The sequence below is a fragment of the Colius striatus genome, chromosome 10 (assembly GCF_028858725.1).
Source record: "Colius striatus isolate bColStr4 chromosome 10, bColStr4.1.hap1, whole genome shotgun sequence".
Classification (NCBI taxonomy): Eukaryota; Metazoa; Chordata; class Aves; order Coliiformes; family Coliidae; genus Colius; species Colius striatus.
The window spans coordinates 6470336-6614514 of record NC_084768.1 but is presented as its reverse complement, the minus strand read 5'-3'; the positions used below and the strand labels follow the sequence as shown (position 1 = coordinate 6614514).

Genomic DNA, 144179 nt, shown 5'->3' with positions numbered 1-144179 from the left:
CACTACTGATACCCAAGCCTGGGAACTGCTTCTTTAGATTACTGACATTGAAAGCATGGGGAGAATATTCCTCAGCTTTGTTAGATTCATTAATGTGATTTCTAAATTGTAGGTTTATTAGTGTGAAGGAAAAACTGGCAAAAGCTGGAGGTATGGGACTGGCAGAAATTAGCAGGAGTGGCGTTGCAGACTTATTCTGAAAAGGAATGTAAAAAAGGAGCATTGACAGATTTCTTGTTTGAAGTTCTAAAACCTATCTTCTTCACTGTGTTTGCAGACAGTTTTGATTACATGCTCTATATTCTGCCAGTAGTGTGAAATGTTTTCTGTTTTGAATTTGAAACATTTCTTAGGAATATTTGAAGTTTCACAGGTTCTGTGGAAGAAAAATATTTTTAAATTTTTGATTCACAGCTGACAGTGTGCAGTAATTAAGTAAACCTGAATCCTATTTGCAAAGCACCCTAAAAAGATTTTTTTTTCATATGGTACTAATGAGATGGTGGAATACAGAAGAGTTATTGCCTTCAGTTTATTTCTGTAGGTAAAGAAGACTTTGCTTTGTTACCACCAGATTTGACCTTTATTGAGTTTTATAAACTTGGTTGATGTTGATTTGGTGTTTTACTGTTTGTTTCAATGAATCTAAGATTTTTGTCTCATAAAATCTTTCCTGCCTTGTTCCTTTACTGAGATCTTTGCTTTTTAAGTTTATCCTTCAGCAAAATTAAGAGCTGTGAAACCTCTCAACACAAACACATAAAGAAAATGTGTCTAACGGCTAGAGTTGGCACTAAATGAAAAGTGTTTACATCAACCTGAGTATTTTTAAAGTTGGTATATATGATAAGTAATTTAGAAATAATCTCTGGTCCTGGTATTTCATAGCAACCTGTTAACAACATTAAGGGGTTGGGTACATACTCACAAGGGCCCATATTCCTTTCTGTAGGTAAGCAATTTGTATGTAGGTTAAAACAAAAAATTGATGTGTTTGTGAATAAAAATAATTGTTGGGGCGTTTTAGGTAATAGAATTGGTTTATTTTATAAAAATGGTCGGGATCTGATCAGAAACCAGATAATATTTTTCTATCAGTACATGATCTGATTAAAAAAACCCACATCTCCTGCAGTTGTATAAGACAATCTTAGAAATGAAATAATTTAATATCAATTGATCCAGATGGATCTTCACTCTTTTCCACTTTTTCCCTCCTGACATCTCATGGTAATGTAAAGGTTGTTTTAAGTGCTGTCCTGCAGGATGTTTTGGTCATAAGTTACAGGAACTATATTATCAGGAGTGAAATTGTCTTTCAAGAATTAAGGGTGCGGGCAAGAGCTCTAAAAGAAAAGTTCTAGAAATTTAGTATTGGCACTTACAACTAAAAAGCTTTCTATTGCTCATACATATTCATTTCCATCAATTTCAGTTTTATGATTCCTTATACTGCCTTTTGCAGATTAAGAGACTTCCCATTGGATCTAAAAATGTTCAACTCTTCAGACATGGTCTTTTCATTGGATAATCTGTTTTATGAAAGACCAGATAAAAGACAAAGGTAAATCTTTATCATTAAATATATATAATTGTTTTCCAAGGTTTTCCACTCTCTGAATCATTTTATAGTAGAATTTGTTTTTGTACCTCCCTTTTGTGTCTACCAATGGAAACATGGGGTTAGAAGTTTCCAGGTTCATAACTTGTACTTTGAAATGTTTTTCCAAGCACACTGAAAGCTTGAATGATGTAAATGTATGTAAGAAATAAGGCTATAAGAAGTATGGATTAGAAGTTTATCCTCTTAAATTTTCTGTGACAAAAAGTCACCTAAAGAATAAAAATATTTTTTAGCAGCTGAAAGAGTAGGTTATATAAAGTAGTGATTTTGAGCTAGGTGTTGTGGAGCATGCTTAGAAAATGCTTTTACCTTCCATCTGTGTGTTAAAAATAGGTATCCAGAAAATGAAGAGTATAAGCTTTGGTGTATTGCACCTGCTCCAGGTATTGCTGAAATTCCAGCTGCAGAGGACTTGCAGAGGGAACTGGAAAAAAACACAGCCAACACTCATAGAGGTAAAATATCATAGTATAGAATCATGGAATCATTAGATTGGAAGTGACCTTTAAGATTGAGTCCAAACATAAACCTGACACTGCCAAGTCCCCCTAAACCGTAGTATTTGATATTAATTAACAAATAATTACCTTGCCAAATATTTCCTCCTCACTAATGCTGTGAAAATGAAATACTTTAGGTGTGCAAATTTAGACAAAGAATGTGTTTTTGTTGAGAGTAATGGTCTTGTATATGTGTGGAGTATTAGCAGTCTTCTTCAGGCATATATAGGCTACACATTTACTAGGGGATGGTAAGTAGCATGATCAAAATGTCAGCGATTCCACACCCTTCCACGAAGCATTAAGACAAAGTAATGCTGTAAGAGCATAATGCAACACATAGATCTCAAGACCTATCTCCCACCCAAGGAGCAGAGAGTTTATATTCACCTAACTTCTTCCCTTCTGGGGCTTTTTTCAAATCTATTCAGGAGGCCAAATTTGAATATGCTAAGTGAAGTTATTCCTTCCATCTCAACATTCAGGATCACCTTAAGGAAATTTATTTTTAAAGCTTAACATAAGATCAATTCTTTATCTCTGTCAACTAGATTTCTGCATTTCTTAGCTGATGTGCTGATCTACGATATCCTCTATTTGGGAATTATATTGTTAAGACAGAAGGGGTTTTTTTCTGCTTTATACAACAGCAATTCCATTAAGAGCTACTCTTTCAAATAAGCTTTCTCCTCTTTGTGGAATTAGAACTATTGGGGCTGTGTGACAAACAGACCATTGCAGTTTTAAGTTTCTAGATGGGTAGCAGTGAAATTAATAGGCTGTGGAATGGAGCTATTCTGTGATTTTATTGCATTGAATCGCCTGTTTCTGCTCTTCCTTTCCTTTTGCTGGCAGCAATGCTTGTGTGGTCAGCCCGATCAGGACACTCATCCTACTGAACACTAACTCTGCAAAATGTATTCGTTAAACAAGGTGACTATGAAACCAGCCAGTCACCAACAGTACAGATTTGAGCTGTTGAGATGGCAGGGTTTATCTCCCAACTGTTCGTAGTAGGAATTTCAATGACATCGTGTCATTTTTTTTCTAAGACCCTCTTTATTCTGTGACAAGGTGAAGAGTTTCTGTCTTACAAACTACTTTGTAGTTCTGAGAACAGTTTTGCTCCTTTATTTTGTATAGGAAGCATAGAAAGGAACTGTATTTTTGTAACTTTTAAATTGACAACAAATGCATTGCATTCATCAGCATGAGTCATAAAGTATACAACGAAGCTCTTGCAGTAAGATAGAAATATCAGTTCATACATGTAATTGTGTGTGGAAGCTAATAAATTTACTATGCATAATAATATGAATAGAAATAATATTGTTTTTGTGGGAGGGAGAAAGCACCAGACATTTATAAAACAGTGTAAGGGTAACACTAAGGAAGTTCAGGATAAATTGCCAGCACCTGTTCATTTTGGCATAGCCTCTGAAAAAGAGGTTCTCCAATTAAATGTAGGAGAAAGAGACAAAATGGTTTCATTGTTTCTCTCTTCAGACCAAGATAAAACTAAAACAGGAGTAGTGGTTTCTCAACAACCTGATGCAAATTTTCCACAATATAAGATATTAAGTAATTTTCCAGAAAACAGTGATGATGAGAGTGTTCATTCAACATTTAGAAAAAGGTACGTGTCTAGTAATTTCAGGTAATTTATCCACTGTCAGATTAAACACAGAGTTTGGGATCCTTCAGTTGAAGGTACTTGAATGGGGCTGCAGAAACTAATTTTTTTTCAGTATATGGGAAACAAATATTTCCTTTTGGTGGTTCTTTAGTACCTTAATTAGATGCATCCTGAGCTCAGCCTCTTTTATGAGAAAAGTAAGGATGAGGTTTGTTACTTTATCTTTAAATTAGCTGTTAGTTAACAGAGGTTTTTCCAACTATTTGAGTTCTTTATCTACATGGTAATGGGCAAGAAGGCTCAGATCACTTGCTTTTCAGAGCAGAGGTCAGCCAGCCAGGAATACCTTGAGCAGTTCTCCATTATTTCATTGCTGTTGGGATTCAGAGCCTATCTGGACAGGCAGTTTATTGTTTCAACTTCTTTCTGGAATGAAAGTAAAGTTAAAATACATTTTGAAAGGAATGGTCTTCAGGTAGAAAAGTATCAGATCAAATGAAGTTGGATACAAACTTTTCTTATGATTGTGTCTTACTAGTTCTGTTTTTAATACAAACATATGTATTTTTCAAATATTCATGCAACTGTGTGCCACTACAAGAGACTTGATGGAAATTCTGGATCTTTTGCAGCTTATTTAAAATGTCTGGTTATACATACAATAATACAGAATTTAAAGGCAGTTCTGTGGATGTGAAAGAAATTCATACTTACTCAAACACAAGTGAAAACATGAAAGAAGTGAGAAAAGAAGATTTATGGAGAAATGATCATCGTGCTGCAATAACTAAAGACTCAAGTTTTACTCTGCCTAGGGTAAATGATGAGGATATTGTGACTAAAAATGGAATTATGAAATCATTTTCTGATGCTTCAGAGGTTCTGGATAGATCAGGTAATTATTACTACTCTATTTCAAGAATGTAGTCCACTGTCTTTTGGTATATATTAATAACAATGCACGTCTGCGATCTGAAATAGTGTTTTCCCACCAGCTCAAGGTGAGATAATTGACTAAACTTGAGAGAAAATATTGCAATTCAGTGGAACTTAATTGCATTGTTGTTTAAATGTGCTGGGTAAACAATTTATGAAGAAGAGTCACATTTTCAAAAGTGCCAAGTCATGTAAGTTGTTTCAAAATGTCACTTCAAATTAGCCTGCAAAACAATTTGAAAAAGAGCAGTCTTTGTCCCTTCATCTGGTAAAAAGTCTCATCTTCATCTGAAAGCAGAGATTGTAAGTGGGATGTTTATTTGTGATGTGGCTCACACTTTGTAGAACTTCATAGAAATAGAATCTAAATAGGAAAAATCTGGAAAGTGGTGAAAATTTTCATGAAATTATAGAACTCTTAGTTTAGGAAATATTTTTGGGTTTTCCATATTTAAATGCTTCCATAGTTAAATGTGTGGTTTATTTCTAGACTCTAAGTTGTTAGGGGCAGAGAATAGGCAGAGTTACTGAATGCCTTCTTTGTCTCTGTCTATATTGCATGAGACTGTCCTCAGCAGCCCCACACTCCAGAGGAAGTCAGGTTAAAGGAGGAATTGTGTTTGGTTGCTGAGGACTGGGTTAAGGATCTGCAATCTGCGTGTGCATAAATCCATGGGCCCTGATGGGATGCACCCGCGGGTGCTGAGGGAGCTGGTGGAAGTCATTGCTAAACTACTCTCCATCATCTTTAGTAGGTCATGGAGAACTGGAGAGGTGCCTGAAGACTGGAGGAAAGGAAATGTCACTCCAGTCTTCAAAAAGGGTAAAAAGGAGAACCTGGGTAACAACAGACTGGTCAGCCTCACCTCCATCCCTGGCGAGATGATGGAAAAACTTATCCTAGGTGCTCTTTCCAGGCATTTAAAGGACAAGAGGGTCATTAGGGGCAGTCAACATGTCTTTACCAAAGGGAAGTCATGTATGACCAACCTGATAGCCTTTTATGAAGACGTAATCAGGTGGATAGATGGTGGTAGTGCAGTGCCTGTGGTTTATCTTGATTTCAGTAAAGCATTTGATAACTGACTCCCACAGCATCCTTGTGGTAAAACTGAGAAAGTCTGGGCTGGATGATCAGGTAGTGACGTGGATTGTTCACTGGTTGAGGGCAGAAGACAGAGAGTTGTGATCAGTAGGGCAGGGTCTAGTTGGAGGCCTGTGTCTAGTCCCTCAGGGGTCAGTGCTTGAACTGATACTATTCAATATATTCATTAGTGACCTTGATGAGGAAACAGTGTACTGTCAGCAGGTTTGCTGACAATACTAAACTGGGGGAGTGACTGACATACCAGAAGGCTGTGCTGCCATTCAATGAGACCTGGATAGGCTGGAGAGTTGGGTAGGGAGAAATCTAATGAAATTCAACAAGGGCAAGGGTAGAGTGTTGCATCTGGGAAAGAATAACCCCATTCACCAGTACAGGTTGGGGAATGAACTCTTAGGGAGTAATGTAGGGGAAAAGGACCTAGGAGTCCTGGTGGACAGCAGGATGACTATGAGCCAGCAGTGTGCCCTCGTGGCCAAGAAGGCCAATGGCATCCTGGGGTGTATTGGAAGGCGTGTTGTGATTAGGTCAAGAGAGGTTCTCCTCCCCTTCTACTCTGCCCTCATGAGACCACATCTGGAATATTGTGTCCGGTTCTGGGCTCCTCAGTTCAAGAAGGACAAGGAGCTACTGGAGAGAGTTCAGCACAGGGCCACAAAGATGGTGGAGTGGAACATCTCCCTTCTGATGAAAGGCTGAGGGAGCTGACGCTCTTCAGCTTGGAGAAGAGGAGACTGAGGGGTGACATCATTCATGTTTACAAATATGTAAAGGGTGAGTGTCAGGAGGATGGAGCCAGGCTGTTCTCAGTGATGTCCAGTGATAGGACAAGGGGCAGTGAGTACAAACTGGAACATAAGAGGTTCCAAAGAAACACAAGGAAAAACTTCTTCACTGTGAGGGTGATGGAGCACTGAAACGGGCTGCCCAAATGGGTTGTTCAAAACCCACCTGGATAAGTTTCTGTGTGGCCTACTCTAGGTGCTCCTGCTCTGGCAGGGGGATTGGACCTTTTCAACCTTTAAGATTCTGTGATTGCATCTGTGGAATCTACCAAGTGTGCTTGGGTAACTGCTACAGAAATATGGAATAGAAATATAGTTATAGGAGAAAATTGTAGAACAGAGCTGTGACATAGAATGGAATTTGGAGGCTGATCAGGAATAGAAAACATGATTCCTGTCTACCTTCTGAGCAACAGTGACTAGATTGTGAATGAGGAGAGTGCAGTTGATGTCTTTACTTGGACTTCAGAAAGGCTTTTTACAGAATAGAATGGTTGAGAAACATTGTCTTCCACAACATTCCTATATCCAAGTTAGGATTAGCAATGAATGGACAGTGGTGTAGGTTAAAAAAAATACAACAGTTAGATGGTCTGACCCAGAGCCTGGTGGCTGATGGGCCCACATGCCTGCTACAAGTGAAGTCCTGTAGGGATCTGTCCTGGAGGGGGCAGCTGCCAGGGATCTCATGAAATTCATTAGGAATGAATGGGCAAAGTCCTGCCCCAGGGAAGAAGAACCCTTGTATTTCCCCTTGAATGGACATATGGGGAGCAGCTCTGCAGAAGAGTGCCTGTCATCAGGCAAACAGCTCACTGAACATGAGCAAGCAGTGTGTCTCAGCAGTAACAAGGGCTCATAGCATCCTGGGCTTTGTTAACAGGGTTATTGAGGAAGGTGATTATCCCCTTCTTGGCACTTTTGAGACCACGTCTAGCTAAGTGTATCAACTTTTGAGCCTCTGGTACAGTGAAAACTTCCTTAAACTGGAGTGAGTTCAGCAAAGGGCCACTCAGATGGTCCATCAAATGAGGAGCCTGTGACCTCCCTGTCATGCACTGTCAGCCTCTTCTGTATCATGTGCACGTTGTTATAGTCGTGTAGCTCCTTAAAAAACACAGAACTTGGGGAAGATGCTTTTCATGGTCATAACTTGAAAACAAATCTGGTTTTATAAATGTAATACTTTTGTTTCTTTAGGAATGGCAGGAAGAAAACTGGACATTTTGAGGGCTGTTACAGAAATACGTATCCTTATATTTGTTGTGTCTGATTTTATTAAAAAGCTTTTACATTTATAAAGTTATAATGTTTAATTTGAAGCCATAGGAACTTATGCATTACATCTTAATAGTCTTGATAGTACTGTGCCCTCATGGCCAAGAAGGCCAATGGCATTCTGGGATGCATCAAGAAGAGCGTGGCCAGCAGGTCAAGGGAGGTTCTTCCCCTCTATTCTGCCCTGGTGAGGCCTCATCTGGAGTCCTGTGTCCAGTTCTGAGCTCCCCAGCTCAAGAGGGACAGAGAACTTCTGGAGAGAGTCCAGCACAGGGCCACCAAGATGATCAGGGGACTGGAGCATCTTTCATATGAGGAAAGGCTGTGGGAACTGGGGTTGTTTAGTCTGGAGGAGACTGATGGGAGGATCTCATTAATATTTACAAGTATCTAAATGGTGGGTGTCATGAGGTTGGGGCAGCACTTTTTTTGATGGTATCTAGCAACAGGACAAGGGGTAATGGGATGAAGCTGGAACACAAAAAGTTCCACTTAAACATAAGAAAAAACTATTTTAGTGTGAGGTGAGGGAGCCCTGGCACAGGCTGCCCAGGGAGGGTGTGGAGTCTCCTTCCTTGGAGGTCTTCAAGACCCTCCTGGACATGTTCCTGTGCAACCTGATCTAGGTGGACCTACTTTTGCAGGGGGGTTGGACTAGGTGATCTCTAAAGGTCCCTTCCAACCCCTACCATTCTATGATTCTATGATAATCAAATCATGAATAGGTGTTTACCATTTGGACTTCCAAAGCTAGAATGAAAACAAGACAACTTATAGGTTGTTCATTGCTAATCAAATTTATTCTTACTTCAAACATTTAAATTTTTATCCTTAAAACCATTTATTATTAAAATTTAATTTTTTTTATTTGCATAATACATATTTCAGGCCAGATTTTATATGCAAAGACACATATACACATATCCTTTTAAAAAAAGGGAAAGTTCATTAGTATTTAGGCTTACTAGGAAAACTGAATCTTGACTCATTTTATCAGGAGAAAATAAACATTACATATTTCTTATATATCTGTATTTCTATATTTAAGCAGATTTTACAATAATTGTCCTCCTTCTTGCCCCTGACTTGAATCCGTAGTGTAACTGACCATACATCTCTGTTTGTCAAACTTTTTTTTTTCCCCCTTTTTTCCCCTATCTTTTCAATATTTTGTTTCTAGTAGCCTGTCAAATGACAAGTTAAATATCCAGAAGTAGAAATGTCTAAATTAATGTTAATAGATTTAAGAAGCTTCATCATTTCCCAAATTAGTAAGGACTCGTTCCTCCGGTGTTGACAATTACAGATAGTCAATGTTCTGAATTTTGAAAATAGATCACTTATTTAGAGAGAGAACTTTAGAGAAGTCTTTTTGAAAAAAAAAATATTGTATTTAGTCTACTACTACTTGCTTCTCTTTACCCATTTTTAAATGTTTGCATTTATCTACTTTTCTTTGTTATTTTAATCCTTTTGCTTTTTCTCTCTATTTAGTCTTTACTGTAACATCAGTCTGAGGCCTCAGCAGTTCATTGTTATTGCTGATGTTAGATCTGACTGTGTGTGCATCCTCAGCCTGATCAAATGGTTGCATTTATTCTGCTTGTGTGGCTTCAGTGCAAGTCCAGACAAGGATCGGCTCACCTATTTGGATTTCTAATATAGCAATACTCTCTTTCCTCTTATCCACTTTTAGATAAGGATGATGTTGTCTGAAAACCACACAGTATTAGCAACTCATCTTTAAAACCACTGTCAACACTAAGGTTATAGGTGAATTTCTTTGCTACTGTTAAGACTGGACATACACTATTCCACTAATTAATTTGTATTATATTGCAAATATAATGTGACCACTGACACTTTAGATATTCCAACAGCAGTGCTCTGCTTGCTCTTGTAGCTGGTTTGCAGTGTAGAATAAAGCTTTTGACCCTTGCAATTTCACATTCCAAAGCTGCATGCCATTCCATAAAGTCTATGCCAGGGAGGAAGTTACTGATTATTAATATGATCCTGAGATCTCTCAAATAGATAGTGAATTTTTTTGGTGAAATGGATTATATGGCCCACCAAGAATTTAAATAAACCTACTAAATCATTAACTAGGTTGCTTTTTGATACATTTTTACAAGCCTGCATCAGTGAAAAATTGTTGTGGATATTTTAGGTTTGCATTTAAATTATAAGAAAGAGATGCATTTACAGTTTTAAAAGCAATTTTATGGTTTTTACTCAGTTGTTTTAAATTCCTTAATGCTGTCAAGCAACCCAATTTAGAAGTATTTTTAAGGAGTTCCCATATTTTAACTATGCACAGTCTAAAGCTTTGGATGATGTAAGTATGAAACTTTAGCTGCAGCTGCAAGTAATACTTTGTAGATAAATTTAAATGGTACTTTCATATTCAGAACTTAAAATGGGTTAGAAAATTGGAATATATCTAGAACCTTTTCCTGGAGTAGTTAAGCAGAGTTGTGTTTAGCCAGGAGAAGATAGAAGGAAACTTTAAAAACTGGTTTTCTTGTTTTTAAATACCTTTGTGTGAAGGTGTGAGTGACATGTATATCCATGCCTACAGTTTATTCATGTTTTAACATTATTTTCATGGGAAGATTAAAAAAGAAGACTTTAGAGAAGGTTGTCCCTTTGGAGAAGTGATGTTTGTCCATGCCTATTTTATCATTTATGCTCTTTCTTTAAAACCCAAAGCTTATTTTGAAAAGAAACAATTTGTGGCAGATTCTATTATAAGTATTGCAGAGAGGAGATGAGAATTCCATCAGTCTTCAACAGAGAACTTGAAATTTTTATTCAACTCTAGGGCAAATCCCAGTGTCTAAACATGTCTCAACAAAAGTTGCTTAAAAAATGTGATATTGCAAGTGTTTTTGGTTAGTTTTTTTTTTTTGTATCCACTAAGTAATGTTTTATAAAGAGAAGATTTTAAGAAGAGTGCTTCCACGAACACAGTAATCTGGTATTTAAATTATATGAGGACTTGTATTTTGCCTTTTTCCTTACAGTTTTAGTTTTATGCATAGATTTGGGGTAATTTTCCTTACTTCTAAATTTGTGTTTATTTTCTGATGAGTTAGAGTATATATTTTGGCCTGTGAAATAATCTTGTGTGACACTGTTCCTGGAATAGTGGAAATCCACAGCTTTAAGCAAGATTTACTTTCATGAAGATGCAAAAACAAAGTTCTCAGGACAATGGGTTTTGTAATGGCTTATGTATTGGTACTCCTAAATACAAGCTTTTTGTAAGGTACTGGGAAGGACAAGGTTTATTTGTCACTCATGTGTAAGACATGACATGTTATTGTAAAATTAAGGTAAATCAGCATATTAAGAAGATAATGGCCTTGTATTGATTGATTTATTTTATCAATTAAGCTTGTAAAATTCAACTTAGTAGCAACTCTCTGGTTCCAAGAAATGAGTTGTAAGCATTCAACTTTGTAGAATTCCTGTGGTTGATTCACAGTGAATGTTACAAAGGATTATTTAACAAAAATCAGGGAAAGAATTTTATTCATAGAGCATTGATACTTCATTGATTTTTATGAGCATTGGACAATTGGGAATGTTAAGTGAAAGACACAGGTGATTCCTGCAACTGTTCAGCAGTACCGTCAGTGTCAGTCATTGCTACAGTTTTTATAAGTAGGTGATTCCTGATGGTCATTGTGAGCTACTACAGGTCATAGAATAGTTTTGGAGCATTAACAGCTAGAAGGAAAGGAAAAAAGGAGGAGAATACTCTATGAGGAGTTGGCAGGTGAGGAAGGAAATGAAGCTATGCAGAGCATGCTGCATGGAGGGAGGGTGGGTGAGTAACACTGCAGAGAAGGAAGAAGTGTAGGATCATCTGGTGAAAGGAAAACAAGGAAACCTTACATGGACATACCTGGCTTCTAAGATGGTAGAGGATAGAATATGGGTCATGGGAGGAAGGAAACACAGTCATACAAAACCTACTTTTGTCATTACTTAAATGAGATATATATATATATTTTCAACAATGTTGGAGCTTTGAATGGAGATTGAATTACAGATGGAAAACAAATTGCACATGGAGCACAGAATACCTATTTCTGATGAGCCTGTGTTTGGTTGCAGTTGTGCTTTGGCGATGTTCTGTATTAATGTCATCTGAGACTAGATACTGGGGGTTTTGTTTGTTGCAGAATGGTAAATTTCATTATATAATAACCTTAGATGAACAGTGTCTTGTTTATATTTCTCTAACTTAACATCCAATACAAAAATTTTTAGAGGACTACATATAGCAATATAATAATGATTTCCTTGTGTCATTTTCAACTAGACAGTGCTTTTGGAATGTATGAATGGATACAATGGATAGCTGTGTTATATTTACTACTTTGCAATTCTTTCCTAGCTTCTTTATACAGACAGGAATTTTGTTATTTGTGCTCCAACTGGCTCTGGAAAAACTGTAATGTTTGAGCTGGCTATTACCAGATTACTCATGGAAGCCCCACTGCCTTGGTTAAATATTAAAGTTGTTTACAGTAAGTATTATGCAGCTTTAAACATTTTTGTGACAGCAGTAAAAAAAATGTCATTCTGTAAATGTGGAGATCTGGAGGGAGTGCTTTCACAGAATCATAGAATGGCAGGGGTTGGAAGGGAGCTTTAAAAATCATCTAGTCCAACCCCAAATAATAATAACCTAATAATATAAAAATAGAAATATGTACTTTATAATATAATAATGCTTTAATAATACTGAAATTAACTATCTTAAGAAATTGTGACCTATCATGTTTTTTAAAAGTTGCTTCTTTTAGGGTTGTTGTGATACCATTGTAACCATTAGTAGTATTCAACAGCACAGTAGTGTTTAGCATTCCCTGTACAAATGAAGTTTAAGAAGACTTGGGAAGAGTTAGTCCTCTAAGATGACAAGATGTACATGAAAAGGGGAGAAGGAAGCAAAGGAAACTAAAACATAGTGTGTTTGTCTGTTGCTCTGATACAAGGATCAGATTTCCAGTGTGCAGTTACTGGCAAGGTTTCCTGTGAACTATTGTGTTCTGTCTGCTAGTTCAGAGGTAACAAAGCTGTGATCTTAATGAGTTGAATTGATCTGCATAGTAACTAATGAAAGTATTTGAAGACAGTCACAACAATTACACTTTTTTCTTTCCTTCTTGAGGAATTGAGTTCATATAATGTCAATCAGATTAAATTGGTGGTTTTGTCAGTTTTCTTTAATTCATGCAGTGATATACTTGGCAGTCTTGCTATTCATGGTTAACCTTTATATTTACAAAAGTTTCAGGCTGACTTTTCTTTTAAATACAATGTGTTCAAATTCTTCCAATATAGCTAGTGTTGATTTAGAGATTACTGTGATAATCTTTTATTATCAGGCACGTATTGTAGTTTTTTTGTCAATGGGTCAAGGTGGGGCATTTCAGTGTACTGTAAGATTTTTGACTGCCTTGGTAGAATTGATACAAGCTGGTTGGAACTTTCCATAGGGAAGCAGTTACCTGCTGGTGGAATTAGGTCTGCTGACCTTTCCAGATTCAACAGTGATGGAGAAGGAGACATGTCAGTTTTCCAAATGTTGGAACAGAGGTGTTAATCAGGTTATGTACTACCACAACACGCTCTGGTACCTGGTTCATCAGTGGTCCAGCGTATGTGAGTTAGCTTGCAGTAGTTGTGTAAGTTAAGAGTTGTTTTCCGATTGCCGTAACTCTTGCTTAGGGTTGGTGACTGAAGTTCCAGGAGCAATTACTCTTTTCTTTGATTCTTCTGTAGTGAAAGATTATTAATTTTGCTGTTTTGTGAGGTACTTGCTGGTAGCTTAATCAATTTTCTGGAACTAGTGATTACAGGCCACTGATAATGCTTCTGAGACTTTACACTTCATTCTGAAGCAGAAACTGGTTCTTTAAATCACTTCGTCTTAGGGATCACTTCTCAGCTGACAAATGTTTGTTTATTCCAGTGGCTCTAACTAGCCTAGAATTGTAACCACTGCAAGGTTTTGGATCAAGTGTAGATCACTTATTTTACTTAAATTACTGCATTTTCCATATAGGTCACCTATCCAGTAAAGACTTACAAGTATTACTAGGATCACTCCTTGAAATGAATTACTTCTGATTTCTAGAAATCAATCTCCATCTGCAAAAGTATACTATGTACCCTCAGGGGGTAAAAAAAAAAAGAAAAAATAGATTGTTTTAGGAGTCTGTTCGTGAGAACCAGCATCAAAGCTGGTACTTTTGTTAGCTGCTACCTGCAGTGGTAGCTGCATGGTATGACTTTGACTACACTCAACCGTTTATTTGGTTTAGGTAGATTTTCTTTTCTTCTGGTATTTTGTCTCTTGCTCTTAGATGTTCTCTCATTTATAATTCCTTTTCTCTCTGAATACAGAGTGCTAAAATTATTCTGAACTGGAAAAAGGTTGTTATTTGTGTGATCTTCCATTAGAAAATATTTTTTTCCTATGGTTTTTCCTGTCTGTGAGAAAATCTTTGATACTTGGATGGTTGTTTCCATGTGGGATTGAGGAAGAAATCAGGATTAGGAGAGGGCATAAATAACCTTAATTAAAGGTTATGATTTTGATTGCTGATAGGGAAGATCTAGATTTCAAAGCTCAACGTTGATCTGTGCACATGAAATAGAATAATAAGGATAACAATACCAGTTAAAAATTTTATGGTCTGGGAGGAAAGCTGAAAATAGGGAAATTAAATTCAAGAAGACAACTTCATTGCTAAAGATGCTAAATTTATACATGTTACACTTGAAGATTTGGTTTTCCTGATATAACTCTCGTTATTTTGTGTTATTTTTAGTGGCCCCAATAAAAGCACTGTGTTCTCAGCGTTTTGGTGATTGGAAAGAAAAATTTGGACCTATAGGACTCAGCTGCAAGGAACTGACAGGAGATACAGTGATGGATGATTTATTTGAAATACATCACGCTGACATTATTATCACCACACCTGTAGGTGTCCATCCCATTCTTACAAAATCCTAGAATAAGCAGACATTAGTAGTCTACTGATTGTATGCTACTAGAACTGCTCCTTTTTTCATAGTACATAATTTTATGACCCCTATGCTTGCCTGCACAGTGATGTGCGTAATACTTGTTCATGTAAACAACAGTTAGTAATATAATAATGTGCCAGATGAAACATCCTTGGCATTAGCTTGGATTAGTTTAACTGATTGTATTGAAAGATCTAATAATGTTGAGGCATGTCTGTCTGTACTTCTGGCATGTGGTGGCCTGTAAAACGTCTTCAGTCTTTTATTGTGTTGGTTTTGTCTCCTAGGAAAAATGGGATAGCATGACGAGAAGGTGGAGAGACAACTCTATAGTTCAGCTCGTACGACTGTTTCTCATTGATGAGGTAAGAAAATTAAGTGTTTATAGGCAATGGTTTTCTTCTTGAAGAGAAAAGGAAACTTAGAGAATACCGTGGTCATTTAACACGTGTGGTTTGTAACTGGAGGAGTATTTAGCAAACCTTTTTAAATTCCTACTAGGTGCATGTTATAAAGGATGAAAGCCGCGGCGCAACGTTAGAAGTTGTAGTCAGTCGGATGAAGACTGTTCAGTCTTCTCTTTGTCGTCTTTTAGAGAATCACGATACTGTTCCTTCCTTGAGATTTGTAGCTGTTTCTGCAACAATCCCAAATGCGGAAGATGTAAGAGTTATGTTTTTACTGTATTTTAATTAATGTGGTTGTATTTTGTAAAATTTTACTGGATTTATAAATTCAGATTGATAACAAAGTTGTCATTTCGAAACTGTCAGCTTAAGCTAGCTGTGAAGTTAACATTACTGTAATAAAAGACCTACAGCCAAGCTATCAGCCAAGTATGGACATGCTTCAGTTTTAGATTTCTGTTTGTGTTTTTTTCTCTCTAAGTGCAAATCACAACAGATTTAAGATTTCAGTATGAATTATATTGATCCTGTAGAAAGCAGAACTTCACCTGTGATTTTAATAACAGCAGTCAAATGTGTTAATAGTTTACATGTGACAAAAACTAATTCAATTATTGTGTGATACAGTTAAAGCAAAGTGTGATTAAAAGAAGAAATTTATCATTTCCATTCTATTTCTTCTTTTTTAAAGATTGCAGAATGGCTTTCAGATAGTAAGATGCCTGCTGTATGTCTGAAAATAAATGAGGATCAACGACCAGTGAAGCTACGCAAAGTTGTCCTTGGCTTTCCTTGCAGTGACAGTCAGACGGAATTCAAATTTGACTTAACTCTTAACTACAAGATAGCCAATGTTATACAAACATATTCAGAACAGAAACCAGCCCTTGTGGTACAACAGTGGTTTTTTTTTTTCATCACATTTGGAATTGTTTCTTTCTTAAAAGTGTTGATTCCAAAAAAATCTTTTCTTATTTATAGTTTTGTGCCACAAGAAAAGGAGTACAGCAGGCTGCTTCTGTTCTTGCAAAAGATGCTAGATTTCTGCTGAGTGTAGAACAGAAACAAAGGTAATTTTATAGTTGTGTTGTTAATAATTGTTTATCTGTTTTAGTAAACCTGTGATATCTGTGAAAAAAGCTGTTGAACTAATACCATTTTTATAAGAACAATATCTGCAAAATATCATCATCAGTGTTGAAATTCTTTTTGGTAAATTGGCACTCTTTTGGGGAAGTTTTATTTGCTTCTCAGATTTCACAAATATTAAGCTGTTCCTAAAAGCTCATTTTTAAACATACAAATGTTAATTCCTATAGACCTATAAGGCCTTGTAGTGCAAAGATTAAACATATGAATTATTGAATGGTAGGGATTGGAAGGACCTTTAGAGATCATCTAGTCCAACCCCCTTGCAGAAGCAGGTCCAGCTAGATCAGGTCACACAGAAACATGTCCAGGTGGGTCTTGGAGATCTCCAAGGAAGGAGCCTCCACACCCTCCGTGGGCAGCCTGCGCCAGGGCTCCATCACTTCACAGTGAAATGGATTTTTTCTATGTTTAAATGGAATGTTTTGTTTTCCAGCTTCATCCCATTACCCCTTGTCCTGTTGCTAGATACCACAGAAAAAAGGGATGCCCCAACCTCCCGATACCTTTAAACTGCCATGACTGTAATAACTATTATATACTTCAGGTTTCACTAGTCATGGTAGCTTTAGAAGCTACTTTCTGATTTTGAACTTCAAAAATGGTTGTCTTTGCCCTCTCTGAACAGCACATCTAGATGGTAGATCATGACTTTGAGACTGTGTGCTAAGGCTGCAACAGCTGCTCTGGGTAGTCAGTTTGCTCTCTTTGCAAAGATGAGAAATGTGGTAGATGAAAATATCCAAAGAACATATATTTTACAAGTTATTTTAAGACTATATCCTTTTGATAGTCTAATGTGTAATTGAGAACTAAGAACATCCTTAAAAAGCACAGATGCAGTAGATCTATGTGAAAGTATGTAAAAAATACCCCTCAAGGAAGACATCTTACAGGCTTTAGTGGGGTAATTATGTATCTAGTTTCACGTGAAACTTTTTTTTTCATTTTGAAAACATACTTGTGTCTTTGTACATTCCACTTACATTAGTGAGTCTGTTTTATGATTCTGAAGTATTCTGTTTTGTTTTTCTGCATTGCATAGATTACAGAGGTCTGCAAATTCAGTCAAAGATTCCAAACTGAGAGGTAAATGTAACCTACTACTTCTCCGCTCTGTGAATGAATAGTTGCTTGAGTAAAGTGAGCAAATGATGGATAAAATCATTTCATTATCAGATCTTTTAATGTATGGTGTGGCTTATCATCATGCGGGCATGGAGGTATCTGACAGAAAAATAATTGAAGGAGCTTTTACTGCAGGAGACCTACCAGTACTTTGTAAGTAAATTCAACTTGGAAAATTATAATGCTGTTAATGTATCCTGAGAAGATAGCAGTTTGGAAGTGGCAATATGTTATGATTCTATAGTTAGTTTAGCCTTTGGAATTACTTTGTGAAATCCAGGTAAAGATATGTTTGTATTTCAGATGCACTTTTGCCCTGTGAGTATACTAACATGCTGTTAATAAAGATAATGTTTTCAAACTCCCATGCAAGGTGTTTTGACTGATGAGGAGGTTCCTAAGAAATACTACATTTGCTGTTACCTGAAATAAGGTATCTGTTTGGGACACGATGGTCACATCTCAGCCAAGATTTCTTTTTCTGTAAAAGACTTTCAGACCCTATGGGGTGTGGTTCTGTGTGATTCATGTACAACACTGAAAGATTCATAGATGTTTATTTTCTTTCCTGTACAATGGTCCTGACTCACTATGAAGATTTAAGGTAGATACCCTTGCTATGTTCTAGCAACCTTGCTACTATGATCTGGCAACCTCGTCTTCCTGGTGCACTGTGTACAGCTTTGCCAACTATGGTGCCATGTCTGAACTCTTGGGAGACTGTGGTACTGCAATTGCTCTTTGCAAAAATAACTTTGAGACCCCATGCCACAGTTGAGCACAATGTGAATGTATATTTGGACTGCCACTGAAAGAATGCAAAGTTTGTACTGCAAAGTGATTGGTACTTAAGTCTTTTGAAATTTATAGTTTATATGAATGTTTCAGTTTAGTTTGAGACACTAGAATTCTATTTCTACAGCTAAGAGGAAACTAAAAGAGTATGGACCATATTCCAGTTTATATGTCTGTGAATATGATGGAGGTGGGATTTTAATGTATATTTCAGAGATATTGGAAAGGGGAAGAATTCTTTGATCTTGTAATAGAGTGTACATATACTCACAGTGTGTCTGTGAACATGTATATATACACACACATACATGGGCTGAAGCTCTGATTGCACTGGTAAGTCACCTTTCTTTGCAGCTTTTTTATGGCTAGATCATTTTGCTTTGACAGAGTTCCCATTTTGCATACAATTGCAATATTAAAACCAGTCATATTCTCATAAGATGGTGTGGTTATGCCTTTAGGTTGGATTCTTCTTTCCTGATGCACCTGTAATGACTAGTTTTACTTCTTTCATTTTGAGAAAGAATTGGAAAATTCATTAATACTTTGTTTTCCTAATGGAATAGTTACATCAGTTGGCCAGTACAGCTGGCTTTCCACCTTCAATTCCTGTCATCCATATGATTATAGAAAGTGAATTAGAAAACATGAGTTAAGGTAATTTGCCACAGACTTGACTCATGTTTTCCATGTGAGAGTGAGTATTTGTAAAGTATTGTGATAGTGTTGGTGATGCTTCTGTGTTGGTACCGTGGATGTAAATAACATCAATGACTGAAGACTTAAAAAAAATACATCTTAAAGGTATTAATTACTACAAAGCAAGAGGAAGTCATGACTGTATTCAAATATCTATCCATGAAGAAATATTAATAATATGAATAATATTTCTTCAGTGAGTGTGTGTTATGTTACATATAGATACATACTCCAATATAAACTATTGCATTCTAGATTATCTCCAAATGTTAAGGAATTTTTAAATGAAAATATCTGGGATGTAATTTGATGAAGAATACTTGATAATAAATTAATGCTGATGATCAGATCCACAGAAAATATAATGCAAATACATGTCTGTAATCTATGTCTGATTCTTTGTGGTGCAGAACATCCACTATCTTCACTAGAAAATTAGCTCTTAGGAATCAAGAGGTAGTCACTTGCTGTTTGTTTAATGTCTGCCAGACATTTCAATGATGTTAATCTTGCAATCAATACACTTTAATCTGTTGTAGTTACTACTAGCACCTTAGCCATGGGAGTCAATCTACCTGCACATCTGGTGGTTATAAAATCCACAATGCACTATGTTGGAGGAGTGTTCCAAGAGTACAGTGAAACTGATATTCTGCAAATGATTGGGAGAGCAGGAAGGCCTCAAGTAAGTTAATGTTGTTGATCGTATCTATAGGTGCATCTACAGGTGGAAAGAAATAATGCCAACAATTTTACTGCATGTTTGGTTTTTAAAGGGTTGTTCTTAATATTTAGGTTACTACTGGCTAACATCTTAATAGAGAAAAAAGTGTTTGCTTTTGTATTGTCCAGTAAAAAGTACTACTTTGCTTTGCTGTGGAAGAAGATCTAAAGATTAGTTTTGGGTACAATAATAAATGGGATTAGAGAAGAAGTAGGAGTATAGCACATAACATTAATTGCATGATAAAAACAATGAAATATTCAATAGTACAGGGAGCAATATTCTCATAACATCAGAACAAGAAAACATCTAATTAAGTTAGAGGAAGAGGGGCAGCAACACTGCCTTCAAAAAAACTATAATTCATTTTGCTTCCACCAGAGGTTGCTGATGCCAAGAATGCTGTGTTGTAGCAAGGCTTTAGACATTGCTTTGGTGGTAAAGAGGAGGGGAGGGGATTTTTTGAAATAGGTATTTTAATGATACCTCTTCAAAGTCTCTGAATCATTTATCTTAATTCTTACAGTTTAAAGACTTTTAAGTTTTAGAAATACAGATGAAGCCTATTAGAGGAGACAGCTTACCCCACTTTTATCTCCAGCAGCTTGTGTTAGCCGCTGGGCTATGTTGTGTACATGGGCTATTGGAAATTCCAATATTCCTGACTTTCTTAACCACTTGGGATTTTTTTTCAAGAGGTTGCAATTGAAGGAGATTTTTAAAACGGTGACTCAGAGTCCTAAGCCACTGCCTTTCAGTGTTACACACACTAATCTCATTTAAAAATGAAAAAGTCAGGAAGCATCTTGTACAAAACTCAGTAAATCAGTCTAACAGTATTGTTTCCATTACAGACCAAAATAATCTAAGGATGGTGACTTGAGAGTAGATGATGAAGATTAGAAAAAATTACTCAAAAAGTCTTGAGTAATTACTCAAAAAGACTGTTATTCAAGACTTTCTGATGTTCTGGAGTTACTAGTGAGACTACATGTCAGTAAATTATTTTCTGTGGTTGTGGCTCGGAATCCTTTCCTTAGCTGTGGGCCTTCTAAGCAGGTCAATAGCAGTTCACATTTGTGTTGGTTTTCAACCTGTCTCTGTTCTATGTACATTAGCACACACAGGCTGGTGTGCTGACCTGCCTGCCAGGGATGGCTGGAATCCTGAGTCCTGCTTGATACCCAAATGAGTTGGAACTTGCCTTTAAGTTAGAGAGGCCTTGGATGTAAGAAAACAGTTCTAATGGTTTCAACACATACGGGCTGCGTATTCAACTAGATTTTTTTTTGCTGAGAGCTAGAGAGCAGTTTTTGTGGTTTTATTTTTCAGTTTGACACTACAGCTACAGCAGTTATTATGACTCGTTTGAGTACAAGGGAGAAGTATATGCAAATGTTAACTGGTGCTGATATCATAGAGAGCAGGTAACTATTTTGTGTAAGACTGTATAGATGGTGGCAATGTTTCATACTTTCTACAGAACGCTTTTTCAGGTGGATTTTGGGGTGACTTTGGTCTATTTAGAAGAAATTTAAGAAAAAATAAGCAAAGTAAAACTAGACTTTTCAGAAGTTGATAGCCTGTTTTATCAGTGTTTAGGACATCTTAAACCTAACAAAAAAGTTGTAGATTCTTGCTGGAAAATTGAAGATACTGAGATAGTATATATTGCAAAGACAAAGCAAGAGTTGAACTCAGATTGTGTCTCTGAATTTTGACAGTCTGGAAAATACTTAATGTGAACAAATTAGTAAGAGAAATATGTAGGAAAGTTGAAACATGAAAGAGTAAAGCAGGAAATTTTGCTGCTGTAATTTTGTAAAGGTTTAAGTTTTCAAATATCTTCAAAATACCAACACTGTGCTGTAACTTTTAAATACATGTAGCTTTATTTTCTAAATAATTTTGAAACTTCATAGAGTTTATTTTTGCTTGTTGGACCTTAAGCCATAATAAATCATTTTGTTGATTATTTATGTATTTTTTACTGTTTTCTATTCAGTTCATTGATTGAAGTAAGCAGTTGAAAAGAAAAAAAAAAGCTGTGGTTTGGAGGAAGGGGTTTGGTTTGATCTGTTTCTTGTTTTCACCACTTTTTGTGCTATTAATTTGTATATGTACAATGTATTTACCTGTGTTTCTTTTTTCTTTTTTTGTTAGCTTGCACAGGCATCTTGTTGAACACTTAAATGCAGAAATAGTGCTACATACTGTCTCAGATGTCACTGTAGCTTTGGAATGGATACGATCAACGTTTTTGTACATTAGAGCCTTAAAAAATCCAACTCATTACGGTTTGGGGTTTTTTTTACCTTGTTTAAATTATGATACTAGGATGTTTTAGATCCATATTAGTTGTTTCTTTTGTTTTCTTATAGACTCTTATTTCATAAAGAGAAGAAAACAAAATGTGTAATATGGCCTGTAATATTTTTAGATTCAGTTGTCCTGAAACAGCGGTTTCAGCATGGTATAACATTTAAAAATGATGAAGTATCCATCTGCAGCATTAATGATCTGTTCCTTTGGATCTTGATACACTGGACCATGAATTAATGCAGTGTCAAGCCATTATGTACTACTTCAGTGCTGAATTTATAATCTGCTGCTAAGAAAAATCAACCTGTCTAATATTTCATAGTTTTGCTAAAACAAAAATCAATATTCTTAATGCTGGTGTCTTTCAACTTTTCTTTCCCAGAACAGCCCCTTGGTCCCCAGCCCTGACCATATCTTTGTTCCTGGCCATTTGCTCTACACCTGACTGGGAGGGAAATCATTGGGCATTTACTGCATGCTGTTTTCTTGAGGCTTTAGAGATAAGACAGGAAGATAGTGGATCTAGTACTTGAATAGATGTTAAAATTTAGGTGACTTTCTGTATTTCAAAATAGGAAAACTCTCCACGTGCAGTTGCTCGCTGACAATTCTACATTTTAGGATTCTTATATTTTCCATAGGGGAATATCTGCTGCGTTTACCTTTTGCTCAGCTGGTTGTAACAACTGTTTATTGATACTCAGTACTTAACCTATATAAGGCTTTTGATGTCTTTCCAGTATAGTAAATATTTACAAATTTTTCATTTTGGGGAATTCGGCTCCCCAAAATCAGCAAATCAGCTTTGATGGCTAATAATATTGAGAAAGAGGAATATCGTTTCATTAATTTTGTCTTTTCATGAAGGTTTTTCATCTGGATTGGATAAAAATGGAATTGAAGCAAAATTACAAGGTAAATGGCTTCTAAGGTTTTTTCAGTAAAATATTTCATTTTAAGGCAGAGTCATCCATGTTTATTATATATCTCCATTATTCCAATAGATCTGTTCACAGAGCAAGTGTAATTTCCTTTATGGTGCTATTGATTTTATGTAATCGTTAATACTTTTGAAAGATGATCAGTACATTTTGACTGGTGGAAAAGATTTTGTTGTATAGAGAAAAATAAAAAAACCTCTTTATCTACTTTATCTCCATGTACATGTTCAGAAATATGGAGCAGAGCATTGTAATTTTGATTTCTTGTCATTCTTCTCATTTTTCCTTTGATTTAGGTTGGAAAAGACCTTTAAGATCATTAAGTCAACTGTAAATCTAAGACTGCCAAGTCCCATCTTTAAATCATTAAATAACCAACCTCTTTTTAAAAGTTCTCCCAGCTCCTTTTCTCTGCACACAGGAAATATTTTGTAGTAATGGACACAGTTATGTTTTCATACATCTCATGTGCAATGGGAATGATTTTTGGTTGCAATGGGAACCATCACTTTGACTACTTTCCCAACTTACCTTTAAATCCTGAACATTGTATTAATGTATTTTTTTTGCCTTTTAATTACTTTGATTTTGAGAGAAAAAAAACCACTTTGGTCATCCTCATGCAGATATCTCACTAAATAGGTTTAGTGAAGTAAATACAAATTCACCTGATCCAGTGTGAAAATTTCTGATGAAAGGTTTGTGTGGATATTTCAAATTTCAACAATTTAAGTGTCAACTGTGTAGCGGAAATCTTTTGTATAGATACTCTGGACTCTGGTCTGTCATTCAGAATTTAATGGGATGGCCTGCATTCTGTGCATCTAGTTTCTTTTATTTCGCTGCTTTTGCTTTACTGAAAAACGAGTTGGGCTGTCCTATATGAAAAATCTTTGAGTGAGCTTTCCCCAGGTAGAAGTTAACCACTAACTTTAGCAAAAGCAGGATCACATTCAAAAACCTTTACTTGAGTTCAATGGAATTACTTGGGTGGGCATTCATTGCAATTTGATGATGATATTTCTGCTGTCTACCTACGTAATTTTTTCTGCATGGACTAAAAATACACATATTTTCAAATTGTGAACAGAACTGTGTTTGAAGAACTTAAATGATTTATCATCTTTTGATTTGATCAGGATGGATGAAGTAAATAATTTCAAACCAACAGGTAACACTTTTTTTTTTAAGTAAACAAATTTTCAGAAGTGATGTTGAACTACAAAGGGTCACAACTGCTCTTGTGACCCATTAATATGAATACACAAATGTAGTAGAGATGAGAATCTGAGAGATTGCTTGACTAAAATATATGCACAGTTTTCTTTAACAGATCATGGAAGTACATTCTCTTAATGTTGATCCATGAATAGATTATCTTTTGTTGTTGCTGTAAATGCTGTTGCACATTAGGAGAAATTGAGAGAACATTATCCCAGGAAAATTGGATGTGATACAGTGCAACAAAGGATAGGTTTTATCAATACCTACTCTTTCTAAAGTCCTCTGCTAGAAGTGGTTAGCTTCTCTGCAACCACAGTTCACAGTCTGGTATATTAGTGTGAATTCATCTCCATTGGAGAAAACAACTGGTTCATGTTTCTGCTACTCTGTGATGGGGTCGGTAATATCTGTCAGACATCCTCCATCCTGAGGCAGTTGTAGTAAATCTCATAGAGCTGTATGATAAGAAAATTAATTTGATTTTGTGACTAAATTAAAATTAAATTTAAAATATACTTGACATATTTATTTTTTAAGTGATATTCTTCTTTTACAGAGACTGGAAGATTAATGGCGTGGTATTACATTGCATTTGACACAGTGAAACAATTTTTCACAATAAAGGGAACAGAGACTTTAAATGAATTGGTAATTTAAGTTTTTAAAGAAAATTTACATTTGATTTAAAACAGGATCAAAGATAAGCAGAAGTGGTTTGTTTTTAAAGAAATCAGGCTTTGTTTATATAAGATTTTAGAGAATACATCCAAATAAATCCCATATGGAGTTTTTTTGAGGCTTTGTACTGTAAGATCTTGTGATTTCCAACTCTTCTCCAATCACTAACCTTGCTTATGAAGATATGAAGTTGCTAAAGCTGTCCTGTTGATGTGTTAAACAAAGTATTGTTTTGTGTTTCAGTAGGTATTTTTTATTTTAGCAGATTTTACTTTTTAAGAAATATTACTGTCTTCCTGTTTCAAGTCCTCTGTCAGATAACAGATTGTTACTGCTACTGATAAAGTCACAAAAGACATTTTTTATGCAAGCAAATACTATGTTGGAACAGACTGGCCATGAAACAAATTGAATGCCTGTTCTCTGGCTATCGTTACTAAAGTATTAAGAAAGTGAAATACCTAACAGAGAGTAAAACCTATTTATATTTCCATTGTATGTCATACAGTGTTAGCAGTGTGGTTGATTTGAGATAATTTCAAGTAGAATATTAATCTAAAAACGGAAAGAAAAACCTTCCCCTTCTGTTATATAACGGGAATAGGAAGATGAAAGAAAGTTGGTCAGTGTTATAAAGAACTGATTAACCATCTTTTCATGGTCATACCGTTGAGACAATAACATTGTTTTTTAAGTGGTTTGTGGCTTTGTGGTTTTTTTTTTTTCAAAAATACTTGCAAGATGTAGTAGGGAAAATGACAAAAACAATAAAACTTAAATTGTTGCAGATTACAATGATCTCCAACTGCACAGAATTTCTGGATGTCAAGTTAAGAACAAATGAAAAGAAAATTCTAAACACTTTAAATAAAGACAAGGATAAAATTACTATCAGGTATAAAAAATAAATACATTGACAAAGGAAGGTATCTTTTTAGAAATAAATAAAATGAAAACCAGAAAATATGTGTGTTTTCATGCATAGGTTTCCAATGGAGGGGAAGATAAAAACAAGAGAAATGAAAATAAACTGGTAAATACTATACTATGTTGTTACCTCTTCTTGTAAAAGTTGTCATTTTGTAACTCTTGAAGTCCTGCTAAAATTTTTGTCATTTTATAGTGGACCAGATCTTGCATTTCATTGTTTCAATTACAAATTTCTTTTGTTTTCCAGTACAAAGTTTTATGTTATTACTGTTTGCTTACATTATGGCTTATATACCAAAATATATCTTTTTTTTCAGTCTTATTCAGGCTCAGCTAGGCTGCCTTCCCATTCAGGACTTTACTTTGACACAGGATACTGGCAGAATATTTAGAAATGGCTTAAGAGTTACTAGATGTATGGTAAAATTTAATCTTTTTTGATACATATAATAATAAGCTACATTTTACTTGATTAATACAAGTCTGTCTTATTTTTACAGGGTTAACTGACTTTCTGGCATCCTGTAAGAACAGCTTTACTGCTTTATTAAACTCCTTAATTTTGGCAAAGTGTTTCAGGTGCAAACTTTGGGAAAATTCACTTCATGTGTCTAAACAATTGGAAAAAATTGGTAGGTAGTAGTCAGAAATTGTAAAGGTTTCATCTGACAGAGAATAAAAGTTTATCATTAGCCTTATATGATTAAATGATTTTCCTAATTAATAGGAGACTCATTTGCTACAACTGAGTACCACAGTTATGAGAATAATCTGTCACAACATAAGTAAAAGTAATCCATTTAATAATTTTCTTCAGACTTTCAAAGTATTTGAGTTATTCTTTTTTTCCCCCTAATGTTCATCTCAATATTTTGGGCATATTCCATGTTGGTGTGATTGCACGTCTCTGACTAGGCTCTGCCTTCCTTTCTAAACAATTTTCCCTCTAGGTCCTGTTACTCATATGCATGAAGTCCTTTTATTGGCATTGACATGGATAGGAATCATAGAAATAAATTTGCTGTGCACAAGGTTCTTATACACACGAGGATCACAGGTTTCTAATTATCTTCATATTGCTGCATCCTGTTACTGAATGAAATTCTGTTTGGAAGTACAGACTTGTAGTTATTTGGAAAGGAGCTGAGAAATCTTGAAATCCTCTATTACAAAAACATAGTTCTACTTGTTTGAGATAATATTATAGCTTCCTGTTTTGATGTCTAGTCTTGCCATACCTTCATGCCTTGAGAATTCACTGCAGCATTCTCTGTATTTCTTCTTTAAAGACACATCTGTACAGAACAGTATAGTGTAAAGTTCTACAAATTAGTTAACAGCTAAGCCAGCAGATCTATGTGGGACATAGCGCATTGCGGCCTTGCTAGGTCATGCTAATTCAAAGCCAGGAACGGGGCTTGTTAGCATGTGTTTCACACTACAGGTGTGGTTAGAACACGTTTCTACTACTTCTGGATCTGTGCTGATGTGCACATGGTCATCAGAGCAGTTTGCCTCATGTTCAGCATTTCTAGGATGCTAGGATGAGTAGAATAATCATGACACTTGCAGTGTAGACAAACCCTTTCCTGGGCACTTTATTTAACAGAATAAGGTCCTTTTTCTTTTTTTGGAAATAAAAGTGCTATAAATATGTCTCTGTGCTATTTTCCTTTGTGTGTGTGTGTGTGTGTGTTTCCATTGCTCTTGAAGCATATATTACCAAGAATTGCTACTTTCAAAGTTCCTTTTGTCCTGCTCACAGGCTTCTTTTGGACCATCTGCTGATATCCACTCTTTTCCTGAGAACTGAAGTTATTTGATACCATGTAACATACATTTAATCTCGTCTCAATATGTTACTCTTTGAATATTAAAAAAGCCTTAGTAATCAATATTTCCTTTATAGGAATGACTATTCATTAACTGCCATTTAGACTAACGAGACTAAGGATTCAGTTGAATTCTTACTGCATTTCTACAACTGTGGCAATTTGTTTCTCTTGACCAATAGTGATCCTCCCTCTTGTTGCTATATGATAGGCTCCTTGCCAGTCTGACAGGCTAATGATCAGTTGCCATACAGGATTGTATCACTTAACTACTTCTTCTGCTTGATTTCCACCTCTGTTTTCTTCTTGCTCTGAAATAGACAAAATTATTTGTATCTCTTATTCATATCTTTTACTTTCTTCACTGGTGGAAACCCTTCAGACATTTAGGAATTACAACAGAACTAGTATTTTAGCTTCACTCATAAAGAAACAAGGCAACAGCTCTAACTGAAGTAGCAGCATAAGCTATGAGAACCTTCAGACTGTTTTCGGAGCTTCTGCAGAGAAGAGGGGAGATGGTAGAAGACATTTTCTATAAGTCAGACCCCAGAAGTATTCAAATATACATAAAAGGATGAAGGGTTTTCTATTTCTCTAAATCACTACATTCTTGAGTTGAAATGAGTCTTTTTTAATAAGAAGATTGCTGTAATGTCTTCCGAGAAGCAATGTAAGTGTTACGGGAAGTTTGAAAGAACTGGGAATTCTGAAGAGGAGTAGAAATGTATGTGAAATTCTCTGGCAGTCTGCTTTAGTGGCAGATATGCCATGGGAAACTTTTTAGCTGTATCTGGAAAGACTCCTAGAAGATTACAATTTTTTTGTGAATTCCATTATTAGCTTACTCAAAACTGCTGAGAATCCTTATGACTTTAACATAGTTAAATAATTCATTGAATAAGGAAAAAAACCCCTGAGATTAAACTGTGTGGTGTGCTTTTTTTCATCATATATATGCAGAACACGTTTCTTGACTGTTGTAGAAAGAGATCCAAAATCTGTCTTACTCTAGAAAATGTAACTAGAAATGTCAGCATTTACATATGGAAAGTTTCATGTTTGGCTTGTATTGCTTTTTTTTCTCTTTACTGATGGATAAGTGAAATCAGTACTAAAGTATTTAGTCAACTGAAATTTAGTCACTTACTAAATTACAGTGTTTTCTGGTTTAGTTTTACCTGCTGTAATGCAGATCTTGAGAATAATTTGAGATTAGTGATTGTCATTTAACAGCACTGAACTGAAGTTTTTTTGCAGGTGTATCACTGTCAAATGCTATGGTGAATGCTGGGCTGACATCATTTAAAAAAATTGAAGAGATAAATGCAAGGGAACTTGAATTGGTAATATTTTATAGGCAAATATTACAAGAAAAAATATTGAATATTAATACTGTTACCAGTAAAAACACTATGGTTAATATATAACTAGTATACGATTGTCAGCAAAACTGAGTAGTTTAAGTGGTTTCTTCATTTATATTAGTGAATTTTTTTTTAAATCTGGCTACTGCTATTTTTTCCTTGAAAATGTGTCTGATGTTTTGTTCTAGTAAAGGTAATGTGGATGATTTCACTGATCTGGGTTATTTTGGAAAATAGTTACTTAATTATGTAGAATTTCATCATTAACATGGTTTGAAACAAAGGACAATATGCATTTCCCTTTTTAAGAGAAAAAATATATTTTTAAGAAAAAATATTAAAGGGAAATATATATTTACAGTTTCTCTTATTGTATGTTGATGAAAATCCTGAATTTCCATTATTGCTAGTTTTAGTTAAAGATAGTAATAGAAGACAATTCTTGTAGATCATCTGTAAAGTACTTCTTATTTTAGGGAAGTTAGATTTTACTCCAGAACAAGCTCCTTGGCTCTCAGCTTCTTTTCTGAGGAAACTGTTTTTCCAATGTTTTGCAAGATAGAACAGATTTCTAAAGGAAATTGATCTTGGTTGAGTTTTTTCCTGGTTTGGCTTTAGAATTTTAATTTCTTTTTTCTCCCTCCTTTTTGCAGTTTTCCTATCCTTTTGTTTTGACTAAAGCTAGGGCAACATAGAAAAGTCATCTCATATAAAACCTGAGTAGTCAGGTTTTGAGGTCACTGGCTATTTCCTGAACAGAAGTGGTAGCAACATGAAAAAGTGTTGGAATATTCTTTTGACTATGTTGCTGTTCTAAGCATCATGGAGAGTAGAGAAGCAGGAGTTACAAGGGGGTTTGTTGGTAACATAATTACCCTGGTGACTTTGATTCCTTGGATTTACGTTTCTGTTGGCATCACTGATCAGCTGACTAGATCAGAAATTAAATTAAATCTTTGCAGATTTTAAACAGACATCCTCCTTTTGGCAACCAGATAAAAGAATCTGTTTTGCACCTTCCAAAATATGAACTTGTCATTGAACAGGTAAATGCTTTTCTATTTCTTTTATGGCTTTGTGCTGACATTATTAAAGGAAAGAGCAAATGCTGACTTAAAGAAATTTTGAGCATTCAGTGATGGAAGATTGCACAATATTGTAGCCTCCTTCCACCTTAGCATAATCACTCTTAAACATTAAAGGAGAGCTTGGGAATAGACATTCCCTGTAATACATTAGACTGTGTCTCTCTCTTGTTAACAGCATTTTGTTACAGAAGAAAAACATATATATGTTTTGTATATTCTTCAATCCAGCATTGTATGTGAGTCTGAGAGGTCTGTTCTATTTTGAATATAAACAAACCCTAGAGACAGAAAAACATCCATATACAACTTCCTGAAGAAGCATTAACTCATATTTGTTTTTTATTTCACACTTAAAAAATATAGAAAAAACAATAAATTATTACAGTAAGCTAGATGGTACCTTTTCAATGCATGCAATTCCATGTGCAATCAAGGACTTTGAGGTTCTGATCTGCATTTTGTCTTTGAACAGGTCACATAGCCACTCAGACTTTCTGAAATGCAAAATTTGAAAACTAGCCTTGAAGTGTCTCATGAAGCTGGTACAAATGAAGACACTTTTAAAGTTAAAAACTCAGTAAATGTGTGAAATGCTACTGCTGTAATGCTCGGTTCTATTTGAGTTTTGTCTTTTACATAGTACCAGATGAGTATCTCTAAAGTTACCCTCAGAAGAAAGATTTAAGAATGATAAATATCTTATAGAGGAACCTTAGGAAACGAAAATACACCTACTTTTCTTCTTTCATCATTCCCTTTGCATTGAACGGAGAATTTTTCAAGGGCTTAATGTAGGCTCTTTTAGTCTCAATACCTAATTTAGGATATCCAGCTATGGGCAATTTAGTAATATATCATAAAGTCTCAGAAAAACAAATAAAAATCATACCACAAATCGAAGTTGCTTGCATTGAGCTTTTGTGCTTGTATGTACAGTTAAAAATTTATTGAGAGGCATATGTTTTACTTTGCATAGTTTTAACAGTTACATCTTCTATATAATTTTTTCCTAGCTTCCAAAATATAGTGATACATTGGCTGAAATCTTAGTAACCATCAAATTAACAAACTATGAGCAGCTACAGACAAAGAGAACAGCGACAGACTTTCACTATGTTACGTTGGTCATAGGAGATGCTGACAACAAAGTCATTTTTAATCAGAAAATTATGTATGTATGACTAGGTTATTTTGCCTCATCTTTTAAGGATGTTGTCTTTTAATTGTTTCTGTGACTTAGAAGTTTTTGCAATACTTTCTACTGATTCCAAGTGGTACAAAATTATTCTTCATCCTGCAGTGTTTTCTAGTCACTGTTGTAAGTTAAAAAGCACCACTCCTAAAAACACACCAAGTGTGCTGTCAGTGCAAAGAATATGTGCAACGATCTGTGCAACACCGATGCCATATTATGGAAATCATAATAAATTCCACATAAAGCAAGTAAAATACCTATTAAAAAGTTTATACATTCTCAATTTGTTACTTATTTATCTTTGGTATTTCTTTAATGATATTCTGTTGTCAAAATTGTTTTTACTCAGAGATGGAATGAAATTCTTCAGTTGGCTAAGATATGCTCGGCACAAATGGAAAAGAGAAACAGTCTTTTCCAATGGTATGACCTTCACATAAGTTCTGGCTGAAGTCTGGGACTTTGGGCAGAACCGAAACTGATCTACAGGATCCTGGCTCTCTTATGGACATAAATAATATATTATTGGAAGATTATTCTTAGGCCAGTTGTCAAGTAAAATCCAAGAACTAAGATGAAATGAAAGCTCTCCACGTGGTTACAGATGCCATAGCATATGGTCTCGTTTTCATTGTTCATGTCTAACAGCATTTTCCTGATACATTATAGGGATTCTGCGCTGCTGAAAACTGGAAACTGGACAAAGAAAATTGAAGTGAAAAGAGCTCTTAAATCAGAGGACATTAGTATAAATTTAATTAGTTCTGACTATGGTAGGTTGATTGGTATGCTTTTAATTTAAAAACAACCACATACAATTTTAAAGAAATGATTCAAACACATTCTGTCAAGCCAAAGATATAAGAAAATGAACTGATTTGGAAACAAAATTCTGCTACATGGTTTTTACTGGGTTGAGTATTACCAAACAATCCTAATTATATATCTGTTTGTTTCATTTAGTAGCATATTAATGAACTGGGAAATGTCAGATGACTAGGAGGTAGTATTTTGCTCAGTTGGTACAGATAAGGATTCTCTTTTGCCTGTCACCTTTAGGTTGAATTAACTTTCAGTAGGCATAACCTATCAGCTCAATATTTATACTGGGAATAGCTGTCTTTTGTGAATGCTTAAGTTTTGTACTGTGATTAAAAAAAAGTATTAGATATGGATTCATCTCCACTTCAGCAGCAAGAAATTTCTACAGTGGAAAATTTTGTGTCTTAACATGTAGTCCCCTCCACATCGATTAGCATAGAACTTTAGCAGCAGATGAGGAGAGACAGTTATGACCTTGAAATGTAGAACTTGGAAATATCATTTTAAAATAGACTAGCTGTTTTATATTCTGTCATCCTACCCCACCTGTAAGGAAGATATTGTGCTAGATCTACTGAAGTGTATTTGGTGCTTCGATGGTAAACAAATATAGAGACTGTTGCAATAATAAATCCCGGAGTAATCTCTATTCCTATGGCTAAACGTGTGGCTCAAGAAAAAAGGAGATTGTCTAAGCAAAGAGAGATGCAGGAAAAAAAGTCTTTTTATTACTACTTGGCTATCTAAATGTTATATTGAGTTCAGTAAAATTCAATACAACAGTTTATCGTAAATTGGTAACAGGGAAGTTGGACTAAAAGCAGGTCTTCCTAGTCTCTGCTTATATTGAAGTTTGCTTCAGTTTCAGCTTTGAAGGAAAGATTTCTTTTCTTTATTAAAAAAAGACTATATGTATTTTCTGGCAATATTTGCCTAATAAAAGACAAAAATACTCTTTCAACAAATGGTGTCCCTCATAGTCTCATATGAATCTTGGTTTCGTTAGCATTAGAACTAGTATTAGCATTCAACCTTGAAAGTAATATATCAACATACTCGTTTTAGGCCTTTGTCCAGATCTGCTGATGCTTCTGTAACACAGAAGTAGTACAATTTTAGATTTTACATCATATTGGCAATACAAAGGCATAGATAAATGCGGAAAAATTCAGTTAAAGGGACTAATTTTGTTACTCGTCTAATAACTGTGTCTTCTGAAAAATGTCATAAAGAATCTGTTGGTATAATGGTGTGCTTTTAATGACACGTTGTCTTAAAAAAATTTCCATGATCTTTTAGTAACATTTACACTTTTAACACTTTAGAAAAATGTTTAGAAACAGTTACAGAAACAGTAGCTTAGAAATAGTTTATAGCAGTTTTAAACGTTTTTGTCTTTTTTTTTTCAAAGTTGGCCTTGATATACAGCAAGCATATACAGCTTTTTACCTAACACCAAAAGCAGTGATAAGTAAAGGGGTTGCAAATCAAAAGTTGAAAGCTGAGTCCTCACTTGATAGGTATTATGGCTCCCCACAAGGTCTGCCAGCAGCAAAAGTAGATACAGGTAAACGATGGGATCACAACATCTGGCTAATAACAAAATTAAGAAAAAATATCTTTATTAATCCATACTATTTCTTTCTCACATATAAAAAATGCAATGCTGCTACTTCCACTTGTCAAGTACTATAGTGCAATTCTTTGATAAATTTGAAAGTATGAAAAATGGTGGGTGTGTGGTATCTAATATTACTGTTTGAATTTGGGAGTGAGGCAGTGTCTCTGTTTTGCAGTGGCATTGGTTGATTTCTTTCCAGTTATATTGTTTTAGTAGCCCAAAGTTTTGTTGAAGGCAACATAATTCTAGTGGCCCAGATTATTTCTGGACTGTCTTTTACTGCATGAGGTACTCTCTCAACACTATATATGAAATAAAAAATGAGCATTTCTGTACTATATTTATCTAGGAGGCAGATGTAAACAAGAAATTACTTACAAGAAATATGGAAACAGAGAATGCAACCATCGCTGTAAAAATAAAGACGTTTGTGGACATGAGTGCTGTGAGTTTGAGTATCTACTATTTCTGTTACTTGTAGATAGAATAGCTTCATTTATATCAATAGCTACACTAGCAGAAGCCATGTAAGCAGAGAGTCAGGCCTGAGTTGTTGCTACATCATAAAAGCAATAATAATAAGCTTTGTCACTAACACTTGAATAGCACTACAGTGATTAAAGTTTTTCAGAAGATCTAGCATATGATTTAAGAGCAATGTTGAGCTAGGTGCACTCTTAAATAAATACTGGTGTGATGAATCTTTTAATTAGTGTGTTACATCTTAGGATCTTTTACTAGAAGATCCTAACTTTAGTGGCAAACATTCCATTGTCTGGAAATAATTAAGTTTCCTCTCTTCTAAATTAATCTGAAGATCATTTTCATTCCTTTTCTCAGGTAAAACTGGAGTGCCTGCAAAGTCTGAAATGAATGGCGATTCAAAGTTTTCTTTGTACCTAGCTGATTTAAGGAGCAGGAACTCAATTTTGCCTGAACCCCCAGTAAAACGCTTAAAGGTTCATTTGAGCTTAGTCAGCCATTGGATAGATGTTGTTATTTGTCTGTTATGCATTTGTCTGTATTGTTTGCAGAGACAATTTTGTAACTAAATGTGAACATTCATGTTTGTCTTTTCTGTGTGGATTGCAAAATTTTGGAGAGGTTCTGCTGCTGTTTGGAATGCCTCCAGTGATCTGCTTCTGGGCATGTGTGCTTTGATTTGACTTTTATGACATTTGGTAGATTGAAGTGGGTGAGGCAAGAGACATCTTTGGAAAATACTGTACTGTGACTTGGTTTTGAGCGTTAGCAATAACCAGTCTGAACTTGCAAGGATACTTGGAAAACTCCACTAGAAACATGTAATTCAAGCCTCTTTAACTGATTGCATTAGATGAGCAGATATCAGGAAGATTTTATATACCATCTTTTAAAATTATGCTAATTTGATACATGATTAATCATATCATTAAGATTGCTAACAATGGGATTCCATATCTTTCTATCTATCAGTTACAATATTTGCTTTCTTTAGATGCAGATGTTCAATGAAGCTCAAAAGGTGGCCCTCAAACAGTTTGTTTTTACACCTAAACCTGCATTGCCAAGGTACCGATTATTCTAAGTTACAAAAGTAAATCTGTCTTATTTTAGATAGTATGTTCAGTTCTAACAACTGAAACTTGTTTTCTGAATTAAAAATATTTTGCAGCTTTCTGCAACTGTTTTACTGAAATATCAATGGTTTTTGGGGTTTGGTTTTGTTTTTTTAAATAGGTCTAGCTGTAAAATGGCATCTTCATCACCTTTGTTACCTTCAGTGGACCAGCTAGATCATGGGAATAGCTTAGGACTCTCCCAGAAACAACTGCCATCCTGGAATTACGGGAAGAGCGGTAAGTTATTGCTAACGTTTTGATTTGAGTGTATTTCTAAACTCAGTCTTACTGAAATCACTACAGCAACCAGTACAGCATTATAGAACATTGAATGTATGGGGAAATATAGTGGCCTTAATTGGCTTTCCTTCTGGTATTGGTAAGTTAGATCTAAGCATCTTAAATGTAACTTTAGATGAAACAGCAATGCTGAAATCAAATATGAGTGGCCAAATTTATAAATTCTTGCTGAAAAGTATGACTGTAATGTATTTGCACTGAAGCCCTATAGCTATACATTTTCCTCTTTTCCTTTTCTGCTGAAAGAAGTTAGTGAAACATGAGCTTTTGTTTGGTAGCTGACAAAGTTCAATAACTGAGTTGATGAGTAGTAAAACATCTCTGTCTGGAAAAAAATTTCCTCTTTCTGTTCCTCGTCCACTGGAAAAGCCACAAATGTTTTTACATTTAGTGATATATACTGATAGTAAAGACTGATCATGTGACTGTTAGGTTCTCCACACTGCATGCTTTTGCCATTGCATTTGGTGATGGCAGCTTGATGTGAATCAGGTTCTTGATTAATTTGGCTAATAAGTAGTAGCTCAAATGTTTAGGTCGTGCTTGGACATTTAAGAAACACTGCTGCAATGAACTGACACATTTTTTAGTTCATACTGTCTTAAGTGTTGGCAGCTGTACTGCATAATTTAATTTCTACTTAATATTTGATGATGGAATTATAATCCAAATCCTCTAAATTAATGTTTTGTGTTTTCCTGTATACTAGTTTACCTGCTGCAGTTGTTGTCTAGTCTTAAAATGGAAGACTGTTGCACAGCCATAACATCAGTTTCTGGGTGGGCAGGCAGTGACTATATGATATGATTTTGTTAAAAGAATGAAGTCATGGCAGGACAGATGGCTATTCCAGTACAGTTATAGTCTATGCTCAAGAACATCTTGAAGCAAATCATATAGGATCAAGAAGCTACAGTAGATATTGCTGACTAAAGACCCGTCTCCACTGATTAGTAGCAGAAAAGGTAGCCTTGGTCATATTGATTGGGCCAGCTATATTTTAAAAATCATAGAAATGCATCAGAAGTAGTTACAATGAAGTAAAGCATCAGTTCATATTATTTCTATAGGGTTAACTGTGTCTGTAATATGGTAGCTTTCCATTCCATACCAAAACACAGGTAGGTAGCTGAGAATATAGTGTGAAACTGTAATAACTTAAACGTGTAATTTACTTAAAGTCTGTGTGTCTGTGCTGTAATACACTGTGCTGACTGTGTACATCCAAAATTACAGTAGCAGTGCCTTCCTGGTGTTGCCAGTGTCGGTGGAACACGAGTTTTAATGTGAGCCTGTCCTGCTCCCCTCTGTTGAAGGGGAGCTGTGGATCAGCATTTCTTAGGCATACTAGAGCCATGAAGGAAGATTTAAGCACTGTGTGACACTGTCTGATATATGGCAGAAGAGAGAATTAGAGAGAGATGGGTTGATGATGAAAAAAAAGGAAACAGCAAAGTCTTCTTTTCACCAGAAAAGTAGTATTTTAAAACATTATTGCATTTTAATAAAGAGTTTTAACAACAATACTTGAAAACATGCTTGTCATGGCTGCTTCTTAGGCATTACACGTAAGAGAGGAAGACAGCTTTCAGAATGTTATGGAAATCTGAGGAGTGTCTTGGTTTGGCCCAGCCAGCACAGCAGCACCACGACAGTCTCTTGCTCGGTGCCCGCATCCACTCCCACCCTTGTTAGGATGGCAGAGGCCCCAGCGAAATGGGAGTAAAAAGACAAGGGCAGGGAGGGCTCACTGCCAGTTACGGTTCCGGGCAAAACAAACTCCAGTGCTCAACTGAGAGAGGAAAGGAGGAAATTTTATTCTACAAGAAACAGAACGGAGTAAAAGCAAAAAGACAGCAGGATGATGAGAAAATTACAACCAGCTCCCCCATCCCTCCTTTCTTCCTGGCCCCAACTCACTGCTCCTGGTACCTCTACCTCCTGCCCCCTCAACAGCTCAGGGGGGCAGGGAATGGAGGATGTGGTCAGTCTCTCACAGATGGGCTCTGCCGCTTCTGTCTGCTCAGATGAGGGTTACTCCTGGCATTCTTCCCCGGCTCCGACATGGATTTCTTCCCCCAGGACACAGCCCTTAACAAACTTCTCTGGTCTGTTTTTCTACAGTCTACACTGAGGGTGCATTTTCTGAAAATAATGCTGAAAAAAAGGTGCACATTTGACAGTTCTCCTTCCCATAGGTTGGACAACTGGTCATAAAACATAGAATAAGTTTGGCTGTACTTCTCCATTACACATGTATTACAGTTTTCTCATTAAAATATTCAGCATTTGTAAGAACAGACAGTGGAATTAGAAAAGAAATAATAAGCCAACAATCTCTGATGTGTAACTTGACTGATACAGATAAATGCAGATCTTTGTTTTCAGATGTTTTGGATACGGACTTTGAACTGAGAGATGATATTTGGGATGATATTGATGATGAGAACTTAGCATTTGCCAGCAACTTTGCCAGTAGAGAGTTAGGTAAGGTGATTTTAACAAAATTGTTTGTTTTCTAATTAGAAATCATTTTACAGTCTGCTATTTGTGAATAACTTATTATAGTATACAGTGAGCAGAACTGCCTGAAATGTTTGGTTAACTGACCTGACCACCAGGTTTATTGCTCTACATTGAATGTCACCTGTCTTGGGACAAATCTAATATGGAAGGGAGAGTTGGGAAAGAAATAACTGGAAAATGTTCGGATGGCCTGCAACTTCATACTTGTTATTTTATCTGACTGCTTGTCTCTGCTTATCTTTACATTAACCCAAAACCAGCAGTAGAATTATTTCAAGTGTTAAGATTTTTGAAATGTTCAAATGATTATCATATTATGTAAAGTAATTACAAGGGGTTTTGTGACTTAATTTTTAAACTTTCATTCTTATAAAGAACAGGGAAATAGCTGCCATCAAGTTCCACATGAGTATGAGCCACCTTCCCAGTATACAACAAGCAAAGCCACAGATGACATTTCAAAAGAGTAAGCATTATATAATTTATTACAGTTTTATTCATTTAAAAATATTGTCTATATTTCACATGTATCTATATAATTAAATGTATAGCCAGCAATGTGCCCTCATGGCAAAGAAGGCCAATGGCACCCTGGGATGCAACAAGAAGAGTGTAGCCAGCAGGTCAAGGGAGGTTCTTCTCCCCCTCTACTCTGTCCTGGTGAGGCCTCATCTGGAGTCCTGTGTCCAGTTCTGGGCTTCTCAGCTCAAGAGGGACAGGGAAGTGCTGAAGAGAGTCCAGCACAGGGCCAACAAGATGATCAGGGGCTGGAGCATCTTTCATACGAGGAAAGGCTGCAGGGACTGGGGCTGTTTAGTCTGGAGGCTGTAAATCTTATTAACATTTACAAATACCTAAAGGGTGGGTGTCAGGAGGTTGGGACATCTTTTTTTTCTGTTGTAGCTAGCAACAGGACAAGGCATGATGGGATGAAGCTAGTTCCATTTAAACATAAGAAAAAACTATTTCAGTGTGAGGTTTGGGAGCCCTGGCACAGGCTGCCCAGGGAGGGTGTGGAGTCTCCTTCCTTGAAGGTCTTCAGGACCCGCCTGGACATGTTCCTGTGCAACCTGATCTAGGTGAACCTGCTTCTGCAGGGGGGTTAGACTAGATGATCTCTAAAGGTCCCTTCCAACCCCTACCATTCTATGATTCTATAGAAGGTTGTTTGCTCATAGAAGTAAGTGAAATTTCAACAACTTCTTAAAAACTATGAATTGTTGAATTATTTGATTTTTTTTTTATTTAAGTGTGGAGGAAAAGAAATAGAAAATCTTGAACTGAAAAGTAAATAATCTTACACTTCTGTAAAAATATTAAATTATCCAACTTGATATTTTCAGTCCATGCACATTACAGGAGACCAATATTCAGAATTCAGTTGTTTCTGTGGTTAATAACACATCAAAAGTAACTTCATCTGTACAGAATGGGAATGCAAATATGGTGAGTAGTTATATAATATATGTATAAAGTGTATGTGTGTATATATATATATATAATGATAACAAAATTTCCTGTAGAGTGTTTAACATGTAAATATATTTTCCTTATCTGACTCCTGAATCAGTCTTGACATACTGAATTTCTGAACCTTTCTCTGTTATCCAAATTAATACATCCTGTTTTCAGTGTGATATTCATGATACAAAGAACTAAGACTTGAATTTACTTTATATAGCCTGACTTCAAAACTATTCTCGTAATTTGATTGTGATTCTGCAAGGCCTTCAGAGTATAATTGTTTATCATGTCCTTGGTCCTTATCAAATATCATAGCACCAATGTAAATTTCTGTACTACATACTACAACAATCTGGGAGGGTTTTTTTGGTTTGTTATTTTAATCATAGTTACTTTTTAACATTTCCATTGCAGTTCAATTTTCAAGAAAAAAGGCATTTAGATCCTTCACAAGAGCTGAAAAATGTACAGTGTTCTTTGATCTCAAAAGTGGTCTCAGATTCTTTTAAACTCCCTAGGAAAGAGGATTTTTTCATTTCTGCAAAAGAACAGGAAAAAGAAATGGATCCTAGGTAATAAACAGTTACGTTTTTCTGTTGTCTCATTGCTCCAGTGCTTAGTTCCTCATGGACATTTAGGTGATGTGTTAATTTATAACAATCATTTCTTAAAGGATTAACTTTCACAAGAATAGTACCAATAAACTTTTCTGGAAAGGACAATACTTCAAAATTCTTTTTTGTTGTCTTGTCTTGTTATCTCTGGACTGTACTTTGGATAATGTTCCTGATTCCATAGGTCTTTATGTACTATATCTAATTTTTTGTTGTTGTTTGCTTCATCTTTGTTAGATATCTCCTTGATGATGAAATGAATGACATCAAGCCCTTTCTTGGAATATTTGATGGTATTTTGTAAAACATATAAACAAACTGCATTATAAGTGCTGGGGAAGAAAGTTACAGTCATTTTTACAGAGTGAAGCCTTCGGACTCAGTTAAGAAAATTTGATTTCTGTTGTATACCTGTTTCTCAATATGTGGATTGCTGCATAGAGTAGGTAATGCAAAACTGATGTCTAGGTTATGGAATTCTAGGTGTATTATTGTATTTTGAAAAATACTTAAATATTTTCTGTTGACCTTGTTCTCAGAATTACAAAGAAAGATATGGGAATGTGTCAAAGGAGAATAGTTCTCAAACTGAGGTTGCTTTTATATATAACTAAAGATTGCATGAGGGAAAGTAAGCTGTTTATTATATGTTCTGCTCTGAAGTACTCCTTAAATGAACGGAAGACTCTTTCCTCAGGAAGTTCTTTTGGTTTTTGAGTTTGTCTTTGATTTTCTCTAATGCTGAACTTTTCATAGCATTAATTCTGTAAAGTAATTAGATTTACTTGTAAAAGTTATAGAGTTGGTAGGTTATTTATACTATATTCCTTTTGATGGTACTATCAACTCATTAATTTAACAGTGCAACTGTCTTCAAGTAAATGTGTTTCCAGACTCTCAACAAGCCTGTTGAAAAATGTCTATAAATAATATTCTAAAGTGGTATTTGGCTGTGATCATAAAATGGACATTTTTGTGTCCTGATTTAGGCAACTACACATTGGATTTGGGTATCTTGTAGCTCTAGTGTAGATCTTACAAGTTCAGTAGTTAATAAAAATACATTATACTGTCTAACGTCCAAGAGAGTGTTCATTTTCACTGTTTGTTACTCAAAATGTAGAGTATTGAAATAAAAAAATTGCACATGGAACCTCAGCTTTCTGTTCACTGTGGTGCAACCAAATGCAGCCATGTTTTGTGGCACTACTCGGTTGTACATTTCACTCGACTCCAGTGTTTCCTTACACTTTTGACTTTCTGGTGTAACTCTTTCAACACATGAGAGGATGGCCTAGTACAAACAGCCTTAGCACTCCCCACTTGATATGTTTTTGACTGCAAATTCCAGCAGGCCCAAGCTTGTAACTCACTTAGCTGTACCTCAAATATTTGATTGCATCTGAATGTTAGTATTACATCAGATCTCTTTTGGCTCTTTCTTTTTCAATTAAACTTCCAACCTGAGGTGGTATAGAGTTACTATACTACTGCTATGTTTAGCCCAGCAGTCCTAGTCATGTGCATCCCAGTCACCTCTCAGCTCCGTGTCAGGTGAGATTTAAGAATGCAAACTGACAAATGTCATTTTAGGTCCCCCAGAGAATCTTTCCTCAGCTCCATTTGCCATGCCAGAAGAACACAGATCTCCCACAGCGGAGATATTCCAGGTCCTCTAGTACGTGATGCTGATGTTTAAGGACCTGATTCACTCCCTTCGGCTTCAAATGCACAAATACTTTTTTTAAATGTATAGTTCATATTTACACATCCTTCTTTAATTGCCTTTGTGTCCTGCCTTTCCCTGGCATTTTACCTTGCAACAACTAATTGAGCTGTTCCTCGGTTTGTTCAAATTTGACTAAAGTTTTTACAAATCAACACAAAGCTGAGCTTCAAAGTAGAAAATAGGAAAGGAAGGAAACAATGTAATCTTGTGATGATATCATTATATAATGCTGTGATTATACTACTTGCAATTTCCCAAAAGCTCACTCATGTGCTGGTTGTTCAAGCCTTGCCTTGCACACCAGAAATCATGGAATCACAGAATGGTAGGGTTGGAAGGGAGCTTTAGAGATCATCTAGTCCAACTCCCCTGCAGAAGCAGGTCAGCCTAGATCAGGTCACATAGGAACATATCCAGGCAGGTCTTGAAGACCTCCAAGGAAGGAGCCTCCACGATCCCTCTGGGCATCCTGTTCACTGCTTTGTCACCCTCACAGTAAAATGCTTTTAATGGCAGGTGCTGCACTTCTTCCTCTTAGTTTTGCCCAGGGCAGAGTTCAGTAGTTACTATTGGGTTTCTTCAAGATTAAGGCTGTTTAATTTTCGGTACTGTACTCAGATTTTTTCCTTTTGACTTTTAAAAGGCTTTAATTTCCAATTTGATCCATAGTCAGAACACATGATAACAAATGCATTTCAGACTGCTTTCAAGACTATTCAGAGTACTTTGTAGATGGTTTATAAGGTTATTTCCTGTCTGTTTTGCACAAGAAATCAGCATCCTACATCATCCCTGAAAAACTACAAAATTGTGTTATTGTTGCTGGCAGCATTTCACAGATTTCAAGAATATAAATCTTTCAATATTGAAATGTCTTCTCAGTGATATTGAACATCTGGTGCAAAAGCTTTTTTTAGCCATAAGGGCTTTATTTGGCATTATTTTGCTTCATTATTCATATGAGCTCTATGACACTTTAAAGTCTAAATCACTGTCATAAATCCAATTTGGAAGTACTTACATGGTGAAGTGTTCTCTATCTCAGGAGGAGGAATGACTTTTCATATGGTAGCATTTGTTACTGTTCCATTTTTCAAATCATAATAATTGAAAGATCAAAAGTGATAACTTCAGTAGGTCTCTGGTAGTAATTAATTGCAGATACACAATGGCTGTACTTCAAAATAAATATAGGTAGAAAAAGCAAATTAACTGTGGAATTAGAAAAAAAAAGTCACAGTTTTTTAAATTAAACTTCCAAACTTGAGGTAACTCAGAATAACTCTACTACTGCTTTGTTTAGCCCAGCAGTCCTAGTCACATCCTAGTTCAGTGTCATGGTAAGATTTAAGAATGCAGAGTTTACCTGCTGCCCATCACCATCTTACAGGTTCTGTGGAAACTGGGTGGTTCCAGGCAGGAGCAGTGGTTTCTCCACAGATGCTTTACATAAGTGACCAGGGAACCAAAATCCCAGGTCATGCCCCAAAAGGTAAGCATAGACATAGCTATGAATAGCTGTAATTTTAGTGATTTAACTAAATTAGTTTAAGTGATAAACCTAGTTTACCTGGGCTCCCTAGAAAGAGACAAGCACTGTCAGAAAATGATTCAGTTGAATTGCTCTCAGGTGGAACTCACCGAATTACTTATGATGAAAGTGATCACATACAGTTAGTATGGAGAAGCTGATGTGTTGTAAATTCACAGCTGGGCTCACTGAATATTGCCTTCCTTGTGCACATGAGATGCCTGAGTTCTTTTATCCATGTAAGGATCCAACTTTTTAAAGCTCAATAGCCTTATTTATGTACAACAAAAGATGGCCATGCTCCACTAATATTGCTGCATGCAGCTTCCTTTCAGGTGCTACCTGCATAGTAAAACCAACTAATTAAATTCAATAGGATAACATCAGACAATTTCACTAAGCTACTATCAGTAGATAAAATACAGACAAAAAATGGTAAAAACATTGTTAAAGTCTGGAAGTATTCTTGGTTTTAGTTCTGTGTAGAGCTGTAACATTAAGTGACTGTCTTGAGTCTGAATCAGTGCGATTATATACGTAATTCTTTGGGGATACAACAGAATGACACAGACTGTAGTCTGAGGATGATTCTATAAAATTTACATTATAAAAATACTGTTTCCCACAATGGAGTAGTGAAAGAAAATTCAATGTGACAAGAAGTCAGATTTTACTATCTTACTTGTCTGATTTGCCATAATAAAATACATGCTCATACCTGCTTTTAATTTAACTTCAACTTTTTTATATGCTTCCTTGTCCTATCACATATATTGGTTTCAAAATATAAACTGAGGTCAACCATATCTGTGCCTGAAGAAAATGCAATATCCACTCAAAAAACGTGATCTTCAAAAATTGTTAGCAGAAAAATAAGTATGGTGTTTAAACATGTTGCCAGACACGTTTGTGTATAAGGTACATTTATAGCATATAGGATACTGTAAATGTAGCATGACATAATTTTAATTGTATACAGCACATCTCATGATTGTTTTAATAATTTATTCATGTATTTGAAGACTTTGATGGGTTAAACATTACAGTAATTGTTAAAATACTAATGGAAGTTGCAACAAGTCAGAGTCTTGTTATTTGGGTGTATTTTTACTTAGCTATACCTTTGCAGAATAGTTATGTAAGGGATAAAAGTTGTTGCTCTTAAAGTGAACAGAAGGGTCCACGTGGAATCAATGTGCACCTGAAAAAATAGTTAAAATCAGTCATTTTGTAGAGCACAAACAATACCCCTCTTAAGGCACCGTTACGACAGAAACAGTGGTGTCTTGTCTAAAAGAAAGGGGATCTTGCGTATCTTTATGTCAGCCCTCTGCTTTTTATGTAGAAGCAAGAGAGCGGTGTTGTGTCAGTTGTTTTCTTGTCAGAGTTTTTAAGTGATACACATTAAATGAGATCCATGGATGCCTGGGTCAGTTTTCTAGCTTAATGAGGAAATTGAGGTACTAGTCAGGGTGAAATTCACTTCCTGCAGAGGAATAACAGCACAGTTGATTTATTCAAGCCTTAATGAGAGTAAACTGAGGCACATACAGTGTGATGATTACTTCAGCTTGGCTGAAAAAAATCAGCCACAGAAAGGGCAGTGGTTTATTGGCCACCCGAGCTCAACTATGTGTTTCTGTATTTATTCTTTAAAACTGTATGAGACAAAACTTTATCCGTTCAAGTCCTGGCTTTTCTCCCAGTGCTGTAACTCTTGGTGTCCATGTGATCTGGACAGGTAGGCTGCGGTAAGGACTGCATCCTCCTGTGATAAGGGCCCTTGGGGCCCTTTTGTGGCCTATCTCTCCTTAGGCAGTGAAGGTCGCAGTTGGCTGCTGTTGCTCTGCCCTCTGGTTGTGAAGTCACTGGAAAAGCTGTGCTACTGTTAACTTGCATCCTGCATCAGATGTCCTGTTCTTAACTGTCCCACACGGTTTATACTAGATTGCGTTAGTATGCTACCTGCCATGTTAAAACACTTTCATTCTGGTCTTGTAGGATGTGGTTTTGGTGTTCCCAAGTCTGTCCTCCTGTGTCTTTTAAATGGATTGTTTCCATGTGCCAGGGTTTGAGTGGCATGTCAGATGGGTGGTGTGTGAAAATGTTACGTGTTTTGCAGAAATGCAGTAGGTTCGACTGTGTGGACGTACTTTGTATTAAAAAGCTGTATGTGTCAAGTATCACAAAGGTTCCTGACACAATAGCAAGGAATTTCTTCCTGTATTTAACATATATACTACATGGAGCTAGCATGTAATGATGATACAGACTGTCCTTTTCATTGATTCTACATGGCAATTGCTACATTTTCAATAGCTGAATATAGGGAACAATGCAAAATATTTTGGTTTGGAGGCTTGTAAGAGTATTTTGTTTATATTAAAAAAACATTGTTTCTTTTGTAACTGTGAAACTTCCTATTAAAGGATGCATATAGCTTTCAAAATAAAAAGATGCTTGTAACTGTAAATGGCTATGATATATTTGCTGCTCCTGCACCCGTTTTGAGGCAAAACCTATTTATGAGACTTTATTAAGTGCAAATAATTCCCATGGCTTCAGCACAGAAGAAACAGCTGCAGAATGTAGTCTGATTTGCATATAAATGACATGATTTCTGCTCAGAAAAGGATATTGAAAAATACATATTTCTACAGTGAAAACCTGATAGTCACACGTATTAAGGTCAGCTTGTGTAACTTTTTTTTAAGCTGCTGCGTGTTGATACCTGATCATGCTTCCAGTTAGATCCAGGCTCTGTCAGTGGTGCCACTATGAAATTGTGACTTTCTTCTTTTGAGATAATTAAGCTATCGTTTGTACAAATAGATTCCAAAACATTCATCTCAACAGTTTAAGCACTTGAAAGTGCTGAGAATGTTCATCAATGCAAGTGGACAGCTTCAAGCTTGGCATTTTTCCTTATCTTCAATACTGTGAATTTGTGATGCAAAGGAATTCCTATTATTTGGGTAAGACAGAACCAGTCCTGCAAACATGCACTAGTCACTTTAGTAAGTGGTAGGATATAGTTAAAGCAGACATCTGGAACCCAGCCAGGGCCAAACCACCACAGTGAGGAAAGCGAACCTTTGTTTCTAGTCAACTAGCCACTTGCTTCCCTGAAAGGCTGTGACTGTGACTTTGCAATGTGTGTTCACTTACTGGAAGCCTCTTGATGCTTCTTAGATACAACCTAATGTAAAAGAAAGACATTGGAGTGCCAGGCTGTAAAGGATTTGGAAGAGACCTGCCAAAACTTGGGTTTCAAATCCCTGTCTGGCAAAGGCCTTATTCAGCCAAATGCTGCTGCCAGGGATGGAAAGTTATCTGGTCATAGAGACTGACTGGCCACAGTGAATTGTCCTTGGTCTGAATGCTTCTTGGAGAGAGGCATTAGATACTGCTTAGTAAAGAAAAAATTAAAGTACTGCTGTCTGGAAACTTGGATGTGCAGCTCAGGACTTCCTTTGTAGCAATTGGTTTCAGTTTATAAAGGCTATTGATTTATCTGAATTATAATGGCGCAGTAGTAGGATTCTGATTTCCTCCCCGCAGCTGTGGGGTAATATTTTAGCTGTTATAATCCAGAATTTTTATGTTGCTGGGTGCAGGAAAAAGCAACTTTTATCCCAGAGCTCCATTCTTGTGTCTTACATGTTACGCCTAGGGGAAGCTTTTCAGTCTAGCTGGGAACTTGCACTCAAATACTCACTCAGCAGCTGGAACATTCACATTTTCAGTATCTCCTCAGTTACAGAGGTTTTAGGCTCTGAGGTCAGTTGGGTGGTTTCTAAAAACTGTACTAATAGATGCAGAAGGAACATTCACCAAAGCAGCAACACATTATCAGATAATTTTATTTCAAAGCATGGCAGTAGAATTGATGAAGAGGTGTGGGTGCTGAAACAGGTCTGCTTACCTTGTGATATATGGCAGAGATGTGTTCCAAAGACTAGAGCCTTGCTTAGAGAGGAAAACAATTTGCATCAGGAAGATAAGAGGTACAAGTGGATCTCGGTCCCTCTCTCTCTCTCGGGTGTGATTGTCTTGGGCAACCATATTAGCAGAAGCTTAGAGACATTCTTAGGTTCTGGAACAGATTTACTGAAGTGACAGTGCATACTGAAGATGATGGTAATAAAATGAGCAGGGTGTTCTGGAAGAAAATAAAGTTGGCAGTTTGGAATAGTGGAAAACTGCTTCAGATAAGCATGTGGTTCCATAGAAATTAGTCTCTGTCCGTAGACTTCATAGCAGCCTATCAGACGTGCTTTCAGCTCCAGCAGTTAATAATATCTCACCACTGTGTAGCTGAAGGGATACAATTTCAAAATTATTGTAGTGTGGGACCGATAAATTTCAGCACAAAGAAGGCAGTATTCCATATAATTTATTTTAGATTTCCATCTAGGGTATATTCTGACACTCCACATGAAAGTCAAATTGTCCATGTAAAATGCTTTTCAGGTGATAAGTTGACCCCTGGGGTTTTAGTAAAATAATAGATTCAGAATTGTATCTGACTCTCCAGTCTATAAAAGCTACTTATCAGCTGTTTGAAGGATTTGAAAAGGAGGAGGAAAAAAAGAGCTTTTGTGTAGTGACATTTTTCTCATTAATGGGGACAATGTTAGAATCACAATCTCCTTCTGGATTTGGTAGTAAATACTGACGTGTTCTGGGAGGTGGCTGTTCTGTCTGAGGAGTGCACATCTCTAATCCTCTGCAACATGCATGTGGAACAAGGAATATTTCTAATAGACACGGCCCTTCAAAAGAGCAGTATTTACTGTGCCACCATCTGGCCATCATTTTAAAGTGCACCAGAGCCTCCCGTGGCAGTTTTTCCTGACAGTGTTCTTCAGTATTTAAACATAGTACAAAACAAATTGTAACCTGAAAAGAAACATCATATTACTCTTAAGTTGTTGTCTGAACGCTCATAGGACCTGCCGGGTTGGGTGGTTTGTTTCTAGTTTTGTTGTTTTAATTGTATTTTCTTGAGAATATTTACAGGTGTTTCCCAGTGTGCCACGTAGATTCTCTGTCATTTTAAGGAGATCCAAAGTTGTGTAGAGGCTTTGTTGCATTTGTTTAAGTAGAGGGGTGTATCTGCATGTACATGTGTATGAAATGCAGCACTAGTAACGGGGAAAAGGTGACAGCAAGCCAGGGCTAGTCATGGTGACAGTAGAAGTATCTGCCTGATAAAATGCTACAGGCACGTTTATGTTCAGAGCAGGTGTGTCCCTTTGAATTTTGAGCAAGGAAAATACCTCCTGCTTTTTAAAAACAACTGTGCTCGAGAAAACTTTGCTTTTCTACAGTCTGTGTGAACAAAAAGGACTGTCTCAAAGAAAAACACCAGTCCCTCCCCAGTTGTTCCTCATGTAAACCGCTGTCCTGCATTTTCCCTACTTGTGTCTGTGCTGAATGTTTATTTCACTGCAGAAGTACTGCCTGTTATGTTCTGCTGCTGGGACTTTTACAAGCCTAAAAAGACGACTGCAAGGAGAGTGTCTGTTTACTGCCTGTGTTCTGGGTTATGGGTGGGAAGAGGCAGATGTCTCCTCCTCTGAGAGGAACTCTGCAGTGCTCAGGGGTGGGGACATCTGGCACTCCCAGGCAGGGTAGAGAAGGGAAATGTAGTCAGCTGAGATCTTGTAGACAGCGGTGTGGAGGAGCTGGGATTTTGCCTGTGGGTCAGAGCCAAGCATTAGTAGTGAGAGGACAAAGGAGATTTCCCTTGAGCAAACTGAGGGATGCCTGTAGTGCTCTGCGAACCAGTTGGAAATTTTCAGATGGGAAAACTGCAATAAAATATTTACCTTGCAGTGACATAATGAGGAGATTAATTGTCAAGCTTTTCTATTTAATCTAGCTCTCCAACAGATCAGACTTCTAATAGCATCTGCTCTTAGAAATCTGGATTCTGTGAGTGTGCTTATCAAAAGGAAAAAAGAAAAGAAAAACCAAAACCTAAAGACAGTTGTCAATTCAGGGTCCCTGCGGGTAGGATTAAAGAGAGATAACTAGTGTTAAACCTTGCCTTTTCCTGGTTTGAGTTGGTTGGGTTTAGCTTCACAGAGATAACTGGGTGCTGGTCCTGCAATTGGGTAAGTTGATGAGCCCTGTTCACTCACTTGAGTGAACAGCTCATTCAGGTATATATAATCTCAGAAGTAAAGTGTCTGTCACATTCTTAAAGTTCTGAGGACCAGAACAGTTGATGAGTAACTTTGTCTTCTGCTAATGGCTGGATTTCATCTGTATTGAGGCTTTCCAAAGCAGTTATATATTCTTCTTTGGGTTGTCAGGCTGATTTTAAAGTGTCAACCAATTTCAAGGTTTCAGATGTTAGCACTGAAACATTTACTTATCTGTCAAGGTAATTGTTAAAATGTTTGTATTTGTGACACCAATTAATTGTAAGCCACACCTTTTCCTTGCTTGAAGCTCTGTGTGAAATTGTTTCCTTTCATGGGGTGGGATGATGCATAGAAGGAAGTACTTTATCTGTATTCCTCCATACCCTTTGTAGGTTCTGGAAGGGCTTGGCTGACACAGTGTCAGGCACTGTAACTGCATAAGCATTCACTGAAAAACCTGTGACTGCAGCCATGGGTAAAGCTGGTATCAGACAAGAAAACATTATACAGGCCTGCAAGGAGAGTCTTGTGGCTCTGGACTGGGGAAGGCACACACAACACAGCCAGGTCTCCAGCAGCAGCCTCCTCAGAGCAGCTTGGTCCAGCACTAGGACAGCCATCCATTTCCCCAACAGGGTAAGATTACTTTTTTACCAAGAGCATAGAAACAGAGAATCGTTAATGGTTCAAAAAGACTTTTAAGATCACCGAGTTCTACCACTAACTTCACACTGCCAAGCCCATCACTAAACTAAACCATATTCCTCAGTACTTCATCTATGTGTCTTTTGAATATCTCCAGGGATGGTGATTTCAGCACCTCCCTGGGCAGCCCATTCCAATGCTTAATAACCCTCTTAACGTTTTTCCTAATCTCCAGTCTAAACCTCCCCTGGTGCAACTTGAAGCTGTTTCCTCCTGTCCTATCACTTGTTACTTGGGAGAAAAGATCCAGCCTGTTGTGCCAGTCCAGTTGTTCTGTAGAGCAGTTTATATGAAACTCGTTAAAATAAATGTGTGAGTAATCTCCACTACCACTGCCACTCCACACTCCACTGGTGAGAAGTTTGTCTCTTGCCTTTTGGCAATGCTGTTAGGGCTAGAAAAAAGTGTGTGTGTGCAAAGAGCAAGGCAGACTTCCACAGTTGTCTTCCACAGTTATATTTCAGTCATCCTTAAATTTGAAATACCCTTTTGTTTGATATACACAAAAAGTGAACTACATAACATTAATAAAACAGAGATCCTAAATCTTGCTTGGAATTGCCATTGGCAGCTATTAATGAATTTTCAATGGTATTTTTTATTTGTAGCTTAGTAATAGCTCACCAAGATGTGATGCTTCTTAGCATTAGGAGAGGTTAAACATGCTTGGGATTTCATCTCGGCTTCACAGCCTTCCACATTGCCTTGAAACTGTGTTGGGTTTGCTATCTCTAGCAAAAGAGATGAAAAGAACAGCATTAAATGTACATCCCCAGTTGCTCTGCGGATGGAATGGGAAACGAGCTCTCTGCCACCAAGCGGAATCCGTAATATCATTTCCAGTGCTGGCTAACATCTGTAAACATCTGTGCCTTCCCACAGACTCTAACAAAAGAGATTTCCAAACATATTTCTTTTAAAAGGCCATTGAGGAATACAACCCCCAGGATGCACGGCACACTAAGCGTTTTAGTATGTCTTTCACAGAGGCCTCAGATTGGACATTTCCCCTTCTTAATTGCGCTCGCAATCACCGGCCTGAGGCACACTGAGGAGACCCCATCTGCTTGGCACAAACTGTACGCGGAAACGAGCCAGCCTTTAGCGGGGCGCTGCGGCGCCGCTCCCTGCCCGCATACAAACGGCGCTTCGAAGGCGCTACCGGCGCCGGGGAGCGCCGTGCGGGGCCTGGCGCGGCCGCTCCGCTGCGGCGCGGGCTGAGTCCCCGCCGCTTCTTGCGGCCGTCGCCATGGAGACGGGCGGGCCCGCGCCGGCGCTGGCGGGCGGGGCTCGGGCGGCAGCCATCTTCTGGCCTCCTGGCAGCAGGCCGCGGGGCCGCGGTGGGCTGCGGGCTCCCTCTCAGGTGAAATTTGCTCGTGGCACTCTACGCCATGGAGTTAGCACCGAGTGTAAGGTGAGCTTGAGGCGTTACAAAGCTTCTGTTGTAACCGAAACACGGTGTATTTCACTGTTTTTATCCAAAGTCTCTCAACTGAGGGCAGCGTGAGGCGACAGAGAGCCCGGGGGGTTGGGGTGCCGTGGAGACGGGCCGCTGCCTGGACCTGGGCACGCTGCGGCCTCCCGGCCCTTCGAGGTGCCTCTCACAAAAACGCTGTTTAAAAGCAAAGGCTCCAGCTGGACTGTGTGGCAAGAGCTGTAATTTTAAATGAGGAAGAGCCTGAGTAATAAGATGGCCACTTGGTGTGGGCTTGAAATGTATTTTAACACAACAGATTATATCATCAAACAAGGGCCTGACATGCTGCAAGGGAGAGGATAACACCATCCACCCAGGATTTTTTCAGACCAGGGAGCTGTGTGACCCATTTCTGAACTGGAGTTCCCCGATGGCTGTTTTGCTTTGTCATTCTGACCGAGCGGGTGCAAACTGAGCCAGCTAAGAGGGGAGGGCCACTATTTTGTCACCTTCTTCTCCAGCTGCTGTGTTATCCTCACTGCTGCTGCATTCAGCCATCTTTGTGTGTGTTTCCTCTCTGTGCAGAGCCCATCTGCGTGTGTGTCTGCTCCCAGACAGCCAACGGTCCTTTATCGTGTGGAAAAAGGAAAGAAAAGTGCCTTTTTAAAACGCAGGAAGAGGTTATGGGATTATGTTTTTTGTCTCGGACTTTATTACCTTGGGAAAAGGAAACTGCATGCCCAAAGCAGCTGTTGGGCTGACCTCCCTTCCCTACACGTGGCCCCAGTTGCATGCTGCTGGGGGAAGGGAGAAGTGGTCAGACTTTGCATTGCTCTGCTGTGTCCCGACCTTTGTGGGATGGGCTCAGCAGCTGGGGGCCGAGTGGTTCTCGGCCTACAGAAGGCTGGGGTGCACAGGGTTGCAGTGGGGCTGCGGGCAGACGCAGCCCTAAAGGAGAGCTGTGCTGGCACATGGATGGTTATCTCTCTTCATGTTCCCTTTCAGAGTTCATAAGACGTTAACTTTCAAAAGGGAGGTCCCCCTTGTGTATTTATGTCAGTGATTTTGGGTTTTAAAGTATTCATGCATGAAAAATGACTGTAGGAATTGTATACTCCCATGTGTGACTAATGACTACATGGGAACACAGATTACAGCAGTTTTGCACTGAGACTGTTGCAGTTTACATGCTCTCTTTGGGAACGTTATGAAACGTTTTTAAATGCTGGTGCATGTTAATGCATTGATTTCGGTCTTTTTTTGTCCCTTTTGGATTTGTTCAACTTAACAGCCAGCGTGTCTCATGTTTGCTCTAAGATATGCCCAGCAAATTAGGCAGATTTAAAAATGCATGCAAAAAAATAGCACTCTGCACATGTATCAGGTTTGTTATTTATTAATGGGCTCCAATTTCCATACGATAGCCTACTTTTTTTTTACTGTAGCGCAATGGATAGTTTAGTTTATGCCAATTACACATGGCTTTGAAAACTGTTTTTGCTTTTCTTATGCTTAAAGACATAAGACTCTGTTTCAGGTTTTAATTAAAGACCCTATTGTCCTTTTCATTTAAATAGGATTTTTGTTAGATCTTTAACAAGACCTCAATGGGATAATAAATCTTAGCAATTGTCCTTATTAGGAGTAGATTATCCTCAAGAGATGAAAAGTCACAGAAGTAACTAAAAGCATTTGTAGAGACTGAACTAAGCCTTTTTCTTCCTAAACATTAAACAGACTTGCGAATGACTTGCTTGGGTGCTCAAATTAAATTAAATGCTATTTTGTTTATTTTTCACATTTTCAGTGTAGGCTATTTGCATTTACTTAAACTTTGGGTTTCACTGAGCAAAACTCGCTCCTGGGTAAGGATCCTTACTTTCCATACACAAGCTGTAAATGAAACTGAGTATATCCTGCAATTTCTTTTGTTAGTAACCCTTGCAATCTATAGGACCTGCTGACCTTGTGAGTATATTCTTAAACTCGTTGTATTTGCCACAGTTGATGAGTCCTGGCTGAAAAATGAGTCTTGCATTTGTCTGACGCCCCAGCCAAGACGAACTGCAGAGTATGTGGAGGTGTGCGGCTTGTCCAGAGATATCAGATGCTGGACTAAAACCACAAGTTCTTAGAGAAATCTTGCTACAAAGCCTACAGTTATGCCTAAGTTTGGCCTCCAGGTGTTTACAGACTGCTAGAAAGTGAAAGGGCATTGACCCTAATGGTTTTTTTTCAACTGATTGCTTCATTTGAGGGTGTTGTCCATTCTGTGGGTGCTCAGGCCTTGTTTTTGTTCCCTGATTTAATAATCAATTGGCTTCTGATGTGACCTGACCTCCTTTACACACTCAGGTAAATCCCAAATTTCTGCCGTATGTTTAATTCCCAACATTGCAGGGCACTTTTTATTTAAGCATTTAATTATTTGGAAGATACAATTTTGTGCTGCCAGGTTCAAGACACTCATTTCTAGATGAACCTCTGCACCGAGCCGGGAGGATCCCTGCCAGCCTGAGCCCCTGTGCTGAGCCGGGAGGATGCCCCCGCCGGCCTGAGCCCCTGCGCCGAGCCGGGAGGATGCCCCTGCCAGCCTGAGCCCCTGTGCTGAGCCGGGAGGATGCCCCTGTCAGCCTGAGCCCCTGTGCTGAGCCGGGAGGATGCCCCTGTCAGCCTGAGCCCCTGTGCTGAGCCGGGAGGATGCCCCTGTCAGCCTGAGCCCCTGTGCTGAGCCGGGAGGATGCCCCTGTCAGCCTGAGCCCCTGTGCTGAGCCGGGAGGATGCCCCTGTCAGCCTGAGCCCCTGTGCTGAGCCGGGAGGATGCCCCTGTCAGCTTGAGCCCCTGTGCTGAGCCGGGAGGATGCCCCTGTCAGCCTGAGCCCCTGTGCTGAGCCGGGAGGATGCCCCTGTCAGCTTGAGCCCCTGTGCTGAGCCGGGAGGATGCCCCTGTCAGCCTGAGCCCCTGTGCTGAGCCGGGAGGATGCCCGCCGGCCTGAGCCCCTGTGCTGAGCCGGGAGGATGCCCGCCGGCCTGAGCCCCTGTGCTGAGCCAGGGGAATGGTCCCGCAGGCCTGAGCCCCTGCGCCGAGCCAGGGGAATGGTCCCGCCGGCCTGAGCCCCTGCGCCGCGCCGGGAGGATGTCCCCGGGGCCCCGAGGCGCCGCACCGCGCCGGGAGGATGTCCCCGGGGCCCCGAGGCGCCGCACCGCGCCGGGAGGATGTCCCCGGGGCCCCGAGGCGCCGCACCGCGCCGGGAGGATGTCCCCGGGGCCCCGAGGCGCCGCACCGCGCCGGGAGGATGTCCCCGGGGCCCCGAGGCGCCGCACCGCGCCGGGAGGATGTCCCCGGCCGCCCTCTGCAGAGCGCGCTGCGGGGAGCGGGACTGCGGGGACACCGCTGCACGTGACCCTCCAACGTCCGCCTCCAGCGGGAAGGAGCCCCCGGCCCTGCTCAGCAGATGAAGGCAGATCCTTCCTGGTTGCTGCAGCTGCTCCAGTTCTCAGCCACCAGGTATTTAATGTCTTGAAGCTCTCCTGTTCCATGGGCTTCTCTGTCCCTGCCCTCCAGGCCGGCGTCTCTGTAAGGCCAAGTACTGTCAGCCTCCACTCTGCTTCTGCTCCCTACATGGTATTTTACTGTGTTTATTAAGGAGACTTCACCTCAACCCTTCTCGGCTTGTGACAGTGTAGTGATTCTTTGAGGTAGAACAAATTACGGTAGGGGAACATAGCTCATAAATATTAATTTCTAATTAGACATTTGCTGCATATTCTAGGCACAACTGCAGATTTTGAGCATTCTGCTTTCCATATCATTCAAATGGCAAAGATTTGGGCGTGATAAGTCACAGAGGGAGGTGGAAAATCTGGTGCAAAGTGAGATAAAGTAGTTCTTCAGCATCATGGCTGAAAAATACAAAGTGTTGACGATAGAGACGTCACCTGATTGCTGCACTGCTTTTGGCATAAACCCCGGGGGAAAGCTGGGGCAGTAAATGCACATCCTGGCTTTTAGGCTTGGATTGCAGCTCTTCCTTCCTCTCAGTGGACACATTGAGAGGAATCTCTCTGCACGTTCGTGGCAGACCTAGGCTGAGTCCTGCCATGATCTAATATGACTCAGTGCACAAGGCTGTGAAGTGGCTGAGAGTGCTCCTCCTGTCGGACAGATGCTGGGGAAATGAATAAGTTCTCCATCCTGTATTATGTGGCAATTAGACCTGATTTAGGCAATGCCATATCTCAAAGTCATAGTTTCAGGATATGGGATTTTCTCTCTGCTTTCTCCAGCAGCAGGGACAGGATCTAATCTGTTCTTGGCTCTGCAAGGTGAGAGTGAGAGAGCTCAGTTCTGCACCTTCCCAAGAGATAATGTCTTGTCTCTTCCAGCCCTGTTTCTGATGGTGTAGGCTGTAGTCACAGGCCAGTGCTGGGGCTCTGTGTCAGCAATATGAAGGTGATTATATGTATACAAGAAATGCACAGCTTGCTAAATGTACTTCTGCTTGCTGATGTGAATGATCAGACAACTAAAAGATTCTCTTCTTGCCTTGCACTCTGAAGCAGTGTGTGTTGCTTTCCAGTGCTAACCACAGTGTCAAAGGTGGCTAGATGCTATTTGCACGTTTTCTTTGCTGTGAGGCAGCAGCAGCCTCACTGGAGGGGGAGCAGGCTGCTCAGGTCAGGGAGTGGCCCTGCATCACAGGTGTGAAAAGGTGCCCTCTTTTCTGCCCTGAGGCACAAACCTGCTTTCACTCTGTGAAGCAGAGCAGAAAAGCTGGGGTCCAACAGTGGTAGGTATCCCTGAGTATCTGCAAGATGAAGGTGGCAGGTGGGTGTAAGAAATCCAGTTTCCTTCTCAACAAGAGTAGGTGAGGTTTGGATGGGAAAGTAATGGGAATGCTAAGTGATTGCTGCTAACGCTTGCTAAGATGACAGCCAATCTCCTCTGTATTCGTGTTCAGCTTTTGAGACTAGATTGAATCTTACTTTATTAAAGAAGGTGGGAAGCCTGGAAGTAGCTCTTTAATCTTCAACTGGAAAATACAATTTTGAAATCCATTATCTTAGGAATGCAATAATCAAACAGAGTAATAACCTACTTTGAATGTTATTTAAAGTACCTCTCAGATAACAAAAGTTGATCGTATGGTATCAGGTCACTTGGACATATGCTTTGTTTATGCACTTAATGAGGGAGAGAAGTTGATCAGCATTTATTTTATGGCTACATGATTGTTTGGGAACTATCAAAGGCTAAAACGTCATTATATGATCCATACATACTTTCATTTGCTCCAACAAAAGCCTGTTGGAACTGTGTCATTGTTAGGAAATGGGCACGGCTCTGCCCATGGGGACTTTCACCAAGATGAGTACCTGCTGCCCTTCACCTTTCAGAATCTTCAGCAATAGAGAGAAAGCATCTGCTAGTCTCTCCTCAGCTACTGCTGAACTCTTCTGCTTGACACATTTTTATCTCCCCTGCTGTATCTGTTCCTGATACCGTGTATACATGGGACGTGTTGCTCCCCATGCACTAATACTCTCCTGTTTTTCCCAAACGTTGTCACATTTCCTTTCTCCTTCCCGTGTTTTTCATCTCCCTTTGTCCATTTGTATAATGCATCTGCTCTCTATGTTGTTTTCAGCTTCAAATTTAATACCACAGGTGAATTTCTCAATCTCTCTGCAGATCAGTGAAAAGAGGCTTTGTGGGACTGCTTGTAAAAGAAACACCGAATTCCCAAGATAGGTTACTGACCAGTGTCTTTCAGTACTCTTTGTTTTGGAACTTTTAGCTTTCTTTAGTTCTTTAACAGGTGCAAAATGATACCTGTATCTCTTGTTTACTCCTTCAGTGTGAGGAACACAAATTCAAAAGTAGCAGGACATGAAAGGACCTGGAAGCCATAGTGAAAAGGCATTTTGCCATGTAAGTAAAACAAAATACCCAATCCCAGTCCATCCACAAAACCAGTCTGTCCCCAGCCTGTGGGCAGGTGAGGGAAGCCTTTTCCTGCTTCTCACTCTCTGTGCACTCTGTGCTCAGTGGCTGGAGAGTTCATAGAATTGTAGAATACTGGGTTGGAAGGGACCTCGAGGATCACCTGGTATAACCTTTCTTGGCAAAAGCATGGTGTAGGGCTTCTGGCAGAAGTGTCCCTGTGCTTGAAATACCATCATCCCATTGGGAAAGGCAGAGCTGGCCTGCCTGTGATGGCAGGGGAGAGGAGTGCTGCTCTTCGTTGCTGTTGTGGTGAGAAGCTGGGGGTCATGTGATTGCTTTAATCCAGCATAAATCTCCATGGCTGATGCTGCCAAAAGGAGTGTTTGTGTGCTGTGGTGGGTGGCAGAGTTGGGTCAGGGAACAGATCCAACCGTGAAGTACCATGGCCTCATCAGGCTGGCCTAAATGCTGGCATTGACACAAAGGAGAGAGTTGTTGGAGCAAGAAGGGAAGATGCAGACTAAGCAATGTCACCACAGGGTCAGGAGGGAGTGAGGCTCTTGGTGCATGAGTCTCTCCCCAGTGACTGATTTAGGATATGGATGGCACTGCTGTGGCCTATGAGGGCTGCATGTGTCAGATGGTGCCCCAGTCAATCTGTTGCAGCCATTAAAACAGCATTGGAGTGACAGACCCATCCCTCCATTTTGCTTGTGTTCCCTGATGGAGTGTATTTGCTAGGAAAGCTCTTGTCCTCAGCCCTCTGTTAGACTGGGGGAGATGGTCTTGTAGTTGTGCATCTGACTGGGTTAAAGGGTGGCCTCGGGTAGCAGCAGGATTTCTGAAAGTGCCCTCCTGGCAGCATCTGCTGGCCCAGCCTCCCTGAGCCCTCCCTCCTCGGCTGCAGCACAGGAGAGGCAAAACATTGCCCGGATGGTAGTTTTAACTCTTTGTTACCTAAAAGTCAAATAGTGTAGTACAGCAGTAAATAAGCCACCGGCCCTTTTGTATAGAGTCCCATCCTTCATGTTGCCCCTGTTACTAGTGTTAATAATGTTGTGTACAACTCTCCAAGCACAGACTGGGAATTTGGGAGTTTAAATTGTGCCTCAGGGGGCTGGTAGCAGCAGTGACTGAGGCTGGGTAATACCCTCTAGAGCTGTATAAACTTGCTGTCAGGTAACTCTGTATAGACAGTGCTTAGCCTCAGTCAACAGCAGTCCTGATTATCTTTTCTAGAGAGGACGATGCAGAGGGAAAATGTATTAAAAATTAACTTTGAAATGAGCTCAAAGCCATTTTACCAACCACTTAGAACTTTAAACTCTCTCACATTAACAAAAGAACCTAGTTAAAATAATGGTAAGCTGCCATCTGCTGGTAAAACAGTAGTGCATGTCATGACTTTCCAATGATAAACAATTCTTTTGTATTTGACATGCTACAGTGGAGTATATACATGACGTGGAAGCTGCATATATTTATTTTACTGGTTTTCATCTTCATTTGCATTTTCATATAGAATATGTTAAACAGATGCCTATAACATAAGTAACTTTAATGACAAACGCAGAAAAGCAAAGACAATAAGAATAAAGAATGAGGACTAATAAAAGTAGATGAGCGATCAGGGTGGTGACAGCCTCCAAATGTGTCCTATTTACATTGCTAATAATGAATCACAAGCACTTCCTTTTTTGATTCCCTCCTCCCCACCCCCAACCCTCCTGTATGACCAGAATTCTAACACTGAGAAACATTTCCTGGCTTCTTCAATTTGATTTTTGTATGTGTGTGTGTGGTTCCTTAGTCAAGCTTGTAAATAGGAACTGGGTCTCTGATTGTTCCTGATTTAAATAGGTCATCATCACCAATACACAAATCTCTTGTCTTGTAAGCCAGGTCAGCTATTGAAAGGACAGGGAAAATACTTATTACACAAATATGACCACAGAAAATAATTTAACAGAGGACCACTCCTGAATTATATGGCATTACACAACCAGTTTCCATAAATCACAAGTGTGAGTGATCTACAGGGGAGAGCCTATCAGATGTCATGTTTGTATAGTGCTTACCGAGTAGGTGTGCTGGGTCCCTAAGGTGCTGCTGCACTATATATAGCAGTATTAGGTGAACCACCTCGAATGCAAATGTCAGGCCACTTGCCTTCTTCATATGCATGCAGTTTTCTTTTGTGATTGTGGTTATTCTAAACACAGCCTATTGTTTTAGCAAACTGATCTTTGTCATACGAAATGTTGAAAAGGAGCAAAGAAAAAAGTAGGTCAGTTCTTGCTTTGAAATCAGAGACGTGTGTATTTGTAATGTTTCCCAGGTTTATTTCCTTGGAGCAGGTTTGGCAGGTGTGAGAAGAAGTTAAAGATTTATTTTTGGTACTATGTACCAGATGTCATACCTTGCTCTTCTGAGACAGTTGCTTTTATCTCCAGCAGTACCTGCTCTAGCAGCAATGAAAACAGTTACTTGAATCCCATTTAAAGCATGTAGTGTGTGCTGTTTACATGCCACTAAAGGAAAAGGAGGGCTTGTTTGGGAGACTCCAGGCAGAGTCTTTATGCGTCATCATAAAACAAACTCGGGTTTGCATCCTTCTCAGTGTTGATTTTGTCTCTTTGAAGAACCCAAATGCAGGGTTGGTGACCCCAGCAGAGGCTGAAGGTCCACAGAGATGACATGTTTGAAGTGCCACTGTATTTGTGGGGTCTCTGCACGCGGCTGATTTTGTAGCACCCAGGGGGTTCCTTGTAAAGGACCATTTCTGGGGAATCTGTGTGGTGCTGCACCTGCTCCATTCATGCTGGTCTTAAAACTCTGCTCAGCATCTTGCCCGATGAGGCCCTGTGTGGTGGCAGAGTAACATTAAGAATATAGGGCCAAACCCTCAGCTCAGGATAGCACTACAGCTGTTTTTGACATTTAATCTGTGGAGGATCTAGCCTGTGGTGCATAGTCACAGAAGTGCATACACCCCTGTTTACTGAAATGCTCCAATAGCAGCACAACATGATCAAAGAGAAACAGAGCCAGGGGAGCAGCGATGCCCATGGATACCTGTTAACAGGCAGGAGCTGAAGCACACAGTTGCCATCAAAGACACTACTGTCCTCTGCTTTGCTCTGCAGCACTCCAATCTCCCTGCTAACAGGAGATTCAGCCTTCCAGCTGGAGCATGACTGACGGTTCAAATAACAGTCCCAGTTTATTCCAGGTATGCCACTGACCTACATGACCTATAGGAAGGATAAGGTAAAGGCAATCAAAGCAGCACACTCCTGTAGCCTTTAAAGGCTATAAAAATGGAACATGGGAAACAAGTAAGTAGATATGTGAAGGAAAGACGTGAGGATGGGGGTTCACTGTTACCTGCTAATAGGCTAAATCCAGGAGTTCAGTGAGACTGAGATTTGACCCAACAAGAGAAAGGAGATGAATAAGAAATGATCAAAAGATAGAGCTGGTATTTCCTTCAGGTTACGCTAGAATCACTCTGTTCAAAATGTCTCCTGAACCATGGAGAGTTGGGGTGGGCAGGGTGAAGAGGTGGGTTATGGTGATGGGAGGGTATTGTCATTACATAAATTGGGGCAGTTCAGGCCAGTTTAACTGTTTAATGTCATATCCTATTTGTCTTTTCTGAGCTTATTTTGTGAGCTTACTTGGGGGAAATTGTGCTGACAGCACACCTGGTTGTTTGGATGTTTCCTTTCTTTGTTTCCAGAAAATTAAGCACCGTGTCCTGCCTATGCTATGTTAAAGGTTTGGCAAAGGGCTTTTGATGGGTTTGCCATCCTTTTGGCTGACACTTAATCCTGTTTCATTTTTATACTATCCCTTCTGTACCAAAATGTAGTGGTCAGGCTAAGTAACAATAAAGCTACTAGTGGTTTACCAAGGAGCAGGATACCTGTTTCTAGCAAGGCATAGCTCTCATGATGAATTGAAATCCTTGTCTTTGCAGGGATTACTGCATGGTGGACTCACAAGTGATACCTAGCAGTTAAGTGCTGTTCAGAAAGCAATAAAACATTCACTTTAAAAATCAAGAAGCATGAAATAGATGTTATTTCACTGGCACAGAGAAAGGGGGACTACTAAAAGAATCATGTAGTGACTGCACAGTTGTTAGTTTCTGTGAGTATAGTGACATTTGGAGTCTTTTGGTATTCATTTGAAATAAACAACAAAAAAAAGACTCATATGCTTTGTGCTTGTCAAAGCCAGGCATAGCAATCACTTCATATGCTTGTCTGTCAGGCAGTGTATAGAGAGATATTCTGCTTTCACACTGTCTGCTGATTGGAACTGGGCCCATAAAGAAGCCAGGTGATTAATCTGCAGGAGTTTATTTTTTTCTGAACTGTTAGTCCTCTGTTTCAGAGCAACAGCCCATGGCTCATTAAGCAGGGAAGATCTGAATGCAAGTGTGAAGGGCAGCACACACAGATTCTCCATACATCTCTTATTTGAGCCTTGGAGATGAGAAAAATCAAGTATTGGAGAAAGTTTGTCCTGTAGTGGGGCTGAACCTAGCACTAACTGAAAAGCAAAAGTACTGTTAAAAAATATTTACTGTTTCAGTTCATGGAGATAAAATGTAAAGCCACGAGGCTCTTGTAAGGTGGTAGTGGACACTTGGTACTAGCCCAGAAATGCACAGCTGCCACTTCAGCTGACCTGCTGTGAGAATCATGCTCTTTTTAAGTCTGTTGCTTCATTTCTTTGGTGATTACATCTCTCTCTTGCTGCGTTCATTCTACCCATACTGTTGTGTACTCTGGCATCAGATGCTGAGAAAGCAAATGGGGCTGCTGAATCCAACTGCCTGAACAGAAATGCAACAGGGGAAACAATCACCCTGAAAGATTTTGCAGTGTTAATCTAAGGGGATCATCTTGAGGTTATTAGCCACCATTTATAATCTGCCTTGTACTTGTTTCTCAAATTATTTTGTGTCATTAGCTGAAATATTTGAAAACATGTTGATTTAGGGAAAACTGTTTTGAGAGTATGGTGTTATGTAAGCATTAATGAATTTGTTAACCCTAGTAACTTTCTTGAGAAATAGGGAACTATTTCAACATTGTTTTTACAGATGGGGGACACTTAAGGCACAAACCCGTAAATTTAGATCTGCATATTCTAATGTCTGCTAACCAGGCATTTGGCCCTGCTGGCTTTCACTCAGGTCTTTACCTCACCTGAATTCCTGGTCACGGAGCAGCTCTGTCCTATGCAGCTCCTGGCACCTTTCTAATTGCATCCTGTGAGGAGCTATATGCCAGGAAGGATGATAGTCATAAGCATGGGTTATTGTGGAAAAGAGGCAAGGAAGGTGGGTGAAGTGCTGTCTTCCTTCAGGCTGTGAGAAAGATGTGCCAAGCTCCCATTCTGAACTTGGTAACTAGGAAAGCAGAGTGGCTGCACAGGAGGGAGCAGACCAAGGCTCTGTGCTTCCACTCACACACTCACATCTGACAAGCAAAAACATAAGCCAATAATTTGTTGGCTCCAGGCACAGGAGACTGTTGTAAACTGTTGTAATTATCCTGGACAACAAGGTCATTTGAAATGGGAGTGCCCAGTGTGACAAAACAAAACAAGCCTCTGAAATAGACCTTTCAATCCTGCAGTTCCATCTTTCCCTGCTCTATGGGCCACCCTAAAAGTAGTTATTATAATATTAGGTAGTTACCCATGATCTGGACTTCCACCAGGCTGTGGAGATGCAGTGGCAGTGGGGAAGGACTGAGGATGCTTGTAAGAAGGAAAGCAAGCAAGTTTCCAGGGTTTCTGGGCTTCACTCTCTGCAGAGCCTCTACTGTTTTTTTCTTTATTTTTCCCTCCTGTTATGCTTTAAAGTTCTACTATAAACAATTAGAGGAAATTTAGCAATAATATTGCCTGTGGAGACTAGGAATGTAAGAATACATTCTACATCACCACTTCCCTTTGTTTGTCTTTTTATCTTGTTTATCTTTGATCAGCTGCAGATGAAATAACCAGCTAACTAATTTCCCATACAGATCTGCCACTCATGCTGATGAAACTCTGCTGACATGGGAGTATGCTCTGTAGCAGTCTAGAAGTATCCCATTTCTTATTCCCATACACTGACAGGTCACTCAGGAAGACTAAAAGCTCCATTCTGAAGTGGAAAAGAACCTGCAATTTCAATTTTGTTTTGATTTGAAATGTTCCAGCTATCTATCAAGACCAAATCCTTGAACTATTTACTTAGAGTAACTGAAATACCCCTATTTGAAATAGTGGATATGCAAGATTTAGCCATTAAAGGGTTGGGGTAAAATTAAAATCCCCTTCAATAATAACTAAAGTCTGAGAAAATCTTTCAAGAAAATTAAACACTTGATCAAAAAGAAAGAAGGGTTATTGTCGAGAGCATAAAGATTAAACAGAAGAGTTGTCTCAGAGAATAACCATCAATGATAAGTAGCAGGCAGTTAATAATATCCCCTCAGGGATCTTCTTTTACTCATGTAGGTTTTTGGACAAATAAAATATTACATTTTTTGTAGTTAACGAGAGAGCTTCATGTCGTTCCACAGTAGCTATAAAACTTAATGGAATAAGGACAACTGGAGAGGTGGGGAAAGGGGTGACCCAGAAGCTGAAACAGTGGGGAGCCTGTGACAGTTCTCTCCAAATAACTCTCCTTTTTAACCCCCAGATTCTGAGGCTTGTTCTCAGTCTCCTTGATGTGCCTCTTTTTTCATATCCACAGCATTGTATTAGTGCTGAGATTTTATATGGTACGGCCCTTCTTTGCGTAGCAGCTGAAAATGAATGAGAGACCAAGTAGACTGAGGGTGTGATTCCATGTTGTAATTAGGAGCTGGTGTAAAGCTTGAACATGGAAATTGTTGAATTGGCAGAATTAAAGGGATGGTAATCTGCAGCCAGGGGAAGGTGCATAGGGTGGGAGGCATGGGGGCAGGAGGGTCTGGAGAACCTCTCAAACCAACTCTGCAGCTGGAGAAACTGTAACATGAAACAGTTCCCTTGATCTCTCATTTTTCTTCCTTTCTTCTCTCCTCCTATGTAATTACAATAATAAATCTTTCTGTTCCTTAACCATCTTGTGGCCATTGCAAACATTTAAGAATTAGTGCAGTTCTCACACATGATGCACATGTTCTGCACGTCCCCTTGTGTCCCTCCATTTATTCGTTTATCATGTACACACAAAATTCCCTTAAAATATTACTCTGAAATACAGATCTCTCTTTGCAACCAGGGAGCATTTGCATATAGTAATGTTAATAAGAGCATTCATTCTGCATGCACAGTCTGTGGACTGTATACAGGGCCAAATCTCTCTCAGCAAATCTGTTGAAATGACGATTTCAGAAACATTATTTTTATACTAAAATGCTGAGTGGAAAGTGACAGTTTCCCAAAACAGAAGTATCATCCTTAAAACTCACACAAGGGGATCTGAAACTTGGGGTTAATTTTTTCCTGCTAAGAATTCCTCTGCAAATGAAATCTTACACTGCTCTATATTCCTGCCCAATGGTTCCTAACAGATTAGTACAGCCTGGAAACAAAGGGTTGGGTTGGTGGTTTTTTAACAGTGCTGTAATCCACAGGGAATCTGAATGTGTCTTTTGCCTTTCCTTCTTGTTGGGAACATCAGAGGTAACTACGTTTGTGCCAGTTGGGCCTAGGTTGGCCTGGAAAGGGCAGAATGTGCTGGTGCAGATAGAGCATAATTTTTTAGGGGTAACAAATAGTGAAAACTGTCTGAGCAGACACTCGGTGAGATGCAGCTGCCAGAAGGATTCTCCTGTGGCAGGGAAAATCTCTGCACTTCTCGCTGTGAGCAAGCCTTGGCAGGGCAGGGCTGTCCTGCCTTCTACAGAGGTGAGCTCTAGGGCACCTGGGAGGCCTGTGGAAGCTGTGGGGGCAGTGCTGGGGCAGAGACACATCTGGCCTAGGCTTCACTTCAGAGGGAGGGAGAAGGGGAACAATATTGTCTCAGCCTGATAGTCTACACTGACCTTCTTGTCTCCTTCACCTTTCAAGGTGGGTATAGTACCAACAATGAAAGATGGGTTCTTTGGTCTGCACCCAAATCCCGCCAGACACAGAAATACTGAGGCGCATTACACACACCACTTCCCTAAGCTCAGTTCACCGCCCAGCAAGTCATTTTGTTCTCAGCGGTGGGTTGCTAAATGGTTGCATTTCCTTCAGTGAAACCAACCTCGCTGGAGGTTTCTGAAAGGCTTCTAGTGGGAAAGGCCCTGCAGCTGAAGTTGGACCTTTGCTTCTGCCAAGACAGGGAGGGATGGGAAGCATTTACGGAAGCAGAGCAGGGTCCCTCCTGCCAGGTGCTGCACCCCTTGGGGGAAGCTGGGGCTCTTGGTGGGGGCCGTGGAATGGATCCCTGGCTGTTGCTCTGGGTCTCACAATGCTGTGTCTGTACTGCAACAAAATCAAAGCACTTCTTCATGTTTCAGGGAACAACATATTTTCAGTTTGACTTTCTATTGTGATATTCAAATTGAGATGTCTGTAGTTTGTGAAAACAGTCAGTGCTTTACTGCCTACAGGAACAGTGCCATTGGTCCCTCAGCTCCTAACTGTAAAGCATTCATTTGGCTATACAGCTTTTAAAAGTATTATAAATGAAGCACGTGAGACAACCTTCACAGCTGGAGTTAAGCACTTCCATGTGCTTGCTGAATCAGGGACCAAGTTGTAAGAAGGATCTTTCAGGATTAACTTCTATAAGAAATTGTCTTGACTTAACCAAGCCATCGTATTTCTCTTAATCACTACTACTACATCATCTTTTTTCTTTCACTTCCTTCTTATTCATGCTTTAATGAGAAACATCTGTTTCCATTTTTCACATTGTTCTGTTAAGTGAGTAACTATATCAAGCTTTTTTTTTTTTTCTTTTCCCTGCACTGTGAAAGAATAAATTAGTGTGAAGTTTTGTGAAGTGCTTTAAAATACTAAAGCAAAACATCTGTTTGAGCTGCAGGTCATTACGATGAAAAATCCTCGTCTCTCTGCAGTGCAAAACTGCCCACAAAATTTACCAGCCCAAGCACATTTCTTCACCTATCTTCTATTGTAACAACTGAAGATGGTGGAAAGACAGTAGATCTTATCATGAAGATGGGGCAATTAAAAGTGCTTCATGCTGTAATCCACACCAGTATCTTGCAGCACTGAGTCCTGGCCTGATCTGGAGAGGCCTGGTGGTTGCTCCAGTGTTGTGGACTTCAAATTGAGAGCCTCCTTGACCTTCACATCTTTCAGCCAGGTGCAGCATTGTGCAGGATTGCCTAATCCCCTGTAGATATTTGTGTTACAGAACTTCAGCTGAAAATCCCTCCCCCTGGCTCCAATCGTTTAAGATTTTGAGACTGTTTCCAGGGCAGGTGTCCAGAGTAAAGCTCAACTGGCAAATCTACTTTACAGGTGAACAAGATGCTCTTTTAAAGAGCCAAATGCAAAAGCTCAGATGCAGATGTCTGTGTTCCTTTGTTGATAACGATCCCCTTTTTAAAGCACTTTGAGGTCTACAGATGAAAAGCCAGGTACTACCTGAGAGCTTGGCTATTAATAAATAAAATAATGAATACTAATGAGTGCATTCCCTGAGTTCTATAGGAAATGTCAGACCTTTAGGGCAGGTCCTGGCAGGCAGGTAATAGCTACAAGAGGCAGGTTCCACCCTCGTTTTCCTCTGGTTTTGATTAAAAGGTCTAGATCCTTCCTAAGTGTAAAGGAGGTGTTCAGCATCTGGCAGAAATGGGCTCCAAAACTGGATAGGGCTTTTCTAGCATCTTAAGAGGAAATACTTGCAATTGCAATGTTGAGCAGTTCTACTGCACTGTGCTCCCACCCTCCCTGGAGCAAGTGAATGGCATGGTTTGGGGTCTCTAGGAGCCCTATGCACTTACTGAAAGAAATATTGTGGCACCTATTTAATTTAAACCCAGAGTTTTTTGATACAGGAGACTGTATATATGTTGCTGCACTGAATCCATTCACCTGCAGCTCTCCCCACCCCCATCTTATGAGCGTGATTTCCTTTTATGCACTGCACTGTCACAGCTTGGCAACTTTCCCAAGACAATCCATGCCAGAAAGGAGAATATGGCTGCTGAGCAGCATAGACAGGAGAAATGCCTTATGTAACAGATTGATTTAAATACTAAGAAATGTTGAGACAGGCGAGACATAACTGAAAGCAAAATGCAGCCCTTAATCTCTAGCATCAATTCTTCTGCTTGCCCTCACCATCATCAGCATCTGATAGCCACTGACTGTCTCCATTCACGTCTCCATCTTTTTCAAGAAACTGCCTGCGGCAGAACGTACAAACAGCTTGGCAAGCGGTTTTAGGGGCAGGGTTTTTGGTTGGTTTTTTCCTCCCTAATTCCTCATGAGCCTCATGAGCATTTCCCCACTAATATGCCTGTGGCATCATTAGGTGTTTAATGAGAGTGACATTGCCTGAGTATTGTTTTTATAGCTCATTTTGTTTTGACAAGTCTTCAGTTTTGTGGCAGTTTATAGTGTGCAGACTACTCCTTCCTATATTGGACTTTTAGAATGTGTAGAAATATTTATCAGAGGTATTGTCATAAAACCTGAAATAATGAATTGTCAACATTCATTATGTTCAGAGTACAATGTATGTTCAACACCACAGTATTTTAATGACATCAATTAATTATTGTAGTGTAGTTCTTTTGTATAACTGAAGCACCAGGAATAAGTGCAATAATGGCCACGTCTCAGATAGCAGTTCAGTGCAATTCTGCAGAGGAACAGTCCTGTTTGGCTTCTTTAAGCAGCTCTGTGAAGGACCAGCATGGACTCCAGCAGGTCATAGATTTCAGTTTTGTTCCTCTTCTTCCTCACATCCAGAATCTTAATCATTCAGACAAAAAAAATGCCAGCATTATTCATGCAGAAAACAAACAAACCAAAAAGTCTTGAATAGATGCACGCAATGTTATTTTACCCCCTGCATTTTGCCTACATGCTGGCTGTGCTGCATCCATTTCTTTACTGATTAAATTAAATGGATGCAGATTTTGTGTACAGCCAAGACAGTAATTCTTACTTTGGAATATGCCATCTTCATTTGCCATGTCATGGATCATCAATGCTGAGCAGTGCATTTGTTCAACGGCTGTGTCAGTGAAAATGGTGACAGTGTTAACACAGTAACTAATGCCCATTAAGTTTGCACTTTTATGTTATCTTCCAAGCGATCTTACCTGGTTCAGGATGGCAGGGCATATTGTCTTATTGCCACAGTGGCAAAGCCTTTACAACAGCTAGCTGCTGTCATGAATTTAGCTTGCTTGCCTTTTAAGATGACTGTTACTGGGGAGAAGGGCAGTGAAGGTACTTTTGCTACGTTCCTGTGTAACGTGTGTCCTGCGTGACAGTAACCGGAAGGAGGCTGCAACTCTCTGCGCTCCCTTTTCTCCTACCACCAAACTGGTTGGATGCTATGGGCCTCAGAGGTCTATGTTTTTCTTCCCATCACAGTGGAGCTGCAGAGCCCCAGGAGCAGATGATGTTAACACAAATTTAATTGTATACATAGCTGCTATTTCAAATTTCCATATCTCAGCCTCCAGTGTTTCTGTTGTTATGTCCTTGTTTACATTTAATAGCAGTTACAGCGGTTAACACTTTATTTTGTAAACCTTGAACATTTCTCATGCCAGTACTGAAGCTGTGAAGATCAGAAATAGAGATATGCCTTTTTACTCTGTTTCTTCTGATATGTTTTGTCATTTGACAACTGTTGTTCTATTAGACTTTGCAGAATTTGGACAGGGTTCTGATCTCCTACAAAGTGAAACACACATTTATTAGAATGCAGGAGCAGGTTTGGGGCCTTTTTTATTATACACAGAGTGCCATGCATGAGAAATTAGAGTCTGTCTGTTATTATGACCAAACAGCTGCGGGAACTTCTAGTGAGTGCTTTTAGATAGTAGTAAAACAAAAATCAAAATACTATTTCCATGAAGCAGAATGTAAAGCACAAGCTCTCCTTCTACAAGTCTCCCAGGCTCTAGAAGACAATGACCAAACCTGAACCAAGCCAGCCGTCTTGCACTTACACTTCCACTGAAGTAAAAAAGAGGAGAAATTTTGGGTTCTTCTACAGGTTCTGTCGTGATAGATCTTATTTCCATAGGCTCTTTTCAAACCCAGCATTGAAAAAAAGAAAAAGGAAGAAAATTGTAATTTCTAAATGAAACACAGGCCTTGAGAGTTTTTCCATTCACTGCCTCAGAGGCATGATTTTGAAAATCACATAACCTTTGGGGGCAAGGATCCTATGGTTAGGATGCATTGCACTTGACATTTTATACTGGGTTATTTTTCCTTTCAGGTATATGGGTAATCCCTCAAATAGCATCTCCAAATAAGCAGTGGGGAACTTCCCAAGCCATTTAATTTTCCTGCTCCTGCTGGCAAATGGGATTTGTTCAGTCACACACCCTCCATGTAAAATATCATCATCCCGCTCAGAACCAAAGGACTTTCAAATGTAGGGAGGCTAGGTAGCTTTGTCCTGTCCAGCAGAAGTGCTTCTGTGCTACCATTAAAGCTTTCTTGCCTGAGTATTGTGTGCTCTCTGGGCCTCCCTTGAGAGTGCTCCAGCTATGATTCTATGGGGAAATTCCCCAGAAATCTTCTCTTTTCCTCACCCCCCTCCCCACATACAGTCTGGACCATCTCCACTCCCCAGTGCCTTTCCCTGGAGCTCCCCCATACCAGTCCAACAGAGCCATGTGGCTTGGTCACACTACAGCTCTGCACCTGTATGGAGGCCATACCTGCCCAGCCCTGTTCAGCACCATCTGGCCACGGGGCCCTCTAGTTCACAGTCGCATGCCCTCATGGCCTCCCCAGCCCCACACCCTCCACCTGGCCTAGGGCTGCCATCTGCAAACACTCTGGCCTTCTCACAGTCTTTCTCCACACTTGGGAGGCCACAGTTACAATCTGACCCAGAGGAGGATAAGCCACCTTCCTTCCCAGAAGGGTCACCCCCTTCTCCATGTTGTCTGCAAAGCTGAAGGAGAGCACATCTGTCTGTTTCTCAAGTGAAGGCCTGAGTGGGTCACTTCAGAATGGACTGAGAGACCTCAGAGGTGTTGACCTCCCAGGGAAGGGATTGACAGGCTGCCACAAAAAGGTCAGAAGGGTGGTGATTGGCGAGGCTTTTATATAAAGGTAGGTGTGTGTAGGTTGGGGGTTGTATTTTGTACAAATGTGTCATGTGTACTAGGAGAGCCTCACATGGTGGTCTGCTGATGTTGTGGGATAGATATGTCTCATTTGCTGTGCTAAACAGATGTGTCTAAGAGACCTAGAAACCTAACACAGTATGTAGGGGCAGCCCCTCTGCAGCCACCTTGATTCCCAGCATCTCTGCATTCAATAGCTCTTCTACTATTTGTTCCCCTCAAGCTGTACTTTACAGTGACCTTTTTCAGCTGGAAGAATATAAAAGGACCAAGGTTCACATATGCTTGATTAGAAGTGGTGGCTCCATGTCTTGAATGTTCACCATCATTTGCAGTCCTATCCTCTTGCGTGTATCAGCCCCCTGACCTATGAAGCATTGCAGTCTCCTGTTGGCGGGTCCTACACAGCAAAAGCGGTATGTCCTCTCAGATGGCATTTTCAGCCTCTCTGCCCTCAGCATGATGGTGAGCTGTTCGATCAACACAGGCTTTGATAATGGGGCATCATTAATTTTCCACAGCTGCTTACTAGAAACTCCTGAGAGGATGGGCTGTCACTGTTCCTCAGAGCCTTTGCCGGGCTGAACTGCCCGCTGCCCTGGTGCAGCACAGCAGTGCCCCACGCCTTGAGCCACTGCTCTCCTTCATGGGGCCTGGGATTTAAATTCTCTCAGGAAAGAAAAAGAATTCTCAATAGATCATTATTTCTTTTTAAAGGATGGGATAAACTACAACACATTAATGATGGAAGTGATTGTACACAATTCACAATCAGTGAGTACCCCATTGTCTTAAATTAATCCTAATAAGCACTGTTTTCTCCAGCATGTGCCATTTTAACAGTCATTGTGAAAAGCTGTGCTCCCTAATGTACTATCACAAATGTGATGACACCCACCTCTTTTAGAAAGCATAATTGATAAAATGTGACAAAAACATGGTTATTGCTTATTCATAAATGGGATACTTTAAAAAGTACTCTCAGTCTTACATTGATTGGGTTAAATGACTTGCTGATTGAGACACCTACATGAAATATTAAACCACCATTATCTGGCTCCTGTTAAGATTCAAAATCAGGATTCTCTTTTGCACAGAGTAAGTAAAAACTGTTCTGCTGTTTTAAAGCAGAATATAAACATGGTAACTCAAAGACAGGTATATTTGAATAACAATTCACACATAGCTTCTTAAAAACAATTTTAATATGCTTGGGATGGAATTAGAGAGACACAGCTGATACGCTAGTAGATAAATTTGAGGGCTTCCTGAGTGTTTGGACATAGCTTCTCTTGCTGAAATTCCCCAAATTAAACTACTCTGCTGACTATTTCTGCTTTTATGGATTTCACTCTATGAATTGTCTACATGGTCTACCTAAAAATACACTTCCAAAGCCTGAGTCCATTTTTGCACACTGACCTGTGAACTCATTGTTGGAAACCAGAGCCAGGGGCTGTGAAAGTGGGACAAATTTTAAAAGTGAACGTGACTGTTCTTCTAAGTTTCTTAATTCTTTTGTCTGAGAAACCTCTACTCAGCATGCATTCCAGGATACTGAAATAACTACTCTACAGTTACTTTAAATATGTAGATTTCTATGACTGAGAAAATTAGTGCTAGAATTTTCTTTCTTTGAGCCTGTTTGAAAGCTCATTAAAGTCTTTGCAGCTATTTTACAGAGCTTATAATGAGATATTTTATGTTCCTATTAGCTTCACACCAAAAGCAGTACTATTGTAATACAAGATCTGCCTGCAAATCCCAAACCTAAGACAGTATTTCTTGAATGGGATAGTGGCAAATGAACTGCTGTTCAAAATAATTAGGCGAGATGTGATCTGGAAATACTGGATGAACAAGAGAGAAGCAAAAGTTTTAATACAGCTTTGATCATTGCACTTGAAGATATCTTTTGGCAAACGAGGGGCAATGGGTGCAGCCAAGCTGAGGACTAGGAAATGCTTCTGAGTTGACACAGAGAGGGACTCATAGGGAGGTTGGAAAGAAAGTCATTGGGTAACAAAATTTGCATTGTAATCACCCGAGGTTATAATTTGGTCTTTTCATTTCTGCCAACCTACCATGCTGTGTGCTGATTCTGTACAGCCACAGAATCTGATCAATAATTTTTCAAAATTGCATATTAATTCTCAGACTGTGTAAAACTACCAGTTTTATATAGGGGTTTTTTTCCACTCCTTTTCATGATTCAATTACAAAGATGTCTTTTTCATGCCCTGAAGATATATGCTTATCTATACAGTACAATATGCTCTAAAAAAGCTTTTGTATTTTTTTTAAGCTTTATCTCTGATGTTAGAAAACTCAGCTATATTCATAATTAATTGTCTTGATCAAAACCAAACTCCTTACAATTAAGAAACAAACAGAAGGTATGGCATATCAAACAGACTTTCTGCTGCTCTGATCTTACCTAAACACAAAATAAGCTCCTCAGTACTTCCACATTAATAGTAATAAAAGTGCTTTTTTTTGCTTTCTTCTTCTTTAAATGTGATTATTCTGTCTTCCTGTAAACAAACCTCTGGTGCTTTACAAACAATAATACAGATTATGGTCAGGTGTAAGGGTGTAAAGGCATATGTCCGTCCAACTTAATGAAAGGAATCACAATTGCTGACATGGCAGTTGCCTACTGGGCAGAAGAGGAGGAAGTTGAGGGGAAAAGGTGGTTTGAAATCCCGCCTGATATGCAGTTGTATGCTGGCAATAAGATTGGCAACTGAGAGATGCTGTTTGTTTTTCAAGTGCTGCTAAAACATAAGGCACTTGCTTCCAAAGGCAAAGGTTCTGGGTGAAGATGTCTTTCATCATGAAGATGCCTTTCACCTGGCCAGATGACTCTGAAGTACAGAAATGGTTCAGCTTAGGGAGGTGACTTTCCACATATTGTTACCTGTGTCCTTCACTGGGACACATAGAAGTAACAAATTTGGGAATTGAGTGTGCCTGAAAGCTTTAATTGCCCCCACTAACATTGCTCATGTCCCTAACATGGTTGTGACCGAATGAGAGTCCCAGTGGTGGGTGTAGGAAGAAGTGGGGGTGACACTGCTGGAGGAGACCCACATATGGCACTGTACAGGCCCAGTGCAACTGCTGCTCCACAGTAACACTTTGCCAGCATAGGACAGTCATGGCAAAGGCCAGGCATGTGGTCAGTCGTGGTAGGAGCTGGACTCTACAGGGATGCATTGAGGTTACCAGTGTGACACCTGAAACAGAGAGCCTGAAATGGCTATCTCTGTCTTCTCTCTGTGTGTCAGTTTGGCACTGTAATGTGAACTGAATCAGCAGGCCGGGTTAAGCAGAACTGTGATAATTTACACCTATTATATCTGGGTCATTTTCAGCATCTATTGAAGGACAGTTTATTGCCTCAGCTTTCTTCCTCTCCCACTAAATTCTAATTCATCAACAGGCTCAGGAAGCAATTCGTTATGGTTTTGATGCTCATGGCATATTTTCATATATTAATACTTCCTGTGTGTTGTGCAAATGGCAACCCTCCAAGGCAATACATTGTTGTTTCTAAGAAGGTCAGTGCTATAATATATGGTGGTGTTTTCCTACACTAATGTGCTTTATTGTGATCTTTGAGTTCTGCCAGGTTTGAGCTCAGTAATTCAGAGCCACATGGGACATTCAGATGTCCCACATGAGAAGTGGGACATCAAATCCGCTGAAGGAAACAAAGATGTAGGTTTAACTGTCATCTTTTTAGTATGGGATGAAATAGAATAACAAAAGATAAAAGAAAATAAGCATAAAGACCAAGGTTATTTTAAATTACTATTGATAACTAGCCCAGGACTTGTTGATTGGTAATATTTCTTGTGGATGTACCTGACTGGAGCCTCACGTGCCAGGCGGATGGTGCTGCCTCAGCAGCTGCACCTCCCCCAAGCAGTGGCAGATGACAATAACACTCCTCAGTGAGACAGCTGTGTGAGGTTGAGTATGGAGCTGCTGCCCTCCTGACAAAAGCTGGTCTGTAATTGCTGGCATGGGCCTAGCCAAGGGGAGCAAGCTGAACCAACAGACACCGTGTTTTCCTGGTGGTGCCTATGGACAGAGCCTAGCAATGGAAAAATGGGGCACCAGTTGTCTTTATTCAGAAATGGGAGAGGTCTTTTCCTAGCTGGGAGATCTAAACTGTAACAGTGTGACAGTTCTAAAGGCAATTCACAGTGGCAAGCAGTAATATTTCATTAGGTGGAGTTTTTAAATACCCTTCCATAGCAGAACATTTTATTTCAGGACTAATCTCACCTTAGGATCAAGAGAGACGCAGGTTTTAATGGTTAATAGATTTCATTTCACCTATCTATTCCTACTGACCATTCTAAAAGCCTAATTGATCCTGACAAAGATGACTATAAAATCTTGATTAATAGCACAGACTAAATTAATATTAAAAATAAAATGCAGGTTTTGTTCTGTCTGAGAAATAGACAAGACCAGACAATCTGTTCTAATTAACGTTGACAACTGCATTTCAAAAGAGCCTGTGAAACAAACCAGCCAACAAAACACGAATCAACAGCTCAATCAAAAAAAAGTCAAGAAAAGTAATTTTTCCTTTTTCCTTTTTTTGCAGTGTTGAAAGAAGTTGAACTGCTCCAATTCATTTGCAGTTCTTCTAAAATTGCAACAGAAGTAGTGTTAATTACTGTTTGTTGAAACAACCAGTTTCAGATTTGTTGATATTAGTGAAATGAGTGCTAGAACTTAGTAAGAAAAGCCAAGTAAGTGAAAATATCTCTGTAGGATGAAAAGAAGAACTCTGTGACAAGTTGAGCAGTAACACACAGGTATCTTTCACATTCTGTTTCTGGGGCCTTGTTTTTGTAGTTACAGAGTTCTAACAGCAAAGACAAGACAAACTTTATAGAGAAGATATTTTATTAACACAACTGTCAAGCTGAAAAAAAAAGCATTATGTCTCAACTTTACCTATTCATGGTAGCAGATTTAATAAAAGATGTTGTTTTTTCCTGTACATCGCATCTTTGTCTTAAATTCAGTCATCAGGATCATTTCAATTGTGAAGATGTCATGGAAGCTAAATTTTGTACCAAAGGCTATGGTATAAAGAGATCAAAGTAGTAAACAGGAGGAGAAATGGATGGGATAAATGCAATGTGTCCACTACATAAGTGCATTACTATTTTGAAACCATACAGGCTTAAATTGTTTTGCAAGTCAAAAACTATATAATTTAATCTTTTATCTGTTGTTGTTTTGGTTGCTGGATACTGGGTAAGCAGAATAGTTTGTTATGAAAAGAAATGTGTCAACTGAAAATTACATTTTCAAAGACTGAGGCCTATAGTGGCTATATATTTCCATGGTGAAGCGTTTTGCATAGAGTTAATGAAGTGCTTGGGGTCCTGGGGAATAAAAGGTGCTATATAAATGTAAGAAATTATCATTAAAAAGGTTTTCCCTCCAGGCATTTGGGATTTTGCTGTGTGTGTTACAAGGAGGCATTTGCAATCTTCTTTCATTCAAAACGCTTGGGCTTAGACCTGTTCCAGCTCTCCCTCTGCAGCTTCAGCTACAAAGATATTTGTATGAAGAAACAGTTTCTAAATGGGGTTCAGTTAATCATATTTTGCTGATAACATGAAAGCCTGCCTTGGTTTAAGCTTTTTATAACCATGTTGAAGACCAGGAAGAACTAGGTACCAACCTGCTCTCAAAAGGTTTTTAAATGCAATTTTAACTATTATTAGACCTGGTCTGCATTGATGAAGAAATAATACAGGACACAGCCAGAATTTCTGGAAACAAAAAGGCAGCTGTGCAGTGCCTGGCTTAATTTCTACAAATCCTATTGTATGGTCCTTTACTGGCCACACATCTTCTTTTGATGATCTCAGAGTGCCTCATTGGAGACACATTTCTATTTCATGCAATCCCAATTTTGCATCATTTTGTGTATATTTCTCAAGTTGTCTTAATCCAACGTGCAACTTTTAAGATTGTCTTCTACTTTTCACGTAAGTGGCAAAGCTGGTGGAATCAGAAATCTGACACCACTGGATGTAATCTTTTACTGTGGTACCATTTTGCTTAAATGTTGCAGTTACGTGCTCCATGAATTCATGTCAAATGTGGACTTATCTTTGGATCCACAGACTGTGTGGGTCATTATCCCACTACTACATCTACTATGTGGGTCACAGTAGAGTCTACTACGGCATATGGAATTGGGCCTCTTAGTTCAAGTAGTAAGACGAAGGATTAGACAAAGTGCTAGATATCTTTAAAGTTGTAATAGATGAGATTTGGCAGCATTGAGTTCAGATTTCTTTATGTAATGATTTTAGTGGTTCACAAATCTACGTGAAATACAATAAGACACTTCATCTTCTATATGTTAATGCTTTTGTAGAATTTTGTGTTTTCCTTCGACAATTGCAGAACTGGAGCAGGAATTCCTGTTGCTTAAAAATTATCTGCTGGGGGACAAAATATAAGTAAGTGTGATGACCTTAAAATAAGTGAGTACAAAGAAATAGGTGATATTCAGCAAGAAGCGTAGGGGTAGTATTAATATTGGCTTTTTCATGGGTTGATAATGCGTATTTTGGTTAACTTGGAGCACACATAACCAAGAATCTTAGAAGAGATCTGTGGATTGCATCAGATGATAATGTTTCTTGTGTGGGAAGCAGTCCCTCCATGCTCCAAAATATCAGAACTTGATTTTATAAATGTGTCTTTTCAGAAAACAAGTTTAATTCTCAGAAGAATAACATTAGCACTCATTAGGAGACTGAGTGCTTTAGGGTACTGTTAATGAAATCCATAGCCCTTTGCCTGTGGGCTATCAGTTTGAATACAGTCAAACTCAGTCGAGATTAAAAATTGGCCTATTTAATGGCCTTTTAGTCATCTCTAATGAGATGAGTTTGGTGGGTCTCAGTCCCATAACATAAACCAACCACATTCCCTTCCTCTAACTGGCAAGCTGCAGAGAAACCCAGAAATGTAATGAATGCTGGGGAAAAACAATCTCTGGTACCATGAAAAAAAAAAACCCCAAAGAAAAGCAAAAGCCTTGATTCACAGTAGTTACACAAGCACTAGCAAACACATTCTTTTTAAATGTGTGATTTAAAGTTTATAAATTAGCAAATTAGCCGAGCATATGACATACGTTGAGCTATACAGTGTAACGTGACAAAGGCTCCCAAAGGGGATGTCTATACCTGTGCATAAGATCACACCAACACATTAAATGTTTAAATATCTCTGGGATTCATTTCTATGATAAAAAAAAAAAAGAGATCAGAATAGATATCTGGATAGTGACTGCAGTTATAGAAAACATGCTGAAAACAATGATTACCTAGTCTGCCTCCACTGCTTCACAGCAGAGTCAAATGCTTCTATTTTTTTCTTAGAGATGTTTAATTTCATTTTAAAAAAATATTAATGGCATTTCCAGAACCCTCTAGAAAATATATGCCAGTTTTATTTATCCATATAGCAGTAAAACTTCTAACTTAAATTTCTTTCAGTGCAGTTTGAAATTTAATTTTTGCCCTGTCTACAATGGATTTAGTGAGCAATGTATAGTGTTCTCTAGACTGAAATATCTCAAGCATTCCTACTTTCAGTTAAGGTTATGTCTATTAATTTCCCCCTCCCCTCCTTCCTTGTACTCCCTTCTACTGGACATTTTTAAAGAAGTTTTTCTTGGTAGAGCCCAAATTTGAATACCAGATGTATGTGAATACCTGCATTAAATGAAAATTTCTTCCTATGTCCCAAATGTGACAGTTCTGTTTACACATCTCCCTGTGCTGCAGCTTTTTTCACAAGTGTGACATTGTTGACGCGTGTTCAGTTTGTGATGTACTCTGATCCCCAACCCCTTTTCTGCGGACCCGGTGTTTATTCATCTGTTCCCAGTCTTGCAGTTGTGCAACTGTTATTTTCCTCCTTAAATGTTGAAGTTGGCACTTGTAGTTATTCAGTTGCATACTATTTCTGCAACCAGTTTGTCAAGAACAGTTTGAATTCTTTTCTTGTCCTGCAACATGTTTCCAGCTGTGCCAGTTTGGCATTGTTGGCAAATCCAGTCAATGTAAACTGTACTCAGACTTCGTCCCAAACTTAGGACCTACCCACATCCAAGGAGCTGTATTTGCCATACCCTGCTATTTCTCACAGTGAAGCAGTGCTGATGTGGTTTTACACCACTGTAGAGTCATTTCATTATGATATGTATTTGACTTGTTCAATTAAGAGTTCTCTGAGATGGTGTCAAAAGCCTTACTTAAGTCATAACAGATCTACTGCTACTTCTACTCAAGGCCCATTATACTGTCACAGCATGGGATGAGTTTGGCTTGACATGATTTTCTTGATAAATCCATGTTGGCTGTAACTTACCACTTCATTAGCTGTCATATATGTAAAGATATGTGATTATTTGCATCAATACTTTTCCAGGAACAGAGGCTGGAAGGATTAACAGTTCTTGGTTGTACCTGTTCTCTCCTTTTGAATTACACGTGCCATGTTTTTCCTTCTCCTCTCTTCTGAAATCTCAGTTGAGTTTGTGAGCTCTCTGTGATGACGGCTCACACCTCTATCGCTTCCGTAATCAGCTCCTCAAAGTGTGAAATCTTCCGGGTCTAGCACATGTGAAGAAAAAATCTAATACATCAAAGCAGTCTCTGCTTTACACATTCCCTATTCTCCCCTGAGTCCCTGCTCTTTTGAGTAGGGGCTTGCCATCCGAAGCGTTACTCTGAAGCAAAAAATGGCACTGAACGCTTCTACTTTCTCGGTGTCACCTCATAGCTTCCCGCCCCCCGAATGGACTGACAATCCCCGGGTCGCTTCCTCTCGTCGCTTCTCTGCTCTCAGGTTTCATGTTCCCCTCTCGCACCGTTCGCCAGCCGCGGCTTCTCGCAGCAGCCAGCATTTCTCACTGCCTTTGTACAGCTCCTGCAGCACTTGACCTAGTTTCCCACTTTCTGTGGGAAAGGCAGCGCCGACCAACTGACACTCGGCCTCGCGGCTCCCGAGCGCGCCGCGCGGCCCGGCGCAGGTGAGGGGAGGCCGCGCCAGGCGGACGGCGGCCGTGCTGACCGTCTGCCTTCTGCAGGAAGGTCTGTGGGGAACTCGGCCTCCCATTTCCCTCTGGCCCTGGGGGTCCCCGCCGAGAGGGCCCCGCAGGGGGCGGCCCGCGCTGGGACGGCGGCCGCTGCGATGACGGGCCCGCGCACCTGCCCCCGGCGGCGGGGAGGGGCCGCGCCCCGGGCCGAGCGGCGCCCTGTGGGGGCGCCGGCGCGGGCGGCCGCGCGCATGCGCAACCCGCCTCCTCCCCCCCCCGACGCGTGTGCGCTCCGTGTGTGTGCGGCCGCGCGCGGAGTGGCGGGGGTCGGGCGGCGTGCGCGATGACGTCATGACGCCGTGCGCAGGACGTAACCCCGGCGTGACGCGCAGCCCGACGAGCCCGTGAGTTTCCCGTTATGCCTTTTCTTTCCATGCCCTCCCCCGCCCCCCCGCCGGCAGCCGGAGGGGAGGGGAGACGAGGGGGCAGAGGGCGCGCGGGGCCTGCGCGCCGCTCCGCGCGGCGCGGCGTGGGGCGGGGGCGGCGCGGGCCGGGGCCGGGGCTGGGCCGGGCCGGGCCGGGCCGGGCCGCCCTAGCGGCGGTTGGCGGAGGGCGGCTCTGCCTCCATCCTGCCGCATCGGGGAACATGGCGGCCGCCTCCAACCTGGTGCGGCACCGCGACTCGGCCGCAGCCGCCCGTGCTGCGGTAAGTGGCCGGGCCCCGGCGGCGGCGCGGCCCGGCGCAGAGAGGGCGGGGTGGGGCAAGGTGGCTCCCGTCCGCGGCCCTCCCGCTCGCCTCCTTCCGTCCCCGCTGTCGTCCTCGACCCCCTGTCCCAGCCGGCGAGCGGCCTCCCCGGTGCCCCGGCCGGGCCGGACACAAAGGGCCGTGCCGAGGAGGGTTTTGTTCGGTCACATGAAGCGACGCAGCCAGTGAGCGCGGAGCTGGGAGGGGGGGAGCGGGGCCGCCGCCATTGCCAAGCGCGGAGAAGCTAGGCAGCCCGGTGCCGCCGCGGCGGGGCCTAGGGCGCGGGGAGAGCCGCCCGGAGCCGGGCAGCCAGCAGCGCGGGGCCGCGCGGAGCCAGGTAAACGCCCTGCGTGGCACCGGCAGGGGTGACCGGGGCAGGGGCTGCCGCCGCCCGGAGGTAACCGGTCGCCCGACGGGGCTCCGGCAGGCAGCAGTTCCGCCGCCGGCCTGGCCCGGCGTGCCAGCGCGGCGGCTCCCGGGGCGCGGACCTGCGCTTCTCTTCGCAGCCACTGGTCACCCTGGTGCGGGTCGCCGCACACGGTGCCCACCCGGGCTCTCGGGCATTACCTGGGAATGGCAGCCTGGGCTACCCAGGGGCATGGGGAACCTGCGATCTTCTCCTTCTCCTTCACTCCCTTCCGCCTTGGCATGAAGCAGGGCGGCTCTGGAGCGCACGGTGTTGTTACAAAGGGCTGACAAGTTCCTGGTCCGCTGTAGGACTGGCCGGTGCGTCCTCTCTACCAGGCCGGTGCCACCCGCTGTCTGCTGTGCGCGAGGCTCCCGGAGACGAGGTGGTTTACAACACCGGATAAAAAGTTAACAGTTCAGGTATCAAAGTCGTGTGTTGGGACTCCCGGCTGCTCCAGGATCTGGCGGTTTCTCTGACAAAGTGATGTGTTACAGCAGGTTGCAGGAACATCATCTTGACCAATGTAATTTATCTGAAATCTGGAAAGTTTTCTTTCTTCATATGGCTTATAGGTAACCTTTAGTCTATGGAAATACCTCTGTTAGGGTAGTGTGGGCTAGAAACTCATGGTAGTAAGGAAAAGCAAGCATGGTATATCAATATAGGTTTCTGTCACTGTTGTACAACTCTGGCACTTGAAGCAAAATCTCATTTGTAGTGATATTCTGATTCCTGCCCCCTCTTCTTCTAGCACATAATTTAATTATGACGACTGTGTCATGGAACTTAGCTTTCAGACACATGGGGAGTGAATGTGTACCAGATTTCGGAGTAAGAAGCCATTTCATGTTGTATAGATTAATGAGTTAAAACGTAGGACAAATGCTGTTAAGAGGCTGATGAGCATCTCTCGAATTCCACCACAGAATTGTACCTTCTACTGAGAAGTTTGTGCAATATGTCATTTTCAAAATACAATTTGCAAAGTAATTTTTTTCCCTAAATCATAGAACAAACCTGTAAAGAGAAGATTCTTCCCAATTGAGGGTGAAGTGCTTAATAGTTTTGGAAACGTAATGTGATTTTCTTTTTTTGCGTGTGTAGAGTTCTTTACTACCTGACTTGTGCAAGGCAGATAATCTGAGGGAAGAATAAATGGACTGATTAGACAATCCAACATAGATCTGAAGAAGCTTTTAGTGGGTCACTTAAATGTAGAAAAAATGCAGTAATTTTCTTATTGGAGAGGAGTTTAAGTAGAGTGCACAGTGGAGCAGTGCAGTGTGACAATCCTATTACACTGACTTACAATCAAAGCTGATGTTGCAAAGCTGTCTAACTGCAGAGGGTTGTGATGCAGTTTATACAAGAATTACAATGAGAATTTGATTAATAATCTTCAAAAGATTGTCTTTAAATAGTATGTTCTGACAGCAGTAATTCAAATTGAATTTTTAAAACAAAGAAATCTCCCCAGCAGGAGTTTTGGGAAGGGGGAAAAAAAGTTGTTAATGTCACCAAAGAAACTTTTCTTTATAAATGTATTTTTTCTTTTGTTTTCTCTAATCTGAATGGTATTTTTCTATATTAAAAAGAAAGCCATGACAAATGTTATTGCAACAAAATCAGAGCAAAGGTGTGCTACTCTGCCTTTTCTTTTTTGAAGTTTCATGATGTCCAGCATATAGTTTATAGTGAGTAGCACTAGGAGGAATACAGCTGGGAAAATATGTGTAAAAGTTCTTGAGTGAAGGCAAAAAGAGAATACTACTGTCTTGAAATCTCAACAGGTGACCTGGCGAGCAGGAGGAAAAGGCACTGATCACTTAAAGCATCTTTGTGAGATTATTTAGTACAGCAACAATTGATTCAAATAGGAGCATCAGCAATTGAATAAACAGGATGTTAAACAATAGTGGCAATGCCTTCCACTTTCAAACAACAGTGTAGGCTAAATTTCAAATATGGACTATGCATTCAGGGGTTGTCAATAAAATGTTTTGTGAATAGCTTGTACTTAACACTTGTAAATGTTAGCAGAACCTGCTATACTTTCTTTTTTATTCAAGCCTTTCGAAGTCACTTCTGAATAACTGAAAAGAGAATAAAGTTCTCCACAGTAATAAAGCACACTGGTACTCACACACAGTTATTAATTTCAACCAGTATAAGACTTTTTGACAGTCTGCAAAAGGTCTGAGAACTTAAAACTGGAAAAAGTACAAAATAGTTGTGTCGTGCTGTGCAGTTTCACCTGAAGTTGTCTTGAATTAATGGTCTTTGAGCCTGCAGAGTGGCTGTGGTTACTTGGCTAGTCAATAACTCATTTTCCTCATGCTTTTACATTTTCAAATAACTGTCTTCAACAAAGTTAAGGTGATACAGCCACTAGATGACTGCCTTAAGATACTCAGTTTATTCCCTCTGTTAGTTTAATACCAATTGCGCTACTTTAATGGTACAGTTATTTTAAGCCAAATTGAATTAGTTCCCTCTGTGCTTTGGATTGTGACTACATAGTATTACGTATTCAGAGATTGGAAGGAAAATCATTTAATAAAATTAGGTTAGATCTGAAAAACGTTGCACTGACTTAAATTGACTTTGAGTTTTAGTTTAAGTTTGGCATATCGTCTAAAACCTTCAGATAAAAGTAGTGTCCAGCCAGCTTCAGAGTAAAGAAATCTCTGGTCACATAAAGCAAAGCAAGCCTATTTTGTCTAAATGTGTTTGATTATCTTCTTGAGCACTCCAAATATAAGCTGATTTTTGTTAATTAACATTTTTCCTTCTTCATGTGTTTCCGTGTGTTTTTTAACACATAGATGCAAACTTCATTTAGCTGCGGGAAAAAGCTGAAGTTACCATAGGAGATTATAGCTAATATATGTAAAGATACTACTGAGTTTAAAGGATTTCCTGTAGTTTGTAGTATCTTGAAAAAAAATCCTTTTCATGCTTAATTTCAAAAAAACCCATACATTTTCATGCTTGGATGTGTCATATCCCTTAAATCAAAACTTGTGTCAGTCAATAGGAGCCCTTCATACAAGCAGTGATGACAGAAAAGTCGTGCTGAGGTTGTTCACAGAACTGATGAAAAGCTTGTCTTTGATAGGCAAGAGTGTGAAAGGATCACTTCCCGGTTACTTAAAAAGGAACACAAATACAATGCATCTCTATGGTACAGTAACACTGTGAGATGTAATTAGATGCTCAAATCACAGCTCTCTGTCCAGAAAGAGCATGTAATGAGTTTGCATAAACTTCTTATGTGTGTGATTTCAAAAAATTGAAGAGAGCATGATAGTCACAAGATCAGTCATGTTACCTAGTGTGCGATGCAGTCTCGTGTAATGAGTATCTTGTCTTGGTACAAAGTCTACTCAGAATTCTGTTTACTCGTAAGTGGTATTACCTCATTGAGGGAGAGCAAGCATTTTTAAGTTTAAAAGTGAGGAAATAGCCCAAACAAAAAAGGGTATTCACTTGTGCTGCCTTTCTGTCATTGTTAAACTGTACAGAAAATATGGCAGCAACCCCCTTATGTTGTCAGTGAGGTTAAAGAGGGGAGAAGACAGTGGCTTAACAGTGAATATGCATTTTTGGGGTTTGGTTGCACTAAATATTAACTGACTTACTATTTCTGAGCAAACTTGGTAATACAGAGAACTCTCACTCCAGTGGATGTACTTGTGATACTTTTGGTATTGGAGCTGCTGGTTTCAGATGTGACCAAATCTGGCTACTGGAAATGGTAAATCTCTAGTTGACGTTTATTGATTGATACGGAGTGGTTAGTCTTACATATAATGGACTAGTTGAAGGATGGTGGGATATTTAATAACTCGATATTTCTTGAAACTTAATCCAGAGGATGTGAAATTCATGCTCAAATTGGAATAAAAGTCAGATTACTGGGCTTTAGAGTATTTCAGGCTTGTTAGTGTGTAGTAACTATTTTCAGTATGCGTGACATTGCAAGTTAGGTACTTGCCATAATTAAAAGAGCTTTAGGGTTTTGGATGCAATCAGATTTTTTTCTTTAATGAAGGGACATTATGTTGTGAGTATTCAAATGATTATATTTTCTTTTTGCCTTGAATGGGTACTTGATAACATTAAGGATACATCTTCAGAAATGGGATGGAAGGGATTACAGGCCTTATTGATGGGTCCAACTGTAGCTGAAAACAGGGATCAAATTCATTGTAACTTCACTGTTTTCTGGGCTAACTTTTAGCACTCCCTTGTAAAAAATACTTTCCACACCGAAGTGACGGAACACAAGCAAAACACAGTGTAAGCTGTATGTCTTGTACAGGCAGGCTTTTACCTGATGCATCTTTTTGAGTGAAAGAAATGAGGAATTTTTTAACAAATGTAGTCATTGTAGTGTTAAAAAGTATTAATGAATCCCTCCTGCCTGACTCTTCACAGAGTAATTATTTGGTGTATTGATAGCATGAGTTGTGCTTTATCTCACATACTTACCCATGTGGCTCTTTGATGGGGACCAGGATGGATCTTTCACCTAAGAGTTCCTTTCAGAGAAGGCATGCAACAGGAGGTCAGGAGACTGGCTTTAGAAAACTGTTACTTACATCTGCTAATAAAGCTGCTAGTTACTGCTGCTGGGAAGATGTTTCTTGCCTGGCTGCAGTCAGTGGGGTGATGGGTGGTGGTTATGATTTAGAGTGTTTGTTTGTTTCTGTTGGGTGTTTTGTTTTGCTACTTTTCATAGAGTATTCTGGTTGGTAGATTGCTTCTTTTTTTAACTTCAGGTTTTGTCTGGAATGGCTGTTGTCTGAATATTTCTGCTGTTTGCTTCTGATTCCACTCATCTTTCCTAGGAGCACTATTTATGTCTTGAGAATTCTTGACAACTTTTTGAAAAAAGCCCTTAACCTTTGTAATGTTTGTTGCTGATAGCTTTTCATCTTAAAATGTAGACACATATAACAGTTTTGTGGCTACTGAGTTTCAGAAGCTAATATTAACTTGATTTTCCAGTATTATATTTTGCAGTCAGGAGAGGTAGGAACTTTATAGAATTGATATCCTAAAATTAGGCTCCCAATGACTGAGACAGTGGTTGTGGGCTATTGAAATGTTTGTTGTGTTTGAGGTTGTTTTGTTTGCAAAGATGCTGTGTATTCTTACTAAAATTATTAAGAGCCTTCACCAAAGACGCTTGATTCTGTGGTCTCCTGTGATAATTGGTGGGGAGGAGAGTGAAGGGCAGTATTTTTTCCAAAAGGTTTTTTTTGTTGTTACTTTAAGTCAGCTTGGTATTAGAAATAATATTTTCAATAGAGGACAGCCTTTGCCTGAAAAATTCCAATATAAATAACTTTGTTTCTTCACACATAATTACTGCCTTTTGTTGTGTTAATACTGTAGTTGTTATGAGTGTGTATCCTCTGTGAGAAAGTTTCAATTGTATGTGTTATCACTGGGAGTGGGAAGTGACAGTTCTGCAGCTGGCTTTTCTCAGCTCTTCCCCACAGTGAAGAGGATACTCTGTCCTTTTCTGCTTCTTTTCTTTTTTTCGTTTGTATATCTATTGACGACAGTGAAATCACCTAATCTTTCCTGTTCTTGAGAAAGGCTGAAAACTGATCATCTATGGCATGTAACTGAAAATAGCTGCATTGTAATTATAATGAATGTTGGAACTCTGAATTTACTTTAAAAACAAATTTTCATCCTCTGGGAAGTTAAGAACAAAATACCAGTTGGTGCTCCCTCCTACTTGGGTACCTATTAACCTCCCCAGGCTCCGCCCCACCTGGTCCGTCCCCCCTCCCCTTCACCTTCCCTTTCACCCCCCCCCCCCCCCCCCACTCTTTCCCCCCAAAAAAAGGTGGCAGTTTTCTTCTGGGGGAAAAAAGAAGGGAGAGTAAGTTGGGGGGGACATGCTGGTGCCTTAACCTAGATTAGCTGTGATGGAAAAAGGTAGAGGCTTTAGACAGTTAAAGAATGGGAGATGGTAGTGCTTCCATGTCTAGTGTGCAAACTGGACCGATGCTGGTGAAACTAGGGTGGAAATTTTGCACGTATGGTACGTAAAGAAGACTAGGTGCTGTGTGTTGTATGTTCTTTCTGTATCTTTGCCTTGGAGAAACCTCTGAAGGTTTGTTTTGTCTGACTTGTTTTCTTCTATGTGCTTTGGAATAGTAGTTGTCTTTTTCTGTGTCCATTTAAAGCATTTTATGCATTGGACAATAAAGACAGATGATGAGATGTGGTAGACTTGCTGATGAGCTACTTTAGCATGGATTCCCACAGACCTTTCCTTTTGTTAGTGTTTTGAAGTAAGGTAGATATATCCCTGGTATTCAGTGCCATGTTCCCGTAAATGACAAGTGGCTAAATTGACTGTGATTCTCGCTGCTATAAATGCAGCTTATAGTGCTGGTTGATAAGAGAGGTCTAGTTTCTTTCATGGTGTATGTAAGACTTTCAGAAGAAGAGGACTAGCTTGTCTAGAAAAAAAATTGTACCCCAGGTCTACCTCTGTGCTGCAATTGTAAGACTGCTGTTACTTTCTTCAGAAACCATTCAGGTTCCTATATAACTGAAGCATCACACTATTTCTAAAAATACTATACAGGCAGCATTCATTTTTAGAAATGTCTTTTTTGACACTAAAATTGGGAATTTGCCTTCCATTTTTTAGTCCAGTGAAGTTGTAGCAGAGGTGAACCGAGATGATGTGCAAAAGGTAGTCTAGCAAAGATTTATGTCAAAAGCAAACAAAAAAAATGGTAATGTTATAGTAGGAGGGTTTGGGGATCTTTTTTTAACAATTCCAGGAGTTTTGTGTGTGTGTGCACACAGTTTCTATGTGTTCTTTTGCCTGTCTGTCCAGGTAGGTCTTTATAAACAGAGAGACACACAGTTTAGATCTTCTCTACTGTTTTCCAGTGTAACAGGATCGTATTACTCTGGTGGGAGAGTGAGAGAGTGGCTGTGTGGTGCTTAATTGCCAACTGGGGTTAAACCATGACATGTAGCCTCTTCACAATTCAGACATTGTCCATTAATGAATTAAAGAGATGACTTTATAGTTTTGCATTAAAAGTAGTACAGTATCCCAGCAGAACATTTCTTCATATTATTTGGAGCATTAATGGTGAGTTGGGTTTTTTGTCTAAGCCATTTAGAGAAAAGTGGAGTATTTTGGCTTCTTTGAGGTGATCATTTGGATGTTTTGGATGTTGGGTGCTGTTTTAAAGGAAATTCTGTTAAATATATTTAAAATACCTTGGCTTTGGGTCCATCTAGTGAGCTGGTCCTGAAACATGTTGATGTATACTGTTTTCAAAGGATATATTTGTAAAAGTGGGAGGATTAATTAGTGAGAGGATTAATTAATGATCCCTTGTGTTGTGGTTTCTATGATCTTCTTAAAACAGATTAGTAATATTAGTATTCATCTTCCAAATTAGTAATATTAATACTAGGATCTAGCTGGGTTTTGTTCAAAGTAGTCTTTCTGTGATTTCACTTTCATGCTGATAAGCAGTTCTACTTTAACTTTTCTTTCCATTTTTTAAGTCATCTTCTTGAGTGGTATTTTCCACGGGAAGTAAGTGGATTGTTTTTTACATTCTTGAGTTAGTAATTTTTCTTCATGCCTTCTGTTGCTGTAGGTTCATTAGCATTTCTTTCTGACCTTAAGGAAGATTTTAGTATTCAGAAATCAAAACCGAAGTTGTATTGTCTTAATCAACAGCCTATTTGGAAGAATTAAAAAAATATTAAAGTGTTACCTTTTGTTACCAGTACTTTTCAGAATTCACACTTTGTTTTTAATAAGACAACATATTAGTGTCAAAAAAACCCCAAACTGATCAAAAACACTCTCAAAACCCAGCAAAAAAACCCCACAAAATACCCACCCCAGCCTCCACTCCACATTATAGTTTCTTCAGTGTTCCATGTGAAAACAAACATGAAATACTGGAGTTAATCTTGAAAATCTAACTTATATGTTTCCAAAATTTCCAATATTGAGCTAAGATAGTCACCCTGGGCCAGTCAGCAAGCATATAGACAATCCTACTTATGGGCCTGAGAGTAGGCACAGGACCCCTGTTCATGCAGGTGACAGTACTGAGGACATACTAGTCAATGTCTATGTGAATTTGAAGCCTTTGCAGGAGGTATTCTGGACATTATGTTAACTGTGAATGTTCAAGACAATGACAAAGTTCCCTTTATCACTTTCATTTGTTTTTGTTATTAGAGCAAATAACAGAAGCAGTTTATCTGCTAGAAGAAAATACTTCTGTCTCCGGATTGTTTTTTGAGGTGCAAGGGAAGCACAGGAGACGCACAGGTTTACTTGCCTCAGTTAAAAACCTGTCCTTTGTGTCTGAAATGCAGTCACTATGTGAATGACTATTGCCAGCTGTGTGCATATTTGTTTTGTACTCCTGGTTCTATACAACCTCAGTCCATGTAACTCAAGTTCTTTTGCATTATCCCTGTAATCCGGTGTAACGCATATGAAAGTGGCTTAGAGGGTATATATCTTGTTTCTTGGGCTCTTCATGAAAATTTGTTTGGGAAATCCATTTTGGTCAGGAAAAATCAACAAATGTATACATTTTTTAGCCTCAACCAGATTAGATGCCTAAGGACAGCCAATGGGGCGTACATGCACAGGTAAAGATAACTAATGTGGCGTGCTTTTGGATATTGTCTTCTCTCAAAATCTTGAACTTCTTTGAGGGCATACCAGAAGGATGCTTCTATAAGGAGAGTATTCGCTGCTGAAATAGATCATATGTTGGAGACATCAGCACTTTTGTTATGAGATCAGTATTTCATATGAGTAGCAATGTATGTCATGTGACGAAAATGGTGTTAAGTGGCCAAACAATTGTTGTGATGGATTTTCTGTTTTGTGGTGTGGCAGATGTGTTGCGATGCTCTGCCTCAGTCCTTGGAGGTCTTCAAGACCTGCCTGGACATGTTCCTATGTGACCTGATCTAGGTGCTTCTGCAGGGGGATTGGACTAGATGATCTCTGAAGGTCCCTTACAACCCCTACCATTCTATGATTCTAATTCAAATAGTAAAAGAATTAAAGGTAACGACGAGCATTTGCCTGGTGGATGGCTAAGCAACCGGACATGAACAGTGGAACAAAATCACCAAGCATTTAAAGGATTGAAGTTTGCAGGGAGAAAGATTAATGAAGCCCTCATCTTGAAGTGAATCCTGCCTAGGACTACTAAACTTTCTTGCAATTTGGCATGGAGATTCAGGAGAAGTTTATGAAACATCTGTTGTATTATCCCTGTAACCCAGTGTAACGCAGTGTAGAAAATAGACATCAAGGTACTGCATACCTTGACTAGAGATACCTTATATTGACTTCATAACAAAATGCTTTTCGTAGACTTAATTTTTGAGTGAAGGCTTAGTAGCTTTACAAAACACTTGGAAATTATACTGTAAGAAACAGTTCTGTATGATAACGATTAGTTAAACGTGTTTGTAATGAAACTTGTGAATGCTGTCTGCTTGAACACAGGGACAATGAATAGCAGCTTGCTAATGGATGTTGTGTCAGAGCTGATTTGTGATTGTGGTGCTGGTTAAATGGAGCATTCAAAATGGTAACTAGTGATCTCAAACTACATTTCAAAGAGGTGTGTGGAGATATTTGGCCAGATTCCTTGCCAGGTGTGATAGTATAACCTGGGTTGTAAGATGTGGGTTTTTCCCATTAAAAAACCCAAAACACCTGATGCAGCTCTTTAGCCTGAAGATGTAAAAATAAACCACAATTAGTTTAATTATATTGCTTTGCTACATCCTATCTAAAGTAATTTTTCTGATTTATGTAGGTAATGGACAATGTTGGAAGCTTGAAGTGCCACTAAACCAAGAGGGAACATGGAGTAGCTCAATGAGGAATGGATTTTTATGTATTTTAAAATACATTTTCAATAGCTATTAAGGTTATGTGTTGATGACATATTCTGACTTTACTCCTTCAACAAAACCAATCCGCTGTCACAAAAAGGCAGGCTCCTGCAAACTGAAGGAAAGGCTTTACATTACTGGGTATGTATATGTGACTCACCAAAGTGATCTTTCACAGATAGTAGCATGGTTACAAACTCAAACAGAAAGCTAAACAAAGCTTCACTTCCAATCTGATTAGCAGTAGTTGAATATTACTGTAAAAAATCTGTGGATATTTAGTTTGCAGGAAGAATGCGGATAGTGGAATTGATATTTTTAGGTGATAATTTTACACAGTTATTTCCTTCATACTGAAACACGCATTGTAGTGACAGCTTAGACCTCTGGTAAGCAAGCGTTGGGAGTTGGCAGTGGTGTTTAAAGACAGTAATACCTCAGAGAGTTTGCTCTGTGCTCTGATGGAGGTTGCCATCACAAGGATACCAGAATAAAGTCTCAGCCACACCAGGGTTCAGCATAAACCTACTGTTATTTAAAGCTTAAGAACTTACGTATGAGACATTTATTAGTAGTTCATAAGCAGAGGTTTACAAATACTTGCAGAAATCTAAGTGGATGTGAAATTTTTATTAGATTTTACATTTTCACATGCATAGAAAATATCCTCTGAGGCAATGAGCAGGGGATTCCCTTTCCTGCTTACGGGAAGTGTTAGAAATGCTGTCTCAACAGACAGCAGCAGGCATTAGGGCTTGTGATCCCAGCACAGCTACCAGCTCAACTGGAACAAACATGAGGAACTGAATTTACACTTAGGATCCTGTTTTGTTAGGAGTGCTTATGCGTGAATACCAGTTTATTATTTCCTGCCATTGCTCTTATGAACGGTAATGTATTTCACTTTCTTGTTAGTGCTCTCCTACCATTGCTTTCTTTCCAATTTTAGTGATATAAGAAAGTTGGAGTGTTTTTTTAAGACTTGAAAGTAGTGTAATTTGTTACTAATTTAGAGCTGTAGGATTTTAGGTTCAACGTTTTCTAAAAATGAATTGCAGCCTTAAGAAAGCCAGGTTAGTGTTTCAGGTGTTGTCATTTTCAAGGCTGCACAAATCTAGAGGAGGAGTTGGAAGTAAACGTGTACACTAGTTTTGTCTTTTAAATGGTTTTCTAGGTACAGAAAATTCAGATATGTCCATCTACTAAGAAATTGCTTTTGGCTACAGCACTTGATTTTGTAATCTGTGATCTGAGAAGAATTTCTCTGTGGCTGCTGTCAGTGTAATGACCAAGGCCATAATATAAGCCTGCTACCTGGTAATCTGGTCCTAGGCTACGTTCATACAGCCTGCAGGTTAAAATAACAAATTGCATCGCTGCTCTTCCACTGTCCTGCAAACTGTTAAGTCTCCTAAATGTAGAGTGTGGTTTGTTTCGTTTTTTTTAAAGTGGACTGCCACAGTTATATTTTCATTAAACTGAAATTGTGTCACATCCAGTGTTAGAGAATACTGTTTGGTGAGTACATTAGACTGAAGAAGACAGTCTAGAGGGAGGTATTGAAGTATGTAGCCAGAGAAAAAACTGCAGAGCAGTTTGCCACCTTTGGGTTTCAACAGAGATTGCAGTGAGCACTTCTGGCTTTGGAACAGTTTTAAAACTGAAAAGAAAACGTCTAGCAGAAGTCATTGTTGCTACAATAAAAACATGACTTGACTATTAGTGTACTGCTTTAACAACTTTGAGAAATCTTGTGCAAGATACTGCTTTTAGGTAAAAGTGTCTTTATGCTAACTGATTTAAATCCATTTAGATATTATTGGATATCATCAGGCTTCTTGTTTTACAATACCAGTCTATTTACTGGAAAAAAATAATTTCCAGTAAATATTTTTTAAAACCTAATTTCTGCCTTTTTTACCCCCAGAAATGGTTTTGAATGGTATTAAGAAACATAATGTCCTTATAAAACAACTTGCAGCAAAAACCAGTACAGAGTCTTGATCTCTTTTGGTAAGATATATTTTTTTAATGATACTATTTCACAAGGTATGCAGTATCTGATAACATAATTCTGGCTTTCAGAAGTTAACCCCTTAATGATTTTTTTCAGTCTACTCAGCGATCTACACTGTGAGTTTTTTCATAAAGATGTCAATGTGTGTATTATGGAGTAAACTTTTTATAGGGTTTTTTTTACTGCTAGGGACAAGTGCATTTATGTTGAAGAATTTCAGAGGTGTGTGATGCAATACGTCAGGAAAGAGGTATGTGAAATTCAGAGAATGTGTGAATATTGGTCCATTTCTGTGTGTCAGGATTGCACAAGTGGCAGGTATGGACTAATGATAAACTGCTCTTCATCCAAGTCCCATATGTGTGATGGAATCTACTGTAGGTATACAGGACACATTTTTTTTGTAGTTCTTTTGTTTGAGGGTGGAAGATAGGCATTGGTGAAGTTCTTTGTCAGACTATCTGACTGGACTATCTCTGGGTTCATTCATTAGAGTTGGAGCTGATAAACTGTTCTCTATTCAAGGGACTTACAAAAAGATTGTTCAGTAGTCATTGGTAAAAATTAAGAAGGCCTTTACTTAAATAATGCATTTAAATATATGGTTGCCTATGACTTGGAATGCAAGTATCTGTACTTAAAACATTATATTTCACAAGGAGCACACATACTTTATCTGCTTTGGTTGTACATACGTATTATTTTTATGATTCAGTCTTATTTCACCTCTTTTGTACCTCTTTTTCACCTTATTTTGTACAATACAGTGTTCAATACACAATACAGTGTGAAATCACAATACAGTGATTTAATCAGAAATGTGCCTCATTTATAGGCATATGTGCCAGATACATAAAACACAAATTTGAGAAGTTTGAGAAGAATGCACAGTATGTAAAGACAGTCATTTGGACAGTCCAACGTTGATGCCTGGTGGTATACAAAAGGGGATGCACTAATTTTTATGTACACAACCTTAATTTGAACTCTTTTTATTCTTATGCTTAGCTTTGATTCCATGTTATTAAAATCCTATGGATTTTTTAGAATGTAGAGGATGACACTGCAAATGTCTAACATCACTGCACAGTTTGGTATTTTAAAAATGAACTTGTAACATACTGGTTTTATTTTTTAAATGAACGCAGGGAAAGTGCTGCCTCAGATGGTTCTATAAGCTGTTTTTTTAAGGACACAAAATGCATGTTTTTGAATTAAAGCTGCTAGTTCTTTAGAAGAGCACTTCAGTGGAGAAGCTTTCTATTTTGGATTTATGATTACTTAGTTTCAACTGAGAAACTAGGTGTGCAAACCTGGACTAGAAATTGTAAGGAACTGTAATAAATCTCTGTGAGGTAGACAAGGTCTCACGTAACTGTTTTCTGGAGTGCAATCCTGAGTGCTTATAGTGAGAGAGTATGTCACTGTGTTTTGAGGTGCTGTCTGTAAAGCTTGTATGATGATACAGTGAAGGCATATTTAGTAATCTAAGCTGGAGGAGAGAGTGATTCCATAGCTGAGGGGTAGAGGCAATTCCTGCACAGGTAATGAATGTATTGAGATTTTGCTGACAGCATAATGAGAAGTGTTCAATATCAAGGATGATGCCAAGGTTATGTACAGTACCATTAGTTTGGAGTGGAATGGAGAGATGAAGTCATTCTGTGCTTTTAAGCTTTTGCAGTTTGACAGAAGATGTTGTATTTAAGGGATATAAATGCAGCAAGTGAAGAGCTGGTTCATGTGGTCAAGATAAATAGCCTGAAGAGTGATGGAAAATGTACAGGTGTTTATCATGCAAATGGTATGTTAATCTGTAGCTCAAATTGGTGGTGAAATTATAAATAGAGTTGTTTCCCTGCAGCTTATTGCTTATGATAATTCTGATTGGGAAGAATGATATTAAATGTAGTTGGATATTGATGGACTATAAACTTATTTATTGAATATCAATAAGACTTAGAATGTTCCACCTAATTGTAGCTGAGGGAGAAACTGCATTGATAAATAACCTTCAGAAACAACATATTAATATTTTCTCTTAAGACTTTGACATTCTAAATGGTTTCATAACTCCATCTTTAAAGTGATGTCTCAGGGTTTTTTAATGATGCTTTCATTTGTATGTTGATTGTTACATATTTGCTTACTGGATAATACTTGTTTCCCCTTGCTTCTCTGTAGTCATCTTTCCACCTTCATTGTGTGCCCATTGTGTATATCTTTAAATGCTTATTCTTTTATCTGTTTATTGGTGGAGAGGAAAAGCAACCTTTTTGACTAATATATGTTTTCTTAGTCCAAACCCCAGTCTGCATAAAATATTTTTCCCTCTGGTGGCTCTTCAGTTTTTTTCATTTACATAATACTGATATTTGAAATAATTATCAAGTCTGTCATTTGACTTAATTGATAGTAAAAACACAAGTTCTTTTCTTCCATTTGTGCTGATCACTCAGACTACTTTTCCCCCTACTGTGATACTCCTATTAATGTTGCATTCATCCACTTGTAATCTTCTTGTTTGGGCTGAAGCAGCTTTACAGTCTGAGGTATGATCAGTTGTGTTCATTTCCTATGCTGCCATACTTTTCCTTGAAGTGTTTCAGTGTCCCATACGGGGTGTTGTCAAAAAGCAAAACTTTCTCTGAGAAAAAAAAATGAGAGATCTCAACACTTAGACGTGAAAGCTCTACCACAGCTCTGGGAACTGCATGCAGCATTTACTGTGATGAGTAGACAAAGGAAGAACTGTAACTTCTTTGAACCGTTTTTCAGATAGTTCTCAAAATGTAGCAGGAGATTCAAAATGCAGGAAGCAGTCTTCTCTTGCAGTCCCTTGCTTGCTCACTTTTGTTCTGTCACTACAGATTCTTTGAAGTCAGAAGCATCTCCAGTAAAAGAACTTAAATTTTGTCTCGTTGTGAAATGTTAAGTTTTTGCTTAATGTAACTTCTCAATAATTCTGGCTTCAGCAGGGTACCTGCAATTGAACATCATTTTTCATTAGCTGTTGTAAGAAGAGTGATTGTTATTTTTCCTTTGCAGAAACAATTTTGGTAATGTGATTGTGGCACTTATAATTCAGTTGGTTAAACTAAGGTTGGAGTAGCATAGATTGAGAGAAGTTACACAAATTCTCAAAGAGAATTAAGTCTGTGATTTTCGAAAATCTCATGTTTAAGTTTGAGTGAATATTAATCTATACTGAATGTTCTAGCTATTTGATGGTACTGAATATACATTAAGTTATTTTTATACTTAAAAAAAATTGAAGAGCCTCAAAGCTGCTTCTGCAACAAAGCAGGAAACTACATTTTGTAGAGACAAGGTCATTGCTGACTACTCGCTGGGAAAATGGCAGTATAGGCTTGTCTTTAAAGTGCTTTTCAGCTATATTAACTGATTTAGGAGACTACTGTTGGCTAAGGTTTTGCTTTTTCAGTCTGCTTCTGAAATGATTTTACCCTTGCTAATTGTGTGTACAGACTTACTTGGAGCTTCATCTGGGCTTCTTGTAATAGCCTTCCCCTTCAAGTAATCTGTTTTCTACTGACTGTTTTTTTCAGGCATTGATTCTTGAGATTATTAGATTTCTGTAAGATTATGGACATTTTCCAGAGCTGCATCAGGTATTAGAATAAAATTTCCTGCCTGCCTACTTTTTAATTCAGCAGATTTCAATACTGGGACAGCAGTATCCTAATGTAAATGCCACTTTCAACCAATTAGTAACATTTTCTAAGTCCTAGAAAGTACTTGAAGTCAAGACTACAGTTACAAGCCTTTTGCTGTGTTTTTATGTTAAGCTACTGCAAAGGACTATTTAGCCACAGCTTATACCAACAAAAGTAGTTTGTGTAGTTTATTCTAGCTTTTGTTCTTCCTCTTTCTTCTACAAGCATAATTAGATGTAGGGGCAAAAACTAGTTTCGTGTTATATTATAACTCATTAAAAAGAAAACGACACAAAAATAGCCCAGCAAGCCTACAACCCCAAACAAACAACAGAAAAAAACCTGCTCAGAAGCTTCTCTATGATTTACATTCCTGATTGCAGCTATTCCAGGAGAAGGTGGTGGATACGTGGGGTTTTTTTTAGGTAGATGTAGAAATACCAGTTAAGACAGATCTGTTAGGAAGTAAGGTTTAAATAGTAGATACACAGGACAAAAGTCTTGTCAAGATTATTGCAAATTTAATTTACTCATTGCACACCTTTGCTTTGGAGTGTTTCTCAAACTTTTTTCCCCAGAGAGGGGTGTGTTATAGGAGATGTTTCATTACAGCAAACAGAGCTCTACTAACATAAACAAAAGTGAATAAAAGTAAATAGTCTTGACGTAAGATCCCACTTTCCTGATGAGTACTTAGTCAAGTTTTATGTAGTAACTCACATTTGAACTCGGATTGTCTTTATATAAGCCTTATATTGTGAATGCTTATGAACCTGATGAAGAGTCATGGGTAAAATCTTTTCTACTGTGTTTATGGATGTGAAAGTAGTTATCTTAGTTGTTGTTCGTGAGCCTGAATTTTGAAGTCGCAACTGTCATTTGTTTGGCAAAGCGGTATTATGGAAGCTATTGTAGCTGTTCTACCTAGCCAGAAAGGATTTAAAATTTTACCTAGTGTTATTATCTGTAACAATTATTTTACAGCCTGTATCTGCAGCCTTTTATTTCTCAAACAAGTGCTTTCTGAGAATCACTTCTCATCTCTCTGTAGCACATACATTTGAGGACTTTTTTTGTCTCTGAGCAATACTAATAGCCACAGATGGGATTTTGTCATTGCATACAGGCTAGGTAACTTTTTGTGCCTACTTTCGCCCTTTTTGTGTGTGCTACATGAAAAGAAGTATCGTTGGTATACTACGTATTTGTTTTGTCACTGGACAAGTTGATCATTGCTGGAACTTGAACCAGCCTTAGATCACATTTACCAACTAGTGAGAAATTCTTATGCTTTTAAGGACTTCTCACTCTGTGTTTCTTTATTATCACTGGGGTTCACTTGAGATATTGCCCATCAATTTATCAGTGATCAAAAGCCTAACCATTTTACAGTAGTTCTTGTACCTGCTGTGGGCCCCTTTTTGCTCTTTGAATAGTGAGGCTTCAAGGTGAATGCTCTGTAACTACATTTATTTTTATCTGCTTCTGAATCCCTTTTGATATGAGGGAGGGTGACTTTCATTCTCACTTCCTTTTCTGATAATGAGAATTAAGACAGGAAAATCAGAGCCAAAGCATTTGTGATTTTAAAATCTTTGCCTTTCCCTAAGGAGTCTTGGACAACTACCTGTCTTAGATCTGCTGGTAAAGAATTTCAAGTGCTCAGTTATTCTGAATGTCAACACCCTAGAAAAGAATAGTAGGTGTTAGAGTTTGATTGTTTGTGCTGGAGTGAGAGGAATCTTCCCTGACAGCAGAAAGAACTTGGAGAGGTGAGTGTTAAGAACTGTAGGTTGGATCGCTTTGAACAGTGACAGTCTCCATGCTATCAATAGTTCCAGCTAAAATCTGGTATCTTGATGTGGATTGCATTGCCCTCATCAAAAAGTTTGCATGCCACTGCATGTACTGTCTCCCATTAGGTGAAGGTTTGAATACCAGTGGGTTCAAAATCCCAAGAAGGGGAGTTAAATTTTGCAGGGCCCTTGGAAGTTTGTAACACAGAGCTGCAGTGACCAGCCTTTTGGTCGTTCAGCAGTTTGCTTACTTATGATCTCTTTGGGAAAGTTCTGCCAACTTTCCTTCAGCTGTACAGTATTGAAATTATGACGTCCTTCCTGTCTTCTCTATTCTTTTTCCCTCTGTGCCACATATATATACTGAGTAACCCCAGATTTATCCTCAAAGTGGTCTATGAGCTCCCTGTGAACCAAAGAATGTTTACATGTAAGAGTACTTTCGTTAAAGTTTTCTCCAAAGAGCATATTCAATGAGTACAAGAATACATGCCCTCCAGGTAGGTTGTGTGGGATAATACTTCCAATTTTATGTCAGTGGAGTAAATTGATAGGTCCAAAGCAATGTGTTTCCGGGAAGAAGCTGTTGCATTGGGTAACGGGTTGTACGACAGCCTGCTGTGTTGCCACAATCATCTACAGTTGTCTGGGCTCAGTCCTTTGATGCAAAGATGCTGTCAGCATTTGAATTGCAAGCCATGAAATCTATGTTGAGAACAGTTATTGCTAATGTTTAGCTAATTGCAATGTTCCGAAGATGAGATAATTGCTACGGTGGTGTTGGGGGATCATTTTGTATGGAGGCAGTCACTGATGAAGTTCTTACTTGCAGTGAGAGAAGCATTAAACTGGGAGTGATTATGCCCAGACACAGTTATCCAAGATATCAGATTTAATGCTGATCTAAGTGATAATATAAAGCCTTGAAAAAATCTAATTTCCCTTTTTTTTTAAAGGTGCTTTGGCTCTTCATACATCCAGGACGTATTTTGTGGGTGTTTTTAACTGTAGCTTTATATGCACATTCTGTAACATACAGTAGGACTCCACTGCTGTTTGAATATAACACTTTTATGCATGAAGAATATTCTAAATAAAACCTGAATAAAGGATTTCCATTTTTGAGAAACTTAGTTGAGAAATGAGCGTATCTTTTTAAAATATTAATGTATAAAGGCTACAGTTTAATGTGATAATTAGAAAATGATCCTGGGGCTATGGAGAGGAGCTTGGGGACTTGTATTCAGTTGCTTTATATTGCTCAGCAAGACATTCTCAAAAGATCTGTATTTCCTTAGTCTCTGTCTTTTTAATTTATGCAGGTGGCTTTGAGAGAGAGACAGACTGGGGAGCTCAGAATCAAATTGAGGGAAGGAAACTTAGGCAATATCTGAGGATAGGTAACTCCTTCAGAGTTAATGTTGGTGATGGATACATTAGTTCAGTCTAGATACGAATAACCCTCTTTGTAAAGCTGTCTGCTAGTTGTTGTGTCTTCATTAGAAGTAAACTAGATTTCCTTAGAGTTGCTGTAACTAAATCCACTCTTTTTTTGCACCTTCAGTGACTTTCAGAGAGTCTTCCAAATGCTATCTAGTCTGATTTCTCCAACTAAGAAGTGAAAAACTTCCTTGTACAGTTAGTTCTGTTAAGACCTGTGAGGAAAATTGAAATTAGAGCACTTAATCTGACATAATCAGCCTTCATGAAGGCAAAGTAAGTTACGATTTTTAAATGGGCCAGCTAGCCTTAAAATAATAAACACAACTTTGTCCTAGGAAAGGCAAGGAATTAGTGAGGCACAGGTCTAAAACCAACACTTCTCAGATATTTTGATCACTTTTTCTGCAAAGATTTTGTAAAGCTTTAATTTGTAACCCTTGCCTTTCTGTGCATCATTCCTCATTCAAGGAACTTCACTGACTTTCGAAGGCACTAGCAGAAAATGCAGCAGAGCTTTTCTTGGTTTGCAACCTTTTTATCCTTGTCTTGCCCACTTAGTTTAATAGCATGAGTGTATTTGGTATGATTTCTTGATGGGATTGTTAGTTAAATTTAATTAAGTACCAACATCTGTGTTTGAAAATTGTGTGTGTATTTGAGAGAAGACAAACTGAAATTTCTACCCTGAGACAAAGCTGATAGAATACTTATGTAGCTGTGCATTTCTCAACTCTGTGGTTTGCCTGTCGTGTCAGTCTAGAACACAGGCAGAAAACAATGACAACAGTACAGTTTTATTGTCTTGTTTTATTTTGCAGGTTGGTTTAAATGTGGAAGTGGATCTCACAGTTTGATGTAGATCAAACAAAGGTGAGTAGATGTTTGTGAGTTTGTTTGTGGGTTGGTTTTCTTTTTCCAGTTCCTTGGGTCCATTAGCATATACTGCTAAACACTCGGAAAAAGTGGTCAGTAAAAAATGTTATTGAAACTTGTATGATGATTACTGTAATTTATGGACATAATGTTACTTCACTGGCTTCTGTCAGCACTAGTGTGACCAGTGGGACTGGGACAGTGATTGTCACCCTATACTGGGCACTGGTGAGGCTGCACCTTGAATACTGTGTTCAGTTTTGGGCCTCTCACTACAAAAAAAGACATTGGGATACAGGAGTGTGTCCAGAAACAAGCAACGAAACGGGTGAAGGATCTGGAGAATAAGTCTGATAAGGAGCAGCTGAGGGAATTGGGGTTGTTTAATCTGGAGAAGAGGAGACTGAGGGGAGACCCTGCTTTATACAACTACCTGAAAGGGGGTTATAGTAAGGTGGAGATCAGTCTCTTCTCCCAAGTCATAGAAAAGAGGAAATAGCCTCAAGTTGCACTGGGGGATGTTTACATTGGATGTTAGGAAAAAATTTCATCCCCCCAAAGGTTCTCAAGCATCATCACAGGCTGCCCAGGGAAGCGTTGGAATCAGCGTCCCTGGAGATGGTCAAAAGACATATTAGTGGTGGACTGGGCAGTACTGGTTAATGGTTGGGCTCAATGATCTTAAAGGTCTTTTCCTACCTTAATAATTCTGTGATCAAAATAGGAACAAAACACACACAGCCCTAATATTTAAGATGATCATTATGCTTTTCTTCCATCAACTATTATAGTAAAAAAGCTGTCAGGGCATTCTGCTAGTTGTTGAGCCAAAACTATGAGTACTTCAAATGAATTTAATTGCTCTGCATATTGTCCTTCTGATTTCAAAGTACTGAAAGTGTGCTTTGCATTTTCAGATCAGCATGTTAAACTTGCACTTGTTCCGTTAATAAATAACTGTATGGGTAATTTGACCAGCTACCAGAATAGCACTTCAGATTTTTAATAATGAAATTCTGGTTTTGTTTAGTTTTTTTTCCTGTCCTTAAAAACCGTTTTAGGAGATATTTCAGTGACAAAATATATGAAGATTTACTGCTGATATTCATGAGCTGTGGTTTAAATACAGAAAATTCCTTGAGAAGTCTAATATATAAAAATAACTGTGTTCTTTAAGCATGAAATCTTCTGAATGGAACTCCAAAGACCTTTTCTCTTAGTAGTGGTTAGATATGTGTAATAGAAAAAAGCTGGTCACTGAGGAGGACAGAAAAATATGTAGAAAAATGCATGGAAACAGTGTAATGACATTTGATCAGTATTGTTATTGCTTGGAGATTGTGAAGTTCTGACAGTTCTGTAAAAATGACAACTAAGTGGTTAGTAAATCAATGACAATATTACCCCTTATGAGGAAATAAAACCCCCATCTGGTTATACAGAATCGTAGTGTATAGACAGATGCGTTGCAATGTGTATTGCTTCTTGACTAGTAGCCTAGTCCTATGGCTGCAGAACGACGTAGCGGAGTTGAAAACAGTTGAGAGAAGAGCAGCAAGGATGACTTAAAGACTTAATTTCAAAAAGCAACCTGCATTTCTCAGTTGCCTCTGTCTTCTGTCTCCACTCATGACTATAGCGGCTGCAGCGTCTTAGAGACTTCTAAATGATTAACTGTCACACATCAGTGCAGATGTGTCCTTATGTCATTTCAAGTAATAGCTGAAAATATAATTTAATGGTTTACTCAAACACTTTTCTTGTACTCTTTACCAGAATGCATTTCCTAATTACTTCCTAATGTGCTTTTCATGTTATATTTAAGTAAAGGATTTGGTGTATTCATTCTTCCGATTTGAAATCTTTCATTTTCTGTGTGCAAATATCAAAGGTATGATATCCTGACTTTTGGAAATTTAAAAAAAATTGCTCTGTTGCCAGTTAAAAACACACAGTTGTGAGAGATTTTTTACAAACAGTGAATGTACTTTAGTGGGATAACCGTAGTCTTTGTATTTAGATTTTCTGACTTCCAGATTACATCTTCAGAGCTCCATAGGAGAGGACTTATCTTGTTTTAAATATGGGAGAAAAGTTAGGAAAAAATAATCTTGGTCTCAGTGTGTTAACAATGTGATGTCTCACACGTCTGTGCAACTGGAAAGATTACAGAAGGTAGATAGTTGTTACTGAATTTCCTTGTTAACAGTGTGTAGAGTGAGGTCAGATTTTAAGCGTTTGAGCTAGCAGGCAAAACCAGACTTGCTTCCAGAAACTGTCTTGAATGTATTTAGTTTTGCTTTACCTAAAGGTAGAGGATGTAATAAGTGAATAATAGCACCACAGATGTTGATGGATAGGTTATATGCAGAATGCTGCATGGGATTAATTTGAGTATGTGAGACTTGGTGTTTCTTTGGCCCAGACAGGAGTCTCATACGATTTTAATCTCTATATTACCCTGGTAACATAAAACTGACTTTTCTGTCATTAAATCACTCATGGTGATTACTTTTTCAAAGCAATAAAACAAACAAAACCCAACTATTAGGGGAGTGACCCAAAAAGTTGTTGTTAGCCAAAAAAAGCAAAAAATGTGAGATATTACTGAATGTGTTTCAGATCATGCTGGATAAAAATAGTTACAACTTTTATAAGATCAGAATCTTTCGAAAGTTGAAAGATATGTCATGTTCAAAGACCTTTCCAATAAAATTGTATTAAACTGTTCTTTATGTCATCTTTAAGAATGTTGTACAGTAAATGCATGATCCAGCATCATGTGATTAGTGTGTAAGTTGTCATTTGAGATCTGTCAGTCTGACACTTCAGGACTAGTTCATGGAGGTAACTAACGATATAGTTTCATGAACTTGACAAATAATCCTGCAAAAATAGTCAAATATGTCTGACTTCTAAAAATCTTCACATACTAACAAAAGTACACTGAATAGCTCATCTAAATAACAAGCTGGCTATTTATACAGTAAGAGGTATATATTGTATTTGTACTAGACGAAAGTTCATAACACAAATATTCACAAAAAGTGTCTGAACAAAAAGACTTAAGTTGTAGGAAAAAGCATTGTTTAAAATGAAAAGTCAGGTTTTGACTTGGATGTGAAAATTCTGTAGATTTTGCTTTGATTAATTTGAAATGTCTTTGTGTTAGTACATCATTGCTTGTATTTGGCAGCTGGGAAAACGTTTTCTGTGTACTGTACAAGTGGGGAATAATTAGATTTGCATACAGAATTTGACCACCACTTGGTGGCAGTACCTGGCTTCAGAAGGACTTGTTTCTGAGCAAATGAAGTTACCTTGATTCTGTAAAACTGTAGGTTAAGAGGGAGTAGATATGTTTTAAAACTTCCAAACATTAGTGATGTGTTTTATAAATTAAAATACCTTTTATTTATCTACTGGAAGGATTTGTATGTCTCTATTGGAAAATCTAGCTATCATGTCTAATATGTAATTTTAAGAGTATTTCTTGTGTTACTAGTATTCTCAGAAGATGTATTTAGTGTTCCCCAGTTGAATTCTTTTAGGATTTACTTCAAGCATTTTACTGCGATTGAGTAGTGTAGTTCAAGTAATTTTAGAACATAACATTTGCTTCATGGTACTGTTTTTCATAATATTGTCTTTTGCAGCTAAATGGAGGACTTGCCACAGCTGCTTTTTTGCCTTCTGAAATGTTCTCTGCATTTTCATTTTTTATTTATTGCTCTAAATTTTAGGAGACTATTCCCTAGTAGACTTTTCCGTTAACAAAACTAGTAAAAAAGTTTGTGCCCTTAGTCATTGCCTCAAAGTTGTGCTGATTGAGCAGTATGTGGATAATGGATTTGTTGATAAGGTGTGAAAGAAGGAAAGTGGGGGAATGGAGGAAGGCAGGAGTTACTTAAATTAGCTTTGCTACAGAGCAAAGCATAATTGCAATGTGTAGCACAGTAATTTGACAGCATATGGCTCCATGTTGAGACTACTTCCTCTTCTCTGCAAACCAAAATCCCTTGCACTGACAACATGTCTTTCATTTTAGTATTGTTCCCCATGTAAGGACTGTAGTGGTGAGACTTGAGCCTGGAATGATACTGGTACTTTCCTGAGCACGTCTCACTCACTGTGACTGGAGGTACAGCAGAGTGGGTGGGAGTGGGTTGTATGAGGAGGACGTATTTTTATTTCGTTGTCTGAAAAGCCAGCACTGATCATCCAGCACCCTGGGTGGATCCTCTGAGGTGAGGCAATCTAAGTAAATTGTAACACAGAACAGAAAGTTTCACCCTGTGAAATTGTAGAAATTGTAGAAATACTAGTAGAAAATGATGTGGGACGTGAGAAATGCATGTTTATAAGTGTAATAGTATTGTTTCATTTAGTGAGTGAGTTTAGTTTTGTTTAGTGAGAGAGCTTTGGAAAGTGGGAACACTAGAAGAGAGATAGAAGGGAGAGGGGCATCAAATTACAGTTCTACTGTGAATATGTTCTGCTTAACTTGAAATAGAGGGAATGCATTTTTACTCTTAATTACACTTTTGTGTACTTTCAGATTTGTTATTCTGACATCTTCAGTTAGTGGTTGGAAACTGTTTTGTAAAAAAATTAAAATACTCTTGTTCCTATGCTGCTGGTGTTTTGAAATGAAAGACTAAAGTGGATAGTCTCAGCATATGAAGTACTCCAGGAGTAAAGTAGGCAAGAATCAGAATACTGTGTGTCAAAATGTACTAAAACAGAATCCCATAGTTGAGGTTGGAAGGGACTTGTATAGATCTTGTTTGCCTTAAGCAGAGTCATCTAGAGCAGCTTGCCCAGCACCATATCTGGACAGTTTTTGAATGTCACCAAGGAGGAAGGCTCCACAACATCTCTGACCAACCTGTGTGAATCATTCTCCCAGTAAAAAAGCTTTCCTTGTTCTCAGATGGAAACTCATGTGTTTTAGTTTGTACCCATTGCTTCTTGTGCTATTGCTAAATACCACTGGAAAGAGTCTTGACTCCATCTTTTCATACCCACTCTTCAGCAGTTTGTACATATTCATGAGATCCTACTGAACCTTCTCTTCTCCAAACTGGAGAGAAGGCTGTTACCAACATTTCCTCATATAAGATGCTCCAGTCTCTTAATTATCTTTGTCACCCTTTGCTGGGCTCTGTGCAACCCTCCCTATTTTTCTTGGACTGGGCAACCCAGAACTGGACACACTACTCCAAATATAGCCTTACTAGTGCTGGATAGAGGAGAAGGATCACCTCCCTCAGCATGCTGTCCACACTCCTAACACAGATTGGGATACTGTTGGCTGTATTTGACACAGGAGCACAGTGCTGGCTTCTGTTCAACTTCTGTCGTACAGGACCTCCAGGTACTTCTGTGCAAAGCTGCATTCTGACATGTACTGGTGCATGGGCTTATTCATGGTGCAGAACAGTTTGTACTTTCCTTGTTGAACTTCACAAGGTCTCTCAGCCCATTTTTCCAGCCTGTTGTGCTCCATCCAGGTGGTAGCACAACCTGCTGGTGTATCAGCCAGTCTTGTAGCATCAGTGAACTTGCTGAGGGTACCTTCTGCTCTGTCATAGAATTATAGACTCATAGAATGGTAGGGTTGGAAGGGACCTTTAGAGATCATCTAGTCCAACCCCCCTGCAGAAGCAGGTCATGCACATCATTAGTAAAAATGTTGAATGGTATTGGACCCAGTATTGACCCGGGGATCCAGCACTAATCCAATGATTAAAAAAAATAAACTATTAATTGTGTCATTTAGATAAGAGCAATATTTGGTACCATACTTGAAGTTTAATACATTTGACTGAAAAAACACAGGTAATGGTTATGAAAGAGATTAAAAGTGTTTTCTCAAACATTTTGTTTCTTTGGAGAGAAAAATGCTGAGAGCATGTGAGATTGACATAAAGGAAAAAAATTTAACTGTGCATGCAAATTACCTAGGAGACCGATTTTGGAAACAAGTAGTGTATATTATCACAGAGCATTAAGTCTCTATTTTTGAGACTAATGTGTTTTTCACTGGAATGCTACTAGTCATTGCCATGTATGTCTGCACTTAGGAAAAGTCAATATTTGACTGCAGTTTTTGTCTTTAGTAGAAACTAGTGACGTTGCAATTCAAACTAGATCATACTGCTGCAAATCCAAACTAGACAAAGAGCTGCAGGAATGTGGAGACTTAAATACTTGCTTGTCCCCTATGAGTAGGGTTGTTGAGTGCAGAGGGGAGTTATGGAAGTCTGTGGAATTGCCAGACAATGTGTTCTTAAGTTACCAGATTCAAAGTCTTGGTTTCTTGTACTTCTAGAAATGAACCTGCTTCTGCAGAGAGGTTGGACTAGATGATCTCTAAAGGTCCCTTCCAACTCTACCATTCTATGATTCTAATTCACTTTGAAAATTTCTTCCAAAGAAACTAACTTGAACTGCTGCATTAGCACAAATAGAAGAGTATTTTTCAAAGTAATTCATCTGCTTCTGGTGACACTTAAATTGTATTGTCATTTATTTTATTGATTTCAGTATTGAATTTTAGCATGATGCACCCCATTGTGATAAACTGGTTTATTTTCCCAAGCAAATCAATATTAGGGAAGTGAGCTTAAGAATGGTCGGTGGCAGTAATGATATTTTCTTTTAATGCCTTCTGAATTGCAAGGTGGTCATCCATCAGTTGTGTAGTTTTCCTTTCACACGTGCATTGTTAAAATATCGCTCTCAAACATTTCAGACCAGAAGTCAAGTTTCTGAATTTTGAACATTTTTAGGAAAACCTTTTTTTTGAATAAATTGTTTCATTGGAAAGAAAGTTTTAGGTAAATAAACTTTTGGAAGAAATATGCTTCAGGTTTGATGTTCCTGAGTATAATCTTACTGAAAAGAAATGCTGCTTTTTTGTGATGGCTACTCAGAGTTTCTTTCCAGTCAACTTTTTCCACAGATATTTGACAACTCAGTGAATCAACAGTATAACAACAGAACAGCAATAACTTTGTGTTTGTTTATTTGGGCATAATACAGCTTCTGAAGTGTTATATCAGTTATTTTTCTTGCTGCCTTGAAAAAAATATGGGAGTCTGGTTGTGCGAGTTTTCTGATGTTTGCGTTTTCATCTGAACAGCTGCAGATCTGAACTGAGGATAACTAGTTGTCAGTGGAAATCCTCGTGCTGTAATTATACTAATAACAGTATGTTTATAAAGTAGGTATGGGGGGGAAGTATTTATGATGTTGTATGTATTAAACAAGATTACTCTTCATTACAGAGGTTTTAAAAAAAATCCAGAAATGTTCAGGTGAATTTGTAGATTTCAAAGCTAAGTAAAGCTGTCTACAAGTAGTCAGCGTGTCAGCTCTGCAGAAAGGAATGTGTTTTCAACAACTTAATTTGCAAACTCCAATGAAAGTTTGAGGAAAGCAAGTCACTGAATCGTCCTCTGGTTGCCAGGCATTGGGTTTCTGTTTCTATCTGAAGGTTGAGGTTGGATAGCTTTTCAAGAAGAAATGAAGTGGAAAATAAGTAATAGGTATTCTTTTAATTATCATGGTAGTGTGATTTTTTTTTTACTGAATTGGGATATTCATATTGGTAGGTAACACCCAAAACTCAGGAGATGTTAACTGGGTACATTACTGTATAAAGAGGCAAAAATACTGTGCAGTTATCCTCTAAATAACTTGATTTTTGTTCCCCAAGATGTGACTGGTTTATGCTAGTGCAGTACTAGTTCCATTTTTACTTTGTACAAACCTTCATTTTCCAAAGGTTCCTAAACATTTCACATTTGATGGGAGCTTCATGCTTGATGTTTTCTGTGATTAAGTTGTTAAAGGAATAGACTGCATAATGGGGCAAAATGGAAGCAGATAGCTCAATACTGTGCCATGACGTACTTCAGGTCTCACAGGTTTGCTGTTTGTTGGGTAAAAGTATTTGACATTGGTTCTATCGTCTTTAATATAATCTATAATTTGAGAAAGCTTTATTACAGGAATGCTTGTGGATAAAATGATGGGTTTTGTTAGTTTTCTCCACGTACTTGGAAGAAAAATCTGAACGGGAACAGTGCAAACCTGCAACACCTTTCCTGTCTCTTGGATATTTGAGCAGTCCCTTCAATGTCCTGGTTATTCATATGTCTGCTTAAAGAATTTGACTTGAGTCACTTAGGGGCAGGACAAGTATGTTTTTGCTTTCATTACATCACTTTCACTACTGAAAGACACTGTACTACTTTAGTTACTTTAACTAGACTGATTAAATTGAGTCCATTTAGGAGATGGCTTCTAAGTTTTTGTGCCACTTAATAGTTGCTCTGTGCTTTTAGTTCATTGGCTTATATTTATGAATTTAATAAGATAGTTGGTATCAAAGCACATAAAAGCACTTCATGGTTTTCACAAACTCACACCAATTCTTTCATCTTAATTTTTCAGCTCCAGTAGGCTTTCAAGTCTATTGTAAACCTCATGAAATAACATGGATTTTGTAGCAAAGTGACAAATCTCTAACTGCAGCTGCTAGTAGGCAACAGCATAGTACACTTAGCACTGGAGTGTAAGCTTTAATGAACTAGCATTGCATGAAGGCAGTACTCTTAATTTGGTGTGTGACCCTATTACATAGCAACGCTTGTCATTGTGAAATAAGAACTTGGAAATGTTCTAAACCTGCTGGTAATAAATACAATTAATAATGTACATAGAACAATGGAATTAAGTACGTTCCTATCAAAAAGAATTATTAATGAACAGAAAGTGGACAGCATAGATCTGATGACAGGAAGGTTGCATCTAATCTGAATTACTGAGTGACCTAGGAAGCTTGCTCAGAGGGATTACCGAATAATTATGTTAATATGCAATTATCACCTCATTTCTTCTGTAGTAACCTCAAGATGTAGTGTAGTATGGGTGTTATAGCAAGTGCTGATAGTTTGCAAAAATACTGATGTTCAAGATTTTTGAGACAGTAAGATTATCTTAAGGCATTTAAATTATGATCTGTCAGCTTGAAGATAGATCTGACCTTAAACTTTTTCAGTGCTTAGACTCTGGCCACAGGCACTCATATCTGCAGAACTCATGATTTTTAAAACCAATATCATGAAGAAAAACCATATTAATAAGTATGTACATTTTAAAGTATGTCTTTAAATAGGAGTAGAATGTGGCTTAGCTAAATAATTGGTTCTTTTCTGCTTCTGAATATAATTTCTATATAATAAATAGCATATAATGTAAACCAGGAATAATGCTAACTGCACTACAGTTGTTCTAGGCTTAACTGGAATAACTTAACTGAGTTTGGCCTAGCCTTTTAGATGAAGTGTGTTTGAGCCTAGAATTGGGTGCACTTGCGTGCTATTTTTACACATATATCTCCTAGGTATCTTGCACTATGTGCGTAAATAGAAGTTACCTCAAATGCATTGAGCTTGCCCTGGTAGAGGATAAAACAAGCACTGCGGGTAATTTGAAGGCTGATCTCAATGTTTAGTTTTTCAAATATAATAAGTATTAATGACTATATGTTTTGACACAAATAATAAATTTCTATTTCTGATGGGAAGTGTGGAAGATAACTTTTAAACTGTGATGGAAACATGCAGAGAGTATTGCATAGCCTTGGCTACACCTTAGTTGTTACAAGGATTGATTTTTCTATTTTTTTTCCCCTGAGTATTCAGATGAGGTAGTGTTTCATTTTGGGTATTATGCTTCCTGAATGCTGTGAGTTACATGATAATGTTTCCTCAGAAATGGTGGCATTATGTGGCATGTTTTCTTACATGTGGTGTGTTGCACCCAGCATTATTATTGCATAAATTTATACTTAAAAAAGTAGATAAGGTAAATGAAGTATTGTATCTTGGCTCAATGGCGTTGCAAGACTCTCAAATCCTGTAATTGATATTTTTCATGTTCTCTTTAATACCACGCTGTAAAAACTGCTAAATTCCTCTTACTGTCCTGCACATCAAATACTGAATTGTACCACCCTGATAGCTGGGGGAAAAGTGATAATTAGCAGAAAATTATTAAAATGTAACAGTGATATTATTGATACAGTAAGTGTTTCAGGCCGATTCAAAGACTGAAATCTGTAGGGACAGCTGTATTACCATAGTAGACATCTAATCAGATCCATATGGAATAGTTCACAATCTCCATAAATAAACAATATGGAAAGGAGTCTCTTACAAGATTGCACAATGCAGTGTTCTAGGTATTCTTCATAACTCTGAAGAGAGTCTCAGTTTCAAGGTGATCATATGGTGGCCTAGCCACCTTTTTAACTTGAGCTTTAACACTAATATTAGTCAGTATGATTTTGTATGTAGAGCAACGTGGTTTTGTCTTCATCATGTAAACCTGTGAAAAACGTTCAGGAGCCATTCTGATAATGAGGATTGCAGTCTCCAAGCAGGCACAATATTCTCAGTTTGCCTCCCCGCTGTTCAGGGGGTACCGATGAAGTTGCTTTAAATGGGAAGCGTCTGTTCGTGCTCTGAACCCCTCACACCAGAACAGATGGGTGGAAGTTGGAATATGGAAGGTTTTACCTCAGAGGTGGTAACAGTGAAGCCACTCATTAACGCTGAATTTACCACTTCGTTAGCAACATTGCTTCCTGTTGAGAAAAGCTAATACAGGCTTTCAAATTGACTGAGAGTAAGTTTTTCTACCTCTGCAGTAATGAAATGAGGAAGAAAACACGTCTTTTAGGCAAAGTGGGCTTACTAAATTTCTTCTAAACTGTTGCAAGCATTTTTATACTCTACTGCCTGATACTATATGAAGCTTACAGTATTTAATTGTAAAATAGTTGGAGCTGTTACACATCCTTAGAAGTTTCACTTCTCTTAATTGACTTTTGCATTAAGGATTCTTAGTGCGTATTTGCATTGCCCCTTTCTGACTTGTGTAGGTGATGTAAAGACTCCTGCTGGGTGGTATATTATCACCGTTTTAGGGTGATAGCTTTGAATGTGATCTTATTGGAAGTCTTTATTATGGTGGGAAATAACCAATCTCAAAACAGCAAAGAAATGGGAAGATGAGAAACTAGGATGTCTAGTATGCACAATCACATTTGCATGAAGGTATGTTATAGATAAACAGTAAAGTATTTCATATACTTTAAACATGTGTCTGACATGCACGTCTGTTATTTCTAAACTGGCTAGTAGCAAAGGAAACAATTTTTAATGGGTTTTTTTTCCCTGTTATTTCTACTCGAAATATGGTTACATTTATCTTCAAATAGTAAATGCCATGTTAAATTAAGGCTTGTTTGTTACAAACTTATAAGAGGTTGAAGTATTTGATTCGACTGTTTGCCAATTTAAAACAAAACAAGCACAACAGAGGATTTCCATGAGGTTATAAGCTAGCTTTGAGTTGTATGGATAGCTGTCATAATGTTGAATTGAAAAAGTAACAGAAATGCTGGACTCATTCTAGTGTTTGACGTATAAGGATGAAAGTGTCATTTAACCAGGTTCTTTTCTCTCCTTAGGTAAAAAGGATGTAAGGAGTGGTCTTCCTTGATTTCAATGAAGGACCATTGCAGGGAGCCATGGATACTAGTTGTGAGTTATAACATCTTAATTCAAAGAGTTTAGGTAGTGACTGCTTTTAACTGAACTCTATTCAAAATGTTAATTAGTAACTGAAACTAAGTATGTCATGGCAAAAATCAAATCCCCCAAAAGATGAAAGCAAGTAGTACTCTTTAAGGGTAAAATACATGAGTTCTGTAAAATATAAATAGATGCTTCCAGCTCCTAGATGGATGTTTTAATGCATTATTCTTGCTGCACTCTGAGGACCCATACAAGAGGTAAATGCCTGCACAGACTTAAGTTCACACTCCTGTTTATTGTATGCTGATTTTCATGTGTAGGCAACTTCTTTGTGCTCACTAAGTACTGAATAGATGATTTTGTGTATGAATGAAAGTCCCTTGTAGAAAGACAAATTTATGTATGCAAGGCCTCCCATAGGGAATAAGTATGTTCTCTGTACTAGTAAATACTGTTATTGCATGTTCTGGATTCAACATGGTGATTTACTCTGGTGGCTGAATCCTAATTAAATATTTCCCCCTAATTGTGGGAGGTTTTCCATCTTTGAGAAGATTCTATTTTATTTGCTTATCATTTAAACTGGCCTTATAAGCAGCATCTGATTGATTTACTTTAAAGCAAGGAGAGTCCTTTTGTAAGAAGCGAATGGGGAGACATTTAATTTCTTCAGTGAATTTGGTCCTTTATTATGATCTATCAATAAGAAAATGTTCAGAATCAGTTTAGTTGTGTTTTCTCCTTTAATACCAAAGTAAATACTTCGGCAGACTTCTGTGTAGCATCAGGTCAGTTGTCTACAAGGACTTTGAAAAAAGTGCTACCGTGAGATACACGAAGACAGTTTGTGTAGGTGATAAAGGGAAGTTGTGTGTTTTTTGTTTGTTTGGGGTTTTTTTTAAATCATTAAAATTACTGGCAGGTGTCTGAGTAGCCTTCACTCCTGACTTGTTTTACTTCTAGAAAACAACTGAAGTTAAACTCTGTGTCTATGTTAATATATATATATGGAATGTATTTGCATAGTTTGGATAATCTCATTTCCTTCATAGTACTTAGATTTAGGTGTTCAGGCTTTTATGAAATGGGATACTGGGCAGTGACTAGTTTACTGTATAGTTATTAATACATAGCAATATTCATATAGCCAAAAAGCATTTACAAATAATTATATGTGTCTTGAATATACTAAGTAATAGATACATTTTTAACAAGTTCAAAAGACATTTTTAGATTTCAATGTGAAGAAGGATCATCCTGAAGAAAACTAAACAAAAATTACCATTATTTGTTTCTGTGATTGCCTGATTGTTTTCTTGTTTATTTTTAGTATAAATGTGCTTAATGGACAGACCAGCAATATGGATGGTTTAGAGATAAATAGTGAAGTCACTGGTGCTAAAGAAGAAGAAGAAATCCTATGTGATGATAATTTCATATCTGAGGAAGAAAGTGGCATTCCTAAGCCACAGGAGAGTGACACATCATTTCAGAACGATACGTTGACTCTCCCTGAGGAGCTATCAAGGGACAGATCTGAAAAAGCCTTAAGTGGAGGCCAGACTTCTCTATTTATTGGTGCTCCTGCTGTTTCTAGCAAAAACTTTATCTTGTCTAGAGGAACTGCTGTTAATGGACCAGTTTCACACTCCACCTCAACTAAGACTTCCATTATGAATAAAGGCAGTGTTTCGTTAACTGCTGGACAGCCTGTAGGTCATCACACAGATTCCTGCTCAACTTTGACAGTGGTTCATGATCTTCAGCTGCCTGCCAAGAATACAACACAGAAATCAAATCAGCACCAAGTTTTATTTTTGTTACCTGATGTAGCACATGCTAAGAACCTGACTCATTCCATTAAAAATCTACCTACCTCTGCTTCAATTGGTTGTGATTCACAAAAATCAGTAGGAAATAGTGTAGATAGCACTTTAGTAGGCCAAGTAGAAGTTTGTGAGGATGACAAAAATTTACTAGTGAAAGATGATTGTGTTGATACGTTAACAGGCATTTCCTCAGGTACAGGTGATTTCAGATCGGGATGTGATCCCAGCTGGGATCCACAGAAAGAGTTTATACAGTTTCTTATGACAAATGAAGAGACAATAGAGAAGTCTCCCGTTCACTGTAAAGTAGGCTTAGAGAAGAAGCGAAAAAGGAAAATGGATGTTAGTAAAATAACACGCTACACTGAAGACTGTTTTGGTGATGCCAGTTGTATTCCTAGGAAATCAAAACTATTAAATGTTGACTTCTTAGAGCAGAACGATGAGCTACAAATAGTAGAACCACAGAAATACTCATTGAGTAAAGTAAAGCCTGAATCCACAGATGAAGAGCTAGAAGCTGTTGATGCTATCCAGCAGCTCATTTATAGTCCCACTAGTAACTGTGCAGAAGATACTTCTCCTGTTCACACTAGCACTTTCCTTTCCAGTACTTTAAAAAGTAAATGTGAACAGAATGATTCTGAATCGCCATCTACTTTCAGTACTGATGAACCATCGTTTTATCCCTGTACAAAGTGCAATGTGAATTTTAGGGAGAAGAAACATCTGCATAGGCATATGATGTACCATTTAGATGGGAACAGTCATTTCCGATATCGCAATGTCCCCAGGCCCCATGCTTGTAGGGAATGTGGAAGGACATTTCGAGATCGTAATTCACTTCTTAAACATATGATAATTCACCAGGAAAGAAGGCAGAAACTAATGGAAGAAATCCGTGAGTTGAAAGAACTTCAGGATGAGGGTAGGAGTGCACGGTTACAGTGCCCACAGTGTGTATTTGGTACCAATTGTCCCAAAACGTTTGTGCAGCATGCAAAGACCCATGAAAAAGATAAAAGATACTATTGCTGTGAGGAATGCAATTTCATGGCTGTGACAGAAAATGAACTCGAATGCCATCGAGGGATTGCTCATGGAGCAGTAGTAAAGTGTTCAGTTATTGGTAGCGACATGTCCCAGAGGAAAACACAGAAAAAGGCATCCTTGAAGGATCCGTATTTAGGATCCTCAAAAAAGTCGACGTACATGTGTAAGATGTGTCCGTTTACTACTTCAGCTAGAAGCATTTTAAAAAAACACATGGAATATTTGCACCCAGCATCATGCATTGATCCCTTTGGTGGCCATCTTAGACTAGATAAAAGAAAAGGCAGCATAATAGAAGAATCTTTAGATTTTGGTAGCAGGACAAAACAGTTGATCAAACATTCTTCTACTTTTCCAAAGAACTCCGTTTTAAAACAGGATGTGAAAAGATCGTTTGGCTCTGCTTCACAGTCCAGTAACTTCTCCAAACTTCACAAGAGACCCTACAGGATACAGAAGGCTCGGAAAAGCGTTTCACAGTCATCTGTAAGTGTGTGCAATCTAAATTCTACAAACAAGACCTTTTTGATTAGAAGTAGCATTGGCCAGAAACCTAAATGTTTCCAATCAGCAGCAAAGCAGAAAGCTAGTGGCAAAACAAGTGGTAATTATTTGTCTAGACACAAACGTGAAAACTACAGAGTGATTAAAAATAAATCTAATGACTCTTACCTTTTGCATTTAAAAAAGGAAGAGTCCCACTCTGTCAGTTCTTTACGTTTGTTTTCTTCATCAAGTAGTCCCTGTAATAATTGTTTTGTCACAGATTCAAATAATCTTGATTGCAAAGGGGCAGAAGGCTGTAAAGATGGTAGGCATGTAGCTGTAAAAAGAGTGGTTAAAGAATCCGAGAGGGAAGGCTCAGTTACAGGAGATGATTTGGATTGCTATCCAGATTTTCTGCATAAAATGACTGTTGTTGTTTTACAGAAACTTAACTCTGCTGAAAAAAAAGACAGCTATGAAACGGAGGATGAAAGTTCATGGGATAATGTTGAAATATGTGATTACACTACACAGTCTGTGGAGGATGAATCTTACAGTGATATTAATCAGGAGCATGTAAACCTATTCCCCATATTCAAAGGTAAAATGGAAGATCATGAAGCCGGTGATAAATCTTCACTTAGTTACGAGCAGAATGATGGCTTTTATTTTGAGTATTACGAAGATGCTGAAGGTAGTAGCTTCCTGCATGATTTACATGATCCTCATAATTTGGAAAACGTAGGATCAGCATTGCCAAAGCATAATTCAGTTTTCCATTGGACTGATTTGTCACTTGAAAAGAAGTCCTGTCCGTACTGTCCAGCAACCTTTGAAACAGGTGTTGGGTTGTCCAATCATGTCAGAGGACATCTTCACAGAGCTGGACTGAGCTATGAAGCCCGTCATGTTGTTTCGCCAGAACAGATAGCAACAAGTGACAAAATGCAACATTTTAAACGAACTGGAACAGGAACTCCTGTTAAACGTGTTAGAAAAGGTAAGGTTTGGCTTATTTTCAGTTTGGGTGTAAAGTAAAGGGGACAAAGGGATTTACTGAACACTGAACAAGACTTGCTTTTGTCTAGTTGTAAAGCCTCTCTTCTTGTCCTTGTGATTTGCTGTTGTAACGTTTAACTGGATATAATTGTCAAAAAGCATGGTAATTCTTTTCTTTGTAGCAATTGAGAAATCTGAAACTTCCTCTGAGCATACATGTCAGCTTTGTGGAGGCTGGTTCGATACTAAAATTGGATTGTCTAATCATGTGCGAGGACACCTGAAGAGGCTTGGCAAAACCAAGTGGGATGCACACAAGTCTCCAATCTGTGTTCTGAATGAGATGATGCAAAATGAAGAGAAGTATGAAAAAATCCTAAAGGCTTTGAACAGTCGCCGCATTATTCCCAGACCGTTTGTTGCTCAGAAATTTGCATCGAGTGATGACTTTTTATCTCAGAATGTTATACCTCTTGAAGCATACCATAATGGCCTAAAGACTGAAGATACATCGGTGTCTGCATCGGAGGAAGAAGGGCTGAGTTTCCTGAATGAATGTGATGAAACAAAAGCAGTACTACGTGATGAAAAAAAAAATCAGTCACTTACACTGATAGAACTCCTGAAAAATAAGAGGTTAGGAGAAGAAAGGAGTCCTCATATTTCTTCTCAAAAGATTCATAATCAAACTGCAAGAAAGAGGTTTGTTCAGAAATGCGTTCTTCCATTAAATGAAGACAGTCCATTGATGTATCAGCCACAAAAAATGGACTTGACTATGCAGTCAGGTAAGAAGATGTTTCTAGCTGTCTTGACAACATTTCCAAAGAATCCTTTAATGCATAGAAAATGTACAAGTGCAGAGTGTTTTATTTGGGAGTCTGTTCACTTAATTCCTGTTTCATTTCCAGAGGATACTGACTTTGAGAGGTAGCACAGCAAATTTTTATGACTCCTTTTTTCCTAAAGTGAAAAAAATCCATCAGCAGCACTGAGGGGTTTTTACATGAAATATAGTTTCTGTTCTGCATATGACTGGGCATACAAATTCAGAGTGGACCAAAATGAGCCTCAGTAAGCAAGAAGACACATCCTGCAATAACAAGTTGAAGTGTCCATGTGTGTTTGGTAGACTAACAGTTCTGAAATGTTTGGGTTTGTAAACCCTGTTTCTGGGTGTTAAAACAGCTGTTTTGGGAGCTACTTAAATCTTAGAGGTTCATACGGAGTAACATTTGCTCAAACTAACAGAACTGTTGATACCCAATATTCTGAATTGGTGGATCACTGTCAACTAATTCTGATGGGTTTAGGCAAATATATTCTTACAACATAGATTAATTCTTGTTTGTTTCAAAATTGCATCTGCTGTGACAAACTGATGCTTGCTTGGGGCCTGTCTGTCCTGAGTGAAGACCTGTGCTGGTTCAAGCTTTGTTGGAATAGGGTTGTAGCCAGCAGGTTTCCAATGCACAGCCCCTCGACCAATACGGGCAGAGACTGCCCCTCCAGAGTGAATTATGCCAACGAAACAATTCTATAATCAACTTCCTAGATACTCTGTGTACTAATAGAGCAGGTTTTTAGAGTGATGTTTTTAACCTACTTGTCATGTAACTGTTATTTCTAGTCTTGGGCAATTCTTACCACATCCCATTTAATATGTATGTAGAGCTTGCATTTGCCTGTTTCTTGTTTGGACACTACCTTATAATGCTGCAGGATTCCTTAGATTGAGGATCAGGATCTTGTTTTTATACCCCTGACTTTTTTTGGTTCAGTTGTTTTTCTTGCTATTACCCAGTGCAGGTTGATAAAACTGGCAGTGCCTGGTACTTTTTCACCTGTATTCTTGTCTTCCTTTAAACCAATCCAAACAACAATCCAGTGTAGTCAGACGTTCTTTTAGGGGACTACAAAAGTGTGGCATTTAATTTCTTAACAAAAGTGGCTTTCTAAAATGACAGAGGTGGAACAGAGTTACGTTTAATGTCTTCTGGACATCTGTGGTTGTCCTTTAAGACAGGAGATTGCTTCATAAAGGAACTGTATCGTTTGACAGGCTTAATGATTTGAAAAACAATGCTAAAGCAATAGCTTGCCAAACCTGACACTATGTATTGCTTTCTGTTTAGTATTTACTACTGAATACTAGGTAGCACCTGTTTGGTTGTGATGAGCAACCAGGTAAAAATAAACATATGCTTGCATAGTACTAACAGTTACGAATGGCTGAGGCAACAGAATTTGGCAACTAACGCACTGTGCCAGTTGAGTTAATAAGAAAATATTTAACATCAAGTTGAAATTCTTCTGTTTTACAGAAAAAGGCAACTATTTCTAATTCTGGTTATAGTTTTTAAAAAGGTTTTTAGCAACCAAGTGTTCTTCTTCTGTAACTTGCCTGAAAAAAACAGCATGTCTTCTGTGGGCTGCTGGAGAATAGGATTCTTTCTTTCCCACAAACAGAGGCTTTCCAGCTGAGTAGTTCTAGCTTTTTTTTACTTACTCTTCTAATAATTCATTAGTAGAGAGCTTGAAATATTAGTTGACCAAAACAATATATCTTTGGTAAAATGAAGGGAGAAACATTATGGTGCAGTTGAGCCAGGGGATAAGTTATAATGGTTTCTTTGTCTGGTAAGTGAGGAGTTCAGTATTGTTTCACTGTTTTCCTGTGATAAATAGCATGTTGCTTTGTTGAACATTTATTTAGCACAAAGATTTTAGGAAAAAAACCCTTTAAATCATTAACTTTCATTACCAATTGTGCATCTAAAGTAATGAACGTAACATGCACTGAACAAAATGTTTTGTCTAACAGCAGCTCAGTGGTGTGTTTTACTGCCTTTTTCTCCAAGCCTTCAACAGCAGCCTAATTTAGTATTGAGCTCTTCAGTCATATGGGTAAAACACTTCTAATTACTGCTTTGTCAACTAGACTTTTAAAAATTTTCTTTATTGGAAATGTTACAAGCTCTGAAAGTTCTCAACAGAATTGTGCTGTTCAAATTGCAGGATTGTATTTTGGGATTAGAATTTTTTTAATGTGGAGGTTTGTAGGAATTTGATAGTAGGTATTAAATGCAGAGTAGCTTAATGGGCTCAAGTTGCTTCCTTTCTTTTCTATTTCAAATAACATGGTTTGGCTTAGAGCACTACATGGAAAACTACTAACGGTTAACTTGGATCCTTCTAATATACTGAACAATTGCGTCAATGCAGTGAATATATTTTAAACGATCTTTATTGCAGAAAACTTTTTACAACGCTTTGAGAATTTCATTTTTTGAAGAGAGAACTGGATTATAGTTTTCTTTTGAATGATAGGTATGCCTGTGAAGCTTAGAACGTGTGTGCATTGCAATACGACGTTTACAAGTGCTGTTAGCCTGTCCAACCACTTACGCGCTTATGCACGAAAGAAGAGTGCTGGACTTTTGACTGGGACAGGTATGTTTTGTTACAGATGTAAAAGCAAGTCTGTCTATGATACATTTTCCTCATCAGACTGGACAAAAGCATATGTTAATTCAAAATTATTTTGAAGCTTCTGCTGGTAAACAATTTATTTACCATAAAACTTCAGCAACTTGTAAGAAAAGGTATGTTGCTGTTGTCCACTCTCATGTCTGATTTTCATTCTTACTCATTTATTTTGGATCCAACACTTAAGGTATGTAAGCAAAACTAAGAGATGGTCACTTAAAATTGGTTCTCCTACAATTACAACTTCCAAACCAGCTAGCTGGCCTTCTAATGAACTGTTTGAAAGTATCTCAAAAATTAGAGGGAAAAAACCCCCAACCACACACAACGAACCAACACGTTATTTTTTACAATCTTGTATATACAATTACCAAGAATACTGTAGATAAAATAGGAAAAGCAAGTAATTTTACAGTTTCTGTATTTCTAGCAACATACTGTATGTAGTTGGTTTCATTTTTTATTTGGCTCACAACCCAAAAACTACCTGAACTGACATGGGATGAGTGTAGTACAGCATTTGGCACTGCTAGCAATGCTTTATATTAAAACTTACTTCATTTTGAAATTCCTGTAATATCCCATATTTTGACTCATTTTCGGAGACCTAAAGTTTACTTGACTGTAGGCATTTCTGACCTTATTTGGATTATTACTAAGATTAGTGGGACTTTGTGTGATCAACAGCAAATTGAGTAGCGGAGATGAAGTTATAGTGAGGAAAATTTGGGGATAGAAAGTCTGGTATATTCAGTAATAAAAAAGGGCAACCATCCGTTTTCTGTGTCAACAAGCACAGACTTTGACATATGCTTTGGAAGAATGCATGATCTTTTGTTTTTATCTGCAGATACAATTATTTGCAGATACCAAGAATGAAACTGAGTTTCAGGCTTTCTCTACAGAAAGCTGAAAGAATTAATTTTACAAACTGAGCCTGCAGCTGCAGGCTAAATCCACTACAGTCTAAATTTACTGTAACAAAGTAGATTTAGAAGGAAGGCAGCAGATGCAGTAATACCCAACGTGTGGAAGTGTATGCCTTTAGTTAGTGATTCTGAAAGTTTTCTTATTGCTCAGTAGAAAGATGATGATCATGGACTTCATTTACCACTGCTGTGATTTGATATTAGCCCTGTGGTAAGTTTCCTTGCTTATATAACCACTGCTGAAAAATTTGTTTTCAATAGCTATATATTTAAATTGCACATTGAAATCTTAACAGTAATTCAGTGGAGGAGACACTGTGTCAAACAAGAGAGTACACAGAGATTGGATCTTGGAGCTCCTTGCTCCTCAGCTTGCCTTTTGTTAAATGGGAAAAGTGAAAGTATCTTGTTACAGTGCTTTCAGGGATTTCTTTTTTGTTTTCTTTAAGAAATGTGTTTTGCTGATGAAGTAGTAGCATACTTAGCATAACAGTTGCCGTTTTCTTTCAGAGAACTGAAAGAAAACTCCTGAGTCGTTCATTAGACCTAGAAGTTTGTTGAAAATTGGGTTAGAAACAAAATGAGTTTAGAAACAGCTTAACAGAAAAGGTTAGGATCAAAACTATTTTTAAAATCTTATGCCATCAGAGGCTGGAGCTGAGACAAGATAAATAGCCTGTAACATGGATCTTTATCCATGCCTTTCACTGAAACCATTGACTTAGGATTACATTCTAGCTGTAACATTATGCAGTCAATGTGTATTTATGTTAACTTAGTCATTACCATTAAAACTGTTGTAACTCTATGAAGTTTGGAAGCTTTGCTCTTTGACTTTCCATTTGAGCAAACCCAGTGCAAGGCTTGTACACCAGAAAATATGATTTTATGTGGTGGTTTTATTTGATATTCCACTTTATATTGTAAGTTTTGTGAAAAGAAAGATTTTAAGGCAAGATTTCACTGAAAAAAATGGATAGAGATGAGAGTAATTTCTAGATGACTTCAGCTTGGAACCTATATGAGGACAATGAGGATACATTTATTATAGATTCCTCCTTCTGTTTTCATAAGGCCTTTCTTATATCTTCTAAAGTAAACATAACTACCAAAAAGAAAGCACATGGGTTGAATATTTGTCTTAGTTTCTTGCTGTAATTAAATAATCATGTAAACATAAATGCTGTAATTCTTTTATTTGACAGTTGTTAGGGGAGCTATCTAGGCATTACTACTTAGTGAAAGAAATACAGTAATCTCTGCATGTCACCAAAGTGAGGCCTTTCCTACTGCTGCATTAGCTTACTCTTCTGCTCAGTTTTTCAGTTTATCTGCACATGTTTTTGATGATAACTATTATCATATTGCTTTTCGAGTCGATGCCCTGCTTCTTCAATTAAGTCTTACCCTAGGTTTTTTTCAAGTGCAGCTTGACAGTTTTAGCAGTGTAGTAGCCATAGTTAAGCATAACAGTGAATTTTGAGAATGGACTCAAGAAAAAACTTCTGGAAGTAAAACTTCCTAGGCTGTTACCTGTTCAAGATTAGGGCTTATTAAACTGAATTTGTACCTATGCCTATGCAGTATGGATCCACTGTATAGCACATGCCTGCCTAGGTTCATTTGGATAGTTACTTGCTTTTTTATTAGTGCTTGTATGATGATATTCAAGTGTCTGACTGGAACTTGTTGTTTTGTTATACAGTCCATGTAATGATTTAATCGTGCATCTTGAGTAGATGCTAATTTCCTTTTATACCCAATCTGATGAGTAGCAACACATGAGTGTTTCTCAGAGCATGTGGCAAACATGCTTCTTTCTTCTGATTGTCTTTAAAACGTTGGATGGACCTATGCAAAATCTTCAAGATGCATCTCGCTTGGTACAGTTGTATATCCATCATCCTTCCTTTTCTTCTCTCTAGGCCTCTTCCCCTTCACAATCTCTTGATACTCTCCTGCACCCTGGCTTTTTACATCTTCTCTTTGTTGACTGTTTTTCCCACACTCAGTCTCTTCACTGGCTGTCATCTTCTGGGAATCACCACTCTCTTCTTTGGTCTTTGCTTCTGTAGTTGGAGACTGCTTTTTCAGAAGTTTGGGAGAGAACAATAAAATAACAGAGCAAGGAGCTTGGCCTTTGAGCCAGCGGTATGACTGAGGTAGCAGTTCATGCAGCCACTCTGCTTCCAAATAATTTCTAATACTACTTTGTCAATATTGTAGCTTCAGCAAGTTTACTATAGAAGCATATTCAACTACAGCAGAAATCTTGAGATCCACTGGCTGTGTGTGTCTTTATTCTGTGTTGTTACTGATCAGCTGCCAGGATGAGCTGCTTTTTAGTATTTTGTAAAATCTTTCAGGGGAAAAAAATCACTGGAGGGATTTTTGTAATGCATTTTAGTGTGTGGTAATGATGAGGAGAGGTAGCAATTGATTCAATTTGGAAAACATAGTGTATAAATAGGAAGGGTCATTCTTTTGGTTTTTAATTTTCAGTGTTTTTAAATGGTTATTAGATCCAGTTTTGCATACAATTATTTGACTTTTGTGAGCTCACATACACTGTGAAAAAAGTAATGAAGTCTGAATAAATCCCAGCTTCAGGCTTCCTGAAAGTAGAAGCGTTCCATGTTGGGGAACATCAAGAAGCAGAGGATGCAAATTAGCACTCTAACTTTGAACCTCAGACAAAATGTCATGACGTGAAGGACCTCTAATTGTGACTTCTCTAATTCATGTCATCTTAGCCTCCTGACTCCATCTGCTTGTAGCCTTTATTAAGAAGCAGTCACAGAGGCAAAGAAGGTTTTTATATGCACTCTTTTTACCTAGCATAGGTTTTTCTAAATATCACGCTCTGAAGTTGGCTTGCCTCAAGGGTATTCCTCCAAAGTCTGGCTTTTCTTTAAATGGGTTTTTTCTCTGTCATACTGTATCAGAGTATGACGTGTTGTAACTGGTTGTTTACAAAAAGGTTTTGGAATAGCAACTAGGAAATACCAGGTGGCCAAACTTGAAGGACGGAGGCCTTTTCCAAAAAGAATGGGGTCTCTATGGAAAATGATGGTAGTTTGGGAGCTGTTGTAGACACAAAGTAGGCCTTGATGGTAGGTAGTTCCTGCCTCTGGCAATTTTCTTGCAGCTTACTAGAGGCAAATTATCCTTGTTCTCTTCCTGAAAGTGCTAAAAACATACTTTCTGAGAAGGTCATGCTTTGTTGCAGTAAAGGCATTGGAAGAACAATAACTTGAGTTTTGGTCAGAATGTGGCCATGCTTTCTTGTGGGGGAGACAATTGTGTGACTTAATGCTTGCAAGCACAGGTAAACATCATATCAACAGAATACTTAAGTGTGGTCATGTGTCTTTATTTAAACTTATTACTCTCAGGCTAGACAAAAATTTCAATAATGTGACGCTGGTCCATGTCTCTGGTAACTGGTGCTGGAATTACCATTTTCAGTCAGCTTTACACAGATACTATTCTTTGTCCACTGACTTTCTGCTTCATTGGAGTAACTTCAGAATGTGCTGTTTTGTGCCCCTAGAATGTGAAGGAGGACGTGCATTAGGTCAAAAGACAAAGGGAACAAAACCAGCCCTTTGCAGAACACAGACTTAGGGGTTTTTTTATTTTCTATGTTTTTGTAACAGCTTCTTGCTTGGGCAAATCTGTTTCCAGTCTTAGCCAAGTTACTGCAGAATGCATTGAATGATCTGAATATTTTTTCTTGATACCTTTTGCTGTGATATTTTCTGTTCCTAGTTTTGTGATTTCTTTATCTAGAACCTCTGTCAGAAGTGGCTCAGAGAAGATGCCCATTCTTTTGTTTTCCTTGTTTTCTCCTTGTTCTTGAAAAACGTAGCTTTCAAGGAAGTAGAAACTGTCTCTCCATGTACACTGTGACAGTGTCTGTGTTGGTGTCTATTTGGTTGCACAGTAGTTCAGAAGGTTTTTTTCTTTGAAGGTTACACACCTATGAAACCATTAGCTTTCAGGAACTGTTGCAGACAATGAATTCAGGTCTAGTAAGAAAGTGAAAGCTAAAATGCTTGGGATGTATGTGTGTTGAATCAAATTTCTTGACAGGAATGAATGTCTTAAGTTTGCTACCATGAGGGAAATAAGGTAGTTCTTGTTTCAAATGCATGTAGGCTTCTCTTGATGGAGCCTGTTGACTACTGCTTTTTGTTTTTTGATTGCTTATATCAACTGACATCAACTAACTGACATCAAATGTAATTCATGGATGTGTTTGCATTTGGATAACACTGACTTCTTTTTCCCTCCTTCCTATGACACTGCAAAAATGGGAAGGGCAAAGCTTTTGCTTCGATAACTGCTTCAGATCAAGTTGCCCCTCTTGCAAATAGTTCTCTTCAGAGAACGGACGTCTGGGTTTCAATATTTTCTCTGCTTACATTTCTGATGATGTTGTTACTGATGTTGTGGTATGTCAAATATTTATACTGCTTGGTAGTTCCTGTAGCCCAAAAGATAGTTAGCTTTTTTTTCTTCCCAATTATATGAAGAATACAGTTTTGATGAGAGCATAAAGCATTAAGAAACCCTTGCCTGTTCACTTTTCCAGAAGTTATCTTGGCCATTTCAGTCTCTCTCCCTTGCCACCTCAAGTTACTGCCTTTATATCCAGACTGCTTTCATTGTTGCTATCAGAAAAAATGCTGTTGAGCCTCATCTTCCTAATGATGACTTGACCCAGGTTCTGAGAGAAAGTCTTCTTTAGGTTTGTGTCTGCCTTCTACTTGTTTGATTAGTTCTCTGGTGCCTTCAAACCTCCAAAAATTCATCCTAATTTTCCTAGATACTCTAGGAGGCTTTAAATCTGGGGATGCAACTGGGAGATGTCTGGTGTGTCTACAAGTTAAAAGTCTGGCTACAGGGTAAAAGCTTGAGAGATGCTTATATGAAGGACATAAGAAAAATGAAGGATGCACTCAAGATTGTGTGTTCTTCAAAATCAGCATGGTTTGCCTCACCAGATGATGTCTTACACTTCAGCACACTGAAGATTTGTTCTTCTGTTTTATATTACAGGAGTCGAAGTTTAGACAAGTGCAACTTTATTATTACTATTTTACTGATGTTTCAGTAGCACAGTATTATTTATGCCTTTCTGGTATCAAGAATACCACTCACTACCGCCTTTCAGGTTTCTGTGGAGGTTTGGTATCAGTGTCTTGTATTTTGGAGTACAGTGTAGCTAGAACTCCTCAGTTCAGGCAGTCCAAAACTTCTTGGGGTTTTTTAGGTTTAGCAGCTGTTTTCATTGTAACAATATTAACTCAGTTTAATCCCTTCATCCCTCAACTTTGACTGCTTCTTAGGATCTCCAGGTTTTGTAACAGATTCCTACTACATCTATTTATTGGGAGGTACAGACCTCAATGCTAACTGAATGCATTTGCTATGTGTTTTGTTGTTCACACACATTATTTTAACACGTAGTTTTGAATGCTTAGATTGAACTTAAAAAGTGGCCTTGCCATCCCTGTTGGTTATCCTAATACCAGCTCCCACTGCCATGGGGTTAATACATAATTTTTCTTAGTTGCATTAGAATTCAGTGAGGGGGAAGCTTAGTTTGAAATTATCTGAATAAAAGAACATGCTTTTGCTTTATATTGAAAACAAATGGCAGGTGTTGCACTGAAACTAGACGTTCTTGATTGTATTAGCTGAAAGCTGCAGCTTTGTGAAGTTGTAACTTGGCTGAACACGAGTGGTCTTACAGTGAACTACATCATAAGTAGTATCATCATGTAGTTTTGAACTGCAGTACAAGTTCCAAGGCTTTGACAGCGTTTTATGCATGAAAGGGAATTTCCATTTTTGCTTCTGTACAATTCTGCACTTGGCTAGGAGGTGCTTGCTGATACTAAAACAACAGTTTAATACTGAATGTCAGTTTTCTAGTCTTTTAAAGAGCAAGCACTGTGATAAAAACAAAATCTTAATGTGTTTTGCCAATAAATTTCTCAGAGCATACTGTAGTTGTTTTGCATTTACAGTATACTTCAGTGTAGGATAACAGGGAGGTAGATGTCTTCTCATTACTGCTATAGGGGATGTTTACTAAATGTCTCTGCTTAACACTCGTTGAAGTATCACATTCACATATGGAAATTTCTCTCTTCTTAGCTTTAGACTGTAAGCAAAAGAAGTCAAGGTCAAGATCTGGAAGCAAGAAAAAAATGCTGCCATTACCTCATAGTGCTGATGAAGTTTACATACTCAGATGCAGGTACACAGGGTTATTTTAATTGCAAGAATACATTCTTAAGAGCTTGCTGACTTTCGTCATAAGGAGTTTTGAAGTTTTATACTATAAACATGTTTCTGATTAAATTGAATATTAAGAAGGGAGGAGCAGTTGCCTTTTTTCATTAATTTGAAGAAGAGGACTTGAATCAGTCATTCTCAGGTATTAAGTTGCCAACTGTTCCTCTAGCTAAAGTCTTATTGGTCGAATAATATTCAAACCTCCTGAAAAATATCTTGCATAAGAACAACAGATTGTTATTGCTAGTGTTAAAATATTGAGTGCAAGTTGTATAAACTGCAGGGGGGGGTATGCTCACAGTTACTGTAAATGAACTCAGTTCCTAAGGTTTTCAGCTAAAAATACACAGAAACAAACTTCTAAAAAGTTACGACTTGTGCTTTCTAATGTTTCAGTAGAGCTGGTTGTATCTTGATGGAATAATTCTAATGTTTGCATAGGTTTTGTGGTCTGGTCTTTCGAGGACCTTTGTCTGTTCAAGAAGACTGGATAAAGCACTTGCAGCGACACATCGTCAACGCAAATCTTCCACGGACTGGAGCTGGCATGGTTGAAGTCACATCACTTCTTAAAAAGCCTGCTTCCATTACTGAAACTTCATTTTCTTTACTGATGGCAGAAGCAGCATCATAGAACAATGAGAAATTTTAAATTTTAATTGGATGTAAATTTGAAATACTTTGTCATTTTTTTAAGATAAATTCCTACACTAAATTATGTTTATAAATGCTAAAGACAAAACTAGAGGAAGTGGATTCCGGTAACATCAAAACAAATTGAATACCTAACAGTTACAGTAAGTAGTCTTTATATTTTATATAGGGTGGAAGATGTGTTTTTAAGGTTTATTATGTTTTTGTCAGTTACTGTGTTCACTATCAGTACCAGACCATTACATGTATGGCAGCCATTTCTAAATTGTTGCACATGGGTACTTAAGACAGATTTTAATAAAACAAAAGAAACCACGTTCTCTTCAGTGTTACCCAAATCAAGGCTCTGTTTATTCCAAAAAGAATTACATAGTAAAATAAGATATTATTCTATTTTGTTTGTATGTATGTAGTGTTTTGTATAATACCAAGAACTGCTAATACAATTTACTCAACTTAGGGCATTAAATATCATGTTACTTCATAGTTCAAGAGACTGTTTCATTCAAATAGGGCAATTAGTACTATTCTATCTAGGTGTGTAAGTGTTTTTTTTAAATCACATGAGGCTTTTTGTACTAAAAAGTGGAGGGAAACTTGTTTAAACAAATTTCTAAGATAAATATGTACATAATACTGGAAATTTGTGGTAAGGAAATATTCTTTACTTCAGTTGCATTTCTCACTGACAATAAAGTGGTGCATCCATGCTACCTCCTACTTGTCAACAAAGATGGTATTTACCCTTTTGTTTTTGTATCAGTAGATTCAATCCAACTTTCTTTATTACAGAGCATCTTTTTGTTAAGTTTGTTTCTTTATGATGATTTACTTAAAGTCTGACTTGCTTACAGAAGTTTGCCTCTCTACTATTTTATTTAACACTGTAGAAATGTACTAATAAGCATTGCTCACTACACGGTTAGAGTAGTCTTTCATTTATAATTCTGTTTAAAAGATTGATCATTTTAGCAAATTCAAACACAGATTGAAATGTTTCTACATATGAAGAGAATGTTTACAACTTAAATTTTAGAGCTTGTTTTGGATGTGATTATATGTATGAAAACTGTAACACTATGCTCATGCTAAGGACCTACTTACAGAATTACTGAAATAAATGTGCTGTGAGGATGGAAATATGGTGCAGGTGTCTTGGTCATGATGAATTGTGTTTGTTCATTTAAACTGTCTTCAGAACATGATTTTTTTTTTTGTTTAAATCAAATCAGATTCCTCTACAAATCAATTTTGTATGCAAGTTACTGTTTCATTTTACTCACGTAGGGTAACAGATACTGTAGTTAAGCCAAGGATATGCATTGATATTTTCTTTATATGTAAATAAAGTTAAAAGCAGTTAAAACAAGAGGAGTATTTTGGTAGAGTATATACATACCTCACTGCCAGTGAAATTGCTTTCCTATGGTATATCTCCTTACCAGAAAAATCTCTAAATAAAAAGGTTTAAAGAAAATCTAAATGTCTATAATGTGAAGCATTTATTTGCATTGTGTTAATTAAGTTTGTGAAATTGATTTGTCTTGCTTGAGATTAGAATCCTCTCTTGATCTTAAGTGAAAGTACCTTTTCTTGCAATAAACTGACTTGTTCGCAGGCGCATTACTTTGGATTGGTGGAAAATATGGATAAATGTCTGTCTTCCTGTATGTGTGCAGTTCAGAGTCAGTGCACAAGGCTTGTGATGGTTCCAGTGAAATATATGGGCTAAAAATGCACAGCTGTGCAGGACAGATTCCTGAGACAAGGCCATCCTAGCTCTGTGGAGGATATCATTAAATTAGTAGACCTGCTTCTGCAGGAGGGGTTGGACTAAATGATTTCTAAAGGTCCCTTCCAACCCTGCCATTCTATGATTCTAATGCTGGCAGGTGTTTTACTCTACAGGTTTCTGCAGATAACTTTAGCTCCGTTGTCAAAATTTATTCTCTTTTAACTGGAAAATCTACATCAGTACATTTAAAGGCTGTAGAAAAATATACTTAGAGATTTGAGGAAAGAGAAGTGGGATGTTGTAGTGTATTGCAGACAAATTAATCACATGTATGCAGACTGACAGATTTCTAAATTTGTGGCTGATTCTGGGATTTTTTTTCACCTGCTGTGAAAATGGGAGATTTACAGCAATGTGATGAAACAGAATAGGAGGGAGTGATCAGATCATCTTGAATGTTTATAATGCTTTAATAGAGTGCTTGTTTACCCTTCTTACCAAAAAAAAAAAGGTGCTTGTGAGAGCACCATATTTTATGGCTGTTTAACAGATGAAAAACTCAATTAAGTACAAATTATATTTATCTAGTGTTGTTTAAGAGTGCTTATAAGGTGAAGCCATACCGTATGGAATTTCACAGTAGCAAAAGACTGTCAGGTTCATAGTAATAACAAAACTAGTTAATTCTATTTAATTCAGTCAACCCCAACAGTGAGCTGCTTTGTGTAATGCCAGAATGCAAGGTTGTGTCTGAATTGTAGAGAGCTCTAGGCCTGATTAGTTTCCAAAATGAGATTCTTTTGATGAGGAGAGGCTGTTTTCAGGGGCAGGCTTTTGGAGGGAGTGTGCTGGAGCTGTGCGCCCTGCTTGCCTTGGACCCTTCACAGTATAGTATGAAATATGTACCAGAAGCTTTAGAACTCTTCTGATTATTAAGATAGTTGCATATATGGTTGATATGAACTGAATTACAGTAACTGAGTATCTTTAAGATTTCTTTAGCCTCTAGTCCTCAAGTGGGGCTGTTTGTTTTCTTTGTTTCTATTGTTTGGAAATACAGCTCTTCCACCACTGTCTATGAGGAGATACCAGCCCCTGTCTCCAGAGTTACAGAGATTCAAAAATAATCTGGTAGGTTCTAAATAATCTGGTAGAAGAGAGTTAATTAAATCAGTCACTTTATTAGATGAGTCTCATGTTTTGAGATGAGTGGCTTGAGAGGCTGTATGACAGTCTGTGCTAAAGAGTTGGACTTCCAGAATTGCACGTGTAAACACAAGTGTTAGTGTGTTCACCCTGGCTAGGTTGCTTTGGAGTAAAGGCTGCAGTGGCATAGTGGGTTTTGTTTGGTTGATTTTGGTTCCTTACCGCAACCTTACATGTTTCTGGAGTTACTCTACTTTCTGGTAAAGGTCTCTTTAAGTAACAGCCTCTAGAAAATCACAAAGGAGTTTTTCAAAATGCTTAGAGAAGCCTGTGAAATTGTAGAAGACCAGCCCTCACGTTTTGCAAGATGATTGCCTTTATCTCCTACTCCTAATTAAACTTCCAAATCATCTTAAAAAATTACAACTGCTTGCCTTCCTTGAAAGGTTTCTGCAGGAAAGGTGATTTTAAAGTGTCTGTGGTAGCTGCTGCCAGCTGGTAGTGTGTTCAGGCTGTGTGATGGAAAATGGGAGATGGAGGCAATTGGATAATAAATGCTGGCTCACAGAGATCCCTGGGCATTTACTCCTGTTTGCCATATACTGCTTCATATGGAGTGGGTGAATTTTATTAGGCAACTGCTCCCATAAGCTAAGGTGGTCCAAACTCTGCTTCCTCAGGGTTCAGCTTACCTGGCCAGTGGTGTCAGGAAATGAGCTACTGACTCTTCTCAAGATGGGAGAAAAAGAGAACGGACAATAGCTAACACTAGGCATTGAGGAGGGAGAACGGGCACTGAACGTGCCAAAGACGGGGATTGGAAAGGTTTATGTCCTGGCCCAGACCTTTTGTGTTTGAGCTATGTGCCTGTTCCATGTCCGACATTTTCAGCCATGCTCAGGGAAATCACCACGGTCTTTGAGGTAAGTGGATCACAGGAGGAACGTGAGTCATGTCTTGGGGCCGAGATGTGCATCCATCCCAAGTTACAAAAGGTCAGCATCAGGGGACTGAGATGGGGAGATCTGCTCCTATAAAAAGGAGTTATTCGTGAAGTCTTCTAGCTGATTTTGAAAATGTACAAGATAAATATTGTCTGCAAATGTGGAAAAAACAACAGTGAGTAACAAGTACTTGCTTTAACTCAATGCTAAGGGCTGTGAACAAAGCCTATTTAGTTGATCAGTGTGGTTAAAAGACTTTCCCACATTCTATAACAGTAGTTAATGGCCTGGAGACCTAAACACAAGTTTCATATTGGAAAAAAAAATGATTTCTATAGTTTTGACTTTGTTTTTCTTAAAAAAGGTCTTTTTAGGGTGGTACTTGCTTTAAAACACTGACTGCATTATGATCAGAGGTTTCAATCCACCATGCTTTGTAGGCGCTGTTGCCTGATCCATGGGTAGCGATTTTGATGTAATGGAAACATTTGGCCATAGTGCCAGGTCTGTAATCTCTTGCAATAAAATGTTCCTTTTTAACAGCACAGGCTGCTTGGTGTTCTTCCTGCTGCTCGGGGGGGAATTGCACAGCGTGTGTCACTGAACCCAGGACCTCGGGAGATGCCTGGCGAGGCTGAGGTCAACGTTCTGCCTGCAGCCGCCTGAAAAGTCAGAGAGGTGAGGCAAGGAGAGGGCATTTACATCCCAGTGTTGGAGACCGAGGAGGAGGATGGGTGGTGGAGGAAACATCACCAAAGACAGAGGCCCAAATCTGAAACCAAATCACAACAGCACCTCATCTGCGTATGTCCTCCCGCATCTTGCTTTGCACTCTTGTTTTTGCTGATGTCTCTTTCCCAGTGAGAAACAGTTTTTTCCTGCAACACTAACTGCAGTGGCTTCCATGTGCACCTGGGCACTCTGAAAAACCCTGGTGCTCTGCAGTTCCTCCACAGCCCCTTGCTCAAACACAAAAGGATTCATTGCCCTACCACAGCCATTCACAAACACACTGTAAGAACAAAAAGGCAAAGGTTTTTCAATTTTAGCATAGAGTGATGCCAGCTTTCTCTTTTTCAAGCAAGGGCTACAGTGGGAGTTCCCTCCATGCTATGTTGCCAGGGTTGGTTCTCTGGCACTGCTTGTTCTCATTTCTGGTTGTACTGTAGGATGGTAAACTTGTACTTAAAAAGGCAAAACAAGAAATCCCTCCAATTTTACTGCCCTATTTCCCTACTGAGATTTGTAACAGAAGTTACCGAGCAGCCTTTTGATAAAACTTATTGGGTGGCTCAAGTAGTAAAACCTAGTGGTCCAAAGTAGCTGATGATTGGTTGCAGTGCTCTCCCTCCAGAAAAGCACTTTCTTTGTTACAAAAGTAGCCCTGAAAGACCTTTCTCATGCAGGCTTTGCAGGCTCTGAAAACCCAAACTAGTAGCATCCTTGGTAACTTTGAGCCCAGAGACATCAGAATTACAACTGTTACTGTCTGGTGGGGGAACGCAAAGGAGCTCTGGAACTTTCTTACAGCTTCCAGAGTGCTTGTACTATACATGTATAAATCACAGCACTTGTTGGGCTTTCCATTCTATTTTTCACGTAGAAGTACACTTTTAACTCATTAATATTTGAGGTTTACATACCAAGTGGTGGTGATAATACTTCTGCTTTTGTGGCACAGACCTGCAACGTGAAACATGCTCACACGATGGTTATGATGAGTGTTCATAAATATAATCTACCACTTTAAAAAACCTGTTTATTCAAAACTGGAAACCTCACATTTAAATATTTGATCTTTAAACCAGCAGGAGCTGTGAATCGTGTTTGTAGCTCTGTGAAACTCATCCAAATCCATCCTTAAGGCTGTAGGAACAACTGCTGAAGCTCTGAATCCTGTTGTGTTCTCTGAAATGGCTTCAGAAAAGAAGTGACAATAAAGCAGAAGGCAAGCTAACACCATTAACCCGTGTTTTAACCAAATAAGTAATTGCGTGTCACCCAGGTACAAGCCTTACAAGAAATAGTTCTTTTATCTATCTTTTCCCTGAAAAAAACAATTGTGTGAAAGTAGGAGAAAGAAAATAGGCTTATTTGGATAAAGATGCAGGGGAAAAAAATCTTTTAAAACAAACAAACAAATCCCCCATAGGTTGAAACAGAAATTGCAAACAGGAGAAGACAGCATAAGCCTGAGGTTGACACTTGTTCTGTAGTCCCTGAAATCCAGCTGATGGCTGCTTTTTCTGTGCCTCCAAATCTTCAGGGGTGCATTTGGGTTCTTGGCACAGAGGAGGTTAGGGCAAATATTATCCTTAGCTGAACAGCCAAGGAAGAAGTTTTAACCCCAAACCATTACAGAAATAGACATTGACAGGGAAAAAGAGCCTTTAAATCCAATTTCTTGTGTTGAAAGTCAACTGTATCTACTCCCTTTTCCATCTAGGGTACATTTACTGATGCTTTTCAAATGCTGCATATAAATACATAGACAGTTGTTCCAGTCATGGAGGAGCATGAGCTGCTCTTCCCACATAGGGCCTGAGTCCCAATTTTGGTACTGAAATCTGAATTTTCCAGGTTCTAGTCAAGTAGAGATTGCCATTCACTGCCTCTGAAAAATCTCTCCTCTTTATGATCAGGCATCCATCATTTTACAGCATTCTCTTCTTGTTTAAATAACCTCCACTGCTAAGCCCCATGTTTTCAGTATGCAGCTGACCATGAGTGCTAATAAACAACTGAAGATCTGACCCAGAATGTGAGTGCTCTTCCAGGATCCCAAACTCATTTCTTTGCCCTCAGGCCTGGGTTCCCATCTGCGGATGGTACTTAGCCGCGTCTCACTGGGCTGCTAACCTGACCGTTTTCATTATCTTCACTCCTAGCTTGGTTTGTTTTCCCTTTCCTCAGTTTTTGCTTATATCCACATTTGCTCTCCTTCATTTTTCATCTCTCTCTGGTTCTTTTGGACTTTATTTTACCGCTGGCTACCAGTGAGGAAGCTGTTTTGGGAAAATCCTATCAGCTATATCACTGTGGACACAGAGTACTGCTTGGTATTCTTAAAAGCGTAGCTAATGGCCTGATTTCTGGTTTGGTTTATACAGAGACAGTAGCTATCTGTACCTCAATGATGGGGGTTGGGGTAGATGTTTAGATTGTAGAGTGACTTTTGGAAGAGAAGTTACACAAAACAAGAATCCCAAGTTAAATAGTTGGTACCAACCCAGGACCCTGGGGTTGACTCTGCTGTTGAGAGCTGAACTCCTACCTCCTGAGTTAGCTTGCGTAGCATGAGCCCATCTGGAAAGAGTGAACATTTTGTACCATCCTTCTGTTTTGTCTGCATAAAGGTGCGTGACTGGCTTTTCTCTTTATTGCTTTTTTCCCATGTCTTCCTTTTTTTCTGACAGCCTTTCTGAAACCACAGAAATATTTAGAAAATGAAGCATTTGCTGGAGCTGTTTCTGAGAATAAGCAGCTGGTTAGCTTTTTTGAGCAAAGTCAAACAGGCATATCTGTTAGAAACATAGTGCAGGTAAGAATCTCAGCCCATTTACTAGAAAATTACTAATACAATAGAAGCATGATGTCTGTAGGAAATTAAACTGTGATTTCAGATTTAGATGTAGAAATGCATCAAGAGTATATATAAGCAGCAGCTTCCACAACCCAACAGCAAACAGAATCAGAGACCTACAGGTTTCTGTGATTTCCTGAAACATGCAGCAGCTGGCACAGGGTTCTGTAATGAGTGGGGAGATAAGAGGGAAGCCACTCCCACTGTGTTGTGTACTGGGCTGTAGAAGTCATGGGATGGTTCAGGCTGCATTTTCTTTGTGTTACGTTAGAAGTAGAAAGCGAGAGGTATGTTATGCAAGTGTATCTTGCAGCCAAATTTACAATGGACATAAGTAAAACAGCAAGGTGGTGTGAAATCATCGTGGTGTTTGGGTATGGTTAGTGCTATAACTGGAAAAGAGAGAATGGCAAAGCCATGGCCAAGGGCAGTGACACACTGTGGACACACCAAACAAAGCCACATCCTAGTCCTTAAGCTTTCCTGAGTGTTAAGTTCTCCATTCAAGTCCATGTGATCTCTGAGCTGATTAGTGCTGTGAACTAATTGGATAGAAGGGAGGAAATGTGCCTGCTGCTAAAAAAAAAAAGGCTCAGGAAAAAAATGGTATGTCATCAGAACTTAGTGAAATACACTGCTGCTGCAGGAGGGTTGGACTAGATGATCTCTAAAGGTCCCTTCCAATCCCTACCATTCTATTCCATTCAGTTCAGATCTGTTCTGTTCTAAACATCTCTCACAATACTCTGCTTGAGAAGTTAATAGGTGGAGTGTAAGAAATGCAAAAGGTAGCATCTTTGTAAAACAGGTGCAACTGACATAGAAAACTACATTGATACTTCAAGATCAATGTTGTGTAAGAAAATAGCAAAAGTGATTAAACAACTTCAGGGAAGTGTAGCAGATGTGTCTGCTGTTTCTGTAAATGCACATAAACAATACTTTGTTGTCTCTCCCGCATAAAAAAGCAGCTTATGCTATAGAATGGGAAATGCAAAAGAAAAAGGAGAGAGTTATCTCACTGCAGTATTTTCATGAGGACTGTGCAAGGTAAGTCATTTCCCATAAAATGGGAGGTGGAGCAAGCTGTGGAACCCGCGTGTGCTGCAGCAAGGATGGTAATTAGAATGTAGCCTGGCAAAACCACAAGGGGGTATGTAATAAAAGAAAGCCTTAATGTGATTTAAATACCGTGACGGAGTTGGTTCAGCGGCAGCCCGGTCCCCTGGCACAGCATGGCAGCCCCTCTGCAGAGGTGTGCTCCTGCAAGGGGCTGCTGCAGCCGCCATCTGCCTCTGCAGCGGGGCCACAGCACGGCGAGGGGCGTGGAGCCCCATGCGGCACACCAAGAGTGATTCGAGGGGCGTGGAGCCCCATGCGGCACACCAAGAGTGATTCGACGTGGGCGCAGCATCTTCTTGTAACAAAAGCATGAATGCTGCTCCAGTGTTAGCTCAGGTGGGAGTATGTCATTTAAAAGTGATTGAAAACAAAGGTGTGGTGTATTTTGGACGCACATCTTTGAATCTTCTGCACGTACGTTTCTTGCTCACGAGCGTGGTGGGTGAGGTGTGTGCTGGCAGCACAGGCTATGGAGCAGCATTACACTCTTGCTAAAGAAAGCTGGTAAAGGTGTAATGCACCTGTAGTTCAGAAGCCCAGTGGTGGCAAGGATGTATGAGCTGTGCTTTTGCTCTAGAGCTTCCACTTGTCAGAGTTCTTCTGCTTTTGTGTCCTTTTGAAAGGCACTGATGTTCCTGTCACCTGCGTTTTGACTCTGGGGTTAGCTCTGGTTTCCTCTCATCAGTGTGTGATTTAGGTGATTGCAGGTGATTTGGCTGCTTCCACTTCTAAACTTCCTGTGCCATCTTTGCTGAGTCTGGTGTGGATGCTTGTTGCTGTCCTTTAAAGCATAACGGATTTGTTTGCTTCCACTGATCCTCAGAGACCATTACTACCAGCAGGACTGTGAAGTCCCAGCCCAAGCCGCCCCACTCTCCTCCTGGGAAGGAATTTCTTTGAGAACGAGTCTCAGTCACTTCTCTCTCTGCTTCTCTTGTTAGGCTTTGTCTTGGCTCTGATAGTACCATGTTTAAAAAATTGGCTTTTTTTCCCCTTGTGTAAGGCTCTATTTGGGCCACACAGTCTTGTTAGTCAACATTGTTATGTGAAGTAAACAAGTAAGTGGATACTTTGTAGCAACTGTTTCTAGACTTGGTACATCTCCGAGTTAGGTATTTTTAATTTAGATAAAGTTGGGCTTTTTTTCAGAAGGTAGATGAATTTTGGATCATTCCCCCATGTAAAGGACAAACCACAGGAATGAAAGGCACAATTTAAAGGCAAATGAGATACTGGAGTTGCAGAAATCTTAACACTCCAGCTGAACAAAGAGGAATGCCCAGTTATGTCAGTAAAGCAGACATTAGTTAATGCTGGAGCTCTCTAGAAAGATCTTCTCAGCTCTGCTGTGAACACTCAGTACCAAACATGGTTATTCCAGCTAAATACATTTGACTTGTGTTTTCTGCTTGCTTATTCACAGCACAAGCAAGGCAGGAAAAGATACTGTTTCCTGCCCCATTTGGAGTGATGCAGCAAAAAACTTTCACAGTGTGAAATTCCTGAAGGAACAAGTCTTGGTCACAGGTGATATTCTGATGAAGAAATTTGGGAAGTGACTTGGTCAGACAGGATCAATGGACGAAATACTCCGTGACCCTACACTAGGGAGTATCTATGTGTTCCCCTGTGCAAAGGCAACAGTGGGCAGAGCATAGAAAAGGACCTGAAATGTTGTGAGTTTTTCAAGCAGAATGAATACTCTGAAATAATGAATACTCTGAAATAAGTGGCATCAAAAGGAATCAGATTAGCTCTTTAAATTCTATATGTATCCTGGAGTAAATGTGAGGGCTGATTTGGAATGTATTAGAGCTGTGTGTGTTAGCTGACATAGGCACTGACTTTTTGTCTCTGCCTGTAACCAAAGTGTAACCTTTGCATAGTCACTCATCACACTGGATGATATTGCTACTGTTCTTGGAGAAACTTGGTAAATAAATACTTTTCAGAAGTTTTCTTTCTACTCCAAAGGGATGGAGGCAGGCAGTGACACCAATATTGACTGTGTGAACCAAAAAAGGGTAATCTGGAAAACTCGGTGATTGATAATCAGTCTCCAGGGCATTGGACTTCTAATTGTCCTGAGCTGTGTTTAAACATGTCATTGGGATTAAGGGAAAGATATTTGTTTTCTATATTGTTCCAAGCAAATAACTTACAGACCTCAAAGTCCTTTCCAGCACTTGTATACAACCAATGTAGATGATTCATTAAGAGATGATATGAATATAGTAATTTGGAGGCTGGATGTAACAGTTTCATTGGCACAGTGATTGTTTCAAGCAGGCTGATGCAGGTACAGGCTCTATCTGCAACACACTGAGCAACAACTGCCACAAAACAAGAAAGCAACAGCTGACCACCTATAACTCATTTACTGTGTTCTGCAACGAGCCTTACAGAAAAATTTATGGAGCAGATGGGCAGGAAATGTTCATGGCCTTATGTGCCTGAGACCTTTTGTAAACAGATACAAGTGAATGTGTCTCAGGAATTCCTCACTGAGGCTCTTGGGTGATGTAAAAACATAAAATGGGCCTGCTGGAGAGGATTCTTGAGCTTGGAAATGAAGCCATCATGGAAGCGATTAAGAATAACGCTTGTCACTGTTACAGATGTGGCATTTGTTCTTCCAGTACACCTTATAGAAGATCAGGATGATGTAATTAGAACATCTGGTACTCCAAGTGAGACTAAATTAAGAGTGCCCCATGTGGGGGTAGGAGTAGGGGAGTTCTTAGCAGGGATTGTCGCTAACCACTGACAGCATTAATGTTTTACACTTCAAAGCGGGATGTCAGTAGGGTCACACTAATGCATTGCCCATGATTCTGTGAATGGACTCCTGGGCCATGATCCTGAATCAAAACCCCCTTTGGCCTCCACCAGGAGATGTAAGAGAGTGGGATGAGGGGGGCTTTCCTTTCTGGATGCGTTTGCAAGGGCAGCTTGTAGAGCAGCACCAGCTCTGTGGGAAGCACCCTGCCTGGCCTCCCCTGGGCCGAGGCAGGCGCAGGACACCACAGCAGCAGGATGTCAGAAAACCTGCACCATGGCTCCTCAGCACCCGTGTTCTTCCTGACTGAGGAGGACCCCCCAAGAACCAGATACAGGTTTGTGGTGGACTACAGAAGAGGGCTGTGTGGCAGCCACAGGCTTTGTGCTCACAGCTGTGTGCGCTCCCTCTGCGCCGTGTGCTGGGCTTTAGGTGTGTGTGGGTTGGGGCTGCCGCTGGGACAAGGGCACCTAAGCTGTGGTGGCTTCTCTTAGTATTTGCAATTGCCATGACCCTTCATTACAAAAAAAACCCCTCCTTATGACTCAAATAGGATGAGACCTTGGAGTTTTTTTTCCTCTCTTGCACAATTTCAGATCAGACATCACAAGAGGGAAGGCTGTGACTTTTTCCATCTCATTTAATATATTTTTGATTGATACAAAAATTAAACAATGAGCATATACACACACACACCCCCCCATCACCCCAGTCACACATGCACGTGAAATGCAAATAATTTATAGTAGCATTTCCCCACAAACTTAAGTGAGTATAAAAATCTTGGATGTTCCTTTTGAGGTGGAGGTCTAAGGTTACCTTGATGGCTTGTGATTCATGTTGTTCCCACAACAAGCTAGTCATTCTCTGTTTCATTTGTTACTCTAGTTACTCCACGGTTTGCTGTCATTTCTCAAATCAGTGCAAAAGAGAGACAAAGTTACTGCTGGAAGCAGTGGTTTCTCTTCGTTTGCACACACAGTCAGCTCTGTGATGGCTGTGCTTTCAAACACCCACCTCCTTCCTCCCACCTCCTGTCACTTTAGAATATTAGCTCTTGAGAAGGAAAGCGTCTTAGTTTTATATCTGCAGAGCTTTTGGTACTAGGGATTTCATCTGAACTTTCTTCTTGGTGATACAAATAACTAGTAATAATCAGAATGGTGGTTTGTACTAGGCAACAAAGGAGCCCCACAAGTGGCATGACAGGGTGAGGCTGGTTAACTTACAGGCAGAGGAGGGGAAAAGAGTCACAGGAATATTCTCAGCTGGCTTCGTGTGATTTAATTCTTATGTGAGAACAGCATCAGAAGATTTCTTTCATTTGGTGTATTTGAGACTATTAGCTACAAGAAGAAGTGAGAAACAGAAAATTATATAGTGTACAGGGCATATAAGCGTGATATGAAAATGCTGTTACTGATGTATGAGAAGAAAAAGCCTGAAGCTCTGTTTTATTATTCCGTAAATATGCTGTGCTGGAGGCTCTTAAAGCAAGATGAAAGTAGAGGGTTGGGTTTTTTTTAATGTTCATTACAAAGGAATCCTTCTCACACTTAGATGGGTGAATCCTCTTCTCAGATTGTGACTTCATGTGGCCACTTGTCTACAGAGTCCCCAGAGGTCGGCCCTAATAAAGGGTTATCAAATACCGAGAAATGATGGACTTCTCAGTAATCAGTCTGCTCACAAGAAGTGCTGTAACATTTACTTACCTTCTAGAAACAATAGGGTAAAAAAACAATGAACAGAGGACGTTGTTTTCAGTAGAAACATGTAGTAGAAAATAATTCTAAGTAGCATTATTAAAATTATGCAAATAATCCCAAAAGTGGCAAAAAAATGTGGCATTGAGGTGACAAGTTTTCCTAATTCAGTTGATCTCATTGGTGATATGGAAATGATGCACGTGAACTTCAGTGTGAAACACTTCCCTGCAAAGCCATGCATGAGGCTGGACGTTTGAGATCTTCTGCACTTAGGATCATACAGCTAATTTCTGAGCTGGTGAAAGCTGCTTATGGAACTGGTTATGCTTAAAAGCTACAGGAAAGAGAACAAGGAAGTAAAAAGTTCATATTAAGAAACAGTTCTTAACATCAGCCCTTCCTAATACCACAGGCAACTTAGAATAATAAGCGAAACAAAGTGATCAGAGGGGTAACTGAAAATCTTAGCAAAGTGTGGTTAGAGAAGTGGGAAGAGATTCAGGCTGAGGAATATGGTACTTGTCTGACCTAGATTTTTTTTTCCTTTGTTGGTTGTTGGAGTTTTTTTAGCAGATTGCTTATTTACTGGCAAAAAGCTCTGGCATTACTGTATGTATCTAGGGAGGAGGACTCACATTCTGCCTTAGGGGATTGATACACAAACCTGGGATCAACTTGGTGGCCTGGCTATGGACATACACTACACCCAAATGCTTAAGAGTCATCTAACCTGCTGAAAGTCCTGCACCTGGCACACGGCACCTCTGCACTCACTGACCCGCAGCGCAGAGGTAGAGAAGGAACCCGGCTCCCTGGGAGTCGGGCTGTGCCTGGGTGAGACGAGTCTCCCAAGCACAGGCAGTGTCCGGCTGTCTGGCCAACTCCAAGCACCCAAAAGCAGGGAGCAGCGAGGGGCCCCTCGGCCCTGCTTTCCTTGGAGATGAGAGGGGGACATTCAAATCCCTTCAGGCAGAGAAAAGATTGAACATGGATCTCCCACATCCTGGGTCACTGCCCTAATTACTGGGTTAGTGGATAAAAAGGGAATGACAACAGCTGTGGTGAATCCAACCTCTTATTTTCTTTGTGGGATTTTCTTTTTCTGTTGCAAGTGCCCAAACCGAAACGTTTGTGATGAAGCAAAGCACTTTCCTCGCTGCCAGATTGGTGGGGTTTGCTGAGTTTCAGCAAAGAAAACTGTAAAAGATTAATTTGAATTGATCTGACGATGCTTATTTTGCTCCTTTCAGTTCTGTCTGGTTGCTTTACACCAGAATCAATTATTTGCAGAGATCTATTTGTAAATGTCAAAACCCGTAATTTGGGCTTTGTCAGAGGACAGTTGCCTGCAAAAGCTCAGCCCATGCTTGTGGGCTGTGGTCCTCCCAGTGAAAGCAATGGTGGTATGATAAGCTTGAGAATAGACAGGTATGTGTATGCACCATTGAAATATTGAACACTACATCACTGTAAATGTGTATTGTATCAACTTGAGTTGGAAAGGGACAGTCTGTATTTCATCAATGCCTCTCATTGAAAACAATGGGCAGCTGAACCCGTAGTATCTGTGGGAAATGCAGTGAGGTACGAGTCAGAGTAGTCTTTCTCCAGGAAGGATAATGACTTGGGACAAGCCTTCTGGTGGCTTGTTTTGGATGACTGTGTTTGGACGCTTTCTTTGTGACTAGATGAAGTTGTAACAGTACTAACCTTAGTTATTGGTACTCTCTGGAAGAAGGTGAGGTTTGCTGTGAGGACAGAAGGGGTCAATGTCTTCAGGCAGAGAGAAGCTGAATCCTGTTGTGCAGTCTCTGCTAAATGAAAGGGAGCTATAGGCTGCTTTGCCATACTTTTTAAATATTCAGGATTGTGTTTCATTTTTACTACTCATCTGCTAGTAGGGAGTAGGTCACCACAGCCAGCATAGTTGTAGAAAGCAAATGTACATGGTTACTCTGCTGTTATTCCTTCTTTGGGCCATTGTGGATTCCAATATGTCTGTTAACTGTATTTTATAAATGACATAAATGTACATGGAACATTACAACAGGGAAAATATGACAACAGTAATTCTACAGAGCATAATCCCTGCCTCAGGAGCTTGCTATCCAAGCCTGAACATGTTCATTGTACTTACGGAGGGAGTAGTGTGGAGATGTTATCCGTGCTTGGCTTAACATGAGATTTGGGGTTCTGAGAAATGGGCAGCAAGAGGAGCCTCTCCAAGGACAAAAAAAATCTGGGTTTCAGCATTACCTACAAGATTCTGGTGCTCTGAAAAAGTCCTCTGTGAAACAGATAGGAGGGATTTCAGCTCATCATTCTAGCTAATCAAAATGTTTGGGGAGGGGAGGGTTGTTTTGGATGAACAAAACAAAAAGCTGCAAGGGTTTACATTTCATTTAATTCAAAGCTGTCATTAAAGAAGCGAAGCACAGACAGCAATTCGCACAGCCTCGCTTAACACTCCTCAGGTGCGGCACACTTACTCTCACAGGATCAGGCCCTGAGGGGACGCCGAGAAGAGAACTGCTTGAAAGCAACATATGGAAACTGAACATGAAGTAAAAGCTCGAGTGGAGGTAGGTGGGTTCAGGAGCTGTCTGCAGGAGAGGGAGCCAAGGCTACGCAGTGGGAAGCGTGTAGGAAATGAAAGCATGTAGAAACTGA

General features: G+C 39.0%; 2 protein-coding genes across 15 annotated transcripts; both read left to right on the top strand.

Moving 5' to 3' along the window:
- Positions 1–1493: 1493 nt before the first annotated feature.
- HFM1 (helicase for meiosis 1) lies at positions 1494–40648 on the top strand. The gene is made up of 38 exons (XM_062003864.1): positions 1494–1564; positions 1958–2076; positions 3463–3760; positions 4393–4655; positions 7787–7834; positions 10132–10202; positions 12273–12405; positions 14719–14870; positions 15205–15282; positions 15419–15580; positions 16016–16216; positions 16306–16394; positions 17519–17562; positions 17653–17754; positions 19635–19780; positions 21152–21246; positions 21983–22116; positions 23009–23056; positions 24173–24253; positions 24863–24954; positions 25773–25879; positions 25970–26017; positions 26232–26329; positions 26415–26546; positions 29007–29092; positions 30076–30159; positions 31215–31372; positions 32066–32169; positions 33630–33785; positions 34189–34284; positions 34680–34798; positions 35317–35390; positions 35559–35677; positions 38129–38232; positions 38677–38732; positions 39610–39712; positions 40145–40302; positions 40582–40648. The coding sequence occupies exons 1-38, from the start codon at positions 1494–1496 to the stop codon at positions 40646–40648; spliced, it is 4296 nt and encodes a 1431-aa protein (XP_061859848.1).
- A 14640-nt stretch (positions 40649–55288) lies between these two features.
- Positions 55289–129223, top strand: ZNF644 (zinc finger protein 644). 14 transcript variants are annotated; one of them, XM_062003212.1, is made up of 10 exons: positions 80499–80627; positions 91244–91463; positions 101074–101125; positions 112677–112749; positions 114074–116111; positions 116556–117111; positions 117293–117898; positions 120441–120563; positions 127697–127799; positions 128279–129223. In XM_062003212.1, the coding sequence occupies exons 5-10, from the start codon at positions 114105–114107 to the stop codon at positions 128469–128471; spliced, it is 3588 nt and encodes a 1195-aa protein (XP_061859196.1). In that variant the 5' UTR covers positions 80499–80627; positions 91244–91463; positions 101074–101125; positions 112677–112749; positions 114074–114104; the 3' UTR covers positions 128472–129223. The 14 variants fall into 14 exon arrangements, with proteins under 14 accessions (XP_061859197.1, XP_061859196.1, XP_061859192.1 ...); XM_062003211.1 differs by lacking the exon at positions 80499–80627 and adding an exon at positions 80788–80929; XM_062003213.1 differs by lacking the exons at positions 80499–80627; positions 91244–91463 and adding an exon at positions 55289–55389.
- The last annotated feature ends 14956 nt before the right edge of the window (positions 129224–144179 follow it).

Coding starts and splice junctions, on each gene's coding strand:
- ZNF644 (XM_062003213.1), top strand. CDS start 114,105: ATGGATGGTTTAGAGATAAATAGTGAAGTCACTGGTGCTAAAGAAGAA. Junction 117,112..117,292: donor TGTTAAACGTGTTAGAAAAG/GTAAGGTTTGGC, acceptor TTTTCTTTGTAG/CAATTGAGAAATCTGAAACT. Junction 117,899..120,440: donor GGACTTGACTATGCAGTCAG/GTAAGAAGATGT, acceptor TTTGAATGATAG/GTATGCCTGTGAAGCTTAGA.
- HFM1 (XM_062003864.1), top strand. CDS start 1,494: ATGTTCAACTCTTCAGACATGGTCTTTTCATTGGATAATCTGTTTTAT. Junction 4,656..7,786: donor AGAGGTTCTGGATAGATCAG/GTAATTATTACT, acceptor TTGTTTCTTTAG/GAATGGCAGGAAGAAAACTG. Junction 16,217..16,305: donor AACAGAAACCAGCCCTTGTG/GTACAACAGTGG, acceptor TCTTATTTATAG/TTTTGTGCCACAAGAAAAGG.